Source organism: Symphalangus syndactylus, chromosome 3 (assembly GCF_028878055.3).
Source record: "Symphalangus syndactylus isolate Jambi chromosome 3, NHGRI_mSymSyn1-v2.1_pri, whole genome shotgun sequence".
NCBI classification, from domain to species: domain Eukaryota; kingdom Metazoa; phylum Chordata; class Mammalia; order Primates; family Hylobatidae; genus Symphalangus; species Symphalangus syndactylus.
Genome location: NC_072425.2, coordinates 130,787,423 through 130,920,616, shown reverse-complemented (window position 1 = coordinate 130,920,616; position 133,194 = coordinate 130,787,423). Strand labels below are relative to the sequence as shown.

At 42.7% G+C, this 133,194-nt stretch overlaps 2 protein-coding genes, 2 non-coding genes and 1 pseudogene across 27 annotated transcripts; 3 read left to right on the top strand and 2 right to left on the bottom strand.

Moving 5' to 3' along the window:
- Positions 1-35,778: 35,778 nt before the first annotated feature.
- On the top strand, positions 35,779-116,090 carry USP28 (ubiquitin specific peptidase 28). Of its 24 annotated transcripts, none has more exons than XM_055273184.2 (26): positions 35,786-35,918; positions 58,685-58,762; positions 60,402-60,534; positions 71,571-71,676; positions 72,579-72,738; positions 78,963-79,049; positions 79,739-79,876; positions 81,283-81,356; positions 82,336-82,412; positions 83,952-84,100; positions 85,926-86,053; positions 89,561-89,656; positions 95,415-95,594; positions 97,877-98,085; positions 99,310-99,380; positions 100,754-100,982; positions 104,336-104,527; positions 105,152-105,291; positions 105,451-105,636; positions 107,002-107,097; positions 108,545-108,723; positions 108,863-108,941; positions 109,740-109,819; positions 110,335-110,458; positions 111,953-112,148; positions 114,235-116,090. In XM_055273184.2, exons 1-26 carry the CDS (start codon positions 35,862-35,864, stop codon positions 114,408-114,410), a joined length of 3,420 nt encoding a protein of 1,139 aa, XP_055129159.1. In that variant the 5' UTR covers positions 35,786-35,861; the 3' UTR covers positions 114,411-116,090. The 24 variants fall into 24 exon arrangements, with proteins under 24 accessions (XP_055129168.1, XP_055129159.1, XP_055129158.1 ...); XM_055273183.2 differs by having other exon boundaries at positions 35,793-35,918; positions 82,333-82,412; XM_055273187.1 differs by having other exon boundaries at positions 35,795-35,918; positions 82,333-82,412; positions 105,451-105,564.
- LOC129479952 (U7 small nuclear RNA) lies at positions 47,677-47,736 on the top strand. The gene has a single exon (XR_008656872.1). It is a non-coding gene; the product is annotated as a U7 small nuclear RNA (small nuclear RNA).
- LOC129479929 (U6 spliceosomal RNA) lies at positions 53,250-53,353 on the bottom strand. Its single transcript, XR_008656856.1, has one exon. It is a non-coding gene; the product is annotated as a U6 spliceosomal RNA (small nuclear RNA).
- Positions 91,356-94,050, top strand: LOC129479677 (interferon-stimulated 20 kDa exonuclease-like 2; annotated as a pseudogene).
- A 13,654-nt stretch (positions 116,091-129,744) lies between the features above and the next one.
- Positions 129,745-130,418, bottom strand: CLDN25 (claudin 25). The gene is given in 2 exon segments (XM_055269999.1): positions 129,745-130,343; positions 130,346-130,418. Coding segments are annotated over 2 exon segments (672 nt in total).
- Positions 130,419-133,194: the final 2,776 nt, after the last annotated feature.

Below are 133,194 nucleotides of genomic sequence, written 5' to 3'. Positions count from 1 at the left end.
AGGCAGTGCTCTTGCTGACATTCAGGACACTAATTTCATTAATAATTGAAATCCAAATAGCTGTTCTAAATCAGACTTATGCAGTAACATCTTCAGCATTTGACAGTGGTTCTTGGGCTCTTGAATTACACGAGGCTAATGGAAACCTGGTATTGTCTAATGAAGAACAACTGCAAACAATGCAATGGAAAAGTGCTTTTTGTTTTTCCTAAGCCCTTTTAATTAAAAGAAACATTGATTTTTGATAAATAGGAAGGCTTCTCAAATTTTCACTGCTCACAATTCAGAAAGTAACCTTCTAGAAATGATGCTTCTAGGCTTATTGAAGATGAAAACTGCTAAAGTTCAACATCATTTAATAAAAGTTTTTTTTCACTTTTTGATTGAATACCCATTCATTTTTCATTACTAAGGAAAACGATGCATAATTCTGTACAATAACACTATTTTCCATTTCTAGACACCCCCAGATGCTCTAGAAAGAAAAAACAAATACCATTTCCAACATCTGCCTGCTTTTTTATTAAAAATGAGATTATAGAAGCAAATTTTGATATAAATTTTCACAGAGCCAACTGAAGGGGGGAAAGTATATATTTGATTCCTATTCTCCTAATCACTCCATCACTTTGTTTAGAATCCATGAAGTTCTCCACCTAATTTTCATCTAACAATAAAATGTAGCCTAATTGCTTTCCTACTGTTGGTGAAGGGAGTGGTATATACAGAAAGAGAGAAAACTAAGATAACCCTGTGGTGTTGACTTGGTTTTGGAGGTATCAGTGTGAACCCATGGTTTTCAGTACATTCGCTAAATATATAAATAATTGAAAATAAGCTGGGTGTGGTGGCTCACGCCTGTAATCCCAGCACTTTGGGAGGCCGAGGCCAGTGGATCACTTGAGGTCAGGAGTTTGAGACCAGCCTGACGAACATGGTGAAACCCCGTCTCTACTGAAACTACAAAAATTAGTCAGGCGTGGTGGCACATGCCTGTAATCCCAGCTACTCGGGAGGCTGAGGCAGGAGAATTGTTGAATCAGGAGGCGGAGGTTGCCATGAACCAAGATCACATCACTGCACTCCAGCCTGGGAGACAGAGGGAGACTCTGTCTCAAAAAAAAAAAAAAAAAAAGAAAAGAAAAGAAATAAATACAAATGTAATGTGTGTTTACACATGTTCATACATGCATATATTCCCTAGCTCTGTCCACTTAGCAGCCTAGGAGAATGAACCCCAATAGTAACAAGAACACCTAGCACCCATTGCTCTTCCGGTATAGTCTTGCCAAAAATTCATAACTTGAATCTATTCAGGAGGAAACACCAGATCAGACAATGGCATACTGTGGGACAAACAAAACAGCAGGCATCTTCAAAAGTGCCAAGCTGAGCCAGGCGCAATGGCTGACACCTGTAATCCCAGTACTTTGGGAGGTTGAAGTAAGAGGACTGCTTGAGCCCAGGAGTTTGAGACCAGCCTAAGCTACATAAGGATACCCTGTCTCCACACAAAAATATAAAAAATTAGTTTAATGTGGTGGCACACTCCTGTAGTCCCAGCTACTTGGGAGGCTGAGGCAGGAGGATCACTTGAGCTCAGGAGATAGAGTCTGCAGTGAGCTGTGATTGTGCCACTGCACTCCAGCCTGGGCAACAGAGGTAGACCCTGTCTCAAAAACAAAAACACACACACACAAAAGTGCCAAGATTATAAAAGTTAAGGAAAGACTGAGGAACCTATCAGACTAAAGAGACACAAGCGCGATATCTGATTCTGAATTGGATCCTTTTGTTATAAAGAACATTTTGGGAAGAATTGAAACGCGAATGAGGTATGTGGATTAGATGGTAGTAATGTGGCAATGTAGTAGTGTTGGTTTCCTGATGTTAATTGTATTGAGATTATGCAAAAAATGTCCTTGTTTGTAAGACCAGCACACTAAGTATTCAAGAATGAGGGAAGATTGCGCGCAGTGGCTCACGCCTGTAATCCCAGCACTTCAGAGACCTAGGTGGGTGGATCACCTGAGGTCAGGAGTTCAAGGCCAGCCTGGCCAACATGGTGAAACCCTGTCTCTACTAAAAATACAAAAATTAGCTGGGCGCGGTGGCGCATGCCTGTAATTCCAGCTACTCCGGAGGCTGAGGCATTAGAATCCTGCGAACCCAGAAGGCGGAGGTTGCACTGAGCCGAGATCACACCACTGCACTTCAGCCTGGGCCACAGAATGAGACTCTGTCTCAAAAAAAAAAAAAGACAGGGCACATCATGTTGATCATGTTGCTAACTTATTCTCAAATGATTATGGGGGTCTGGGGGAATTCTTTGTACTATCCATCCAATTCTGCTATACATTTGAAAATATTTCAGAAGAAAGAGAAATTTAAATGTAACTTGGTGGAGGAACTTTGGTACACAGTTATGGAAAGTTTATCTGAGAAATACTCTTTAGAGAGGGTGGGCAGATAAATGGGGCTTCATCAAGAGACAAGATCATAGAGGACTGATCTGGCCCTCAAAGTCTCAGCTCTTCCTACCAGTTCTTTCAATTGTCAGCTTCTACTTATGGGATGAATTAGGAGAAAAGAAAGGCAAGCTACAGGCAATATAGCTATGTAGATAGCACTTTTTAAGGAAAAGCAATGCAGAAGCATCTCTTTATGCAAAGGTTTAATTGAGGCGATGATCAACATTGCATTCTTGCCACGCATTTTAGTAAGCTATGACTCTAAGTCAAACCTTCTGGGGACACGCTTCCCTCCCTTTTCTTTGCACATTCTCATATGCCCAATCTGTTACTGGAAGGCCATTGCTAATGATGTGTAATGCAGGTACATTATGACTTTCATTAGCTAACTTAACAACAGTCTAGTAATCCTGCCCATTATGGCTCTTTATTGGCTGATGAATTCTGTCAAGATGGCAATGATTTTGTGTGAGTGACTTGTCTTCAAAGTAGTTTACATACAATACTTCCTGATCTTTCCTTGACAGCCTTGCTCTGTACTGTCAGCTGGCTTAGATCTTTCTTTTTCTAATCTTAGTGTCCTGTCTGGACTTTGTTTACTCAGTACTTTTAGCTTTTTTTTTTTTTTTTTTCCTAAGAGGCAGAGTCTCACTCTGTCGCCCAGGCTGGAAAGCAGTGGTGTGATCATGGCTCACTGTAGCCTCCATCTCCCAGCCTCAAGCAATCCTCCCACCCCAGCCTCCCATAGCTGGGGGTATATGTGTGTGCCACCACACCTGGCTAATTTCTTCGCTTTTTAGTAGAGATGAGGTCTCGTTATGTTGTCTAGGCTGGTCTTTTTTTTTTTTTTTTTTTTTTTTTTTTTGAGACGGAGGGTTCATGCCATTCTCCTACCTCAGCCTCCCGAGTAGCTGGGACTACAGGCGCCTGCCAACACGTCCGGCTAATTTTTTGTATTTTTAGTAGAGATGGGGTTTCACTGTGTTAGCCAGGATGGTCTCGATCTCCTGACCTCGTGATCCGCCCGCCTCGGCCTCCCAAAGTGCTGGGATTACAGGCTTGAGCCACCGCGCCCGGCCATCTAGGCTGGTCTTGATCTCCTGAGCTCAAGTGATCCTTCCATCTTGGCCTCCCCAGTAGCTAGGAATATAGGCATGAACCACTACACCCGGCTCATACTCAGTTCTTTTAGGTTTGGTATTGCTCCTCTCCCCACCCTTCAATTTTTCATGAAAATGGTCCCTCCATACTATTCTTACATACAGCATTTTTCATCCTCCAATATGGTTTGGCTCTATGTCCCCACCCAAATCTCATCTCAAATTTCAATCCCCATGTGTCAGAGGAGGGGCCTGGTGAGAGGTTATTGGATCATGGGGGCAGATTTCCCCCTTGCTGTTCTCATGATAGTGACTTCCCATGAGATCTGATAGTTTAAAAATGTGGCACTTCCCCCTTCTCTCTCTCTGTCTCTCCACCATGGATGATGTTGCCTTGCTTCCCCTTCCCCTTCCACCATGATTGTAAGTTTCCTGAGGTCTCCCCAGCCATGCAGAACTATGGATCAATTAAACCACTTTCTTTATAAATTACCCAGTCTCATGGACCACCTGAGGTCAGGAGTTCGAGACCAGCCTGACCAACATGGTGAAACCCCATCTCTACTAAAAATACAAAATTAGCTGGGCATGGTGGCCCATGTCTGTTATCCCAGCTACTCAGGAGGCTGAGGAAGGAGGATCGCTTGAACCCAGAAGGCAGAGGTTGCAGTGAGCCGAGATTGCGCCATTGCACTCTAGCCTGGGCAACAAGAGCAAAACTCTGTCTCGAAAAATAAAACAAAATAAAATAAAATAAATAACCCAGTTTCCAGTATGCCTGTATAGCAGTGTGAGAACAGACTAATACATCCACCCAGAGAAAGCTTTTTATCTGCATTGTTTCTGCTTATTCCCCAGACATCATCCTTGGAAGGATGAGTGTGCAGGTGAGTCTCATTCCAGCCTTTCCAGCAAATCAGTATATTTAAGTCAAAATTTGGAATCATGAGGGGCTAGACATTTGGACTTCTTTTTTTTTTTTGAGATGGAGTCTTGCACAGTTGTCCAGGCTGGAGTGCAGTGGTGTGATCTCGGCTCACTGCAACCTCTGCCTCCCAAATTCAAGTGATTCTCCTGCCTCAGCCTCCCGAGTAGCTGGGACTACAGGTGCATGCCACCACACCCGGCTAATTTTTGTATTTTTAGTAGAGACAGGGTTTCACCAGGCTAGTCACGAACTCCTGACCTCAGGTGATCCACCCGCCTCGGCCTCCCAAAGTTTTGAGATTACAGTTGTAAGCCACCTCACCCCACTGTATTTGGACTTCTTAAGTAGCTTTACTTGGATAAAAGAAACAAAGACTTAATCTGGGATTTGGATCTGCGATTCTCCTACAGAAGTTCAGGCCAAGCCCATCATTAAGAAAGTACCTGAAAATATATTTCTTTTAGAAGTCCCACTTCACATCCCCATGAGCCTTTGCACTCTGTTTCTCCATTATTTTCAAGTAAGATATGGCACCTATTAGATCAACCAATGTCTTTTGGAAGAAGCAAGGGGAGAGGGTTTATTATGCAAACATAATAAGGAAGTGTTTATTATGCAAACAGCAACTGAGTTATGCGTCCTTTAAGACTACTAAATAGTTTTTAATTACTGCTATATCAGTAAATCCCATAAATATGCAAATGCAATTAGTTCACAAAATAGGCCTTAAATATCTTTATTCCTCTCCAACAAAGTTCTTTGAAGTTAATCGCTGACGCTCTTTGTTCACTCCCTTGGCAGTCATGCTAAAATTGACAGGAATTTTGACAGATGTACATATTCGGGGAACCAAATTTTCTGAGCACATCTGGTCAGGCTGGAGGAAAAAAGCAGAAATGGACATTCCAGCCAAACTCAAACATTTAATGAGTAGAGTCCCATATGAAATTTCTGTTACTCCACACTGTTTTCCTCTGAAATCAATATCAAGCTAACCACAGAGGCGGCACTTCAAGTCCAAAGACACACTCAGCATTTGATTTGCCTCTAGCTTTGAATTTCATTTTTAATAATAATGCACATTTTATGGTCCCTAAAAAGTAAACAAATAAACAAAGGGATGGAGTCCCTCATGGTTCTGGCCTTTTGTGGTTTATGTGTCATGGTTTTCTATGGGAGGTCATAGAGCATAAGATATAAGGTCCCAGGCCTTCGAGTCAGACTTATCTCATTGTGCATCCTAGCTTCATCACTTGCTAGATGCTCATGGCCTTGGTCAAACTCCTTACTGCTTCTAAGCCTTAGTTTTCACATCCTTAAAGAGGGCTTAAACAGCATTGAGTTAGTTCTCTATGGCTGCATTAAAAATTACCACAAATTTATGGGCTTAAAATAGCACTCATCTAGCTCACAGTCCCGTAGGTCAAAAGTTCAGGAACAGAATGAACGGATCTGCTCAGGGTCTCACAAGGCTGAAATCATGGTCACGTGCTGGAGCCAGCTCTCACTAATCAAAAAAGCCATTTTTTTATTTGTTTCCAGTGATATCGGTTGGTAAATTGAAATCAGTCAGCCAGGAGCAGTGGTTCACATCTGTAATCCTAGCACTTTGGAAGGCTAAATCAGGCAAATCACTTGAGCCCAGGAGTTCAAGACCAGCCTGGGTAACATAGTGAAACCCTGTGTCTACGAAAACTACAAAAAAATTGCTGGGCATCGTGGTGCATGCCTGTAGCCCCAGCTAATTGGGAGGCTGAGGTGGGAGGATCACCTGAGCTTGGGGAGGTCAAGGCTGCAGTGAGCTGTGATTGTGCCACTGTACTCTAGCCTTGGCAACAGGGTGAGGCTCTGCCTCAAAAGAAGAAAGAAAGAGAGAAAGAGAGAAAGAAAGGAAAGAAAGAAAGAAAGGAAAGAAAGAAAGAAAGAAAGAAAGAAAGAAAGGAAAGAAAGAAAGAAAAAGAAAGAAAGAAAGAAAGAAAGAGAAGAAAAAGAGAGAGAGAAAGAAAAAGGAAGGAAGGAAGAAAGAAAGAAAGAGAGAAAGAGAAAGAGAGAGAGAAAGAAAGAAAGAAGAAAGAAAGAAAAAGAAAGAAAGAAAGAAAGTCATAATGACAAAATTTGTCACATAGAAATCAGCAAACACTCCCACCAGGACCCCTCCCACCAGCTGTTTTCAAAACATCTAACTACATGCTGTGGCCACTCCCTTGATCTTACAAGGCCTCATATATTCCTACATTACAGTACTTATTCAGGTGTGTTATAAGTATTTGTTTACTTTTCTGTCACTCTGGAATTTGGTGAACACCTTGAAGGTGGAGCGATGTTGTGTTATTCAGCTTTATACATCCATCGTATACCTTGGGACCAAGTGAGTATTCATTGAGTGTTCCAGAAAGATGGGAGGAAAACAGGGAAGAAAGAATCAACAAATGAACAGAAAAGAATTCTGGCTTATGCCAGAAAGATGATGCCAAGAGGAATCTAGCCTTTTCGTAACCACATCCAAGATGAGATATACTCACCACCCGTTTCACAAAGGAGGGGTGAGAATGACAACTTGGTTTTGAAGGAAGATTGCCTTTATTTGGTTTGCTCCAGAACCAGGGAGCAATTAGTGCAAAAGACAAACATGAGACACTGGTGCAGGCAGATGATGAGTCCCTTTGACTCATTCAGAGGGTACCCCAAGTTCAGAGATTTTATAGTCCTTGGGGGTAAGATGTCCCAAAAGCTAGAGGAAAATAGAAGGTGGAAGGAACTTGGAGGAACACAGAAGCTTGCTGCTTCTGTTTATGCTCCCAATGACATCAATTCCAAGAAACTGCTTAGTGAGACTACAATATATGACAGACAGTCTTACCCTGTACACTATGTTGTTCAGATCTTCTGCACAGATTATGGGCCTTGAAGTCTTGCTGTGCCAGCACTGGGGGATTTCCCCTGATCTATGGCTCACTGTAGGGCCCCCAACGTTTCCATTTAGACCCATTTAGGCATTTTCTGGGGAAAGGCAGTCAATTACTGCAGCCAGTGAGATGTTCTGGTTCAGGTGTAAATCTCTGGATATTTCCATCTCTGTTATGACTCAAGATGAGGAAAGGTCTTTGATCCTTTAGAACTTTATTTATTTATTCATTCATTCATCCACTTAGTAAGTAGGAAATTGTGATAGACATTGACAATCGCCGGGCGCGGTGGCTCAAGCCTGTAATCCCAGCACTTTGGGAGGCCGAGGCGGGCGGATCACGAGGTCAGGAGATCGAGACCATCCAGGCTAACACGGTGAAACCCCGTCTCTACTAAAAATACAAAAAATTAGCCGGGCGTGTTGGTGGGCGCCTGTAGTCCCAGCTACTCGGGAGGCTGAGGCAGGAGAATGGCGTGAACCCGGGAGGTGGAGCTTGCAGTGAGCCGAGATCGCGCCACTGCACTCCACCCTGGGGGACAGAGCAAGACTCCGTCTCAAAAAAAAAAAAAAAAAAAAAAAAGACATTGACAATCTACGGTAAGAAAGCTCAGGAGAGGTGGATTGGAGGTGACAGATAAGAAATCATTGAGAGAAATGCCTATAGATGGATGAACTGGAGAAGACCCAGGCAAAGAAAGGAGCCCACACTTGGAGTGGGAGTAGGTGGAGGCTTTTCACAAATGGCATTTGTGCTGAGTACCGATATTCAGCTGAGTGGGGAGAGGGTGAATGGAGCTCCCAGCAGAAGGAATTGCACATGAAAGGGCTGGAGGTTGAGATGAGAGTGCATGGTGCCTTCTGGGAACGGGGTTGGGGGGAGGGTGCAAGCCTCACTTTGTAAAATTGGGGGAAGATAATTCTAAACTCACATGAGTTGAAAGAATTCAAAAGTTCATGATGCAGAGTGTTGAGCGGGGATAAAATAGGAAAGTGAAATATTGTATAAGTCTGTATAAGTGCTGTTATTATAAATCTGTCTCCAAATGGCCTATAGCAATTATTCTAAAATGCACAACAGCTGTATTTGTCTCCCTTCTGCCATTGCTGAAATTTACACTGTCATTGCGCCAGGAGGAAGGCTTGGCACTAATAATAGGCTGGCTGAGTATGGCTGGAGTGTGACAGACCCCTAGTTAGAGCCCAAAAAGACTGAGAGCAGAGTGGGGAACTGTAAAGCTCTGAGGAAATTCGAGTTGGTGGCTGTGAATACAGTCAGAGCACCACCTTGTGGTGGCTGTCGTGCCTGCCTTAACCAATTCTGCACAGCCCCAGAAAACTACACACAACTTATTTTAAGTTTTATTATACAGTGCACTTTCAAATGATTTCAAAGTCATTTCAGGCCTCTATTCATGTCACCACTATTCGTCTTTGCTATAAATTCTCTTCTTTGCGTTCACCAGCACCAATCCACACCAACCCATCCGATCTGTTTTCACACAGCTTATGACCGGCCAGTTCCTTCCTCCTACCTCCTTACTGTAATTCTTCCAAACTCTTGGTCCCTAGGAGCTCCCAAGTTTCCTGGGAAACTGACTCAGTAACTTCTTTTTTTCTTTTTCTTTTTTCTGAGACAGTGTCTCGCTCTGTCACCCAGGCTAGACTGCGGTGGTGTGACCATAACTCACTTCAGCCTAGACCTCCTGGGCTCAAGTGATCCTCCCACTTCAGCCTCCAGAGTAGCTAGGAGGACTACAAGTAAGTATCACCATGCCTGGCTAATTTTTTTTTTTTTTTTTTTTTAGTTTCCCTATGTTGCCTAGGCTAGTCTTGAACTCCTGGGCTCAACTCCTGAGACGCCTTAGCCTCTCAAATTGTTGGGATCACAGGTGTGAGCTACCATGCCCAGCCTCAGTGACTTTTCACAAATGGCATTTGTGCTGAGTACTGATATTCAGCTGGATGAGGAGAAGGTGAACGGGTGAAAGTTACAGTGTAACTTTCCTACTGTCTTCCTAAGAATGGGAATAAGTCTTCTCCACATCTGAAAAGTTATAAACAATATTATTAAAAGCCATATCAGGGATTTACTACGAAGATAGGACCCCAGAGGGACTACCTGCGTCTTCTTCGAGTAGAGTAACTCGTCTCTGGCCACCTGGCGGGCCAGTAACACAGTGTCCTGGTAGGTAGGCTGGTGTATCAGGTTTCAGAGGATGCCCCAGGGAACGGGAGTAGAAGTATGCGAGCTCTTTAAAAGCACAAAGCAGTCGTTTCCATGTTCAGATTATTTAGAGATTATGAAGGCACCAACCCTGCTTTCGATCTGTGTACAGTCAAGTGGAGCAGACACAAATCAATAATCGCAGTAGAGCCACTTAAGTTTTCTAAAAGAGATTTATCCGCAGGTTGCAGGTGAACATGGCCTTGAGATAAATCCTGCCCCTTGCTGAAGTACAGTTTCAGTAGATGGTTCATGGTATTTTAAGGAATTGGAATTTTTTAATAAAAATATAAAAGTTTTGTTTGGTTCTGTTCTAGATTTATTTTTCCTCCTAAATAAACGAGAAAGACGTTTCAACAAAGGTTCTTTATGCTGAATAATTGTGATGCTTGAAGGTGGTAATCTGCTTTAAGTGGATTTTAAATGTCAGACAATTCTAGACAGTTTTTTCTTGGTCAAATAAAAATTTAATTAAAACTTAAAAAAATTAAAAGCCATATCAAATTTTAATATTGACAGGAGGGATAAAACTCTGTAATGCTGACTGTCTTAGATTGGGTTTCCCTGAAACATACCTGTAATAAGGCTTTGTGTACAAGCAATCAATTTTAGAAATACTCCCCATAGAAATTGGGAAAGAGGAGGGTGGTTTCGGCTTGAACGCTCAGGGAAACTTGACAGTGAAAGCCACACAAGGGAAGCTGGCCTGCACACTCTCACTCCCACCTGTCAGCTGTTGGCTACGGGGAACAGGGAGTGAACTCCTAGATATTTCCTGGTCTTTTCCTGGGCAGACAAAGCTTTAGTAGCCAAGGAGAAGTCTCCAACAGAAGTCCTAGTTGTGGGCCTTGGAAGCCACAGTGCAGGGAAGCCAAGAGAGGGAGTGCAGAAGAGGAACGGAGGTCTGAAAAGATCTGGAAAGACCACTATCAGTTTCTGTTTCAGAGACAGCACAGACACATGGGAGGCACTAAGTTTCTTATTCCTTCAGAAGACAATTAAGGCCAGGCATCATGGTATCACGCCTATAATCCCAGCAGTTTGGGAGACAGAGGCGGGCGGATCACTTGAGGTCAGAAGTTCAAGACCAGCCTGGCCAATATGGCAAAACCCTGTCTCTTTTCTTTTCTTTTCTCTTTTCTTTTATTTTCTCTTCTCTTTTCTTTCTTCCTTCCTTCCTTCCTTTCCTCCTGTTTTTTTTGACAGAGTCTCACTCTGTCACCCAGGCTAGAGTGCAGTGGCACAATCTCGGTTCACTGCAGCTTCCGCCTCCTGGGTTCAAATGATCCTTGTGCCTCAGCCTCCCCATTAGCTGGGATTACAGGCGCCTGTCACCATGCCTGGCTAAGTTTTTTATTTTTAGTAGAGATGGGGTTTTGCCATTTGACCAGGCTGGTCTCGAACTCCTGACCTCAAGTGATCCACTTGCCTTGGTCTCCCAAAGTGCTGGAATTACAGGTGTGAGCCACTACGTCTGGCCTCAAAACCCCATCTCTACCAAAAAATACAAAAATTAGCTGGACGTGGTGGCATGCGTTTATAATCCCAGCTAATGGGGCAGCTGAGGCACAAGGATCATTTGAACCCAGGAGGCGGAAGCTGCAGTGAGCTGAGATTGTGCCACTGCACTCCAGCCTGGGTGATAGAGCAAGACTTGGTCTCAAAATAATAATAATAATAATAATAATAATAATAGCCCGGGCGCAGTGGGTCACGCCTGTAATCCCAGCACTTTGAGAGGCCGAGGCGGGTGGATCACGAGGTCAAGAGATCAAAACCAGCCTGGCTAACATGGTGAAACTCCGTCTCTACTAAAAATACAAAAATTAGCCGGGCATGGTGACTCGCGCCTATAATCCCAGCTACTTGGGAGGCTGAGGCAGGAGAATTGCTTGAACCCGGGAGACGGAGGTTGCAGTGAACCGAGATTGTGCCACTGCACTCCAGCCTGGCGACAGAGCGAGACTCCATCTCAAAATAACAACAATAATAATAGATAAATTAATTAATTAAATTTAAAAGAAGACAATTAAATTTCCAGGAACCTGATGATTAACTTTGCAGAGCCCAGACATACAGAAATATAATTAACACTTTTCTTTTTATTTTTTGAGACAAGAGTCTCACTCTGGGCCGGGCAGGGTGGCTCACGCCTGTAATCCCAGCACTTTGGGAGGCCGAGGTGGGTCGATTACGAGGTCAGGAGATCGAGACCATCCTGGCTAACACAGTGAAACCTTGTCTCTACTAAAAATACAAAAAAATTAGCCGGACGTGGTGGCGGGTGCCTGTAGTCCCAGCTACTCTGGAGGCTGAGCAGGAGAATGGCGTGAACCTGGGAGGCGGAGCTTGCAGTGATTGGAGATAGCGCCACTGCGCTCCAGCCTGGGCGACAGAGCGAGACTCCATCTCAAAATAAATAAATAGTCTCACTTTGTCACCCAGGTTGGAGTGCAGTGGAGCAATCTCAGCTCACTGCAACCTCCAGCAATTCTCGTGCCTCAGTCTCCCGAGTAGCTGGGATTATAGGCACCCACCACCATGCCTGGCTAATATTTGTATTTTTAGTAGACACGGGGTTTCACCATGTTGGCCAGGCTGGTTTCCAACTCCTAACCTCAAGTGATCTTCCCACCTCAGCCTCCCAAAGTGCTGGGATTACAGATGCATGCCATCACACCTGGCTAATTTTTGTGTTGTTTTTTTCTTTTCTTTTCTTTTTTTTTTTTTTTTGGACGGAGTCTGGGTCTGTTACCCAAGGTGGAGTGCAATGGTGCGATCTGGGCTCACTGCAACCTCCGCCTCCTGGATTCAAGCGAGTCTCCTGCTTCAGCCTCCCAAGTAGCTGGGATCACAGGCATCCCTGGGATCACAACCGTCACACCTGGCTAATTTTTGTATTTTTAGTAGAGATGGGGTTTCCTCGTGTTGGCCAGGCTGGTTTATTGCTTTTTTTTCTTTTTTTTTTTTTTTTCAAGACAAAGTCTTGCTCTGTTGCCCAGGCTGGAGTGCAATGCCACGATCTCGGCTCACTGCAACCTCCGGCTCCCAGGTTCAAGCAATTCTCCCGCCCCAGACTCCCGAGTAGCTGGGATTACAGGTGTGCGCCACCACACCCAGCTAATTTTTGTATTTTTAGTAGAGACGAAGTTTCACCATGTTGGTCAGGTTAGTCTCAAACTCCTGACCTCGTGGTCCACCCTCCTCGGCCTCCCAAAGTGCTGGGATTACAGGCATGAGCCACCACGCCCGGCATTGCTTTTTTCAAATTAATATTACTCCTCCTGGCCAGGCACGGTGACTCACACCTGTAATCCCAGCACTTTGGGAGACCGAGGCAGGCAGATCACTTGAGGTCAGGAATTCAATACCAGCCTGGCCAACATGGTGAAACTCCATCTCTACTAAAAATGCAAAAATTAGCCAGGCATGGTGGCGCCTGCCTGTAGTCCCAGCTACTTGGGAGGCCGAGGCAGGAGAATCACTTAAGCCCAAGAGGTGGAGGTTGCAGTAAGCCGAGATCGCACCACTGTACTCCAGCCTGGGCAACAGTGCAAGACTCCATCTCAAAGAAAGAAAAAAAACATTACACCTCCTGAAAAAAGCTCTCTCCCCAAATATTTATTGATGACTTTGCCATAATTTTAGCAGAGTCACATGGTTCCTATCTTGACCACATATTTTAAGAATGAAATATGAAACTTAAAAATCTGAAGTCTAAGTTATACTTGGTGTGATGTCTAAGCAAGTAATCTGCAAGCATGGCGGCACATGTGGCTCATCAGGTATTTTTAAATGTCCTGGGTCCCACCTCTATAGATTCTGACGTTATGGTACAAGATGGGACCCAGGCTCTGGCATGTGTTTGAAACTCCTTAGGTAAATCTAATGTGCAACTAGATTTGAAAACCACAAGTCTAAATCAATGCAAATAAATAGATTCACTTGCTGATGGATGGAATGAATTTCCTTTCATTCCATTATTATTCAATTCAATTTTGATGCTTCTAAAAGGAACTTTTGGGGATGCCTGCCCCGTTAATAATTCCCTTCTTTGAGAATTTTCTTTTTCTCCAGCTTCATTGGCCATGTATGTACTGTTATTCACCCCCCTCTGATGAAAGACAATAGGACAAGGGTGGACACCTGGTCCAAACGGACCACTAGACTCTTTCCCAAAACTTGGAACCAGGACAGTAAGTCACTAGCCAGTTGATTAACGGTGCTGCAACTGTGAAATAAGAAGTGTTGTAGACCCAGGGCTGGGATGATGCCAATTTCCACCATGTCGACAGAGAAACAAAGAACATTGGCTACAGAAAATGCAAAGAAAACAGGCCTATGGGCTCACACCTGTAATTCCAGCACTTTGGGAGGCCGAGGCAGGCGGATCACAAGGTCAGGAGTTCAAGACCACCCTGACCAAAATGGTGAAACCCTGTCTCTACTAAAAATATAAGAATTAGCTGGGTGTGGTGGTGCGCGCCTGTAATCCCAGCTACTCAGCAGGCTGAGGCAGGATAATCGCTTGAACCAGGGAGGCGGAGGTTGCAGTGAGCCAAGATCATGCCATTGCACTCCAGCCTGGGTGACAGAGCGAGATTCCATCTAAAAAAAAAAAAAAAAAAAGAAAAGAAAACAGGCCTGTGGAGAGACCAAGGATGAAAAGTCACATGTGGCCCCAAAGAAAGGAGCCATTTTGATTTCTGATGACTCTCTAGGAACTGGCTTCACAGCTTGTGTGGCCTGGCTACACTATAAGGCTGCTCTGTGGCCTCCAAAAAAAAAAAAAAAAAATCACCTTCCCTTCTAATTTTACTTAGAGCTACTTGTGCTAGTTTCTGTTATTCACAATTAAAAAGATTTTGTTAGGCTGGGTGCGGTGGCTCACGCCTGTAATTCCAGCAATTTGGGAGGCCAAGGCAGGTGGATCACCTGAGGTCAGGAGTTTGAGAACAGCCTGTCCACCATGGCGAAACCCCGTCTCTACTAAAAACACAAAAATTAAGGCTGGGCACAGTGGCTTACACCTGTAATCCCAGCACTTTGGGAGGCCGAGGCGGGCAGATTATGAGGTCAAGAGATTGAGACCATCCTGGCCAACATGGTGAAACTCTGTCGCTACTAAAAATACAAAAATTAGCTGGGTGTGGTGGTGCACGCCTGTAGTTCCATCTACTCGGGAGGCGAGGCAGGAGAATCGCTTGAACCTGGGAGGTGGAGGTTGCAGTGAGCTGAGATCGTACCACTGTACTCCAGCCTGGTGACAGAGTGAGACTCCGTCTCAAAAAAAAAAAAAATTAGCCAGGTTTGGTGGCACATGCCTGTAATCCCAGCTACTTGGGAGGCTGAGGCAAGAGAATCACTTGAACCCAGGAGGTGGAGGTTGCAGTGAGCTGAGATCGCGCCACTGCACTCCAGCCTGGGTGACAGAGTAACACTGTCTCAAAAAGAAAAAAAAAAGATTTCATTAAAACCATGGTAATTTGGCCAGGTGTGATATTTGTACCAAAACAATATCTTTCTATTAGGTAAAGTACAGTCATGCACCACATAAGGATGTTTCAGTCAACGGACCACATATACGATAGGGATCCCGTTAAGAGATTAAAATCCTATATAGGTGATCATAATGGAGCTGCCCTATATAGGTGTACCATTTTTTATCTTCTATACCATATTTTACTATGTTTAGATACATACAGTATGTTTAGATATACAAACACGTGCCACTGTTTTACAACTGCCTACAGTATTCAGTGCAATAACATACTGAACAGGTTTGTAGCCTAGGAGCAATAGGAGCAATAGGCTATACCACAAAGCTTATGTGTGTAGCAGGCTGTACCATCCAGGTGTGTAAGTGCACTCTATGATGTTCACACAACAATGAAGTTGCCTGACGACATATCTCTCAGAACATATCCCTGTTGTTAAGACACATGACTATGTAGAGGAATATAAACTGATAGTGTGTGTACGTTGGTGGCCTGTGCAGAATCATTCCTTACCACCATGTCTGTCTGCATTTAAGGGAAAGAGGCCATACCTTAATCATCCAGCCAGCATTTAGCACAGTAAAATGTGTGTTCAATGAATAATTGTTAAATTCAACCATTAGCCTTATTGAATAGAATATGTACATTTCAGTCTACTAAGGCTACTATAACAAAGTAGACTTTGTTCTGTCATAGACTTGGTAGCTTAGATGATGTAAATTTATTTTCCCACAATTCTGGAGACTGGAAGTCCAGGATCAAAGTGTCAGCAGAGTTAGTTTCTCCTGAGGCCTCTCTCATTGGCTTACAGATTGCTGCCTTTTCACTGTGTCCTCACACGGCTGCCCTCCATCTGTGTTTTCTGTGTCCTAATCTCCTCTCTGTATAAGGGCATGAGTCATAATAGGTTTGGGCCCACACTAAAGATCTCATTTTAGGCCAGGTGCGGTGGCTCACACCTGTAATCCCAGCACTTTGGGAGCTGAGGCGGGTGGATCACGAGGTCAGGAGTTTAAGACCTGCCTGGCCAAGATGGTGAAACCCTATCTCCACTAAAAATTAAAAAATTAGCCAGATGTGGTGGTGGGCCCCTGTAATCCCAGCTGCTCAAGAGACAGAGGCAGAGAATTTCTTGAACCTAGTTGCAGCGAGCCAAGATCGCACCACTGCACTCCAGGCTGGGCGACAGAGCGAGACTCCGTCTCAAAAAAAATATATATATATATATTGCCACCAGTCCCATCATGGAGGAGGCTCCACCCTGATAACCTTATTGAATCGTAACGACCTCCCAAAGGCTTCACCTCCAAATATCATCAACATATGAATTTGGGGATTAAGTTTCCAACACACAAAATTTGGGAGACAAGACCGGGTGCAGTGGCTCAGGCTTGTAATCCCAGCACTTTGGGCGGCCGAGGCGGGCGGGTCACGAGGTCAGGAGATCGAGACCACGGTGAAACCCCGTCTCTACTAAAAAATACAAAAAATTAGCCGGGCGTGGTGGCGGGCGCCTGTAGTCCCAGCTACTCGGAGAGGCTGAGGCAGGAGAATGGCGTGAACCCGGGAGGCGGAGCTTGCAGTGAGCCGAGATTGCGCCACTGCACTCCAGCCTGGGCGACAGAGCGAGACTCTTGTCTCAAAAAAAAAAAACAAAATTTGGGAGACACATTCAAACCATAGCAGTTGGGTGTTGAAAAATGTATACATTCATGTAACCAACACCCCAATCAAGATATAAAGCATTTCTGAAAAGTTCCTTCGTGTCCTTTTCCTGTTTTAGAGCTTCACATAGTAGAATTATACAGTATGTACTCTTTTATATCGGACTTCTTTCTCCCAACTTAATGTTTTTGAAATTCAAACATGTTGTTACTTATATCAATAATTCATTGATTTTTATTGCTGAATGATATTTTATTATATGGATATAACACAATTTGTTTATCTGATTTCCTGTTGATTCACATGTGGGTTGTTTATAATTTAGAACTCTTTTTTTTTTTTTTTTTTGAGATGGAGTCTCGCTCTCTCGCCCAGGCTGGAGTGCAGTGGCGCAATCTTGGCTCACTGCAACCTCCGCCTCCTGGGTTCAAGCAATTCTCCTGTCTCATCCTCCTGAGTAGCTAGGACTACAGGTGCATGCCAACACGCCCCGCTAATTTTTGTATTTTTAGTAGAGATAGGGTTTCACCATATTTGTCAGGCTGGTCTTGAACTCCTGATCTCAGTTGAGCCACCCACCTCGGCCTCCCAAAGTGCTGGGATTACAGGCGTGAGCTGCCACGTCTGGCCAGGACTCACAAATAAAGCTGCTAAATAAAGCTGCTATGAATCCTTTTTTTGGTTCTTTTTTTTTTTTTTTTTTTTTTGAGGCTGAGTCTTGCTCTGTTGCCCAGGCTGGAGTGCAGTGGTATGATCATGGCTCACTGCAGCCTCAACCTTCAGGGCTCAAACTGTTCTCCTACCTCAACCTCCTAAGTAGCTGGGACCAGAGGCATGTGCCACCAAACCTGGCTAAATTTTTTTTTTTTTTTTTAATAATTATAGAGGTGAGATTTTGCCATGTTGCCCAGGCTCATCATGAACTTCTGAGCTCAAGCAATCTGCCCGCCTCAGCCTCCCAAAGTTCTGGGATTACAGGTATGAACCACTGCACCCAGCCAACATTCTTGTATAAGTCTTTTCATGGATACACGCTGTCATTTCTTCCAGGTAAAAACCTAGGAATGGATTGCTGGGCATTAGGATAGGTATGTGTTTAACACTTACAAAACAATCAAGGCCAGGCATGGTGGCTCACGCCTGTAATCCCAGCACTTTGGGAAGCAGAGGCAGGTGGATCGCTTGAGATCAGGAGTTTGAGACCAGCCTGGCCAACATGGTAAACTCCATCTCTACTGAAAGGACAAAAATTAGCCGTTTGTGGTGGCGGGCGCCTGTAATCCCAGCTACTTGGGAGCCTGAGGCAGGAGAATCACTTGAACTTAGGAGACAGAGGTTGCAGTGAGCCAAGACTGCATCACTGCACTGCAGCCTGGGCAACACAGTGAGACTCTGCCTCAAAAAAAAAAAAAAAAAAAAAAAAAAGAATCAAAGAGTTTTCCAAAGTAGTCATGCCATTTTATACTTCTACCAGCAATGTATGTGAGTCTGGGTTCATCTTAGTTCATTCGGGCAGATATAACAAAATACCTTAGACTTGGTAGTTTATAAACAATAGAAATTTATTGCACACAGTTCTGGAGGGTAGGGAGTCAAAGATCAAAGAGCCAGCAGATTTGATATCTGATGAGGCTTGCTCCCTGCTTCCAAGATAGTGCCTTCTATGCGTCCTTATTGGCAGAAGGAGCAAGGCGTCTCATTTCAACCTATTTTTATAGGGACATTAATCCAATTTATGAAGGTGGAGCCCTCATGACCTATCACTTCCCCAAAGACCCCATCTCTTTATACTATCAGATTGAGTATTAGGTTCCAACATATGAATTTTGGGGACACCAACATTCAGACCGTAGCAGGGTTGTTCCACATCTTCTCCAACACTTTATAAAGTCTTTTAAATTTTAGTAATTCTGGTGGGTGTATAGTGGTACCCCATTGTTGTTTTAATTTGTGTTTCTCAGGCCAGGCATGGTGGCTCATTCCTGTTATGTCAGCACTTTGGGAGGCCAAGGTAAGTAGATCACTTAAGGACAGGAGTTCGAGACCAGCCTGGCCAACATGGTGAAACCCTGTCTCTACTAAAAATACAAAAAAATTAGCTGGACTTGGTGGCACGTGCCTGTGGTCCCAGCTACTCATGAGGCTGAGGCATGAGGATTGCTTGAACCTAGGAGGCAGAGGTTGCAGTGAGCAGAGATTGTGCCACTGCACTCCAGCCTGCGTGACAGAGCAAGACTCTACCTCAAAAAAAAACAAAAAAAAATTTATGTTTCTCTAACGACTCATGATGTATTAGCCATTTACATATCTAACTTTATAAAGTATCTGTTCAAGTCTTTTACCCATTATTAAATTGGGTTATCTTTTTCTTAATGATCCATAGAAGTTCTTTATACATTCTGGTTATGACTCATTTTATAATATATATGTACTGTGAATATTTTCTCCTAGTCTGAGGCTTACTTTTTCTTCTTTTTTTTTTTTTTTTTTTGAGATGCAGTTTCACTCTGTCACCAGATTGGACTGCAGTGGCATGATGTCGGCTCACTGCAACCTCCGCCTCCCGGCTTCAAGTGATTCTCCTGCCTCAGCCTCCCGAGTAGCTGGAACTACAGGCACGTTCCACCACATCCAGCTAATTTTTGTATTTTTAGTAGAGACATGGTTTCACCATGTTGGCCAGGATGGTCTTGATCTCTTGGCCTCAAGATCCGCCCGTCTCGGCCTCCCAAAGTGCTGGGATTACTGGAGTGAGCCACGGTACACGGCCTCGTTTCCTTAACACTATCTTTTGAGAAGCAGAAATTTTAAGTTTTGATGAAGTCAATTTATCAATTTCTTCTTTTTTGGCTAGTGTATACTTGCTGTCTAACAGTTTTGCCTATTCCTAGGCAGAGAAGATATTATCTGGCTGGGTGTGGTGGCTCACACCTGTAATCCCAGCACTTGGGAGGATGAGGTGGGTGGATCACTTGAGGTTAGGAGTTTGAGGCCAGGATGGCTAACATGGTGAAACCCCATCTCTACTAAAAATACAAAAATTAGCTGTGCATGGTGGCAGGCACCTGTAATCCCAGCTACTCAGGAGGCTGAAGCAGGATAATCACTTGAACTTGGGAAGCAGAGGTTGCAGTGAGCTGAGATTGTGCCACTGCACTCCAGCCTAGGCAACAGAATGAGACTCTTTCTCAAAAAAGAAAAAAAAGTTTAAAAAACCCAAAAAACAAATTGTAGCTAATACATAGAAAAGAAATTGATTTTTTTTGGCCGGGCGCAGTGGCTCAAGCCTGTAATCCCAGCACTTTGGAGGCCAAGGCAGGTGGATCACAAGGTCAGGAGATCAAGACCATCCTGGCCAATATGGTGAAACCCCATCTCCACTAAAAGTACAAAAATTAGCTGGGCATGGCGACACGTACCTGTAATCCCAACTACTCAGTAGGCTGAGGCAGGAGAATCACTTGAACCCGGGCAGTGGATGTTGCAGTGAGTCGAGATCATGCCACTGCACTCCAGCCTGGTGACAGAACTAGACTCTGTCTCAAAAAATAAAAAAAAAAAGAAACTGATTTTTGTTTGTTGACTTTTGACTTTGTACACACTATAGCTCTGCTAAATTCATTTACTAGCTTCAATAGTTATTTACTAGCTTCAACAGTTATTTTGTAGATTCCTTAGGATTTTCTACATACACAGTCATGCCATCTGCAAATAAAGACAAATTTACCTGTTTCATTCCTACTTGTATTAAATGTATCAAAAGTAGTGAGAGCAGACATCTTTACCTTATTCTCAATCTTTGAGGAAAAGTATTTCCATATTCCATAGTGTGGTATTAGCTATCCATTTTTCTTAGATGGCTTTTATCCAGTTGTAAAATTCTCTTCTAGTCCTAGCTTTCTGTGAGTTATATAATAATTGGATTTTGATGTTTGTCAATGCTTAGTTTGCATCCATGGAAATAATTATATAATTTTTCTTCTTTCTTCGATTAATATGGTTGTATCGCAAAATAGTTAACCATGCCCAAAATAAGGTCTGGACTTTGCCCTTGGTTTCTCTGGAAGGTAATCTCTAAGTTCCTGGGATGTCATGCCTGATAGAACTATCTTTGTTTACCAGAGGATTGGCTATGCAGGATAATATATAGGGTGCTGGCCGACCATACTAGGAAGGTCAATAATGCAGTTTAGTGTAGGGGTTTTGGGTCATGCAGTATCAGCTCAACTTCTTGAAGGGCTGAAAACTGAGATCAGCCATGTGAGCAGTCAATCATGCCTACATATTAGGGCCCCCAATAAAAACTCTGGACACTAAAGCTCAGGGGTGCTTCCTTGGTTGGTAATACTCACGCACTTTGTTATACTTTGCTTCTGGGAAAGTTACAATGTTCTGACTCCACAAGGAGAGGAAGGTCTGAATTTTGCACTTTTTCTGCACACTGCCCTGTGCATGTCTTCCCTTACCTGATTTATATTTGTATCCTTTAGCTGTTATAATACATACCCCTGAGTATAACAGCTCTCAGTAAGTTCTACGAGTCCTTCTAGTGAATTATATAAACTGAAGTGAGTTGGGGGATCCTGAAACTTATAATTAGTGTCAGAAGTGAGGGTGATCTTGTGTGGTCACTGTGATTCCTCTAACATTGCAGTTGGCTAAACTCTCACAGTGGTGAATAACACTGATTTTCAAATATTAACCTATCTTGCATTCATGGATGTAGTTGATACTGTGACGTGCTACCCAGACCCCCCCATTCAGGAATAAAAGACTCATTCCCCCAGCTGCTGGGAGTGCTGTAAGCAGGAAGCCTTCAACTGTCAGTCACTTTGCGGAGTGTGTCAGCTGAAGAAAATTACTTTGTCCAAGATCATATTCCTTTTCTGGGGTGGCCCACATTCAATAGTTGATCAATGTGGTGGTATAAGGGCTGTCCTGTCCCCATGCCCACTGAGGACAACGCAAAAGAGCCATTCCAACTCCAGAGCTTCCTGCAGGATCAGCTGAGGTCTTTGTTGTGACTACATTGCAGTTCAATGTCTTCCTCTGCTCAATCTTGTTTCCTTTCTTCTTATCTTTTTTTTTTTTTCTTTTTCCAAACAAGGTTTCACTCTGTCACCCAGGCTGGAGCACAGTGTCGTGATCATAGCTCACTGCAGCCTCAAAATCATGAGCTCAAGTGATCCTCCTACCTCAGCCTCCTGAGTAGCTGGGACTATAGATGTGTGCCACCATGCTCAGCTAATTTTGTTTGTTTTTGGTAGAGGCAGGGTCTTGTTATATTGCCCAGGCTGGTCTTGAACTCTTGGCCTCAAACAGTTCTCTCCTGCCCCAGCCTTCCAAAGTGCTGAGATTACAGGCATGAGCTACCACGCCCAGCCTCACCCTCTTGATTCCAAGAACATTTCCTAATAAAATATCCTGCACACTAGATTCTTCTCAGAGTTTGTTTCCTGGGGAACTCAACATGTGACGTTTGGTTCTAAGAGTGGTCCAAGATAAAAAATGTTACGATGGACTTTCTTCACAGAATTGGAAAAAACTACTTTAAAGTTCATATGGAACCAAAAAAGAGCCCGCATTGCCAAGACAATCCTAAGCAAAAAGAACAAAACTGGAGGCATCATGCTACCTGACTTCAAACCATACTATAAGGCTACAGTAAAAACAGTACCAAACAGCATGGTACTGGTACCAAAACAGAGATATAGACCGATGGAACAGAACAGAGCCCTCAGAAATAGTACCACACATCTACAACCATCTGATCTTTGACAAACCTGACAAAGACAAGCAATTGGGAAAGGATTCCCTATTTAATAAATGGTGCTGGGAAAACTGGCTAGCCATATGTAGAAAGCTGAAACTGGATCCTTTCCTTACACCTTATACAAAAATTAATTCAAGATGGATTAAAGACTTAAATGTTAGACCTAAAACCATAAAAACCCTAGAAGGAAACCTAGGCAATACCATTCAGGACATAGGCATGGGCAAAGACTTCATGACTAAAACACCAAAAACAATGGCAACAAAAGCCAAAATAGACAAATGGGATCTAATTAAACTAAAGAGCTTCTGCACAGCAAAAGAAACTACCATCAGAGTCAACAGGCAACCTACAGAATGGGAGAAAATTTTTACAATCTACCTATCTGACAAAGGGCTAATATCCAGAATCTACAAAGAACTTAAACAAATTTACAAGAAAAAATCAAACAACCCCATCAAAGAGTGGGCGAAGGACATGAGCAGACACTTTTCAAAAGAACACATTCATGCAGCCAACAGACACATGAAAAAATGCTCATCATCACTGGCCATCAGAGAAATGCAAATCAAAACCACAATGAGATACCATCTCACACCATTTAGAATGGCCATCATTAAAAAGTCAGGAAACAACAGGTGCTGGAGAGGATGTGGAGAAATAGGAACACTTTTACACTGTTGGTGGGACTGTAAACTAGTTCAACCATTGTGGAAGACAGGGTGGTGATTCCTCAAGGATCTAGAACTAGAAATACCATTTGAACCAGCCATCCCATTACTGGGCATATACCCAAAGGATTATAAATCATGCTGCTATAAAGACACATGCACACATATGTTTATTGCGGCACTATTCACAATAGCAAAGACCTGGAACAACCCAAATGTCCATCAGTGATAGACTGAATTAAGAAAATGTGGCACATACATGCCATGGAATACTGTGCAGCCATAAAAAATGATGAGTTCATGTCCTTTGTAGGGACATGGATGAAGCTGGAAACCATCATTCTGAGCAAACTATCGCAAGGACAGAAAACCAAACACCTCATGTTCTCCCTCATAGGTGGGAATTGAACAATGAGAATACTTGGACACAGGGTGGGGAACATCACACACCGGGGCCTGTCATGGGGTGGGGGGAGCAGGGAGGGATAGCATTAGGAGATATACCTAATGTAAATGACGAGTTAAAGGGTGCAGCACACCAACATGGCACATGTATACATATGTAACAAACCTGCACGTTGTGCACATGTACCCTAGAACTTAAGGTATAATAATAATAAAAAAATGTTAAGATGGTATTTTGCCTCCATGATGTATTACCAAGACCCTTATACAGGAATAAAGGACTGATTTCCCCAGCTGCTGGGAGTGTTACAACCTGATGTCCAGCTGGCAAGAGGACATGATTACTCATAAATAGCCCCCGTACAAAGCAGAAGTGCAATTTCATTGGTGGTGAATTAGCATTAGCTGGTGTAATATATCAGGTATTTGAGATTTATAGGGGTAATAGCAACTACAAAAACAGTGGAATTGGCCGGGCGCAGTGGCTCACGCCTGTAATCCCAGCACTTTGGGAGGCCAAGGCGGGCAGATCACAAGGTCAGGAGATCGAGACCATCCTGGCTAATACTAGTTCACTGACGGGGTGAAACCCCGTCTCTACTAAAAATACAAAAGAAATTAGCCAGGCGTGATGGCGGGTGCCTGTAGTCCCAGTTACTCGGGAGGTTGAGGCAGAAGAATGGGGTGAACCCAGGAGGCAGAGCTTGCAGTGAGCTGAGATTGCACCACTGCACTCCACCTGGGTGACAGAGCAAGACTCCGTTTCAAAAAAAAAAAAAACAGTGGAATTGACTGGCTATGACTATTGAGTTGACTTGAACTCAGGAAAAAGATAAAGAAAAACAGAGAGCGATTAACCAACAATTAAAAAGCTGAGTGTGGCTGGGCGTGGTGGCTCACAACTGTAATCCCAGCACTTTGTGAAGTAGAGGGGGGCGGATCATGAGGTCGGGAGATCGAGACCATCCTGGCCAACATGGTGGAACGCTGTCTCTACTAAAAGTACAAAAAGTAGCTGGGCGTGGTAATCCCAGCTACTTGAAATCCCAGCTACTTGAAAGGCTGAGGCAGGGGAATCACTTGAACCAGGACGTGGAGGTTGCAGTGAGCTGAGATTGCGCCACTGCACTCCAGCCTGGCAACAAAGCGAGACTCTGTCTCAAAAAACAAACAAACAAACAAAAAATATTTTTGGGAATACAATGTCAATATTCTCTAGGACCTTTGCTTAAGTTTAAGATGAAACTGCTTTATCATTCAAATCTGGAAATTTGAGAAAGGAGGAGTTACTGATAAGCATACTGGGAAAATAGGGGTAAATCAGATTGCCCCAGGCAAACTGGGACCTCTGGTTACTCTAATTGTAACTAGTCTTCTGATCGAGTGCTGTTAAAAGAAAATACTTCAGACAAATTTAACGGTGTTTAACAGAGGAAAGAACAATTCGAGAATTGGACAGTACCCTGAACCAGAAAAAGTTCAGAGTAACTCCAGGGCTGCTACCTGATCAGATAATATTTATTTATTTATTTGTTTATTATTTATTATGTTTTTTCTGAGATGGAGTCTTGCTCTTTTGCCCAAACTGGAGTGCAGTGGCTCAATCTTAGCTCACTGCAACCTCCACCTCCCGGGTTCAAGCAATTCTCCTGCCTCAGCCTCCTGAGTAGCTAGAATTACAGGCGTGTGCCACCATGCCCGGCTAATTTTTGTATTTTTAGTAGAGACGGGGTTTCACCATGTTAGCCAGGCTGGTCTCGAACTCCTGACCTCGTGATCCGCCCACCTCAGCCTCCCAAAGTGCTGGGATTACAGGTGTGAGCCACCAGGCCCGGCCTCGATAACATTTATTAACAAACAAAGGAAAATTACCTACAGAAAACAGAAGTGAGGCTGGGCCCTGTGGCTTACACCTGTAATCCCAGCACTTTGGGAGGTCAAGGAGGCAGGCAGATCCCTTGAGGCCAGGAGTTCAAGATCAACTTGGCCAACATGATGAAATCCAATCTCTACTAAAAATACAAAAATTAGCCGAGTGTGATGGGGCACGCCTGTAATCCCAGCTATTTGGGAGGCTGAGGCAGGAGAAGTGCTTGAACCCAGCAGGTGGAGGCTGCAATGAGCCGAGGTTGTGCCACTGCACTCCAGCCTGGGCGACACAGTGAGACTCTGTCTCAAAAAAAAAAAAAAAAAAGAAAAGGAAAGAAAACAGAAGTGAGGGAAGTGAGGTACAGAAATAGCTGGATTGGTTGCAGCTTGGCGTTTGCCTTATTTGAACATGATTTGAACAGCTGTCTGCCTGCGATTTCTGAAACTATCTGGTTGGTACAAGAGTAGGTAACAGGCTGGGGGCAGTGGCTCACGCCTGTAATCCCAGCACTTTGGGAGGCTGAGGCGGGTGGATCACCTGAGGTCGGGAGTTCAAGACCAGCCTGGCCAACATGGTGAAACCCCGTCTCTACTAAAAATACAAAAATTGGCCGGGCGCAGTGGCTCATGCTTGTAATCTCAGCACTTTGGGAGGCCGAGGCGGGTGGATCACGAGGTCAGGAGATCGAGACCACGGTGAAACCCCGTCTCTACTAAAAATACAAAAAGTTAGCCGGGCGTGGTGGCAGGTGCCTGTAGTCCCAGCTACTTGGAGAGGCTGAGGCAGGAGAATGGCATGAACCCGGGAGGCAGAGCTTGCAGTGAGCCGAGATTGCGCCACTGCACTCCAGCCTGGGCGACAGAGCAAGACTCCGTCTCAAAAAAAAAAAAAAAATACAAAAATTAGCCAGGTGTGGTGGCAGGCGCCTGTAATCCCAGTTACTCAGGAGGCTGAGGCAGGAGAATCGCTTGACCCAGAGAGGCGGAGGTTGTGGTGAGCCGAGATTGCACCACTGCACTCCAGCCTGGGTGACAAAGTGAGACTCCATCTCGAAAAAAAAAAAAAAGAGTAGGAAACAGCCTATTTACATATCCAGTTAGTTATGGTCTACTATGTATGGAGAAACCTTTGGGCTGAACTTAAAGTATGTAAGGAGGCAGCTTTAAGCTAAACTTAGCAGTGCTAAAACTCCCATTTTTCCCCTCAGCTTTCCCTATCTTTGTCAACTCAGCTGCAGTGCCACCCCCAGGAGTCTCGCTCTGTCTCCCAGGCTGGAATGCAGTGATGCAATCTTGGCTCACTGCAACCTCCATCTCTTGGTTCAAGCGATGCTCCTGCCTCAGGCTCCCGAGTAGCTGGAATTATAGGCGCCCGCCACCAGACCCGGCTACTTTTTGTATTTTAAGCAGAGGCAGGGTTTTACCATGTTGGCTAGGCTAGTCTCAAACTCCTGACCTCAGGTGATCCACCCACCTCAGCCTTCTAATGTACTGGGATTGCAAGCATCAGCCACCTTGCCACCTGGCCAGATAAATCTTTGGAGGCAGTTTTCTCTCTAATTATTCATCTTTCCCAATTAGGGTTTCTCTAAACCTGAATCTCCTTATCTTTAACCTTGGGCTATAGAAAGAGACAGCTTAAATGCTTGATTTAGAGTGCTGTTTTAGAAAGACCTTGGGCAAATTACTTAATCTGTCTGTGGTGGTTTCCTCACTTGTAAAGCAGGTACAACTGTAATACTAACAGCACTTACTTTATAGGGTATTGTGAGAATAAAATCAGTTCCTATGCGCAAAGTACTCGGAGAACCACCTGACCTAAGTGCTCGATAATGTTAGCTGTTACTTCCTCTAAAAATGTTCTATTTTATTTTATTTTATTTTATTTACTTTTATAGATGCAGTCTGTCTCTGTCATCCAGGCTGGAGTGCAGTGGCACAATCTTGGCCCACTGCAGCCTTGAACTCCTGTGTTCAATTGATCCCCGTTCTTCAGCTTCCCAATTAAAAATAGGTCTCAGGCCAGGCGCGGTGGCTCACATCTGTAATCCCAGCACTTTGGGAGGCTGAGGCGGCGGGGGGTGGAGGGGGGAGGGAATCACCTGAGGTCGGGAGTTTGAGACCATCCAACATGGAGAAACCCTGTCACTACTAAAAACAAAATTAGTTGGGTGTGGTGGTGCATACCTGTAATCCCAGCTACTCTGGAGCCTGAGGCAGGAGAGTTGCTTGCACCCGGGAGGTGGAGGTTGCAGTGAGCTGAGATCGCGCCACTGCACTTCAGCCTGGGCAACAACAGTGAAACTCCATCTCAAAAATAAAGAAATAAATAATAATAATAGTTCTCTTTTCTTCCAGAGTTAAGTACCAGATCAATAAAATTATTATTTTCTTTTTTAGAGACAGGGTCTCACCCTGTCACCCAGGCTGGAGTGCAGTGGCATAATCATAGCTCACTGCTGCCTCGATTTCCTGGGCTCAAGTGATCCTCCTGCGTCAGCCTCTGGAGTAGTTGGGACTATAGGTGTGCACCACCCATGCCCAGCTGATTTTTGTAGGTTTTGTAGAGATAGCATCTTGCTATATTGCCTGGACTGGTCTGGAACTCCTAGCCTCAAGTGATCCTCCCACCTCAGCCCCCTCAAGGTGCTGGAATTACAAATGTCAGCCACAGAGAGTTCATATTCTGAATACGAAAGCCAAATAGAGTCCACGTGCATTTTAATTGCATGGATCCACTTATATGCAGATCAAAATACACACATGGATCAAAAATACTGTATTCAAGCCGGTGCAATGGCTCACACTTGTAATCCTGACATTTTGGGAGGCCAAGGTGGGAGGATCGCTTGAGCTCAGGAATTCGAGGCTGCAGTGAGCTGTGATCCTGCCATTGCACTCCAGCCTCGGCAACGGAGAAAGACCCTGTCTCAAAAACAAACAAACAAACAGTATTCAAGGGTTATGAAACCCGAGTATGTAGAGGGCTGACTTTTCCTATAAGTGGGTTCTGCAGGGTCAACTTCACAATTTGAGTATGTGCAGACTTCGTTATGGTAGAGTCAGGTAAAGGTCCTGGAATCAATCCCTTGTGTATACTCATTAACTATACTTTTCTTGTTTTTTTTTTCTTTTTGAGACGTAGTCTCATTCTGCCACCCAGAATGGAGTGCAGTGACGCGATCTTGGCTCACTGCAACCTCCGCCTCCCAGGTTCAAGCGATTCTCTTGCCTCAGCCTCCCGAGTAGCTGGGACTATAAGGCACATGCCACCACGCCCGGCTAATTTTTGTATTTTTAGTAGAGATGGAGTTTCACCATGTTGGCCAGGATGGTCCCGATCTCCTGACCTCGTGATCCACCCACCCTGGCCTCCCAAAGTGCTGGGATTACAGGCGTGAGCCACCATGCCGGCCTAGTTAACTGTACTTCTAAAATGAACTCATTAACTTTACCAAAAGCTATTTCAATTCTCCACACGCAACATTGCCTACATTACACATTTGAGGCAGGTTGGAAATCCATTTATTTTTCAACAAACCATAGATCCTTTTCTGAAACATTTTCTTAACACCTATAATTTAACCTTAAATAAGCGAACTCTTTAATCTAGGGGTTATTACTGAAATATCTGTATTTTATCCTCCAAAGGCCATTTTCCTAGCTGCTGAGGAGCTGGCCCTTAAGGACATTTCTGACTAATCATTCCTGGAAAGGAATCCATAGCTTAAAGACCAGTCACACCTGTCAATCAGCCATAGCCTGCGGCTTTCAAATCCAGTTGCTCAGAAGCCACTGGCAAAAAACATTTACAAGAGTGAAGCAGAGAAGAAACATAAGTGCATGTTTCTTTATTTCTTCTTTTCTCTATTCTTTTCCTAACATTTTCCCTTCATTGTCACTTAGCTCCTCAATTCACACAAGAATTCAATCATTCAAACAAGATCATTTTATTATAATATAAATTATATTTTGGGTTTGCAGTAAATCAGAAGAGAAATCCATTGGCTCAGAAAATAACTTATAGGCTGGGCGCAGTGGCTCATACCTGTAATCCCAGCACTTTGGGAGGCCGAGGCGGGGAGTTTGAGACCAGCCTGGCCAACATGGTGAAACCCCATCTCTACTAAAAATACAAAAATTAGCCGGGCATGGTGGCGCATGCCTGTAATCCCAGCTACTCGGGAGGCTGAGGCAGGAGAATTGCTTGAACCCGGGAGGTGGAGGTTGCAGTGAGCTGAGATCACACCACTGCACTTCAGCTCTGGGCAACAGAGCAAGACTCCGTCTCAGGAAAAAAATAAAAAAATAAAAATAGCATTGGGACAAAAGGTTTTCCAGGAAAAGGAAAAAAAAAATCAATTTCCTCTCTGGGAAAATACTCTGCAAATTATTCCCTGTTTAAACACACCAATTGTTTATTATTGCTTCTTATCAATATTATTTTCTCCCCTGGATACTCTTGAAATGATTATTGACTAATAATAAAATTGTTCTAGAGCCTTCATGTATAAGCCTGTTAGAGGAACGAGATGGGATTTTCTGTGGTGACAGCACATGTTCCATGATATCCACTTTTGATATTTGATCACTGTGAGACTTGCCAACTGATGGCCAATCACTGATGTAGGCTTGCTCATTAAAAGCTGTGGTAGGACAGGGTGTGTCTAGCTGATTACTGTGTCCAGCACCAAGTGGAAGTTAAAGGAGGCTAACAGGATTTATCATATCTAGTCCCTAATTAATTATATTTATTCGATCTGGAGCCCTGTTTAGAACCATCCAGCAGAAAGAGGTTTAATCAAAACTCAGGGCCTATATTTACCAAAGGGCCTGTACACATCTCTTCTCTTTCAGAGATAAGGGTATAGGAGGTCTGGTGGTCTTTTTTTTTTTTTTTTTTTTTTGAGACAGGGTCTCACTCCATCACCCAGGCTGGAGTAGAGTAGTGCGATCTGGGCTCACTGCAGCCTTAACATCCTGGGCTCAGGTGATTCCCCTCCCTCAGCCTCCCAAGTAGCTGGGACTACAGGCACAAGCCACTGCACCTGGCTAATTTTTTGACATGGTTTGGCTGTGCCTTCACCCAACCTCACTTGTTGAATGGCTCTGATGAAAATCCTGACAGTGATATGAACAATAAGGTCCAGGCTGAGGTGGTCTTAGATGGAGATGAGGAACTTGTTGGGAGCTGCAGGAAAGGTGACCCTTGTTATATTTTAGCAAAGAGACTGGTGGCATTTTGCACCTTCCCTGGAGATCTGTGGAACTTTGAACTTGAGAGAGATAATTTAGGGTAGCTGGTAGAAAAAATTTCTAAGCAGCAAAGCATTCAAAAGGTGACTTGGGTGCTGTTAAAGGCATTCAGTTTTAAAAAGGAAACAGAGCATAAATTTTGGAAAATTTGCACTCTGACAATGTGGTAGAAAAGAAAAAAACCTGGCTGGGCACGGTGGCTCATGCCTGTAATCCCAGCACTTCAGGAGGCCTAGGTGGGTGGATCATGAGGTCAAGAGATCAAGACCATCCTGGTTAACATGGTGAAACCCTGTCTCTACTAAAAATACAAAAATTAGCCAGGCATGGTGGCGGGTGCCTGTAGTCCCAGCTACTCAGGAGGCTGAGACAGGAGAATGGCTTGAACCTGGGTGGCGGAGGTTGCAGTGAGCCGAGATCACACCACTGCACTCCAGCCTGGGTAACAGACCAAGAGCAAGAGCAAGACTCCGCCTCAAAAAAAAAAAAAAAAAAAAAAAAAACAGAAAGAAAAGAAAAACCCATTTTCTGGGGAGAAATTCATGCCAGCTGTAGAAATTTGCATAAGTAGCAAGGAGCCTAATGTTAATCCCCAAGACCATGGGAAAAACGTCTCCAGGCCACGTCAGAGACCTTCACAGCAGCCCCTCCCATCACAAGTCCAGAGGCCCAGGAGGAAAAAGTGGTTTTGTGGGCCATGCCCAGGGTCCCCATGCAGTGCGCAGCCTAGGGATTTGGTGCCTTGTGTCCCAAATGCTCCAGACATGGCTGAAAGGGACCAATGCACAGCTCGGGCTGTGGCTTCAAAGGATGGAAGCCCCAAGCCTTGGCAGCTTCCAAGCTGAATCTGCGGGTGCACAGAAGTCAAGAATTTAGGTTTGGGAACCTCCGTCTAGATTTCAGAAGACGTATGGAAATACCTGGATGCCCACGCAAAAGTTTGCCGCAGGGGTGTGGCCCTCATGGAGAACCTCTGCTAGGGCAGTGTGGAAGGGAAATGTGGGATCGGAGCCCCCACACAGAGTCCCTAATGGGGCACTGCCTAGTGAAGCTGGGAGAAGAGGGTCACTGTCCTCCAGAGCCCAGAATGGTAGGTCCACCGACAGCTTGCACTGTGTGCCTGGAAAAGCTACAGACACTCAGTGCCAGCCCATGAGAGCAGCCAAGAGGGAGACTGTACCCTGCAAAGCCACAGGGGCAGAGCTGCCCAAGACCATGGGAACCCACCTCTTGCATCAATGTGACCTGGATGTGAGAGCTGGAGTCAAAGGAGATCATTTTAGGGCTTTAAAATTTGACAGCCTTGCTGGATTTTGGACTTCCTTGGGCCTTGTAACCCCTTTCTTTTGGCCAATTTCTCCCACTGGGAACTGCTGTATTTACCCAATACCTGTACCCCCATCGTATCTAGGAAGTAACTGGCTTGCTTTTAATTTTACAGGCTCATAGACAGAAAGGACTTGCCTTGTCTCAGATGAGACTTTGGACCGTGGACTTTTGGGTTAATGCTGAAATGAGTTAAGACTTTGGGGACTGTTGGGAAGGCATGATTGGTTTTGAAATGTGAGGACATGAGATTTTGAGGGGCCAGAGGTGGAATGATATGGTTTGGCAGTGCCCTCACCCAAATCTCAACTTGAATTTTATCTCCCAGAATTCCCATGTGTTTGTGGGTAGTACTCATGGGGAGGTAATTGAATCATGAGGGCTGGTCTTTCCCATGCTATTTTTGTGATCATGAATAAGTCTCATGAGATCCAATGGGTTTATCAGAGGTTTCCACTTTTGCTTCTTCCTCATTTTCTCTTGCTGCTGCCATGTAAGAAGTGCCTTTCACCTCCCGCCATGATTCTGAGGCCTCCCCAGCCGTGTGGAACTGTGAGTCCAATTAAACCTCTTTCTTCTGTAAATTGCCCAGTCTTGGATATGTCTTCATCAGCAGCATGAAAACGGACTAATACTTTTTTTTTTTTTTGGTATTTTCTGTATAGATGGGGTTTTGCCACATTGCCCAGGCTAGTCTCCAACTCCTGAGCTCATGTGATCTGCCCACCTCAGCCTCCTAAACTGCTGGGATTACAGGCACGAACTGCGGTGATTGGCCTAGGTCTGCTGATTCTTTAAGAAAATTTTAATGAAGGCTGGGTGTGGTGGCTCATGCCTGTAATCCCAGCACTTTGGGAGGCAGAGGCAGGTGGATCACGAGGTCGGGAGTTGACCAGCCTGGCCAACATGGTGAAACCCTGTCTCTACTAAAAATCAGCCAGGCGTGGTGGTGCGTGCCTGTAGTCCCAGGGGAGTCTGAGGCACCTGTAGTCCCTTGGGAGTCTGAGGCAGGAGAGCTGCTTGAACCCGGGAGGCAGAGGTTTCAGTGAGCTGAGATCACACCACTGCACTCCAGCCTGGGCGACAGAGCGATACTCTCTGTCTCAAAAAAAATAAAAAAAATAAAATAAAATAAGAAGAAAAGAAAAAAGAAAATTTTAATGAATAAGGGTAATATGGTTTGGCTCTGTGTCCCCACCCAAATCTCATGTCGAATTGTAATCCCACTTGCCAGGGGAGGGATCTGGTGGGACATGATTGGATTATGGGGTGGATTTCCCCCATGCATTTCTCGTGATAGTGAGTTTTCATGAGATCTTTGTGTAGGGGGGTGTGGGGGGGGGCACTTCTCCTTTTGTTCTCTCTCTCTCCTACTCTGCCATGGTAAGACATGCCTGCTTCCCCTTTGCCTTCCACCACGATTGTACGTTTCCTGAGGCCTCCCAGTCTTGCTTCCTGTTACGCCCCTGAGTCAAACCTCTTTTCTTCGAAACTTACCCAGGCTCAGGTAGTTCTTTATAGCAGTGTGAAAACAGACTAACACAAAGGGTTATAGGTTTTGACACCACTTACACACAATAAACATGCAATTTCCTAAATGAATGTGTAAAGACAAATAAGGTTGCTCCAGAGACATGGTAATTAAAGAATAATAGCAGTGTAGAAATAGGCAATGCTGCAAATAAGCTAGACTCAGAAATCAACGTGGGCTGGGTGGGGTGACTCATGTCTGTAATCCCCACATTTTGGGAGGCCAAGGCAAGAGGATTGCTTGAGACCAGAAGTTTGAGACCATCCTGGGCAACACAGTGAGATCCCATCTCCACAAAAAAGACACAAAAATTAGTTGGGCATGGCACATGCGTGAAGTTCCTGCTGCTTCAGAGGCTGAGGCAGTTGGACCGCTTGAGCCCAGGAATTCAAGGCTGCAGTGAGCCATGATCTCACCACTGTATTTCAGTCTGGGTGACAGAGCAAGACCCTGTCTCAAAAAAAAAAAAAAAAAAAGAAAGAAAAAGAAAACCAGCATCAACCTGAAATTAACCTGTTCTGCAATGACACCCAGGTTGAGGCCATAAACACAGTCACTTATGAGGAAAAGAAAAATGGCAGAGCCACAAACATAAAATGTCCTACAACCCGCAGCCACAAACGCAGAGTCAGCCTGTTGAATGTGGAAGATTCCAAGGTAGTATCACTGCAACCATGCTAATCTGCCAGTTCCTCTGCCAGGGGAAGGGGATCCCTGTATCTCCAGGTGGTGGAAGTAGCAGCAGTCCTAGTCCAGGCCCCAGAGAGTAATCTGGCCTCTCCTGGGAGCTGCACCTGACCTGTACCTGTTTCCTTGTGTCAAAAACTGTGCCCGCATGCAGACTAGGGAGGCCTACAGGTGAAACATAACAATCCCAGCGACAACAATGCCAGGAGTATAGGAAAGGCCACCGTCCATGTTAAATTCACACTTAAAGTGTAGCTTGAAAGTCAGACCAGACCAGGGCAAGGGTGTAGGTGGTACTCTTAAAAGATGCCCTTCCACACTCAGCCTCTACGCAGATTTGGGATACCTAGCAGGCTGTCAAGTGGGTTTGCCATCATGACACATTTGTATCTTAAATGTGAAACATGGTTCAGTAATCACAATTTCCACACAGTTGTTGAAAATACAATTCAGGTCTGGCGCGGTGGCTCAAGTCTGTAATCCCAGCACTTTGGGAGGTCGAGGCGGGCAGATCACCTGAGGTCAGGAATTCGAGGCCAGCCTGGGCAACATGGTGAAACCCTGGGTGTGGTAGAGCGTGGCTGTAATCCCAGCCACTCAGGAGAATCGCTTGAACCCAGGAGGCGGAAGTTGCAGTGAGCCAAGATCGTGCGGCTGCACTCCAGCCTGGGGGGACAGAGTGAGACTCCGTCTCAAAACAAACAAAAACAAAAAACAAACAAACAAAAAACCAAACCGAAACCAACCAAACAAACAAAAAAACAATTCAATAGGAGCACCTGGTCTTTTAACATGAAATCGTAAATATCTGGCTCAAACATAACAAAGTAACACAAAATTTTAGTTTGAACTTCTGAAAATCGAAAATGGAAAAAATGCAATTTTTCTTATCATGCCCTCTTAAGAGCATCAGGGTTAAGGGCACCACGCGGGACACCCATGAACGGAGGCTTTGGTCCGTTTGGTTAGCTTTAGACAAGCGACTGCATTCAGCCTCCATTTCTCCTTAAAGATGGTGAATACTTTTTCATGTCACTGGAGTTGGAAATGGCTACAAAGCCTGGTGGGAAATCCTTTATTCCACGGTCATTCGGCAGTTTCCTACGGTGGAGGAGCAGCTTTAACTCGTCCGTGGGGAGGGTGGAGCCGGAGGTCAGTCCTAGAAATGAGGTTTTGACGGAGAAGATTCAGGAACGCGGCTCCCAGGATTCGCAAACCCAGTTCCTGGGCTCTAGCAGAGCGGCCCGGAACCTCCGCGGGCTGTGAAGCTGACCAACAGCGACAGACGGGGCGGGGGTCACGTGACCTACGTCTGGTCAGCCGGGCGTGCGCGGGAGCACGCAGAACTGTTCGGCCCCCGGCCGCGCGCCTTGCGTGCGCGCGCATGCCGGGGGCGGGGCATGTGGGCCAGGCCTCCGGCGCGCGCTGCGGGCGGGGGCGGGGGCGGGACGGAGCGGGGTGGAGGGCGGGGGCGGGGCCTAGTCCTGAGAGGCTGGGCCGGCGGCGGCTGCGGCGGGAGACGGGTGACCCGCGGCTGGGCGCCTCGGCCATGACTGCCGAGCTGCAGCAGGACGACGCGGCCGGCGCGGCAGACGGCCACGGCTCGGTGGGCTCCGCGGCGGCTAGCGGGAGCTGGGGGCGGGCTCCAGGCCCTGAGGGGAGCGTGCGGGGCCTGCAGGGCTGCGGGTTGCGGGCTGCGGAGGGCGCCCCGGCTGGGCAGGACAGGGGGTGCGCCCGCGAGCGTGGGTGAGAAGGCCAAGGGCTCTGCGGGGCTCGGGCCGCGGAGATTGAGGACTGCATCTTCGCGTCCGTGGGCGAGCTGAAGTTGGAGGGGGATTTCCAGATTTTGGAAAACCAAATATAAAGGGCTGGATGTGGGGTTCTCCGCCGCAGGGATCAGTAAGGTGAGCGCTCCTGGGCCCCGACCGGGGTGAGAAACTTCTGAAAGCGGCAGCATTGGTTGGTTTTGTTTTGTTTTGCTTTGACTTTTAAATCAGTTTTATGGCGGCGTTTTTAAAAGGTTAAAGCAGACCGAAGTTATCTCACTTAAAGTCTGGAATTAATCACCGTCTTCTATAAGACCAGGGGTCCCAGTTACCACCACTTCCTTCCCTCCCCACCCGGCTTTAAAAACAAAACAGCGCAGCCTCCTCAATTATTGCCTTCATCACTCTAGATTTTTAAGGAGGGGGAGGAGCTGCGTGATGAATAGAAAGTCTACTGATAATGATCTCCTGTTCCCAATGTCTAAGAAGATTGAAATCAATACAAGGACTTCTGATCTAAGAATCTGGTGAGAGTGAAAGAACCCTGGTTTGAGAGAAAAGCTAATGTCTGTATGAAGAAACTTGGGAAGAGGGCAATTTGAGCATGTTGTCTAGTGTTACTTCAGAATGTTATAACTTAACATCACCTCCTCACTCCTCAAGTACTGCACTTTTTCAAGAGAAAACGGGAAATCTGCGCCAGTTATTCAAATACGAGTTTGGAGATGAGAAACTTTGTTATTTGTCATACAAAGCTGGCAGACAGATACCCTCAGGTGAGAATCCTTTTATACCTTTTTACTCTTGTCTGGAAGGCCAGTAGTATTTAGCATGAAGGCGCTTTTTTTTTTTTTTTTTTTGAGACGGAGTCTCCCTCTGTTACCTAGGCTGGAGTGCAATGGCGCAATCTCGGCTCACTGCATCCTCCGCCTCAGCCTCCTGAGTAGCTGGTATCACAGGCGCCCGCCACCGGCCCGGCTAAGTTTTGTATTTTTAGTAGAGTCGGGGTTTCACCATATTGGTCAGACTGGTCTCAAACTCTCGACTTCAGGTGATTCGCCCGCCTCGGCCTTCCAGAGTGCTGGGATTACAGGCGTGAACCACCGCGCCCAGTCTGGACGCACTTTTTTTTTTTTTTTTTTTTTTTTTCAGACGGAGTCTCGCTTTGTCGTCCAGGCTGGAGTGCAGTGGCGCTATCTCGGCTCACTGCAACTTCCGTTTCCCGGGTTCAAGCGATTCTCCTGCCTCAGCCTCCCGAGCAGCTGGGACTACAGGCGCGTGCCACCACGCCCAGCTAATTTTTGTATTTTTAGTAGAGATGGAGTTTCACTATGTTGGCCAGGATGGTCTCGATCTCTTGACCTCGTGATCCGCCCGCCTCGGCCTCCCAAAGTGCTGGGATTACAGGCGTGAGCCACGGCGCCCAGCCTGGATGCACTTTTTAAAACTCATATAGAAAAAGATGCTTCCAGGTCCTGGGCTCCGAAACGAAAGTATCATGCACTGACTTCTAATGGAAATATTATTGTTAGATGTTCACAAGTGCCTATTGAAATGTGTCAAGGTTTTTCTCTGGCTTCAGAGATCAGTTGTATTTGTTTTTAGCACAGTGATTTAAAAACATGGGAAAATTTTAGTTTGGAGACTATCATTGATTTAGAGAAGAGACTATTTTAAGGGAGAGAAGTCATACTTAAATTTGTCGTGGCTCAGTCATTTAAGACCATGTGCCTATTAATCAGTGGCATCTTCATTTACCTCTGCCGCAGTTTGAGTACTGACCCTATTTCGGCATTCTCCATTTGAGAGTTTGTGTGTGAGCTACTTGATGAGCATTTGTATGTAAGTCATAGCTATTTTGGGAAGGCTTGGAACTCCAGTGGCTGTGGCTGGCTGGAGTACTCTGATTCCTGGCCACCTGCAGAGTGATGACATTTACTGTTCTTCCCAGTGATTTGCCCTATACAGAAAGCTGATAAGCTTGGAATGCTTGATAATGTTTGCCTCTTTTATTTTTGCTAATAAAATGCTTAAAGTTATCAGGATAGGTTGAAGGAACTTACAGGAAAAGTACCTTTTGATCTTACAGGAAAGATTTTAATAACTTCTTCCTCATCTTGGTAAGTTTCATGTTGGAATGGATTCTTTTATTTTGAACTCTCTGAGGCATTCTACTTTCCCTTAAAGGATATTTCATTGTTCTAGTTGAGGAGAGCTAGCCTTCCCTGACACTCAGAAGCTATTTAAAGCCTAGACTGCTTCCCTTCCCTTATTGGTCAGTTGTACACGGGACAGACAAAACCCTTTATGGCCTCCCAAGAATTTTAGTGAGAGAAATATGTAGTACTCTTGAAATATGCTGTCAGTATGGACTCGAATCTGAGAGTAGACACTTTATGATTTCACTAAATCCTCTAGACTGCAAACTGGTATTCGAATATCTAAAGAGATTACATACTGACAGATTCCTGTATTTTAATGAATTCTTGACTTCGATAGCAGCAAAGTTTACTATTACTACAGGAGAAACAACTTGAAGTCAGTTTGGTTCTTATAAACCTGTCATTCTTGGCAGCTGTACTGAGGGTTCACGTCACACATTCTTTATGTCAGCTGAAGCCCTATAAAAACCTGCCAGTTTCAGTGAAAATTTAATGCCCTTTTTGCTTTCTCTTGATTTATTGACCTTTCGTTTCCTTTTACTTTGTCTCATTAACTGATTTTTAAACATCAGTAAGTCAGTGATTGGTTCCACAACTCTCATGCCTGTCAGCCCCCAAATGCAAACAGTATGATTTTTTTTTTTTGAGAGGGAGTCTCGCTCTGTTGCCCAGGCTGGAGTGCAGTGGAACGATCTCTGCTCACTGCAAGCTCCGCCCCCTGGATTCATGCCATTCTCCTGCCTCAGCCTCCCGAGTAGCTGGGACTACAGGCGCCCACCACCACGCCTGGCTAATATTTTTGTATTTTTAGTAGAGATGGGGTTTCACAGTGTTCGCCAGGATGGTCTCGATCTCCTGACCTCGTGATCCGCCCGCCTCGGCCTGCAAACAGTATTTTTAAGACTTACTGGCAAATAGCATCTTACCAGGTGAGAGCTCTCCATGTGTTCTGTTTCATCAAAGAAATTAAGTCAATAGTAAAATGAAGCAAGTACTTACCAAGGAAAATAATGCTGGTAATAGTAATAGCTAATGCTAACTGAGCATGCACTATGTGCCAGACTCTGTGCTCAGAACTTAACATAGCATTCTCTCAGTACTTACACAACTCCATGAAGTTTCTGTGAGAAGGCTTATACTTGTTAAGTAATTTGTCCAAGGTCACCCAGTGAGGATATGATACAGTTGGAATTGTATCTAGGCAGTTCTGACCCCAAGAGCCCAAGGCGCCCCTGATCCTATCTCATAGTTGACGGGCCCATTGCCCTGGATCACAGACTTTCCACTACTCTTGTAATGCCTTTTCTAGAACTCTCCTAATGTTTTAAACTTCCAGTCCTCCCTACAGTCTTTCTAAATAGATAATCTTCTTTTCTACTTGACTGAGCTCGCTGATGTCTAAAAAGAGCTCCCTGCCTCATGTTTTGTCCCCTTCTCCCTACGCCATCTCATCTCTTTTCTCTTATTTCAGTGGAAAAGGTTCCCTTCCTTTTTCCCACTTTCATTTCTTAGAGATAAACCTAGATTAATGGTTTTTACTAGGGAGAGATTTTGTAATCTAGGAAGCATTTGGCAATGTTTGGAGACTTTTTGATTGTGACTCCGGAGGGAGGATGCTACTGGAATGTAGTGCGTAGAAGCCGGGAATGCTGCTAAACATCTTGCAGTGTACAGGAGTAAGCCCCTCAAAACAGAGTTATGTGTAAATTGTATAAAATAGTGCTGAGCTTGACAAACTCTGATCTAGATGATGTCTCTCTTCTCTTTCTATTGTGTCCCTTCTCCTTAGTCCTAGTCTAACCCCCAGACACCTTCACTGTCTTCTCCCTTGCTACTCACATTATGGTCCACAGACCAGCGGCATTCACATCCCCTAGGATTTAGAAATGCAGAAAGTTGAGTGTGCTAGAGCCAGCTTGCTCTGCCTCTCCAGCTGATTTTATACATCTCTTTCCAGCTCTGTGTTCAATGACCTCATGTTGATAACTGTGCCAAGGTGGGAATATTTATACCAAGGAAACAAGCATACACTGCCAATCAGCATACCACTGCCTGTACCCCCACTCTAGACCTATTCAATCAGTTTCTGCCTTTTGACAAGATTCTTGGGTGATTCATTTGCATATTACATTTTGAAAAGCATGTGGATAGAATTTGCATTTTCCATTTTACTGTGCACTTGTCTTCTATCTTGAAACCAAATAACAACAACAAAAGTGTCTACTGCCCGGTCCAGCTGTTGTCTCCACCTTCCTTCTTTTGTTTGCTTTTGGAACAAAGTTTCTAACCCCACCTGTTTCTAAAACATTTTTCCAGTGACAATGTACTCAGACTCAGTATACAAAACTTGGAAAATACAGACTTGAGCAAGACTAACTCTGACAGGAGATTGAGGGCGTTGGTTCCCAGATTCTGCTACAGAGCTTAAGGTGGCAATAACAGCTTCTGCAAAAGCCCAATAATGAGATGGCCGTGTCGACCAGTCTGAGCTCCAGCAAATGGCCAACTGTTCAGAGGCCTGCAGAGGGACTGACTAGGCAGCAGCAGGTTAGGTTGAAAGGCAATGAGTGGTTTTATGTAATCAGAATCTGCTCAGCAGCCTACTTTGCTAAAGCAGGATCTCTCCCTCTGTCACCCAGACTGGGGTGCAGCGGTGTGATTATAGCTCACTTTGGCCTTGACCTCCTAGGCTGAAGCGATCCTCCCACCTCAGCCTCCTGAGTAGCTGGGACCACAGGTGTGTGTCACTGTGCTTGGCTGTTTTTTTAATTTTTTTGTAGAGATGAGGTCTTACTATGTTGCCCAGGCAGGTCTTGAACTCCTGGGCTCAAGCAATTCTCCTGCCTTGGCCTCCCAAAGTGTTGGGATTACAGGCATGAGCCACCACACCTGGCTCCCTCATACTTTTATTATTTTATGCTTTTATGATCCCTCATTACCACTTTTTTGCTGATACTTTTTTTTTTTTTTTGAGATGGAGTTTTGCTCTTGTTGCCCAGCGTGGACTGCATTGGCACGATCTTGGCTCACTGCAACCTCCGCCTCCTGGGTTCAAGTGATTCTCCTGCCTCAGCCTCCCGAGTGGCTGGGATTACAGGCATGCACCACCACGCCCAGTTAATTTTGTATTTTTAGTAGAGACAGGGTTTCTCCATGTTTGTCAGGTTGGTCTCGAACTCCCGACCCCAGGTGATCTGCCCACCTCAGCCTCCCAAAATGCTGGGATTACAGGCGTGAACCACTGCGCCTGGCTCCAAATCTACATTTCTAATCCTGAGTTGCAAATGACTTCTATACTCTTTCCCGGTGCTTTTTGAACAGGTCTGCTTGAATATCAACCTCCTTGGCTATAAACATTTGCTTTATACTTATTTTCCCAGGGTGGTTATACTAGGCATGGGAATGTACACTTGTATTACTAGTGTCTGCCATATGCTATGTACCACCCTAAGCACTTTTCTGTACATTTTTATTTACAAAAACCCAGCAAGGTGTGAACTATTATCCTATTACTGATAAGGAAACTGAGACATCTTGTTTGTTTGTTTTTTGAGATAGGGTTTCACTCTGTCACCCGAGCTGGAGTGTGGTGACACCATCAAGGCTCACTGCAGCCTTGACCACCCAGACCCAAGCAATCCTCAGACACTTGAGTAGCTGGGACCACAGGTATGCACCACCACACCTGGCTACTTTTGTTTTATTTTTTGAGACGGACCTCGCTCTGTTGCCCAGGATGGAGTGCAGTGGCGTGATCTCGGCTCACTGTAACCTCCGCCTTCCGGGTTCAAGTGATTCTTCTGCCTTTGCCTCCCAAGTAGCTGGGATTACAGGCACACGCCACCACGCCTAATTTTTGTATTTTTAGTAGAGACGGGGTTTCACCATGTTGGCCAGGCTGGTCTTGAACTCCTGACCTCAGGTGATCCACCTGCCTTGGCCTCCCAAAGTGCTGGGATTATAGGCGTGAGCCACTGCACCCAGCCTCTGGTTACTTTTAAAAATTTTTATAGCGATGGGGTCTCTCTGTGTTGCCCAGGCTGGTCTCAAACTTATGAACGAAGTCATCCTGCCTCAGCCTCCAAAAGTGCTGGGATTACAGGCATGAGCCACCGTGCCCGACCTCAGATGTTAGTATGCCTTATAAGGGCCTCATATGAGATTTATTTTATTTATTTATTCCTTTTCTTTCCTTTGTCTTTTTTTTTTTTTTTTTTGGAGACAAGGTCTTACTCTGTCACCTAGGCTGGAGTAGTGCAGTGGCTCTTATCATGGCTCACTGCAGCCTCAACCTCCTGGGCCCAAGCAATTCTCCTACCTCAGCCTCCTGAGTAGCTGGAACTACAGATATGTGCCACCATGCCTGGCTAATATTTTTATTTTTTGTAGAGATGGCGGGGTCTCTTTATGTTGCCCAGGTTGGTTTTGAACTCCCACGCTCCAGTGATCCTCCTGCCTAAGCCTCCCAAAGTTTTGGGATTACAGGGGTGAGCCATGGTCCCTATCTCTTTTTTTTCTTTATTCGTATGAGATTTTAAACTAAGTCTGTTTGCTTCTATCTTACAGATGAGAAATGCAGCTTATGACCATGATTAAATTATAAGTAGCAGAGCTGTGACTTCAAGCCATTCTGACTTGAAGCATAACATTTATCCGACTTTAGTACAAGCCTTTCTAAAACCAAAGTTTCTGACTTACCACTTGACTATGTCGCACTTTAATAACTTTAATAATTTTAATAACTTTTCATTGAAACCTCATGAGCACTCTGTGAAATAAAATTTGGTATGACCAGGAAGTAGAATTTGCAAAGTGACACAGCGAGTAAGTGATAAAACCAAAACTATAACACAGGATATCAGTATTTTTACTGTAAACTCTAGAGGAATTTAGTTGGACAGGCAAGTCCCAGTATTTTTCATTTCTATTGCATTTCTTCATTTTACTAACAATTTCTGTTTGCAGTACTTCCTTTGATAGTCATACAGGGCTGTCAAAGCTTTTGGTGTACTTCATTTTCCATTCTGGAAACTGATGCTGAGGAAGGTTGAGATTTGCCAGGAGGCTGATGCGTGCTGGAGTCTGGGCTGCATGGCACTATTTCCAGCATCTAGGCTCTCTACATGAAACAGGGGTCAAAATATCAGACACACAAAACCAAACTAAAGACCTGCCTCAGTAAGTACCAGCTGCATGCTACATGATGGCTGGTAGGCACTTTAACCCTAAGAAGGTTTTCTAAACAACCTTTTCTTTTTTTTTTTTTTCTTCATGGGTAGAATACGTTACTTGTTTTTTTTTATTTTTTAATTTTATTTATTTATTTTTTGAGATGGAGTTTCGCTCTTGTTGGTCAGGGTGGAGTTCGTTGGTGTGGTCTTGGCTCACTGCAACCTCCGCCTCAAGGGTTCAAGCGATTCTCCTGCCTCAGCCTCCCAAATAGCTGGGATTACAGGTGCCTGCCACCACGCCCAGCTAATTTTTGTTTGTTTTTTCTTTTTTTAATTAATTTTTTTCCTTTTTTGCACACAAAACAATAAACATTTTCTAAAAATACATACAAACAAAAAGATGCATATCAAACATATTAGGAAGGTTGCACATGGGAAGACCAGGAATAGAAATGGGTGGTGGGAATGAAAAAAAATAAATGAGAGAGGGAGTTTGTATGGATCAATGATAATAACTCAATCCTCTATGTCTTTGACAAAGAAGAAGGAGAAGGAAAAGGAAGAAAAAGAAAGTGGGATAAAGGATCAGAAAGGGAGGAAAATAGAAAAAATTAGAGTATGACTCCAGGGTAGACCTGTTTTGTTGTTGCTGGGTTGGTTGGTTTGTTGTATTTTTCATATGTTTTGCCATGTTGGCCAAGCTGGTCTCGAACTCCTAGCCTCAAGTGATCAACCCGCCTCGGCCTCCCAGAGTGCTGGAACTACAGGTGTGAGCCACCACGTCCAGCCCCCACACTGTGTCTGGCCTCCGTGGTAGACAGAGGCTGGGCAGAGGCGTTCCTCACTTCCTGGACGGGGCGGCCAGGCAGAGGCGCTCCTCACTTCCCAGATGGGGCAGCCGGGCAGAGGCCCTCCTCACATCCCAGACGATGGGCGGCCAGGCAGAGACGCTCCCCACCTCCCAGAGGCTGCAATCCTAGCACCCTGGGAGGCCAAGGCAGGCGGCTGGGAGGAGGAGGCTGCTGGGAGCCGAGACCACGTTACCGCACTCCAGCCGGGACAACACCGAGCACCGAGTGAGCGAGACTCCGTCTGCAGTCCCAGCACCTCAGGAGGCCGAGGCCGGTAGACCACGCGAGGCCAGGAGTTGGAGACCAACCTGGCCAACATGGCGAAACCCCGCCTCCACCAAAAATACCAAAACCAGTCAGGCGTGGTGGCGCGCGCCCGCAATCCCAGCCACCTGGCAGGCCGAGGCAGGAGAATCACGGGAGCCTGAGGCAGGGAGTCTACAGGGAGCCGAGACCATGCTGCTTCACTCCAGCCTGGGCAACAGAGGGAGACCGTGCGAAAGAAAGAAAGAAAGGAGGGAGAGAGAGAGAGAGAGAGAGAGAGAGAAAGCTCTAAACATTTTCTTTTTCAGTCGTCTTGCCCAAGTTAGTACTTTCTGGTGTCCCCTCCCTCCCTTCCTCCCTTCCTCCCTTCTTTCCTTCTGTGTGGGGATGTTTATACAGGTTTCCTTGTTCATTTGTTTTTTCATAGAGTTGGGGTCTTGCTGTGTTGCTCAGGCTAGAGTGCAGTGGCTATTCACAGGCATGATCGTGGTGTACTACTGTTTGAAAATCCTGGGCACAAGTGATCCTTCTGCCTCAGCCTGCTGCAAAGCTGGAACTACAGGTGTGTGCCACTGCACCTAGGTGATTTTTTTTCAATTGAGGCAAAATTTATATAACATAAAATTATTTTAAAGTGGGGCTGGGTGCGGTGGCTCACTGAGGTCAGGAGTTCAAGACCAGCCTGGCCAACATGGTGAAACCCCGTCTCTACTAAAAAATACAAAAATTAGCCAGATGTGGTGGTGAGCACCTGTAATTCCAGCTACTTGGCAGGCTGAGGCAGGAGAATCACTTGAACCCGGGAGGCAGAGGTTGCAGTGAGCCGAGATCGTGCCATTGCACTCTAGCCTGGGTGACAAGAGTGAAACTCTGTCTCCAAAAAAAAAAAAAAGTTCAAGTGTACAAGTTCAGTGACATTTAATATATTCACAATATTGTGCAATCACCCATTCCGTCTAGTTCTGAAACATTTTCATTACCCTGAAAGAAAACTTCTTTTTTTTTTTTTGAGACAGAGTCTTGCTCTGTCGTCCAGGCTGCAGTGCAGTGGCGCGATCTTGGCTCACTGCAAGCTCCACCTCCCGGGTTCACGCCATTCTCCGGCTTCAACCTCCCGAGTAGCTGGGACTACAGGCGCCTGCCACCACGCCCGGCTAATTTTTTGTATTTTTAGTAGAGACGGGGTTTCACCGTGTTCGCCAGGATGGTCTTGATCTCCTGACCTCGTGATCTGCCCACCTCGGCCTCCCAGAATGCTGGGATTACAGGCGTGAGCCACCGTGCCTGGCCTTGAAAGAAAACTTTGTAACCATTAAGCAGTCACTCCCTATTCCCCCATGCCCTCAACCCCTGGCAATACCAATCTACTTTCTGTCTCCAGATTTACCTATTAGAGAGATTTCATTAAATGGATCATGCAATATGTGACCTATTATGTATGGCATCTATCATTTATTGTAGTGTTTTTGAGATTTGTTCAAGTTGTAGCATGTATTAGGTTTTCATTTTAATCACTGAGTAATATTCCACTGTATGTATAGATATGTTTTGCCTGTCCATTTTCCATTGATGGACATTTGAGTTATTTACTCCTTTTGGTTATTATGAATAGTTCTGTTATGAATATTCATATACTTGTATTTGAGTACCTGTTTTCCATTCTTTTAGGTATATACCTAGAAGGAATTGTTGACTCATACGGTAATTCTATGTTTAACTTCTTGAGGAACTGCCAGACTGTTTTCCAAGGTTGCTGGGGAAGTTTTAGATTCCCATCAGCAATACACAAGGGTTCTAGTTTTTCTCTTTCCTCATCAAACACTTGTTATTTTTTGTTTTTGTTTGATAATAGCCATCCTAATGGGTGTGAAGTGGCATCTCATTGTGATTTTGATTTGGCCATGTTAATGTTATGGCTAACGTTAAGTGTCTTCATAAACTTATTGACTATTTATATATCTTCTTTGGAGAAATATCTTTTTAAGTTCTTTGTCCATTTTTGAATTGGGTTGTCTGTTTTTTGGTTGTTGACTTAAAGAGAGTTCAAAGAGAGTTCTTTATATCATCTAGATGCTAGACTCTTACCAGATAAATGACTTAAAAGTATTTTCTCCCATTGTCTTTTCACTTTCTTGATAATTTGTACACTGTATATTTCTTTTTTTTTTCTCAAGACAAAGAGTCTGACTCTGTCGCCTAGGCTGGAGTGCAGTGGCATGATCTCGGCTCACTGCAACCTCCGCTTCCTGGGTTCAAGTGATTCTCTTGCCTCAGCTTCCCAGGAAGCTGGGATTATAGGCGCACATCAACACACCTGGCTAATATTTGCATTTTTAGTGGAGACAGCGTTTCACCATGTTGGCCGGGCTGGTCTTGAGCTCGTGACCTCAGGTGATCCACATTGGCCTCCCAGAGTGCTCGGATTACAGGCATGAGCCACCGTGCCCGGCCAGCACTGTATATTTCTTGTTGTATTTCTTGATGTATGTATTTCTTGAATGTGTACACCGGTTGTCTTTTCACTTTCTTGATAATGCCCTTTGATGAAGAAAAGTACATCAGCCCACTTCAGTGTCCCAAGTAGCTGGGACTACAAGTGCACACCACCATGCCTGGCTCAAAAGTGTTATTATTTTTTCTTTTGTTGCTTGTGCTTTTGGTGTCATAGCTAAGAATCCATTGACAAATCCAAGGTCATGAAGACTTATCTCTGTGTTCTCTTTTAAGAATTTTATAATTTTAGTTCTTTATTTAGGTTGTCGATCCATTTTGAGTAATTTTTGTGTATTGTGTGAGGTAGGAGTCTAGTGTGATTCTTCTGCTGTGAATATCCAGTTGTACCAATACCATTTGTTGAAGACGTGGTTTTTCCCCCATCAAATGGTTTTGGCACTCTTGTTGAAAATCAGTTGACCATAGATACGAGTTTATTTCTGGATTCTCAATTCTATTCTATTAGTCTATATATCTGTCCTTACGCCAGTACTACACTGTTATGATAACCGTAGCTTTGGATTAATACTAAGTTTTGATATAAGAAGTGTGAGTCCTCCAACTTTGTTCTTCTCAATGTTGTTTTAGTTCTTCCAGGTCCTTTGAAATTCTGTGTGAATTTGAGGATCAGCTTTTCTATTTCTGCAAGAAAGGCCAAAGCATTGCAGCTCTTAGAATTTGTCTAGCAGGTTTTCTGATTTTCACTAGAGGTCCCCCCAACCCCCAGCCACACGCACACACAAAGGGCCATTGGAATTGTGATAGGGATTACACTGAACTTTTGAATTGCTTTGAGTAGTAGTGCCACCTTCACAGTGTTAAGTCTTTGTGGCCAGACGCAGTGCCTCACGCCTGTAATCACTTTGGGAAGAGGCTGAGACAGGCGGATTGCTTGAGCTCAGGAGTTTAAGACCAGCCTGGGCAACATGGTGAAACCCCACATTTACCAAAAATGCGAAAAATCTTAGTTGGGCTTGATGGCACACATCTGTGTTCCCACCTACTTGGGAGGCTGAGGAGGGAGGATCGCTTGAGCTTATAGGGTGGAGGTTGAGGTGCACTCTAGCCTGGGTGACAGAGACAGACCTCATCTCCAAAAAAAAACACTGTCTTCATGATGGTTAAGTTAATGTGTCAGTTGATTGGGCCATGAGGTATGTATGCAGACATTTGGTCAAACATTATTCTAGGTGTGTCTGTGAGGGTGATTCTGGATAAGATTAACATTGAATCAGTAGACTGTGTAGAGCAGTTTGAACTCCCTAATGTGGGTAGTGGGCCTCATTCAATCAAGACCTGAATAGAACAAAAATGCTGAGTAAGAGGAAACTTTGCTTGCCTGACTGCTTGAGCTGGGACATTGATTTTCCTTGGTCCTGGCACTGGAACTTAGACAACCATCAGCTCTCTTGGTTCACAGGACTTCAGACTTAGACTGGAACTTACACACCCAGCTCTCCTGGTTCTTGGGTCTCAGACTTACACTAACACTACACCGCTAGTCTCCTGGTTCTCCAGCTTGCTAACTGCAGATCTTGAGACTTCTCAGTCTCCGCAGTCATGTGAGCCAATTCCTTATAATAAGTCTCACCTCCTGTATTTATCTCCTTTCGCTTCTGTTTCTCTGGGGAACTCTGACTAGTACAGTTTTCCAGTTCATGAACCTGGATGTTTTTCAATTTATTTAGGTCTTTAACTTCTTTCATAAATTAAAAAAAATTTTTTTTTTTTTTTTTTGAGACAGAGTCTCACTCTGTTGTCCAGGCTGGAGTGCAGTGGTGAGATCTTGGCTCACTGCAGCCTCCACCTTGAGTTCAAGGGATTCTCCTGCCTCAGCCTCCCGAGTAGCTGGGACTACAGGCACGTGCCACCATGCCTGGCTAATTTTTTGTATTTTTAGTAGAGATGGGGTTTCACCATGTTGGCCAGGCTGGTCTCAAACTCCTGACCTCAGATGATCCACCCACCTCAGCTTCCCAAAGTGCTGGGATTACAGGCGTGAGCCACCGTGACCAGCAATTTTTTTTTGTTTGTTTTTTTGAGACAGGGTCTCACTCTGTTGCCAGGCTGGAGTGCAGTGGCACAATGTTGGCTCACTGCAACCTCCATCTTCTGGGCTCAAGCAATCCTCCCACTTCAGCCTTCTGAGAAGCTGGGACTATAGGCACGCACCAACACACCCGACTAATTTTTGTGTTTTCTGTAGAGATGTGTTTTACCATGTTGCTCAGGCTGGTCTCGAACACTTCAGCTCAAGCAGTCTGCCCGCCTCAGCCTCCCAAAGTGCTGGGATTACAGGTGTGAGCCATCGCACCCAGCCTCAGCAGTGACCCACTGCGCCCGGCCCAGGTTTTTTACCTCTTTGGTCAAATTTATTCCTAAGTATTTTATTCTTTAGGATGCCGTTGTAAATGTAATTGTTTTTTAAATTTCGTTTTTGATTTCTTACGCTGTTTTATAGAAACACAACTGAATTTTGCCTGTTTACCTTGAAGCTGCTGAATTTGTTTACCAGCTCTGGTAACTTTTTTGCAGATTCTTTGGGATTTTGTATATATAGGATCATGTCATTTTGTGAATACAGTTTTACTTTTTTATCCTTTGTAATTTAGATGCCATTTATTTTTTATTCTTACCTGATTGCTGTGGCTTAAACTTCCAATACAGTGTTGAATAGCAGTGGTGAAAGTGGGCATCTTTGTCTTGTTCCTGATTTTAGGGGTAAAGTTTTCAGTCTTTCACCATTGAATATGATGTTAACTCTTGGGTTTTTTTATAAAGGCCCTGTATTGTGTTGAGGGAATTACCTTTTATTCCTAGTTTTCTGATTGTTTTTATTACGAATGTGTGTTGGATTTTGTTAAATGTTTTTCTGTATCAATCAAGGTGACCATTGTTTTTTTCTCCTTCATTCTGTTGATGTGGTATATCACATTGTTTGGTTTCCTTTTATGTTATTGGCAACGTCGTTCTCTTAGGCATCCATTGCAAATGTATGACTAAGCTTTCTGTCTTCATTCTTTGAGATGTTCAGAGTATGTCCTACTTTGATGTTTTGCCTACCAGCATCCTGCCTCTCTCGTCACAGTTTGTTTACTCCGTAGCCCTGTAACTCAAACTTTCTTTTCCTAGTGTCATCCCATGTTGAACCAGTTGTTCACATAGGCTAGATTAATCCACTTAAATGCCTTTTCTTCCTTCATGTATCTTCCCTGCTGAGGAACCTGCAGTGATTATCCATTGTTCATCAGATCAAACCTAAACTCTTCCTGACATTTAGAACCCTTTGTAATCCAATCCCACATCACCTCTCTGATCTCTGTTATTTATTTATTTGAGACAGAGTCTTGCTCTTGTCGCCCAGGCTGGAAGTGGCGCAGTCTCAGCTCACTGCAATCTCCACCTCCTGGGTTCAGGCCATTCTCCTGCCTCAGCCTCCCAAGTAGCTGGGATTACAGGCGCCTGTCACCACACCCAGCTAAGTTTTGTATTTTTAGTAGAGACGGGGTTTCACCATGTTGGCCAGGCTGCTCTCGAACTCCTGACCTCAGGTGATCCGCCCGCCTCAGCCCCCTAAAGTGCTGGGATTACAGGCGTGAGCCACCGCACCCAGCAATCTCTGTTATTTATTAAAAATAGAAACTACACACAAAGACCCAGCTAGCAATAACTTAAAATTTTACCATTGCCATATTTCTAAAACTATAAGCATGTAAATTTGATTTCTCAAATCTTTCCCTGATATTTTCCCAGTTTTTCAATTAGCCCTACCAATATGTTGTTAAAAATTGTATTTTCCTTCATTTTTGGAGATGTGTTCGATATGTTTTTCAGCCTCATTTCTCATATTTAGTTGGAACATGTATTCAAAGAAATGAAAAATATTGTCTTAATGTATTCTAAAATAAGGAAAAAGCAAGGTATAGGACATTATGTATCATATGAAAAAATATATTCATGTGCATAGACAATTTCGGGAAAGATAACAGAAACTGTTAATGGTAGTAGCCCCTGAGAAATAGAACTAGGTCGGGAAGAAGGTGATTTCCTTTTCATTTTATACCTTTTGTACTATTGGAATCTCTTAGTACATGTGAAGAAAGAGATGGAAAAAATTTAAAAAGTAAATAATGATTAGTTCCTTTTTTTTCTTGTTTTTAAGTCCCAGTTTAAACTCCTCTACATGATATAACAGTGGCTAAATTTTAAACACTTTTAATGGTTTTTAAAAACCTTAAGCCAGTTGATAAACTCAAACAGGCATTTTCATCATGTACTGACATTTGCATCATTCACAAAAATTATCAAGTAGTCTATTTCAGGGAATTTAGCTGTGTCCACAGAAAGCTGCTGTTTGTCTTTTTTAGACAGCCATATTCTTATGACCACTTTAGGTTTCTATTCCATGAATAAATTGGATCAGCAGGGCATTGTTGCTGGAAGAAAAACTGAAAAAATACCAAGGCTTTTGAGGGCCATTCCTTGTTTTATGGAGGTTGGAAAGGTTAGCAGCCGTCTCTGTTTGTCCAGACAGAGGTGTTTTTTTTTTTTTTTTGAGACTTAGTCTCGCTGTGTCGCCCAGGCTGGAGTGCAGTGGCGCGATCTCGGCTCACTGCAACCTTCGCCTCCAGGTTCATGCCATTCCCCTGCCTCAGCCTCCCGAGTAGCTGGGACTACCGGTGCCTGCCACCGTGCCCGGCTACATTTTTGTGTTTTTAGTAGAGACAGAGTTTCATCGTATTAGCCAGGATGGTCTCGGGCTCCTGACCTCGTGATCTGCCTGCCTCGGCCTCCCAAAGTGCTGGGATTACAGGCGTGAGCCACCAAACCTGGCCCTTTTTTTTTTTTGAGACATAGTCTCTCTCTGTTGCCCAGGCTGGAGTGTGGCGGTGCAATCTTGGCTCACTTCAAGCTCCGCCTCCCAGGTTCAAGCAATTTCCCTGCCTCAGCCTCCCGAGTAGCTGGGATTACAGGTGCCCGCCACCATGCCTGGCAAATTTTTATATATATATATATATATATATATATATTTTTTTTTTTTTTTTTTAATAGAGACGGGGTTTCACTATATTGGTCAGGCTGGTCTTGAACTCCTGACTTTGTGATCCACCTGCCTCCGCCTCCCAAAGTGCCGGGATCACAGGCATGAGCCACCGTACCTGGCCAGAGTTTTTGGCATTGATGCTATATGTTTTCTTTGATTCTTCAGTTGGTTTTGTTTTTGTTTTTTGTTTTTTTTTTATTTTGCTTTCCTTGGGTACTTGTTTTATTTTATAATTGCGAACCAGATCTTTAGCGCTTTGGAAGGAATTTTATTAGGCATACCTTGGTAGTTCTTTGGAGTAAGGGAACATTTATCAAGGGAACATTTATTAATTATTGTAAATTTAGAATTGTCTTCCTAAGATTAGACAATTGAGATCAGGAAATACGTGCATCAGAATGATGAACATAGCATCACTGTTTGAAGGAATGGAATAATCTGTAAAGCTTCATCACAATGCTAAATTAGGAGTTTTAACAATTAATAATGAAATATTTTGCATTATTTCATCAGACAGTTTTAACCTAGTTACTGTAGGATCAGGCCAGGTATTGTTTGTTACAGAAACTTGATAGTTTAAGGTTTTTAGTGTCTGAATAATCTTGTTAATTGCTGATTGTGGGTGAGTTATTTTTGCTCTAAGAAAATCTCCTTCCTGAGAAGTGGGCTGGATTGCACCAAAACCACTGAGTAGCAGTGAGGTCAAAAAGCTTGAGTTCCTTCCTGATAAAGGTTTGTGTTTGCCTGTCTTTCTTTGCTGCCTCTGGGCAAGAAAAGGGAGTACTTTTTGTTTTGTGAAAACAATGTGAATTTAGCTCAGGAAATGCAAACCTGTTGGCTCTTGCAAGTTATTTGACTTCATCGTGACAGGAGTACAGGCTTTGTCTTGTCTCCTTGTTGGGTGTGTACTTTACATATAGCAAGGTAGAGTGAAGTTAAAATTTAAATCCTCTTTCTGTGAAGTTCAGGTGAAGTGAGTTAGTAATATGGTAGGATCCTGATGGGTTTAGTGTTACTGTAAAATTAATATATATATATATATAGTACGAGGATTTGGAGTGTGGGTTCTGTTGAGAACTTTAGCTAAATCTTTACAAGACTGGGTCATGTCATAGCATTTGAATATGTATATGAATAATGCATGTGAAATTTGTTATTCATACGCTTTACATTTTATTTTTATTTTTAAATTATGGAACACTTCATGAATTTGCATGTTATTCTTGCACAGGGTCCAAGCTAATCTCTGTATTGTTCCATATTTAGTTAATGTACTGCTCAAGCAAGCACTTAGACCCTTAATAGCTATGTGTTTTATAGCTATCTTTGATTTAGCTTTTAATTCAAGTCATTTGATGATAAATAGATTTTGTAAACCTTAATTTCCTAGTGTGTGCAATGCCTACCTTTGTTATTAGGATTACATGCATGTAAGGCGCCTGTTTCCTGTCATATGTTAAGCCAGGTATGGTGATGTGTGCCTGTAGTCCCAGCAACCTGGAAGGCTGTGGTGGGAGGATCCTTTGAGTCCAGCAGTTAGGCCAGCCTGGTCAACATAGCAAGACCCCCATCTCCAAAAAGAAAAAAAAAATTAAAGTAGTTGTTCAGTAAATGTTAGTTGTCATTATTATCAGCACCGTCCTATGGATGATTCAAATTAGGCAGTGTATTGCATGAGTCTCACTTTAAAGAAGGCAAGAATTTCATATTTAAAACAATTAGAGAACAGGCCTGGCGCGGTGGCTCACGCCTGTAATCCCAACACTTTGGGAGGCCAAGGTGGGTGGATCACTTGAGGTAAGAGTTTGGGACCAGCCTGGCCAACATGATGAAACCTCATCTCTACTAAAAATACAAAATTAGCTGGGTGTGGTGGTGGGTGCCTATAATCCCAGCTGCTCAGGTGGCTGAGGCAGGAGAATCGCTTGAATACGAGAGGTGGAGTTTGCAGTGAGCTGAGATCGCGCCACTGCGCTCCAGCCTGGGTGACAGCAAGACTCCGTCTCAAAAAAAATTAAAATAAAATAAAACAATTAGAGAACCACATGTTGAGGAATGTCAAGTGAAGACAGTGAGCCACATTCAGTCACAGGCGTATTCATTTCCTTAACATGGGAGATGAGAAAGGGGAGAGAACAGTATGGGCCAGAGTTCTTAGAAGGACTTCATATGGAGGAGGTAAGACAAATATAACCCTTGAATGTAGTTGGCATACCATAGTTTAATAATGTAGGTAGTATTACTAGTGATTCTAGGAGCAACAGTCTATGCATGAGAGAATGAGTTTGCAGTGAGGAACTGAGAGGAGAAAAGGTGGAACAGGCTAATGGGGGATCAGGTAATGGTCTTTGAATGGCAAGGTGAGGAATTTGGATTTGAATTTCCACGTAGAACATTGTTCTTGGAGCTGTACAAAATAATTTTACATAGTTGCCATCTCTACCCAGTAGCCTTTAAAAAAAGGTCACTAGGCCAGGTGCAGTGGCTCACGCCTGTAACCCCAGTACTTTGGGAGGCTGAGACAGGTGGATCACTTGAGGCCAGAAGTTTGAGAACAGCCTGGCCAACATGAAGAAACCCCATCTCTGCTAAAAATAGGAAAACTAGCTGGGCGTGGTGGTGGGCACCCGTAGTCCCAACTACTCGGGAGGCTGAGGTGGAAGAGTCACCTGAGCCCGGGATGCCGAGGCTGCAGTGAGCTAAGATTGTACCATGCCATTGCACTCCAGCCTGGGCCACAGAGCGAGACCCTGTCTCAAAAAAAAAGGAAACAAAAGAGTTTATTTTCCTTTCCTGATTGTGTTATCCCAGATATTAATGTCCGCTGCTACCTATTACAAAATGGAGAAAGAGGAATGGTAATACTACAGTGTAACTGACTTTAATCCAAGGTCAAATGTAAATAATTAGTAAATTAGTATTTGAATACTATATTTCATTGATTCATATTTATTTGGCATTCTGAGATCTCTGAGATCAGGATGTTCTTAACATTTTTACTATCATCCAAGTAGCGGATGTGATGTTGTCATTGTCTGCACTTGTATGAACTTGGTCATAGCTGTTACTATTGTTATAACAACAGTTGGCAGTCAAGTTATATGTACTGTTAGTACCACATGGTTTACTTGCCATTGCATATGCCACTTAAAAATTTACACTGTGATTCAACATTGAGATGAAAACAAAATAAAAAAAACAAAAAGCCTGTGTATGAAGAAAGGCATGGAAGCAGAATGGCAGGGTATAAATTTGATTTTATATGAAGCAAAATATTTACCTTTGGAGGAATGTTTGCAGTTTCAGATTTTCTTGCAACAGTCAAGTGCTTTATGCAACCCAGAAGGGAAGATACCATAGATGTATTATGCTGTGTTAAGTTTTGTTGCCGAGAAACATGTGAAAGAATTGCCTATCACATGCCAAACAGTGCACCTGGAAGCAGGGGAAATTGCTATATTCCTCAACATAAATGAAAATGTTCTGAGATTTAAGAAGCCAGTGTGACTTATTTATATGTCTCCCAGGACTGCCATTAAGGCAATGTGTCATAGTTCAAGTGGCAGCAGTTTTCCTTTCTTTGTTAGTAACCGATGACACCTTAGATTTAGTCAAATGTAGTATTTACCTCTCTGCTTCTGATGATAGCTGGTTTAGAACAGATTGCACTACTAAGTAATCAAACTTGTGATTGTATAAGGACAAGCAAATTTTTAAAATAAACTTGTTAGGGTGCAAAGATCAAGGTCAAAATATAAAAATAGGCTGGGTGTGGTGGCTCACACCTATAATCCTAGCACTTTGGGAGGCTGAGGCAAGAGAATCGCTTGAACTCGGGAGGTGGAGGTTGAAGTGAGCCACAGATTGCGCCACTGGACTTCAGCCTGGGCGACAGTATGAGAAATAAATTAATTAAAAGAAAAAACTGGCCAGGCGCGGTGGCTCACGCCTGTAATCCCAGCACTTTGGGAGGCTGAGGCGGGTGGATCGCCTGAGGTTGGGAGTTCGAGACCAGCCTGGCCAGCATGGCGAAACCCCGTTTCTACTAAAAATACAAAAAATTAGCCAGGTGTGGTGGCAGGTGCCTGTATTCCCAGCTACTCAGGAAGCTGAGGCAGGAGAATCACTTGAACTCAGGAGTCAGAGGTTGCAGTGAGCTGAGATTGCACCATTGCACTCCAGCCTGGGCGACACAGTGAGACTCTGTCTCAAAAATAAATAAATAAATAAAACTAACTAAATAAAAAATACAAGAATAAGATATTTGCATTTTTTTTGCATTAGATAGGTATTCTTGCCTATCTTTTTGTCTTCTCAGATACAGTGTGGTATAGTGCATCCCTTATCAGCAGTAACTTTGTGTAAAGTTACTTAACTTCTCTGCGCCTCAGCTTTTTGTAGGATGGGCATAATACCCACGTCACAGGTCTGTTCTGAGGGTTCAGTGAGTTAAATTAGTTAATACTTGCTAAGTGTTTATAGCAGCACCTGGCTAAAAGTTAGCAGTATATGTTAGCTATTACTTTTTACTGGGATTATTTTCTCTGAATCATAAATGTTACTTTTTATAGGGAATAATTCCCAATGAAGATGCGATTATCCCATTGTTACCTTCTTGATGCTAGTTTGGTATTAATATACTACTGATTCCCTCTCTCAATTATTCCACCCTTTTTTGGGCATATTGATGTTGATCTTTTAGAAAATTATGTGTGATTTGTGTGAGATACATAGATTCGTACCACTTTTATACAGTAAAATCAAATGGAATTAGAATTAGTTTCGAAAAAAACTAGTATTCAATTTTTCTAAAAATTACATGCTCGCGATTTTAGTTTTTGCTCAGGCTGAATCTGGATACCTTTTAGTATGATAATCACTCTCCCAGTGCACAGGCAATGACTGGATTTGACAAGACTCATAGCGTGAAAGTCTGCTGGTCTCAGCAGGGTAGGATTCCATTTGTAGCCTATGACTATAGTCTGACTACAGCAGAACGACTGTTGATGCTTCTTCGAGGACTATATTTCTTTCTTTATTGAGATGGAGTTGTGCTCTTGTTGACCAGGCTAGAGTTGCAATGCTGCGATCTTGGCTCACTGCAACCCCCACCTCCCGGGTTCAAGCAATTCTCCTGCCTCAGCCTCCTGAGTAGCTGGGATTACAGGCATGTGCCACCACGCCCAACTGATTTTGTATTTTTAATAGAGACGGGCCCATGTTGGTCAGGCTGGTCTCTAACTCCCAACCTCAAGTGATCCGCCCACCTTGGCCTCCGAAAGTGCTGGGATTACAGGCATGAGCCACCATTCCGACCTCTTTAGAACTTCAGAGGGATGTTTCAGTTAGTTATTTCTAGTTGCATAATACTTTAGTGTTGCATTGGGCCCACAGCTGTTGAAGAACATAAGATACTGTTTCTATTATAGTTGGGAGTAAAGGTAGACTATCTCTCTGAGACATATTGCTAACTTACGCATAACCTTAGGAATGGTATAAATTAGATTTCTTGTTGCTGAATTAATTTCGAGCTACTTTGTTTTCAGCATTCATCTAAAAAGATCATTGTGTCTCAAGTTGGGCCAGCCAGTTGTTTAGATTGAGCTGTACTTGCAAATCGGTGTTTTGTATTTTGTCTTTGTGTAAAGCAGGATAAAATGATAGAGTGAAGATGTTAAGGCTGAAGGGGTTGTAAACTGATTTTGTGTTAGCTGGAAGTTAACAATTTAGGTTTTTCCATGATTTAGGTTAATGAAGAGAAAACATTTCATACTTTATACCCTTTGAAATTATATATTTTATTTAATTGAGAAAATTCTAGCTTTAGCTGTACTTCTTTTTAATTAATCAAACAGAGTTTTAAATATGTTGGTGTTATCATTGGTTAATTACATGATTGGAAACTTATTGTCAGTGAAAAATGATACACACTAATGGCATGTGCAGGAAAGCTTAAAATAGCACATCTTTATATCCATGCAAATTCCCCGGACTCCTTATATGCCCTACTTAATGTACTGACTACCAAAAGAAAAGCCTGGGGAACTTTTAAGTGTCCATTAAGGCTAGAATATTACATTTAAATGTTTTATATATTTGTAATTTTACTGTCATCTATTTCTTTCATAAATACCAAAGGTATTTTCCATGATTGAACTTTTAAAAGAGAAATAGATTTGGCATTTCAGAATATTTCTGACAGCCAATACCTTGTTACTTGGAGCTTGTTGGTTCTTTAGAGTAAAAAAAATGCAGGGCTGTTTGCGTTGGCCCACACCTGTAATCCCAGCAGACTTTAGGAGGCCTAGGTGGGTGGATCATGAGGTCAGGAGATCAAGACCAGCCTGACCAACAAGGTGAAACCCCGTCACTACTAAAAATACAAAACTTAGCTGGGCATAGTGGCATGCGCCTGTAATCCCAGCTACTCTGGAGGTTGAGGCAGGAGAATAGCTTGAACCTGGGAGGCCGAGGTTGCAGTGAGCCGAGATCGGGCCACTGCACTCCAGCCTGGACAAGCCTCAGGCCTGTTTATCCAAGATGCTTTTAGTTATTCTTTAAATGTACCCAGGTTTACTTTCTGACTGACATGTTTGTGGTTTTTTTGTTTTGCAAATGTAGAGCTGCCAAATGCTGTTAAATCAACTGAGAGAAATCACAGGCATTCAGGACCCTTCATTTCTCCATGAAGCTCTGAAGGTTGGTGTCCAGATCTCTGTTAGTCAGGAGGCTTTAAAGCAGCTGTCTATATTATAGTTACGTCAGTTCAAGCTATTTCTATGCCCAAATTAAAGCACATATAGGGACAGAAGCTCTACAGGTCAAATGACTTACCCAATATCTTCAACATGTAAATCATAAGGGGCTGGGAGAGATTTGTGGTTCGGGTAACCCTGCAGGGTAAAAGATTTAAGAGAGACATCAACCAATTGCACTGTTTAGGCCTTATGTTTCCTGATCCAAACCAGCAAACTAAGTAATATTTGAGTCAGGGAAGTTTGAACTGGTTATCTGATATTGAAAAGACCTGTTGTTACTCTTAAGGTGTATTTATATATATATTTTATTTATTTATTTATTTATTTATTTATTTATTTATTTATTTATTTTTTGAGATGGAGTCTCACTCTGATGCCCAGGCTGGAGTGCAGTAGCACAATCTTGGCTCACTGCAGCCTCTCCCTCCCGCGTTCAAGTGATTCTCCCACCTCAGTCAGCCTCCCGAGTAGCTGGGATTACAGGCATGCGCCACCACACCTGGCTAATTTTTGTATTTTTAGTAGAGATGGGGTTTCACCATATTGGCCAGGTTGGTCTTGAACTCCTGACCTCAAGTGATCCGCCCGACCTGGCCTCCCACAGTGTTGGGATTACAGGCGTGAGCCACCATGCCTGGCCATGGGTTATATGTTTAAAAGATACATTCTGAAATGTTGACCAGTGATAAGATGGTTAGGATTTGATTCAGAATATCTAAGAGTATAGGAGGTTTAGATAAAATAAGAAAGGTTATGACTAAGTGACTAGGTAATTGTTGAAGATAAGTGATAGGTACATGAGGTTCTGTTTTTCCCTTTCCTGGTATATATGTTAGAAATGTTTCCTCGTAAAACGTTAAAAACAAGAATGGTCACCACTAGAAAATATGTAACTGCTTGGCTTTTTTTTTTTTTTTTGAGATAGGAGAGAGGATCTCACTCGGTTGCCCAGCCTGCAGTGCAGTGGTGTGATCTCGGCTCACTGCAGCCTCTGCCTCCTGGGCTCAAGTGATCCTCCCACCTCAGCCTCCCTAGTAGCTGGGACTCATGCCTGGCTAGTTTTTGTATTTTTAGTAGGGACGGAGTTTTGTCAAGTTGCTCAGGCTGGTCTCCAATTCCCGGGCTCAGGCGATCTGCCCGCCTTGGCCTCCCAGTGTGCTGGGATTACAGGCGTGAGCCACTGCGCCTGGCCTGCTTGGCATTTTTATTGTAGGGCTGACTTCATTTAGAATGTCTATGTTAATTGCCATCCCCCTTTTTTGACACATCGTGCTTTAGACTGTTCAGAGAAATCATGAGTAGTAGTATCTGAAGCAATGGGAACAAATCTCCATCGCGATTTCACTTTTGTTTGGGTGTTGTGGGAAGTCAGAGTATGGAAACTCCCTCCTGTAATGAGCATTTGATAGACACTTCAAGCACATTAGACCTACTGTCCACCATAGTCTCATAATTCTACCCTAGAATTATGCCTAAAAGTACTCAAGTGTGTCACCAGGGTAATAAAGTTAATATTCAAAACTGGTTTTAAATTCTATGATGATTACTTTTGAAATTTCTATTGTCTTTTTCTCCCATAGGCCAGTAATGGGGACATTACTCAGGCAGTCAGCCTTCTCACTGATGAGAGAGTTAAGGAGCCCAGTCAAGACACTGTTGCTACAGAACCATCTGAAGTAGAGGGGAGTGCTGCCAACAAGGAAGTATTAGCAAGTAGGTACCGTATATCCCGTCTTGGTTCTTTGCTGAACTAGCAGAAAATAACAAACCAAGTGTATGTGAGTTCTCTGTCAATCACATCAGCCCTTTGAAAATAATAGTAATAACAGCTTATGACTGAGCTATTGCTATGTGGCAGGCACAATTCTAAGCACTTAACAAGTTTCGGCCAGGCGCGGTGGCTCACGCCTGTAATCCCAGCACTTTGGGAGGCCGAGGTGGGTGGATTACGAGGTCAGGAGATCGAGACCATCCTGGCTAACACGGTAAAACCTCGTCTCTACTAAAAATACAAAAAATTAGCCGGGTGTGGTGGCGGGCGCCTGTAGTCCCAGCTACTCGGGAGGCTGAGGCAGGAGAATGGCATGAACCCGGGAGGCAGAGCTTGCAGTGAACTGAGATCGCGCCACTGCACTCCAGCCTGGGCGACAGAGTGAGACTCCGTCTCTTAAAAAAGAAAAAGTTTCATTTGTTCATTTACTCATTGTTTAGCATTTATTTAGTGAGGACCAACTATGTGCCAAGCACTCTTGAAGCCCTGCCTGCATGTAGCTTATTTTTTAGTGGGAGAACATCAACAAGTAAATAAATTATTAATATATTAGAATGTGATAAATGCCATGGAGAAAAAGGACAGAATGAAAGAAATGAAAAAAAAAGAGTGCTGGGTACTATATTTCCAATTGGATGGACTTTCTTTTTTTTTTTTTTTTTTGACACTGAGTTTCGCTCTGTTGCCCAAGCTGCAGTGCAGTGGTGCCATCTCGGCTCACTACAACCTCTACCTCCTGGGTTCAAGCGATTCTCCTGTCTTGCCCTCCCGAGTAGCTGGGACTACAGGCGCGTGCCACCACACCCGGCTGATTTTTTTAATTTTTAGTAGAGACGGGGTTTCACCATGTTAGCCAGGATGGTCTCGATCTCCTGACCTCGTGATCCGCCCACCTTGGCCTCCCAAAGTGCTAGGATTACAGGAGTGAGCCACCGCGCCCGACAGATGGACTTTTTTTTGAGATGGAGTCTCACTCTGTCGCCCAGGCTGGAGTGCAATAGCGCGATCTGGGCTCACTGCAACCTCTGCCTCCCAGGTTCAAGCAATTCTCCTGCCTCAACCTCCCGAGTAGCTGGGATTACAGGCGCCCGCCACTACGCCTGGCTAATTGTTTGTATTTTTAGTAGAGACAGGGTTTTACCATGTTGACCAACTGGTCTTGAACTCCTGACCTCAGGTGATCCACCCGCCTCAGCCTCCCAGAGTGCTAGGATTACAGGTGTGAGCCACTGCGCCTGGCCGGGAGGGACTTTTAAGAACGTGCAGGGGAGGTGAGGGAGTAAGTCATTTGAGGCCCTAAGATGGGAGTGCACCTTGGCTTGCTCAGGGAACAGCAAGGAGGCCAGGGCTAAGGCTTAGTTGAGTGAGGAGGGCCGAAAGGGATGGGGCCATGGAAAGAGAAGGAGGTGGATCATTCAGAACCTTCCTAAGTACTAGCTTTTGCTGTGAGTTAGGTGGGTAGCCTTTGAAGAGTTTGGAGCAAAGGAATGATACAAACTGATTTCCATTTTCCATCACTCTGACTGTGGTGTTGAGAACAGAATGTGGGAGAGGAGGCAGTGATGAGCATGGGTCAGATCAGGGAGCCCAGGCCAGGCTGCTGTGGTGGAGGTACGGTAAGCAGTGCTGGCATTCCGGCATATATTATTTTTAAGGTAAAGGCAGTAGGATTTACTTACTGAGGAGATAGGGTTGTGAGAGAGAGAAGAGTTAAAGGTGACTCAAAAATTTTTTTCCTAAGCAACTGAAAGGAGTTGCATTTAACCAAGATGGGAATCACTGTAGGTGGAGCAGATTTGGGATGGTAGATGAAGAGATCAGTTTTGGGAATACGAAATTTGAAATGCCTGTTAGACATTCACAGCAGAAGTGTCAGAAAGATGGGGTGGAGACCCAGGTGCACAGTTCAGAGGAGAGGTCCAGGCTGGAGGTAGGTGGACTTGGAATCATAACCTATAAATGCTCTGTAAAGCTGTGAGACTGAGGAGCTCTCCACGGGAGTGGGTATAGGAGAAAGAAGGTTCTGCAGCTTAAGCACTGGTTGCTGCCAGTGTTCAGAGGTCTGGGGAGGTGAAGAGTGCCCAGGGAAAGCCAGGAGAATGGGACTCTGGAAGCCAAGGAGGCTTCTGGGAGGAGAGACCAAGGAGAACCTTCTGGAACCTTCTGGGAGGAATGCGAGGTGGTGTTAATGGACATTTGGGCTGTTAACAGTTTTGAGCTACTCTGAATGATGCTGCTGTGAGTATTCTCATGTTTCTCTTGGTACACACTGCAACTTTTTTTGGGTCAACATTGTTCTTTTTGAGACTCACCCATGCTGAGGGTTATAACTGTAGTTCATTCATTTTCACTGGTGTGTAGTGTTCCATGGTCTGAATATACCACATTGTATGTATTTGTTGATTGACTTTGGGGTTGTTTTCAAGCTTTTGCTATTCAAGCCTGCTGTGAGCTGTTTAGATTCATGCTTCTTGTCCTTGTATGGAAGAGGTTTTTTAGTGTATATATCTAGTGATGTAGTTGGTAGGTATTAAAATATGCTTATCTTCAACTTTATAGGTAATGACAGTCTTTTCCAAAATAATTTTTTACCTATTTATACTCTCTTTAACAGGGCTTGAGAGTAACCATTGCTCTCAAATTTGTTATCTTAGATTGGGAAATTGTCACCCTTCCTTCTCATGTGAAATGTTACCTCAGCTTCCCCTCATGGGTCTTACAGATGCTAATAAAAACATTAGGTTAATTAACAAAAGAATGGGGAAGGGGAGAGTCAAAGGGCTCACTCCAGGAAAGTGGAAATTTTTAAATGGTTCTGTTAACTGTTTTTCTTTAGCACTGAAAGCATTTGCATGATCTGTTGGGATAGTAAAGCCCAGTTCAGGGTCAGTGTCTATACCTGTCAGGACCCATTTGTAGTCACCTAGGGTTACCAGCATCAGTCTCACTGGCCAGCAGCGTTCAGGGCCTTGCCACCAGGGAATCTCTCCATAGCTGTCGGCAGTATCTTTCTCTTCCTGGCAGACAGAACAGTTCTTATTGGCATTTTGTTTTTGAGAGGGTGGAAACGGAACATGTCTAGACTCAGCCCATCTCTGCACTGCTGCAGTACTCCCATATCAACTCATCTAAGGGATTTCTTCTGGTTGGCATTGACATGTCCTATTTTAATGCACCCTTCAAATTTCCATAGGGCCATGCCTCATACGGACATCCCTTTAATAGGCCAGGTTTCCATTGCTCTCCTGCCTGATCATGTGGCCACTGGCCACTGCCCATGAGTGAGTAAAAAGCCTAACACAGGCTTTTATCGCTGTTCAATTCTTCCATCACTGCTAGAAAAACAGCATGCAATGAACACATGCTGCTGATTGGTTTTTACCTTCTTTGATCCCATTGGCGTCCTTCCTTCCAAATAGGGTGTTGTCCATTCACCTTGGAACTGCCATCTGCAAACCAAGCAGCTCTTTGTTGGTCTATTGGGAGCTGTTTATTGGGAAACTGTCCAAGTGTGGATAGGATCCAGCAGCTCCTCACACAATTCCGGAGTCAGTCCTAGGGGAAAAGAGGCTTTCTGCTACCTGGAGAATGCAAAGACCTCCTTGCATTCTCCAGGTAGCAAGATCCTGTATAAACCATTTCCATTTTATTATGGAACTCTCTTGGGCACTGCCATCCTCATTGAAGTGTTTCTCTGACATCCCCCAGCAAGACAGCATGAGTATTTCAGGTTTCAAGATTATTTTATGTCCTCAATTATAGGGGTAGCTTCAATTAATGTCTCATAGCAAGGTCATAAATGCCCCTCAAGTGGTAATTCTCTAGTCCAAAGTCTCAGGAGTCGTCTCTGGGAGGCACTCACAGGCTTGTGCCATAAGACCTGGTAAACGCTCCACAATCAGTTTCTCCCTACCAGCACTTCAGCTTCAATTCTCTGTTGTGTAGGCTCAGGGAATCTTTCTGGTTCCCATTTAGCATGTCTAATTATTATTGCTTGAAGGACAAGTTTACGTGCCTTCTGTTTTACAGGAGTAGGTAGAGGGAACATTCTCCAGGCAGATACAGTATCCATCCCCATAATACAATCAAGTAGAAAAGATGGAACCAGTTCACATTGAAGCAGGTTCAGATATGCCAACTCGCCTATAAAATTTTATCCTAATTCCATCAACCCTTACTTTCCTAAGTATAGCCTCCATTAGGACTTTATCAACAGGTTTTGAAATCACAGTGCATTGTGCTTCTGTGTCCCGAAGCCACAGAAAGGTTTCTACTCCACACCCTTACCCCTTCACCACTGGCGTACATAAGGCTTTGGGTCCCCAGCAAGGGATTGAACCAAAGTACTCTTGGCTGTTTGTCAGTCTTTATCTTGATTAACCTGCCTCAACATTGCCCCACACAATTGTTGATCATCTTTCTCTTTGTGGTCTCTGCCTTTCAGCTTATAAGGTTTCTCCAAACTGGGGTAAATGCAAGAAACTTGTTTGAAGCCGTTTAATGTTGGTTAATCAGCAGAGTTCTCTTTGGTCCACCCACCTTTGGTAATGCTGTATTAAAATGTTTAATCAGTATGTTTAATTGAAAGACTGTAATTCCCCACTGATCTGCAGTATCAATTCTGTGTGATCTCAAAATTTCTTGTTCCCTTTAGTTTCACCCTATCAGTGTTTTCTTTACTCACTTCCTTAATAATCCTTTAAACATTTCCACCTTTGTCTTTTGACTTTTCCCATCTGCCTTTCACCATTTTCCTGTTAATAAACCTGTTGTTTTTTTATTAGCATCTGTAAGACCCATGAGAGGAAGTTGAGATAGCAAATCTAATATGGCTTCCAGAACTGTTTGTCCATTTTGCTACAGTCATGTTGTATGAGGGGTCCACACTGAAGGGGTGTCCTTAACCAGCATGACCTGGGTAATGGGCATATTCAGTGAGTGAATATCGCTGTCATGATAAAGCCAGTGTCTATTTAACTGAGTATCCGTTTTCAGTTCTTTTGTGTATATCCCTAGAAATAGAATTGCTGGGTCATATGATAATTCTGTATTTAGCTTTTTGGGTAACATTTCTAAAAGAGGACTGTTTATTTTTTGAAACTGCGACATTATCACACTAAAAATAATCCCTTAATATCATCAGTAATCCCTTAATCTCATCAAATACCCCGTGTAGAAATTTCCCTGGTTATCTCATTAACAGTGTTTGCAGTTTTTGTTAAGAACAATGTTCCAGATAAATTAGAACATTAAGTATGTTTGAGGTGTCTTTTAAGACTCTCTTTATTTATAAATCTCCACCCCCCTGCCCCATTTCTTGCAGCTTAATATCCAAAGAAATCAAGTCCTTTGTTATGTCAGCTTTCACACATTCTGGAGTTTGGCGATTGTATTACTGTGGTATCTTTCAGTGGATTTTTCTGTCTCATGTCTTTCCTATAAATGTAGATACTTATCTGGCATGACTGTGTCATAGGTAGTGTTGTGTATATATCTTCTATTTTGTTACATTTAGAAGCATATAATGTCTGGTTGCCCTCTTTGTGTTGTTAAAATCGTAATTGTATTTAGGTATTGTCAGCTTAATTCATCTATTATGAAGTTTCTCACTTAGCATTTTCAGCAGCCATTGATGACTGTTACCTAGATTCATTATTTTGGTAAAAATAACTGGAAATAGAATGGTAATATTCTATCATAATTATGGTAATTGGGATAGTTATAGTGATAATTGGATTATTTATTTATTTTTGAGAAGGAGGCTCGCTCTGTCACCCAGGCTGGAGTGCAGTGGCATGATCTCGGCTTACTGCAACCTTCGCCTCTCGGGTATAAGCTATTCTCCTGCCTCAGTCTCCCGAGTAGCTGGGATTACTGGCACATGCCACCACACCCGGCTAATTTTTGTGTTTTTGGTAGAGACTGGGTTTCACCACGTTGGTTGGCCAGGCCGGTCTCAAACTCCTGACCTCAGGTGATCCGCCTGCCTCAGCCTCCCAAAGTGTTGGGATTACAGGTGTGAGCCACAGTGCCCAGCCTGATAATTGGATAATTTATTACTTGAAATTATTGTTTTAGTAAAAAACACATTACATAAAATCTAAGAATATCTCAAATATTTGATTTTTAAATACTTTCTCCATTTTTAAATGTAGAGTTCAGTAGTGTTAAGAATAGTCAAATTGTTGTGAAACAACCCCCGGAATGTTACCATATTGCATATCTGTACCCCTGGTAACTACCATTCTGCTTTCTGTTTCTATGAATTTGACTACTTTAAATACTTCATGTAAGTGGACTCATACAGTATTTGTCTTTTTGTGACTGGCTTATTTCATTTGGCATAATATCTGTCTTAAGTTTCATCCATGTTGTAGCATGTGACAGTATTTCTTCTTTTTTCCAGTCTTTTTTTGTAAAACATACAGTTTGCCATCTTAACTATTTAAATGTACAGTTCAGAAGTATTAAATGAATTCATATTGTTGTGCAACTGTCACCACCATCCATTTCCAGAACATTTTCCTTTACTCAGTATGCGTTGAATAGTAACCCCCATTTTTTCTCTCCTGCATTCTACTCTTTATCTCTGTGAATTTCTGAGAACCTCGTATAAGTAGAATACACTGTTTGTCCTTTTGCAGTGGGCTTATTTCACTTAACAGAATGTCTTCAGACTTCATGTTACAGCATGCCTCAAATTTCTTTGCTTTTTAAGGTTGAGTAATACTCCATTGTATGTATATGCCATGTTTTGTGTATCCATTCATTAATGGACATTTGGGTTGTTTCCACCTCTTGTCTCTTGTCAATAGTGTTGCTGTGAACTTGGATGTACAGATATCTCTACAAGACCCTGTTTTAGGCCGGGCACTGTAGCTCATCCCTGTAATCCCAGCACTTTGGGAGGCTGAGGCAGGTGGATAGCTTGAGCCCAGGAATTTAAGACCAGCCAGGGCAATATGGTGAATCCCTGTCTCTACAAAAGATAGAAAAATTAGCCAGGTGTGATGGTGTATGCCTGTAGTCCCAGCTACCTGGGAGGCTGAAGCAAGTAGATCCCTTGAGCCCTGGAGGTTGAGGCTACAGTGAGCTGAGATTGTACCCACTGCCCTCTAGCCCTGGTGACAGAGTGAGACTCTCTCAAAAAAAGACCCTGCTTTAGATTCTTTTGGATATATACCCAGAAGTAGGATTACTGGGTCATATGGTTGTTCTATTTTTAATTTTTTGAATAGCTTTCATATTGTTTTCTGTAGCAGTTGCACCATTTATTTTATTTTATTTATTTATTAATTTTTTTTTGAGGCAGGGTCTTGCCCTGTCGCCCAGGTTGGGGTGCAGTGGCGCAATCTCAGCTCAGTGCAGCCTCCACCTCCCGGGTACAAGTGATTCTCGTGCCTCAGCCCCCTGTGTAGCTGGGACTACAGGCATGTCCCACCACGCCTAGCTAAGTTTTGGTATTTTTAGTAGAGACAGTGTTTCACCATGTTGCCCAAGCTGGTCTCGAACTCATGACCTCAAGTGATCTGCCTGCCTCGGCCTCCCTGAGTGCTGGAATTACAGGCATGAGCCACCATGCCTGGCCGTATTTTATTTATTTATTTATTTTGTTTGTTTGTTTGTTTTAAGACAGAGTCTCAACTGTTATCCAGGTTGGAGTGCAGTTGTGCCAACAGGGCTCACTGCAGCCTTGACCTCCCAGGCTCAAGTGATTCTCCTGCCTCAGCCTCCCAAGTACCAGGGACTATGGGCACACACCACCATGCCCAGCTATTTTTTATTTTTATTTCTTTTGAATTTTTTTTGGAGGCAAGGTTTCGCCACATTGCCCAGGCTGGTCTTGAACTCCTTAGCTCAAGCCATCTGCCCACCTTGGTCTCTCAAAGTGCTGGGATTACAGGCGTGAGCCACCGCACCTGGCCAGTTGCACCATCTTAAAATCCCACCAACAGTGCACAAAGGTTCCAGTTTCTCCACATCCTTGCCAGTTTTATTATTAATATTATTTTTTGATAGCTGTCCCTGTGGGTGTGAAATTATATCTCATTGTGGTTTTGATTTGCATTTTTTTGATGATTAGTGATGTTGAGCATCTTATGCTTATTGGTCATTTATCTTGTGTATTCTTTGGAGAAATGTCAATTCAGATTTTCTGCCCATTTTTGAAATCACTATTTGTGTGTTTCATTCAGTTACAGGAGTTCTTTGTATGTTCTGTGTGTAGATCTCTTATCAGATGCATGTTTTGCAAATATTTTCTCCCTTTCTGTGAGTTGTCTCTTCTTTTTTTTCTTTTTTTAAGATGGAGTCTCACACTGTCGCCCAGGCTGGAGTGCAGTGGTATGATCTCGGCTCACTGCAACCTCCGCTTCCCAGCTCCCGGGTTCAAGCGATTCTCCTGCCTCAGCCTCCCGAGTAGCTGAGATTACAGGCACCTGCCACCACGCCCGGCTAATTTTTTTGTATTTTTAGTAGAGATGGGGTTTTACTATTTTTGTCAGGCTAGTCTCGAACTCCTGACCTCGTGATCCACCCGCCTGGGCCCCCAAAGTGCTGGGATTACAGACGTGAGCCACCATGCCCGGCAGTCTCTTTACTTCTTGATGGTGTCCTTTGAAGCACAAAGGATTTTTTAATCTATTTTTTCTTTGGTTCCTTATGCTCTGGGTGTCATCTAAGATTCCGTTGCCTGATCTAAGGTCATGAAGATTTACACCTGTGTCGTCCTCTAGTTTTATATTTTAGCTCTCATCTTGAGGACTTGATCCATTTTGACTTAATTTTTGTATGTGAGGCCAGGTAGGGGTTCAGCTTTATTCTTTTGCATGTGGTGTTCAGTTGTCACAGCACCATTTGTTGAAAAGATATTCTTTCCCTCTTGAGTTGTCTTAGTACTTAGGTCAAAAATCAATTGACCGGGAATGTAAGAGTTTATTTCTGGACTATAAATTCTATTCCATTGATGTATATGTCTCCTTATGCCAGCAGCACACAGTCTTGATTACTAGAGTTTTGTAATATTTGTGTTTTATTTTGTTTAAAAAAATCTTTTTTAATTTTTTTTTTTTTTTTTTTTTGAGATGGAGTTTCGCTCTTGTTGCCCAGGCTGGAGTGCAATGGCACGATCTTGGGTCACCACAGCCTCTGCCTCCCGGGTTCAAGCCGTCCTCCTACCTCAGCCTCGCAAGTAGCTGGGATTACAGGCATACACCACCACGCCCGGCTAATTTTGTATTTTAAGTAGAGAGGGGGTTTCTCCTTGTTGGTTAGGCTGATCTCGAACTCCTGACCTCAGGTGATCTGCCTGCCTTGGCATCCCAAAGTGCTGGGATTATAGGCGTGAGCCACCGCTTCCAGCGTCTTTTATTTTTTTTTAACTGCTCCTGTGGAATAGGGCTACCACATAGGCAGTGTGCCCAGAGTAGCTGTGGATTATTTTGGGTTTCCCTTGTAGGTGATTATTATCCATGAATTATGACAGCTTTGCTTCTTATTTTCCAGTCTTTATATTCTTAGAGATGGAGTCTTACTCTGTCGCCCAGGCTGGAGTATAGTAACACAATCTCATCTCATTGCAACCTCCGCCTCCTGGGTTCAAGTGATTCTCCTGCCTCAGCCTCCCAAGTAGCTGGAATTACAGGCACGTGCAACCACGCCCAGCTAATTTTTTGTATTTTTAGTAGAGATGAGGTTCCACCATGTTGGCCAGGTTGGTCTCAAACTCCTGACCTCAATTGATCCTCCCATCTTGGCCTCCCAAACTGCTGGGATTAAAGGCGTGAGCCACCATGCCCAAAAGTATTTATTGCCTGCCTAGAACTTCCAGAACCATGGTGAATAAAAGCAGTGATAATAGATGTGTTTGTCCCAGTTTTGATTTTAAAGTGAATGTTTCTCCATTAAGTATAAAAGTTTTCTATGGGCTTCTCATGGATACTTTTTCTCAGCCTAAGGATATTTTTTTCTCTTCCTAGTTGGCTTTGAGTTTTTATCCTGAAAGAAAGTTGAATGTTATCAAATACATTTTCTGTATCTGTTAAGATGATCTTTTTTTCTTTTAACTGTTAAGACAGTGAATTTTACTGCTCCATCTAGTATTAACTCATTTTTTTTTTCCTGCAGTAAACTCAACTTGGTCTTTTTTTTTTTTTTTTTTTCCTGAGATCGAGTCTCGCTCTGTTGCCCAGGCTGGAGTGCAGTGGCGTGGTCTTGGCTCACTGCAAGCTCCACCTCCCGGCTTCACGCCATTCTCCCGCCTCAACCTCCTGAGTAGCTGGGACTACAGGTGTCCGCCACCATGCCTGGCTAATTTTTTGTATTTTTAGTAGAGATGGGGTTTCACCGTGTTAGCCAGCATGGTCTCGATCTCCTGACCTCGTGATCTGCCCGCCTCGGCCTCCCAAAGTGCTGGGATTACAGGCGTGAGCCACCGCACCCGGCCAACTTGGTCTTAATATGTAATTTTTTTTTTTATATTTTTGGGTTCTATTTGCTAATATTTTGTTTAGGTATTTTGTATCTGTGAGTATTTTGTATCACATGTGAGTTTCACTTTTTCTTTCTCTTACCGTTCTTAACTAGTTGAGGAGTATATCCCTATTCTCTGGAATATTTTGTATGAGATTGAAAATATCTGTTCCCTGGATGTTTGATATTTGGCTGATGTTTTGTGAAAATAGAGACTATTTAACCCACATGTATGGGATCTACTTTTGACTTTGTGGAGTGAGAATACAAAAGAGGGTATTTGGTTCATTTGATTTTTGCAGCTTGTTATTTCTGTACTGTGGGCTAGTCTAAGGTTACAGTGTAGCTGAAGTTACTCATTTGACTATGCAGTAGGGTAATAAAATTGTTACACAGTTGAGCCATTGTTGTAGTGAAAGCTAGGGAGTATGTCTTTACCTTTTTCTTATATTACAGAAGGGCAGTGTTTTCTATATATAGACTAATTAAATTTCTGTTTATCTTACAGAAGTGATAGACCTTACTCATGATAACAAAGATGATCTTCAGGCTGCCATTGCTTTGAGTCTACTGGAGTCCCCCAAAATTCAAGCTGATGGAAGAGATCTTAACAGGTTATTGATTTAACTTATAATCCTTGCCCCCACATTGTGTGTATGTCGAAGGCAGTAGCTCTGTGAATGCCACTCAGGAATAATTCTGTTAAGCACCTGAATGAAATTTCTTTTAGGAGAAATTTTGATTTCGCATTAGCTTACTCTTTGGTTCATTTTTGAAAAAGCCAGCTGAACGGGGTCTTATTGCATCCTGTGTCTTTGAGTAGGAGTGTGCAAGGTGTTTCAGTTTACAATTGCTAGGGTGAATTAAAAACAACCTAGTCCAGGTATCTGCTAAATGTATATTCTCTTTTATAAACTTTGAGAGTTACGCTGTTGCATATTTTTAAGTGAAAGTTATTCAACTACCCTGTCTCATAAGTGATCAAGGAATCTATTTTTTTGAACTGGTACTAATTGGGTGATTGTTTGGTACTGTTCACCAATATCCAGTTCCAGTGGTGGCCTATCAGTTTCTGGACATGTTTATTCCCTCACACTGCTGAGATGTTTATTTCAGGGAACACAGGGCTGTGTTTTATGTCCTGGGCAATTTGGAGGCTCTTATCTTTAGCACAGTGTCTCTCCTGCCCTATTCGATGGTGAGGTCTTAGATAGTACACTGTGTTGAAATCTAAAATTTCTAATATGGTAGCCTTAAGTAGTCTTGAATTTCAACTCAGTTCTATCATAGACCTTATTAGTAATAATGTCTGTTATGGAAGGATTAACATTTCTATGTATAAATCTTGCATTTCAGTTGCATTACAGTCTTACAGTTCCGTATATAACTAGGGATTATCCAGTAAATACTTTTTCTGGCGTTTTTAATTATCCATGAAAGGTTATAGCATCCTCCATATGCTATATTATTCTTTAACTATTTTCTTTTTTGATGTGTGGCATGCTGCACAATATAGGATGCACGAAGCAACCTCTGCAGAAACTAAACGCTCAAAGAGAAAACGCTGCGAAGTCTGGGGAGAAAACCCCAATCCCAATGACTGGAGGAGAGTTGATGGTTGGCCAGTTGGGCTGAAAAATGTTGGCAATACATGTTGGTTTAGTGCTGTTATTCAGGTATGATATTTTTAAGAGATACCTGTGTCCTTTGGAAATAACTTTGTAATTTATTAAACTGAAAAGTAGAAACATAGCTTTCAAAGGATTAAAACAGATATTTACAATTGGGGAGTTTTTCTGGCGTTATTGTGTTTGGATTTAGATGCTTTGATGTCTAAGTTGGGCAGTACTAAAAAGAAATCTGCTGTGGTTGTAAATATATTGAATAAGTGTTTTGGATAAGCATTTAGTGAATACTGTATTATAGCAGTGAGAGTGAATAAGGAGGAATCAGTTGTTGAAGGCTCTCATAGCTATCCAGGTAGGCGACCGTGGTGGCCTGGAGTAGAGAAGTGGCAGAAGTTGTGGAAGGAGAGAAGTGAATGCATTTTTGAGGCGCTGAGGAGAACAAATCTACAGGATTGGTGGGCAGTTGGATACAGGATATGCCTGCAGTAGTTGAGTAAGACTATGAGGTTTCTAGTTTGAGTAACCAGGTGGATTATAGTACCATTTGACCCTGGAGGAGGAATAATTTGGGTGTGTGTTAAGAGTGGGTTTCAGTTCAGGTTTTTTTTTTTTTCTTTCTGACACAGCGTCTCGCTCTGTTGCCCAGGCAACAGTGGTGCGATCTCGGCTCACTGCAACCTCCACCTCCCAGGTTTAAGCAATTCTCCTGCCTCTGGAGTAGCTGAGACTACAGGCATGCAGCACCAGACCTGGCTAATTTTGTATTTTTAGTCGAGATGGGGTTTCATCATGTTGGTCAGGCTGGTCTCCAACTCCTGACCATGTGATCTGCCTGCCTCGGCCTCCCAAAGTGCTAGGATTAGAGGCGTGAGCCACCGCACCTGGCCACCTGGCTAATTTTTTAGTAGAGACAGGGTTTCGCCATGTTGGCCAGGTTGGTCTCGAACTCCTGACCTCAGATGTTCCGCCCGCCTCAGCCTCCCAAAGTGCTGGGATTTCAGGTGTGAGCTGCCGCGCCTGGCGCAATGTCTTCATTTTTAAAATTTATGTTTATTATTTATTTAGTTATTCATTTGAGACAAGATGGCGCAGTCTCAGCTCAGTGCAACTTCTGCCTCCCAGGTTCAAGAGATCCTCTTGCCTCAGCCTCCCAAGTAGCTGGGATTACAGGCATGTGCCACCACACCTGGCTAATTTTTGTATTTTTATTAGAGATGGGGTTTCACCATGTTGGCCATGCTGGTCTTGAACTCCTGACCTCAAGTGATCCACCTGCTTTGGCCTCCCAAAGTGCTGAGATTACAGGCATGAGCCACCATGCCCCACGATCAGTTCAGTTTTAGATATGCCAAGTCTGAGGTGCCTGTGCCTGTGTATGCTATGGTCTTAATTACCCTTCATTGAATTCACAGAGTGCCCTTTTGTCCTTTGATCACATACCCAGCAAATCCTCCAACTTAAATGAGTTGAGTTTAAGGAGATACCATGTAGGCAGATAATTATATGAATCTGTACTTCAGAAAAAGTGCTGGGCTCCAGATACAGTTTTGGAAATCAGTACCATATAGATGGCAATAAAACCAAGGGAGTGAATGAATTCACTAGAGTGTAGTGGCTCTCTAGAAGTCTAATCGATCAGGCATCTTAAACTTACATAGCCCCAATGCAACCCTTGGTGCTCACCACAGTAGTCTTCTGCATCATGGTACATGGCACCTACCCAGCTGCTCAAGCGAAAAAATGGAATTCTCCCTTTCTGCACATCCACTACATCCAGCTTCTATGTGCCTGGCACTGTCTTAGGCTGTGGGGAAACAGCAGTGACTAAAACAAAGCCCATACTCTCATGGTTTACTTTGGAAAGAGTGGCACAGACAGTAAACAAAACATCAGGAGGTGATAAGTGTAAAGATGAATGAATGAGTCTGGGGGACTGGACAGGGTTCAGCTGGAGAGGGCAGAGGGTCAGGGATGGCCTTTCTGATGAGGCGGGAATTTGAGCAGAGGTCTGAAGGTGGCCAGGGAATGAGCTATTTAATTACATAGGGAACATTTCAGACAAGGAACAGCAAATAAGCAGACTGAGGTTCAGGAGCTTGCTTAATGTGTCTGACAAATAGCAAATAGCTAAGATGGAGTGATCCAGACCTGATAGCAGTGGGATAGGAAAGGTGGTGGAGGTGCAGTGGGAGAGCTTGGGGTCATGATGAAGATTTGGGAATTGTAGATGAAATAGGAATGTATTGGAAGGTTTGGAGCAGAGAAGTGATATGATCGTACTTCCAGTTTAAAAGGATCACTGGCATCTGTGTTGAGAATAGAACGTAGGAAGATAATGTGGAACATGTCAGTTCTTTCCTATCTGAAAGGATAGAGAGAGAGAAAGAGAATGTTCCCAGGATTCACACCCCCCCCCACCCCCCATTAGCCTTCACTCCTGTGGAGGGTGGACAAGAGCCAGCAGATGGAGAAGATAGCTGAGTAAGGCTTCTGGGACAGCATGAGCAGACAGCATAGAAAGTATATCTGAGGAGTCGGCCTTAACAAGGAAAAGGACAGGAGAATAATGGGAAGGGAAGAGGAAGAAATGATAACTGCAAATTAGAGTTGAAGTAGTGTCTAGTCTTTGTTTTTCCTCTGTGAAATAAGCAGCTATTGTTTGAGACAGTAGAGAAGTGACAGTCAGATTTTAAAGGGAGTGAAAGTTTGAAATAGTTGTTGGAGATGGTGGGAGAACCAGTTGGCACCAGAGTACAGTAGTAGGATTTCCAAAAATTTGAAGATCTGCTTGAAATTGTTGGCTTTAAATGTGTAGTGATACGAAAATGTTCAGTTTCTATCAGGACATCCTCTTGACAGCACTTTGAACCTCTTACATGGAGAACTCAACTCATTTAGTTTGGAGCATTTGCTGGGTATGTGATCAAAGGACAAAAGGGCACTTTGTGAATTTAATGAAGGGTAGTTAAGACCGTAGCATCAAAGCTAGATGGAGAAAGAAATGAAGATAGGAAGGAACTGATTGTTAGGGAGCCAGGAAAGAGATCAATTTGCTTGGGCCCCTGCGGAAGTCAAAGAACAGGTATCCTGCAGGTAACTGGACACAAAGAAGACATGTAATGGTCCCAGAGTGAGCTTTTCTGAACGTGTAATCTGCGAACTGACACCTTTCAAGTGTTGGTGTATTTTTGGGTGCAGCCTGGGATGTGGGTGTAGATAGAGATGGAGTGGAGGAATGTGTCACTAGAGATGGGATGCCCAAGAAGCCGAGAGATCTCCAGACTGGATGCATGCGTGTTCCCTCAGCAAACAGTTGAACACCTGCTCTGTTTCTAGCAGTGTTCTAGGCCCTTGATGTAGGAGTGAACAAAACAAAGACAACTGTGCCCACATGGAATGTAAATTCTCATGAGGTGAGATAGAAAATGAACAGTAAACTAAAAACTAACAGAATGATGAACTAGCTGAATAAAATGTGTATAATACATTAGACTGTGATTGGTCCAGTAGAAAAAAGAACAAGGTTAGGGAGATTGGAACTGCGGGAGAGGTGGGAACAGGTTGCAGTATTAACTGTGGTGTTGGATGAGCCTCACTGAGGTGGGGAAGGGGGTGAGACTGGCAAGGGAGTGAACCAGGCAGTTGTTGGGATAAAAAAAACATTCCAGGTAGAGGAACACATAGAGCAATGGCTTCATGGTGGGAATGGGCTTGGTGTGTTCAGGGAACATGCTAGAGTCCAAGTGGCTAGATGCCAAGAGCAAAGGGAGGGTCACTGGAGAGGAGAGTCGGAGTGGACAGGGAGTTACTGAAGGTCCCCAGTGGCAGACTGATCGACTCTGGCTGAAGTATTAAGAGTCTCCCTCTGGCTCCTGTGGCGAGATGAGGATGGAGGGGCAAGGATGCACAGGGAGAGACCCATGGCTGTCATCCATGAAGAGTGATGGTGACTCGGACTGGACTGGTAGCCCTGGAAATAGAAAAGAGTTGGAGTTCTTGATATATTCTCAAGGCAGCACTGACAGGATGTCCTCAGGGATTGGATGTTGACTCTAGTCACCTAGGAGGATGTCAGGACTTGGGAGAGTGAGGAAAGCTGTTACTAGATGACAGTCTTCAGTGAATCGGGAGCTTTATTTTCACCATTTTAGTGAGGTACTTACAAGGAACTGCGTGGCAGTTGTGAGCAAGTGTGAGTTGGTGGAGGGAAGTTCTGGAAGCAGAGAGACCATGTTCAAGTAAGCGGCGATGGGAGTTGGATTAGGGCAGCTGATGGGGCGCTGATGGGGAGAAAGCAGTTAGGTTATAAAGAGCACCCAGAGTCAGAGGCCAAGGGACTTGTTACTTACTAGATGTGAATGGCTAGGAGAAAGATTCAAGGATTTTTCTGCAGTTCTAAACATTGGTGACTGGGGGAGGAGGATGTAATGAAGTGACGCAGAAAACACAGAAGCAGCAGCGGTTGGGTAGGGAATAAATTGGGAGATGTGAATAGTATTAGCTCACACTCAATGTGGTTTTTTGTTGTTCTTTTTTTTTTTTTTTGAGACAGAGTTTCGTTCTTGTTGCCCTGGCTGGAGTGCAATGGCGTGATCTCGGCTCACAGCAACCTCTGCCTCTCAGGTTCAAGCGATTCTCCTGCCTCAGCCTACCGAGTAGCTGGGACTACAGGCATGCCACCACGCCCGGCTAATTTTGTATTTTTAGTAGAGATGGGGTTTCTCCGTGTTGGTCAGGCTGGTCTCGAACTGCCGACCTCAGGTGATCTACCCACCTCAGCCTCCCAAAGTGCTGGGATTACAGGCGTAAGCCACCACTTCCAGCCTAATGTGGTTTTTAAGAATAATGGCAAAGCCCGATTTTCCTAATGGTGAAGAGGTGGAGTTAAGTGGCTGAGAATGTAAAGCCATTTTTCTCACAGCAGAATAGAAACTCAAGAATGTCACAGGGTAGCCAGCAGAGTAGGAATGCAAGTGTGTTAAGTAGACAGGTGAGGTGGAAGAGAAGAGAGTGGCTGAGGATAGAGCTCACTAGCCAAGCCCTGGTTCCAGAGAGAACTTTGGTGCAGCATGACCCGGGTTTACACTCCATTTCGGGTAACACTCACTTTGTTGGCTGAATCCCACCAAGGCTTGTGTTAGAGTGAGGGAAGCCAGAGAGGTGCACGTGGGCTCTAGTCAGTACCGACACTTGGATTCTTTGGTTGACATTAGGAAATATACCTGGGGCTTTTAGAATACCAAGAAGCTGTTTTATTTAGTTCTAATTCCAAAGTTTTGCCTATTATCTACCTAGGATGCTTCTTCGAGAGTTCCACCGTGCAGGCCTGAGAGGGTTTTCATTTGAGGAGCATGTTGGGATGAGGAGTTGTATATTCATACAGGAGATATTTTTAAAGAAAATTAACTTATGAAAGGTATTCATAGTAGAAAAATGTGATTTGCAAATAATAAAAAGAATCCGTCTCTCCAGTTGTACCATCTGCTGTTAAACTTTTAAAAAATACAATATTATGACAAGAAGTGGAGAATAGTAAACACTGCTATACTAACCACCTGGCTTAAAAAATTAATGTTACAAATTTCTGTTCTATTGAGTTCCTGTTGTGACATCCTCCCTTTCCCACAGTCATAACCACTCATGGATGTATCCCTAAACAATATGTAGTATTGTTTTACATGTTGTTAATATAAGCAGTATAATACTTTTTTCTGTAACTTTTTTTCACTCAAAATGTATTTTTGAGGTTTATCCATGTTGATACACATAGCTCTTGTTTTTTTCATTTTCACTTTATATAGTAGGTCATTTTATAAACACTTTTTACAATATTATTTCAATGACTTCTTAATAGTCTATTGTATAAATGTAGTATAGTTTATATAAACTACTTCTTTTGGCTGGGCTTGGTGGCTTATGCCTGTAATCCCAACACTTAGGGAGGCCAAAGCAGGCAGATCACTTGAGCTCAGGAGTTTGAGACCATCCTGGGCAACATAGGGAGACCCGGTCTCTACCAAAACAAAACAAAAGCTACTCCTTTTGTTGGACATTAGGTTGTTTCTATTTTTTACCTAAAAGTATTAATATTCTTTGAGCTAATTTTTTGTGCACAACCATCATTTCCTTAGAAATAACATAAGTCAAATTACCAGGTTGATAGTTTTACATACTTTTAAATATGAAATAAAATATTTGAAGTGAAAAATATATATGTTGCTGCAGTTAATTTTTCAGGAAAGGCTATGAATCCCTTTCTTTCTTTATTTCAGTCTCTCTTTCAATTGCCTGAATTTCGAAGACTTGTTCTCAGTTATAGTCTGCCACAAAATGTACTTGAAAATTGTCGAAGTCATACAGTAAGTTGGTGTCAAGGAATTTCTTCACTGTTGTTTAGTCCCTTTCATCCCTAAGGCTTCTAGATTTTTGCCTAAAGCTGATATCCGTGATACTCTTTGGCTTGTGCTAATATTTGTTTTCATTTCTAAATGGCTCATTTTCCTTTTTTGGGATAACATATAAGGGTATGCAAAAATGTAAAATTAAGTAGAAATAAAATGAGAAAAACAGCTCCAAGAATATGTGGGTGGGGAGACCCTGAATACCTGTTGTGTTTGTTGTATCCTTTCTCTGCTTGAGCTGCTCAAGTGATGTGATGCTGGAGAGATGCCCTGATGCCAGAGACCGAGCCTTCTTAGTCTATTTTATTCTGTTTTTGCCAAAGGTCGTAGCCTCCTCCTAGCAATTTAACCCTTCCCAGGATTCCACCTTGGCGCAATGCATTTTCCTCATGAGAGGAAGGGCAGCAGCTTCAGAAAGTGGACATTTCTGTTTTTCCAACAGTGCTGTCTCTGGCTTCTACATAGTTATTCTTCAGTTTAGAGTGCAGTCCTTACCAGAGTCCCTGTAACATACATAGCCCTGTGACTTTGATCTAGATCTAGGTAAATATAAATGAGGGCATGATTATTGACAACTTTTTTTTCTTTACACGTTCTGATTTTCTAAATGAGATGTCGTAAGAGTACATGTGCTGTGTTTTCTACAGGAAAAGAGAAATATCATGTTTATGCAAGAGCTTCAGTATTTGTTTGCTCTAATGATGGGATCAAATAGAAAATTTGTAGACCCGTCTGCAGCCCTGGATCTATTAAAGGGAGCATTCCGATCATCTGAGGAACAGCAGGTACAGAAGAAGCCTTGTTCTTGAGTTTGAAGTCATGCCTTGTCAGTGTTAATGTGGTACTGCTTTATTTCAACTGCGTAACAAGCTGTGAACATGACTAAGCAAGACTATGGATGCTCGTTTCTGACTTTTATTTTGCCTACAGAACAGGTGGTGAGAGAGAAAGCATGTGTGTATGAGAGAGTGTGCGTGTGTTGCACGGGGGCTGGCAGTTGTAAGGAGAAGAAGAAATAGTAGAAAGAATGTAGAATTATACAGGGGCTATTGATGTAGAAAGGAGATTGGAAAATACCTCAATGAGCTATAACAAAAGGGATACCAAGAAAAGTAGTTCTTTGTCTGCACCTTTGTCTTGGAATGGTCCAGATGGAAATTGTATGTTTAAAACTATCTAAACCTGAGTTCAGGAGCCTTTCTCAGCACCTTCTCTCTTCTAGGCTTTCCTTTCCCTACCTCCTATTAAAAAATAGCCAGGCATGGTGGTACCCACCTGTAGTCCCCAGCTACTCGGGAGGTTGAGGCAGGAAGATCCCTGGAACCCAGGAGTTTGAGGCTGCAATAAGCTGTGATTGCGCTACTATACTCCAGCCTGGGTGACAGAGTGAGACCCTGTCTCTGAAAAAGTAATTTAAAAACAAAAACAAAGCTGTCATTAATTAGATCAGCTTCTTCCTCATATGATTTTTTTTCCTTTCTTTATTTGAAGGTCCTACAGTTCCACAAAATTCTCAAAACATTGAAGTTTTCTTTCTTTATTCAGATCTTTGTATTGTTCAGAGTTCCTTGGGCCTTTTTCTTAAAAAGTCCTACTTTGAAAATTTTGTTTATTTTACTTTCTTTGTCATAAATAGGTGTGACTGGAAGTAGTAGAGTTCCAGCTTCCTTCTAGCTACAACTTACGGGTTGCTTAGTGCACCTTCTTTTTTATGTATAGTAGCTGGGTTTCAGTGTTCCTATGTTTTCATGATATTCAGCCCCAAAAAATAAATGCTTTCAGGCTGTGCGCAATAGCTGATGCCTGTAATCCCAGCACTTGCGACGCCAAGGCAGGTGGATCATTTGAGGTCAGGAGTTCAAGACCAGCTTGGCCAACGTGGTGAAACCCCATCTCGACTAACAATACAAAAATTAGCCGGGCGTGGTGGCATGTGCCTGTAATCCCAGCTACTTGGGAGGCTGAGGCAGGAGAATCGCTTGAACCTGGGAGGTGGAGGCTGCATTGAGCTGAGATCGCGCCACTGCACTCCAGTCTGGGCGACAGAGTGAGACCCTGTCTCAAAACAAAAAAAAAAGAAAAGAAATGCTTTTATAGTAGTATAATCTTAATTCATTGGTGGGATAAGCATAAATTTTAATTTCTCTTAGTATTGCATCTAACTTTTATGCAATTTGTGCCTCTCTTATAGCAAGATGTGAGTGAATTCACACACAAGCTCCTGGATTGGCTAGAGGACGCATTCCAGCTAGCTGTTAATGTTAAGTGAGTGTTGAGGGTTTGTTTGTACATCCTTCCGACTCACAGTGGGCCAGTGAGAATTATATGCTGGAAAGTTACTCTCCTTAACTAGAAATTGCTGGTTTTTAACCATACCTCTTGGGATAACCACTGAGGTAGTCCTCATCGTGTATCACTGTCGCCTTCAGCTTTCCCCTCTGAGGATATAGCAGTCATCTTATCCTGCAGCTTTTTTTTTTTTCTAACTAAAGGACTATAACTGTTAACTTTGTTAGTAAACTCAGCATGTGCTGTAAAATGTATTTGTAAAAAGGACAAATCAACCTCTGTTGTGAACACGATGGTATAATATGGATACTTAAATTTAAGATCCCTTTTGAGGTCTACTTAGAATGTGTAGAGGATACGCTATAGTCATTTCAGTCACTGAGAAGTGAAATTCAGGGCACAATACAGATATCCCTCTGAGAAATCTGTGTTTTAAATGGTTTCAATTCTCGGTAGAAGAATTGTAACTATAAAATAGTTTGGGAAACAGCACCTTAACATAGTTAGCAATTTAAGATGGACTTGTAAGAAGAAACTTTTTATTTCTGTTGTACCATGGAGAAAAATTTTTTGTATTTATTTGTAAAACTGCAACAGAGTTCATTCTTACCTTTATACTACTTCTATACCTTGTATACATCTATCATTGGATATAGATGTATATACTGAAAGCATATTTGTCTGCATGTGTGACTCCACTATTAGGCTTTAAGCTCCTTAAGTCCAGGGATTGGGCCTTCTTGTCTTTGTGTCTTCAGAGTTTAACACAATGCTCGCAAGAAGGTGTTCAATAAATAATATTTGAACTGAACTAATTGTTACTTATTTAGATCATACCTGGCTCTTTGGGGGTTGATGAAAATGCACTATTTTTGCTTTTGAATGATGCTTGGATTTTATGTAGCGCATATTTTAATCCAAACAATCCAGAATTGTCTCCTTTTCCTAAAAGCAGCAGTCCCAGGAACAAATCTGAAAATCCAATGGTGCAGCTGTTCTATGGTACTTTCCTGACTGAAGGGGTTCGTGAAGGTAAATTCTCTGCTCTGAATTTTAATTCTAGACCTTTGATCGTATCTTTATTACTGTGTCCCTTTGAGGAGGCAGTATGCAGTGAATAGGCTTGAGAGTCAGCAGTACCCAGGTCTGAATATTGGTTCTGCCTCTTGGTATCTGTTTAACTGTGGTTAAACTATGGGAGCTTCTGGATCCTCAGTCTCTTCATCTGTAAAATGTGCACAATCTTTATCTCAGATTTGTCATATTAATACTTGCACAGCCCAAATCTGACATTAATGTCAAATAGTGATTTTACTCAGTTTTCTCTGTGTTGCTTATTCTAATACAATACCTAATCTCAAAAGGTTTTATTGAGTGAGACTGCCAAAAATGTTTTTCTAGACTAGAGGCTTTTCACTCTGAAGGCTTATTTATCTAAGCTGCATGCTAGGCACGTAATTTATTTTTAATTGTGAAGAATTTAGAATACATTCAAATAGAGCAATTTTAAAACCTCCATGAAGGTTTTAAAATTTAAGGCTGTGGCCTTAGCCCACAGCCAGTCATTCCCCATCTCACCCCACTCTTACCAATCTGTTACTCTTTTTAAAACATAACCCAATACCAATATGACTCTGAAAAATAGCATTTTAAACTATCAAATATCTAGTCAGTGTTCAGATTTCTAATTTGTTTTCATAATTTTTAAAAAACGGAACATTTATTTTTAGAGTTTGTTTTAATCAGGACTCCAGTGTGTGATTCATTTATGACTGAATATTTGTAGGCTTCCCCTCCATCGTTTTTTCCTTGAAATGTATTTTTTGGAGAAACTGTGTTGTTTGTTCTGTAGCATTTCCCATAGTTGGAAATTTTGCTGTTTGCATGTCCTCTGATACATATTTAACATATTTTAACATATCCCCATGTTCCTCTCTACTTCTCCTCTTATAAATTGGTAGTTGGAGCTAGGGATTTGACTAGACTTAGGTAAGGCTTTTTTTGGCAAGACTATTCACAGGTGGTGAGAAAACTCTTGATTAGGAAGTACATAATGTCTGGTTGTCTTTCTTTTTGCAGTTTTTTTTTTTGAGACAAGTTCTTGCTCTGTTGCCCAGGTTGTAGCTCAGTGGCATCATCATAGCTTACTGTAACCTTGGACTTCTGGGCTCAAGAAATCCTCCTACCTTATCCTCCTGAGTAGCCAGGACTTCAGGCGTGTGTTACTGCACCTGGATAATTTTTATTTTTTGTAGAGACAGGGGTGTCACTATGTTTTCCAGGCTGGTCTTAAACTCCTGGCCTCAAGTGATCCTCCCACCTTGGCCTCCCAAAGCGGTGGGATTACAGGCATAAGCCACCACGCTCCTGGCCTTTTTCCAGTGTTACTGGTTTTCAGTGTTCAGTGTCTGGATTAACTGGCTCACTAGAGGTTGCTATAAAGGCTTAAGTGCATTTCTAACCAGCTATCAGGAAGTTGCTGAATTTAAAATGTTGTCTCTGTGGAGCCAGAAGATAGGCTTTAGATAGTCATAGTGATGTCTTTTTTAAAAAGTCTCTCTCTTTGCCTAGGAAAACCCTTTTGTAACAATGAGACCTTCGGCCAGTATCCTCTTCAGGTAAACGGTTATCGCAACTTAGACGAGTGTTTGGAAGGGGCCATGGTGGAGGGTGATGTTGAGCTTCTTCCCTCCGATCACTCAGTGAAGTATGGACAAGAGGTACGTTGGAGATCTTTATTTGCTGTGCCAGTGACAAAGCCAGTTAAGTAGGAGTGAGCTTTTGGGCAGACTAGTTTCCCATCACATATTAAGTAACTTTACACTTAGCAGAACTTGAATTTGTCTTAAGTCTCTCATCAGTTGATGTGAGTCAGTGAGTATCAGTACTTTGATAAATAAAATTTTTACTAAAACTATGAATTTGAGTTACTCGTGTAAAGGTTGTATGCTGCTTCTGATGTTTTAAGTATGATCAAGTTTCTCTCTTTCTGTTGAAGCCTACCTGTACCTGAGTAGGGAGAACCCACTGCCTCCATATTTTCGGAGGGTAAAAGTACAGTGATTAACTCCTATGGTATGCCATTTAGAATATTTTCCCTGTTATAGTATTTACTGTTCTCAATTGTAAATTCTGCCTTTGCTTTAACATTTTTAAAATTTAATTTTCATTTGTTTATTTATTTATCTATTTTTTTTTCTGGGTTGGAAAGAAGGGGGAAGTTAAAGGGAGAGCATGGGTAGTTAACAGCTCAGTATTTCAGTTAGGTTAAGAATTAGTGAATAGCATTTGTAACATAATTCTTTACACAGTTGGGATTGTTCTCCATTGATCATGCATTTTGAGACAAAACTGTGGCTTATATGTGAGTCCAACTCTTTATAGGAGAAAGGGAGCTTTCCTGAATTAAAATAGGGAGCCTAACATGAGCCATATGAAAATACATTCACTGTAGAGCAGTGTTGGAACTCCGAGAGCTACTGCCTCCCTGGCTTTTCAAGGAAAAACTGATTCCTAATGGAGGAATTATGTCATATGTACCATCTGTGCAAACCTGGTGCATTCTCTTACAAAAGAGGCAATGTTCACCAGCTATACTTAGGCCTGTGGAGACCTGTATTCCAGGATGGGAATTCTATAAAAATTAAACAAAACAACAAAATTGTCATGCTCATTTAGATTTCACCCTGAGGTGGTCTCACAGCCTGTCTGAATTCACCTCATTATGCTGACAGGGTATGTGAAGGAAATGTTGCTTGCACTTGTGGTAAAGGAAACATTTTAAAGCTGTTGACAGGAACCTCAGACATACAGGTGAATTGAATAGAAAAGCCAAATCTGATTTAGCTTTTCCTCACCTGTGATCCCTGACAGTTGAGTCTTTTTTTATGTCAGTGCCTTCCTTCCTTGAAACTCAAGTAACATCGTAGGTTGATTTGACTGGCTTCTTTATGAGACCTCTGTAAATTTTTGAAATTCAGAGATTTTTCTTAGAAATTGAGAAATTGTAAAACCATGAGGCTATTTCAAATTTCCTTTGTATATATAAATGAGATTCAAATTATGGTTAATAGATTAAAACAGCATGTAATACATGTACACATATGAATCTTTTTAGCTGGCACATGGAGTTGTCTCTTTAGCTACATGCTGCTTCGGTCATAATTTCATATTCTGTAGTTAGGCTGGCTGTTTTTAAACCTCTTTTGAATACTGATGATGTAATGAATGAGTTGTGTAGATGCTTAGTGCAGTTCGCATATTCAAGGGTGGTTTATTCTGAGGATGATAGTTGAGTAAAATTCTGTTGACTGGCTAGTAAATTTGGAGTCTTGAGGAATGTTGAACCATATTCTGTAAGAAAATGAGATTCTAAGTGTTCATTCCCTTTAGTGTTTGGGATAAAAGAAGTTCTAGTATGAGTTTGCCTTGAGTATAAGTTCTATACCAAAGGAAGAAAGTTTGATGAGAGATATTTTAAATCTGGCTATTGTTATTTCCTAAAATTAATTTTTCTTTCTCTCACATTTCTACTCTTAACACTAGCGTTGGTTTACAAAGCTACCTCCAGTGCTGACCTTTGAACTCTCAAGATTTGAGTTTAATCAGTCCCTTGGGCAGCCAGAGAAAATTCACAATAAGCTGGAATTTCCTCAGATTATTTATATGGACAGGTGAGTTCTTGGCTGATTTTTTTTTTCCTGATGTATTACAGCAGTAGAGATGAGCATGTACTAAGTACAGTGTGCATAGGAATCACCTGGGAGTCATGATAATATGCAAATTTGGATTCTATCAGTCTAGGTTGAGGGTTTTTGCCTTTTTCTGAGACCTCCCAGGGTTGTGCTCATGTTGCTTCTGATCTCTAGAAGCAACTTTAGGTGAAAGCCCTCCTCCTTTTGGGGGTAGGAACTACCTGAATTACAGGGGTGGGGGGCTCCTAGCAGACTTGCATTATAGAATGTTAATTTTTTTTTTTTTTTGAGACAGAGTTTTGCTCTTGTTGCCCAGGCTGGCATGCAATGGTGCGATCTTGGCTCACCGAAACATCCACCTCCTAGGTTCAAGTGATTCTCCTGCTTCAGCCACCCAAGTAGCTGGGATTACAGGCATGCGCCACGACACCCAGCTAATTTTTTATTTTAAGTAGAGGCGGGGTTTTTCCATGTTGGTCAGGCTGGTCGTGAACTCCCGACCTCAGGTAATCCACCTGCCTTGGCCTCCCAAAGTGCCAGTATTACAGGTGTGAGCCACCACTCCCGGCCTAGAATTTTAATTTTATAAAAGTCTGGTTGAGACCAGGCATGGTGGCTCACATCTGTAATCCTAGCACTTTGGGAGGACAAGGAGGGCAGATAGCTTGAGCTCAGGAGTTTAAGACTAGCCTGGGCAACATGACAAAACCCTCTCTCTTTAAAAAAATTAGCTGGGTTTAGTGGTGTGCACCTGTAGTCCTAGGTACTTGGTGGGGCCAGTGAACCCTGTTCATGTCACTGCACTCCAGCCTGGGTGACAGAGTGAGACCCTGTCTCAAAAAAAACAAAACAAAACAAAAAAAACAACAAAAAAAAACTGGGTGTGATGGCTTGATTTTCTTTTCTTTTCTTTTCTTTTCTTTTCTTTTCTTTTCTTTTCTTTTTTTTTTTTTGAGATGGAGTCTTGCTCTGTTGCCCAGGCTGGAGTGCAGTGGCACAATCTTGGCTCACTGCAACCTCTGCCTCCCGGGTTCAAGCAATTCTCCTGCCTCAGCCTCCCAAATAGCTGGGATTACAGGCACGCGCCACCACACCTGGCTAATTTTTGTATTTTTTAGTAGAGATGGGGTTTCACCATGTTGGCCAGGATGGTCTCAATCTCCTGACCTTGTGATCCGCCCGTCTCTGCCTCCCAAAGTGCTGGGATTATAGGCATGAGCCATGGCCTCTTTTACTTATTTTTTATGTAGTCATTCTTATCCCATGGTTTATTTTTAGGCATATAACCAGTTGAGTTCTGACAAATATACAGTCAAATAACCACCATCACAGTCAATATGTAGGACATTTCCAGCACCCAAAAGGTCTTCCTTGTCCCATTGTGATCAATCCCTTTCTCTCCATCCCCACGTCCTGGCAACCACTTAATGTTTTTGGACCCTATAATGTTACCATTTCTAGAATGTGGCATTAGTAACATTAATATTTAGTAGGTACCCTGTTCTGGTTGTGTCCTTTCTTTAGGATAATGTTTTTGGGATTCACCCATGTTGTTCATATATAAGTAATTTGCTCCTTTTTATTGCTGAGTAATATTCTATTGTAATATGTACTGCATTGTTTTTTTTCCATTCACCATTTGGTGATGTATCTAGTTTTAGGCTATTATGAATGAAGCTGCCATGAACATTCACATATAATCCTTGGCATAGTTTTTAGTTCTCTTGGGTAAAATATGTAGGAGTAGGATTGCTTGGTTCTATGAAAAGTGTATATTTAACATTATAAGAAATTTCCAACCTATTTTCTAAAGTGACTATACAATTTTGCATTCCCTCTAGCAGTGTATGAGGGCTCCATTTGCTCTACATCCTTGCCAGTGCTTGGAATTATAAGTGTTTCTAGTTTTAGCCATCTAGTGAGTGTGTAGGAATATCTTATTTTTCCTTTGATTTTTATTTCCTTTTCCCCCATTGAATTATCTTGGCACTTTGTCAAAAATTAATTGAACATATACATAGGGGTCTATATCTGGAGTCTGTTCTGTCTGTTGTCTGGTCTAATGTCAGTGCCATATTGTTTTGATTACTATGGCTTCATTGTAAATCTTGACATCAGATAGTATGAATCCTCCAACTTTGTTCTTTTTCAAAATTGTTTTAGGTATTCTGGTCCTTTGCATTTCTATGTAAATTTTGATCAGCTTGTCAGTTTCTACCCAGCGGCTATTGGGATTTTTTTTTTTTTTTGAGACATAGTCTCCCTCTGTCGCCCAGTCTGGAGTGCAGTGGCGCGATCTCGGCTCACTGCAAGCTCTGCCTCCTGGGTTCATGCCGTTCTCCTGCCTCAGCCTCCCGAGTAGCTGGGACTACAGGTGCCCGCCACCACGCCCGGCTAATTTTTTGTATTTTAGCAGAGACGGAGTTTCACCGTATGAGCCAGGATGGTCTCTATTTCCTGACCTCGTGATCCACCCGCCTCGGCCTCCCAAAGTGCTGGGATTACAGGCGTGAGCCACCACACCTGGTCCAACATCTTAATAATAATATTGAGTCCTTCGGCCGGACATGGTGGCTCACACCTGTAATCCCAGCACTTTGGGAGGCTGAGGCGGGTGGATCACCTGAGGTAGGGAGTTCGAGACCAGCCTGACCAACATGATGAAACCCCATCTCTACTAAAAAATACAAAAATTAATCAGACGTGGTGATGGGCACCTGTAATTCCAGCTACTTGGGAGGCTGAGGCAGGAGGATTGCTTGAACCCAGGAGGCGGAGGTCACAGTGAGCCAAGATCACGCCATTGCACTCCAGCCTGGGCAACAAGTGAGACTCCATCTCAAAAATAATAATAATATTGAGTCCTTCAATCCATGAGCAGTGTATAGCTCCATTTATTAAATAAGTTAATAGAGATTTATTTAAGTCCTTATTAATATCTCTCAACACAACAGTGTTTTGTAAATTTGTAGTGTACAGGTCTTGCACATGTTTGATTAAATTTATCTCTAATTCCTGCTTTTAATTTCATTTTTCATTTGTTCTTTACAAGTGTATAGAATTGCAGTTGATTTGTTTTCTTTTTTTAAATTGATTTTGTGTCCTTCGACTTTACTAAACTCACTTATTAGTTCTGATGTATTTTTTTAGGTTCCTTAAGATTTTCTGCATACTTACATCATGTGGAACTAAAAGGCAGCTTTACTTCATTCTTTACTATCTGCATGCCTTTCATTGTTTTTCTTACTTTATTGCATTGGTTGTATCTTCAGTTAAATATTTAATAGAAGTAGCAAGAGTGGGTATCCTTGTTCCTGGTTTTAGGGGGAATGCATCAGTTTTAACCTTGAGTATGCTATCAGCCGTATGTTTTTCATAGATGCCCTATATCTGATTGAAGAAGTTTCCTTGAATCTTTAGTTTATTGAGACTTTATGTCATTAATGTTTTATAATATAAATTGTGTTTATGGGATTATTTACTTAGGTACATGTACAGGAGCAAGGAGCTTATTCGAAATAAGAGAGAGTGTATTCGAAAGTTGAAGGAGGAAATAAAAATTCTGCAGCAAAAATTGGAAAGGTGAGTTTGGACACCTTCATGCTTAGAAATGTAAAAGAATATTAAAAATAGATAATTTGTTTTTCTTTAAAAATTAACTCAACGTTTAAATATTAACTAGAATATTTTATAAAATAGCTAAGAAAATTTTTTGTGTAAGTGTGAAGCAGTCTTCAAGATCAGCTAGTATTATTCATGGGGGTAAATAATAGTCCCAGACTACTTAAGTGACTCAGAGTCACACAGTTAGTTACTACAGTGTACCAAGGAGAACCTGAGTTCTGATTTTATAGACTTTTTTTCTACTCCTCTTGCCATCTTTTTCACAAACATGAGAGAAGCAGGTGTCACGATGGTGCCGTCCACTTTTGGAAAAGCAGTTTCGAAGTGTCTAAGAACGATAAAAAACAGTGCTTTTCTACCTAGAGCAGTGCTAACTGATTAAAAGGGCTGATATTTCTGATACGTACAAAGTTCTTTCTCTTTCGGAGGAATTTTCACTTTTTTGATTGTTGGTTTTATACTATTTCTGTGGAATGATTTTCTGTAATTTCCTTAGGAGTCAGTTTAATTTCTTTCTTGTCTAGATAGATCCCGTTGATTTTGCGCTTAAGAAAGAGATCCCATACACAGTCAATAGCTTCTCCTCCCTTTATCCACTTAACAGTTTTCTTTCTATGACCACCCCACTTCCACCTACTCCCTTATTAGGCCATTAATTTCCTTGAAGGGCAACACTTTCTTTACCAGGCCTAAGATGGACCCTGCACTGTACTCCCACCACTACCACTGTAGCTTCCACTCTCACTCCAGAAGAGCTTATACAAGATGTATTGTGACTAGTCATTTGTCTCCCTTAATAGAGACTTAAGCTGAAAACCAGTTCCTCAAATACTGTCCTGGAAGTGATTTTCAGGACTCTTAAGTCTGGCAGTATTTTACTAAACCTTTAAGTTTTAGTGATACTGTGTAAGGCTAGAAATTTTAAATTATTTTTATAGAATCAACCATACCAGTTGGATGAGGTATCATGTGCCTATAATCCCAGCTATATGGGAGGCTGAGGCAAGAGGATTGCCTGTGCTCAGGAGTTTGAGACCAGCCTGTGCAACTTAGCAAGACCCCATCTCTCTCTCTCTTTTTTTTTTTTTTTTTAAGATGGAGTGTCGCTTTGTTTCCCAGGCTGGAGTGCAGTGGCACAATCTGAGCTCGCTGCAACCTCTGCCTCCTGGGTTCAAGCGATTCTTCTGCATCAGCCTCCAGAGTAGCTGGGATTACAGGCATGTGCCACCATGCCCGGCTCATTTTGTATTTTTAGTAGAGACAAGGTTTCACCATGTTGGCCAGGCTGGTCTTGAACTCCTGACCTCATGATCCACCTGCCTCGGCCTCACAAAGTGCTGGGATTATAGGCGTGAGCCACCGTGCCTGGCCCCTATCTCTTCACAACAACATAAGAGACCCCATCTCTTCACAACAACATAAAAGAAACGAGAATACCTGATGTTTTATAGTTCAAAAATACCAATTTACCAGGAGACAACAGAGTATTCTGGATTTTAAAATAGAGTATAGGAGCATTTTCCTTAGCATGATAATACTTTTGTTTTAAAATAAAATGAGACCTTCGAGTTGTACCTTCATGAGGCTAGAGGGGCCAGGGAACGTATTCCCCCACTCCCCCACCCCACCCTCACACCCTCCACCACCCACTGTCCCCATGTCTATCTGACTCCTCAATCTGGATTTGGTGGAACCTGCTCCCAAAAAGGCATTAGAAGGAACTGCCAAGCACCAAATTTTGTTAAGAAATGGCAACTTTTGGAACAGAGAGTCTTTCTCAATAAAAAGAACCAGCCCCCTAGCAAGACACCCAAGTTGCAATCAGAACCTCCAAAGAAAGAAGAAACCCCTAGGGTGCATGGCACTTGGAAGACCCCTGCCTTCCCAGAAAAGAAGGCAGCTGCCTCCAGCAGTGTGTCAGAAGAGTCCCTGGACAGGAAAGCTGCAGTGTCTTGGCTGTCCCCTGCCCCTTCAAAGAATGCTGATTTTGTTGCAGCTAAGTAGATTTGCTGGAGGTGCCCTTCTACAGAGTAACAGCCACCCGACCCACTCCCAGAAGAAAGGCCCCCAGAACAAATCCTGTCAGGTCAGCGCCCCACAGAACTCTACCCAAGCTCACTCAAAATAAATGCTTTGGAGCATCCCAGAAGTTGCCAAGGAAGAATAGTGGCGCTTGACTGTGAGATGCTGGACACAGGACCCAAGGGGCATGTTACTTTCTTGGTTCCATGTAGCACTGTCAGCTACAGTGGAGATGCGCTTCATGACAAGTACATCCTTCTCCCCGGCCACACTGTGGACTGTCAGACCAGGTGGAGTGGTGTCCAGAAGCAGCACATGGTGAATGCCATGCTCTTCAAGATTGCTCGTGGCATATCTTGAAGATACAGGGAAGATGGTGGTGGACATGCCATCCACAATGACTTCAAAGCCCCGGTACTTTCATCCCAAGCCCCTCACCAGTGACAACTCCCATATCCCCCTTCTCCTCCCCGACTGGAAGGCTGATTGCCCAGTGAATGTCACCATGTCTTTGAAGCATCTCATCAAGAGTCTGCTGAATTGGGACATCTGGGTTGGGAAAATAGGCATTCCTCTGTGGAAGACACCCAGGCCACCGTGGAGCTATACAAATTGGTTGAACTCAAGTGAGAAGAACACCTTGCCCAGAATTCCCTGAAAGACTGGTGACAATGGGGATGTTGGTGATGTGGGGGAGTCAGAAGCAGCACCAGGAGAAATAGGGCAGTGGACCAGTGGACATCTCAACTAGTTCCACATCTTTGGAAGCTAAAATTGTTGGCAGGAGAAAGGTTCTACTCTAGATTTAATATCCATTGAAATTCCATCTTTGGTGTTATGTCCTGTGTCTAGTTAAGTGTCCCATGGAAGGAAGGCGCCTCCATGTCAGAACGAGCCCTGTGTCTTTTACCTCTTACATGGTGCTATACCCAGGTCCCAGGGTGCTCTGTGCCAATGAAGCATTTTGAATTTCAAGGGACAGGGCATACTGGGAAATGTAGTTTCCCAAAATGCCTGATCACTGGAGTGGCTATATGGCTCATTTTGTGCCTCTTCTTCTTGAGTAATTAACAGCACCTTCTTTCACTCTCAGAAGTATCCTGGTTTGATAATAAATTATATGGTCCCATTCCTAACACAGCCTCTGCTTTTGGCTCACAGTCTGCATCTAGCCTGTTTCAGGACATTGCTCGTTCTTCCTACTTGACTGCCAGAGGTGCCATCGCAGGTGAGGTTTAGTTCTCCTTAGGGTTCTAAGGCAGTGGAGGTAAGACAGTAGCTTGGAAGTCAACTTTTCTGATTTAGGAAAGCAGTCTCTTTCCTAAGGTGATAGAGGATTTATTTCATATAGGTCCCAGTTGGTAGGTTAAAAAAGCATTTGTAAAGTGTTTCTAACTCATTTATGCTGGAGGTTGCAAATTTTTTTGGTGAAAAATAAGACCTTGGCAATGACCTTGAGCAGTAGGATATTAACTCCCACAAGCTTAGCATTCCAATAATGGAACACTACGCATAAATGGGTTAATGGTTTTTAGTCTGGCCGGGCGCGGTGGATCACTTGAGGTCAGGAGTTCCAGACCCGCCTGACCAACATGGTGAAACCCCGTCTCTACTAAAAACACAAATTAGCCAAGCGTGGTGGTGCATGCCTGTAATCCTAGCTACTCGGGAGGCTGAGGTAGGAGAATCACTTGAACCCGGGAGGCGGAGGTTGCAGTGAGCCGAGATCACGCCATTGCACCCCAGCTGGGCAACAAGAGCAAAACTCTGTCTCATAAATAAATAAATAAATAAATAAATAATTGTTTTTAGTCTTTATCTTGGTAAACCAAGCCCCTAAAAACTCTAATTATTCCCTTGATACATTTTTATAATGGAAAAAATAAAATGATTATAAATTTCCGATTTTTTTTTTTAAGGTTATATATACCTGCTTGTATATGTGTGACACAGTCCTGGGAAAATATAAAAGAAACTGTTAATGGATACCATTAGGTGGTAGAACTGAGATGGAGGTAGATGACTTTTATGGTCCGTTTTATACTTTTTTGTATTTGAATTTTTGTACCTGGTACATGCATTACTTTTACAGTTTAAGAATAAAAATGTTGGCCAGGCACAGTGGCTCATGCCTGTAATCCCAGCACTTTGGGAGGCTGAGGTGGGTGGATCAGTTGAGATCAGGAGTTCGAGAGCAGCTTGGCTGACATAGCAAAACCCTGTCTCTACTAAAAATATAAAAATTAGCTGGGCGTGGCACCGCACACCTGTAGTCCCAGCTACTCGGGAGGCTGAGGCAGGACAGTTGCTTGAACCCAGGAGGCAGAGGTTGCAGTAAGCCGAGATCGTGCCACTGCACTCCAGCCTGGGTGACAATGAGACTGTCTCAGAAAAAAAAAAAAAAAAAGAATAAAGATGCTCACTATTTCTTCTGTAAGAGAACCTTGATATATTTTTGAAAATTGAATTTCTTGTATATAGTATAGACATCTTTTTTTTAAACCACTTTTGCTCTGATTCTACTAAACTGATAGAGGCGTACATTGTATGAAGTAGTTGGTCCTAAAAGTTGTATAAAGGATTTCAGTAGATGAAAATGATTATGTCTTATCTTCTTTTTTTTTTGGTGTTTTGTTTTGTTTTTTTTTTTTTTGAGACAGAGGCTCACTCTGTCACTCAGGCTGGAGCACAGTGGCATGATTTTGGCTCACTGCAGCCTCAACCTCCCAGGCTCAAGCGATCCTCCTGCCTCAGACTCCCAAGGAGCTGGGACTACAGGGGTATGCCATCATGCCTAGCTAATTTTTTTCATTTTTTGTGGAGACGGGGTTTTGTCATGTTGCCTAGGCTGGTCTTGAATTCCTTGGCCTCAAGGCATCTACCCCCTTGGCCTCCCCGAGTACTGGAATTACAGCCATGAGTCACCATGCCCAGCTGAAAATTGTTATGTCATAAAATTGAAGATAAGTTTCTTAAAGAAAAAATTTTCTTGGGATTTAGTGTAAGTATTGTATTAAAATGCAGCAAACCTGGGAAGAATTAAAGTTGTAAAATGATGACTTAAAAATTGCCAGGCACGGTGGCTCACACCTGTAATCCCAGCACTTTGGGAGGCCGAGGTGGGCGGATCACGAGGTCAGGAGATCGAGACCATCCTGGCTAATATGGTGAAACCCTGTCTCTACTAAAAATACAAAAAAATTAGCCGGGCGTGGTGGCAGGTGCCTGTAGTACCAGCTACTGGGGAGGCTGAGGCAGGAGAATGGTGTGAACCCAGGAGGCGGAGCTTGCAATGTGCCAAGATAGTGTCACTGCACTCCAGCCTGGGCAACAGAGGGAGACTCTGTCTCAAAAAAAATAAAAAATAAAAATAAAAATAAAAAATACATTAAATAAATGACCAAAGCCTAAATGTAATATGACATCATGAGAAAGTGTAACTGGCATGACTTTGATTAGCAGCCCATTCGAAATGTTTCCTGCCAGATATAAAACTTCAGATTGTTGGCAATTTTTAGTTTTGTAGTTAGAGAATTTTTACCCTATAGATTGTTTGAGGACCCTATTAAATATTGTATAGCCTCTAGGAATAAGCCTTTCCATTGACTCCCTGTGATAAACAGATCTTTTGTCAGCAACTCTTAAAATACAAAACAGACTTGGGCAGTAGAATACCACTGTCTTTGTCACTTAGGTATGTGAAATATGGCTCAGGCCCAGCTCGGTTCCCGCTCCCGGACATGCTGAAATATGTTATTGAATTTGCTAGTACAAAACCTGCCTCAGAAAGCTGTCCACCTGAAAGTGACACACACATGACATTACCACTTTCTTCAGTGCACTGCCCGGTTTCTGACCAGACATCCAAGGAAAGGTAATGAAAACATTTTTTTAAAATGGTATGTATTGTTTTTCTGGTATAATTTAAACTATGCACCATCTTTATACCTGATTCACACTCACCTATAAGAGCACAGGAGCTGTGAGCTCTTTGTCTTAAGGGGAAGGGTTTTGTCTTTAAGACTGTCGCTTGGGTGGGAGTGGGCCCACCAGTGCATTTGTCTTATCCGTAGAATTGTTGGGTTATTTCAGAGGCTTCTCGAACTGTTCGGGATAGTGTTCAGGCTCCTCCCAGTGGCGCCTTGTTTTGAACTACAAGCCAGCTGCCATTAAAGGCCGTTCTCAGAGGAAACCTCAAGCCCTGCTCTTCCAAAACATCTCATGCTCCCACACTTGAAGTATGCATGACTAAGAAACATCAAAGAAAGAGAGACTTACTCTTGAATAGAAAATTAGTACTTGAAAAAGAACTGGCTAGAAATAAGAGGACAGCCTAGAGGGGTTTCTCTAGTAGAGACAGAAGGAGGCAAAGTCACAGGAGCCCTCTGATTTTATTCCATCCAGTCATGTGCAACAATCTTTATTGCCTAGAGGAGCCATGAAAGGTAGCTGGGACATTTGATATGTGTTACCTGGCTAATAAAAACACTAATACTCAATAAAAAGTTAGACTTTTTTGTCAAAAAATCTTAACTATTCTCCCCAACACATCCCCCCCACCACCCCACGTATTAATGTTTATTCATCCATGTATGCATAGAAATGCTTATTTGGATAGAACATACCAAATGTCAAGAATGATTATCTATAAGGAGTGACATGAGTCTGGGGATAGGAGTGGGGCTGCTCTTTCACTTTTTATATTCTACTTAGAGTTTTTAATTTTTTTAAAAATAGAATCTTTTTATGTATATTATGAAATGTAAATAGTTTTAATTTTTTAAAAGTGGTTCGGCAGGCTATTTAATCAAATAAAATAATAGTGCTTGGTATTAGATTTAAAAATTACAGGGAGGTGTATGTGTGTAATCTCCTCTGAAACTGAGATATCTGTTCTCTTGTTGGGCTTATTTTTCCGTAAGTATGGACCTTAGGGAAAAGAGATTTCCATTATTTTGTGCATGTGAGAGAGTGAGGAGGAGGGAGTGAGGGTTTTTGTTTTTTTTTTTTTTTTTTTTTTTTTGAGATGGAATCTCACTCTGTCACCAGGCTGGAGTAAAGTGGCGTGATCTCAGCTCACTGCAGCCTCCGCCTTCTGGGTTCAAGCGATTCTCCTGCCCTCAGCCTCCCAAGTAGCTAGGACTACAGGCGTGCCACCACGCCCAGCTGAGTTTTGTATTTTTAGTAGAGATGGGGTTTCACCATGTTGGCCAGGATGGTCTTGATCTCTTGACCTCGTGATTTGCCCACCTCAGCCTCCCAAAGTGCTGGGATTACAGGCGTGAGCCACCACATCCGGCAGGAGTGAGAGTTTTTTTTCAAAGTCAAAGTAAAGGAAGTTTATATTTTCAGCTTTGGTGTAAAAGAGAAACCTAACTACAATTAGAAGCTTATTTTATATTCCTGCTGGTTTGTTGACCTGCAGTTTTACTTTGACAATAGAGAAATTAACATTTACTTTATATGCTTTGTTCTCTGTTAGTTTACAGAAAAGACATAAAGAATTTAGCATTTATGTTTTTGTAGATGAGATATTAATACTTTTTTCCTTGGGTATTTAGCTAAAGTAGTAGAGCTAGGATTGTTTGACTTGAAGCCCTTCTCTCAGAACTCTCCAAGGTGTCACCTGGTGTGTATTCCTGTGAGTTGTGTGTTCAGCTGATGCTTCCTTTTTCTTGCTTCTGTGTATTTTGTTCCAGGAAGGATAGTGTCACTTTAGTTGGCTTCATCTTGTAAACTCTATAGTTGATTCCTTGATTCTTCCAGGCCTAGTCTTCTCTTTTCCATTTTCCTTCTCTTCCCATCCTCATGGGAAGGAATAATCAGTGATCAGAGAACATGAGCTAAAGACTCTGGCCGATCTGGCTTTGGATTCATTTTCATTACCTTCTAGCTTGGTGAACTTGGGCATGTTGCTTAATTTATTTAAACCTTAGGCTTGCAGTTGGTAAAATAGGGATAGAAAAGTATCTACCTCACAGGCCAGTTGTGGTACATGAGATGATAGAGGAAAAGGTTGGCTCCGTACCTTTATAGAGTTAATGCTTGCTCAATACCTGTACTTTTTCATATAGCATCTTGCTTTCCAAAGTACATAATTTAGGCCAAGGTATCTTTTGGAAATTATCATATGAGCATGATTTTTGTCTTCCTCAGTACAAGTACAGAAAGCTCTTCTCAGGATGTTGAAAGTACCTTTTCTTCTCCTGAAGATTCTTTACACAAGTCTAAACCACTGACATCTTCTCGGTCTTCCATGGAAATGCCTTCACAGCCAGCTCCACGAACAGTCACAGATGAGGAGATAAATTTTGTTAAGACCTGTCTTCAGAGGTGGAGGAGTGAGATTGAACAAGATATACAAGGTTGGCTCTTTTAAAACTTGTCAGTTACTCTTTGCCTTTTCTGTTTTTTGACTATTTGGAGGTTAAGCACCTCGGTACACTTCCTGACATTACTGTACATGCTACAGAATTGCCCCCCTGCCGAGATGGAGTCTCACTCTATCACCCAGGCTGGAGTGCAGTGGTGCAATCTCAGCTCACTGCAACCTCCGCCTTCCGGGTTCAGGTGATTTTCTTGCCTCAGCCTCCCAAGTAGCTGGGCTTACAGGCATGTACCACCACACCTGGCTGATTTTTTTTTTTTTTAAGTAGAGATAGGGTTTCACCATGTTGGTCAGGCTGGTCTTAAACTCCTGAGCTAAACCTATCTGCCTGCCTTGGCCTCCCAAAGTGCTGGGATTACAGGTGTGAGCCACTACCCCCGCCCATGCTTTTGAATTTTGACATGGTAATTATGACTTCTTTTGCACTTTTAGTGCCCTGTAAGCTTGGCTCACACACCCCTATTACACAGATATGGAAAGATCTCCGCCTCAAAATTTCTGGGAAATGATCACCTTTGCTGAGATTTTTTTGCATCTGCTGATTTCTATTTCTGTGGTAGATTATCTGAACTCCAGCTTAAGCTGACCCAGATTTAGCATTTAGCTTTTCTGGGCTTCTACTCTTCAGTCTTTTCTATATGAAGCATGCTTTACTGAAGGTTAATGAGGCAGAGTATTTGAGCAGTATGCACAATGTAAAATTGGATTATTCAGCATTGTATTCTTAAAAAGCCCTTTGACCTCATTGCCCATATTACTCAGACTAGCCTTACCCATTTTGCTTTCTCCTTTTGTCTAGGGAACAAAAAGATGATGGAAATTCCAGATTCTTCCCGGATTCCTATTCAGAGAAATTTAGCCTTACGCTTTGTTCTGCTTTCTCATTTCAGATCCTATCTGAGGCATACATTTTACAGCCAAGTGACCCATTAAGATCTTTTCCTAAACAGCTTACTCTTTGAGAAATTTTGGTGCCAATTATAAAAAATAATTTTTAAAAACCTTAATATAATTATATTGAACTAAAAGCCGTCATAACCTAAAGTACTAGATGCTTTAAAACTGTATACTGTTTCGTGGTTCATAGATGGAAGGTGAAATCATTAGGACCCTAGCAATATTTTTTGCTTAGTTGAAGTAGCCTATGTGACATAGAATGAGATCATTTTAATGAAGCCTTTGTTTTTCTTTTTCCAAACAGATTTAAAGAATTGTATTGCAAGTACTACTCAGACTATTGAACAGATGTACTGCGATCCTCTCCTTCGTCAGGTAGAATGAAAATTGATGGGAAAGTAGTCAAAGCATGTGCTAATGGTAGATACAAAAATAAAATTTGATAGTTTTCTTTTAAACCCAATGGGAATCCCCCTAAGATATAAGAATAAACTTAAGATATAAATTGATGTTGTTCTGTTTCTTTATTTTAGGCTAAAGAAAGCAATATACCTTTTACCAACAACAGGACCTAACACATACTTGTTTGAATTCTGCCACATGGAATTTTTTCATATTGTAGAAAGGTTTGCTGTCAGATACTAATAAAAATTACTCACAAAATGGTACTTTAAGTAGTGCAGTGGGAAAAACTGAACTAGAGAACAGTTATCCTTTCTTTCCCAAAGTTGCATGATTCTTCAGGATCTTTAATTTAACAACATGCTTTCAAACTCTATTTCTGTAATAATAAATTCCAAAAGAGAGTTAGGACAGAAATTCTTAACTATCCACAGGAGCATTTGTTAGAATAAATTCTGGGAATGGAGGGGTAAAGAGCCTCCAGGAGTGTCTCTGAACCTATTCTGGTTAGGGGCATGGACTTTCAGTGGCTTCTGTGTGAATGACTGGAATGGGCAGAATGGCTATAGGAGGAGAGCCCTGTTTGTAGAATGGCACTGAGGCACAGTCCCATTGCTTAACAGGAATGCACCATGTAAAACTCAGGCTTCCCCATTTTTTCTTTTGTGTTAATTCAAAAATCTTCACCAGTAGTTAAAATAGGTCAAAGTAAGTGTAAATTTAATTTGATTCTGTGACTGACTTTCATCTCTTTTACCAGTATTTAGTTAGCATTTAAGCATTGCTCTATTTTCTCCATATTGAAAATATACAAATGTGCTTTTCAAATGTTGTAACAAACAAGTATGTCATTAAAAAGGTCTTCACTCCAGATAGATAAGTGATCACAACTCTAAGAAGCATGTGGCTGAGTTAAATATGTTAACTTAAATTTTGGTGCCAAATAAAATAGGCATGGAACAAAATAGCTGCTAACCTTTGTAGCAATATGCTAAGCATTTTCAGCATGAGTGGTCAAGGTGATTCTATTTTTAGATTAAACAGGGTTTTGAATTAGAAGGATGCATATGTTTAGGTTATATTTGGTTTTAGATCTGAGGAGTTTAGAGTTGAAAGAGTCTTCAGAGAGGTCATGTAGTTCAGCGATCTGGTTTTCAAGATTTGGGAACTGAGACATAATTAATCAATTCCAAGGCTGTGTTTTTGTGGACTTCATCGTGAATCAACAAGATGTTTTAATATGAACCCCATATTAATCACATCATAAATAGTCATTTCTTAATAACCTAAACTTTATCAGATTACTTTTCTTCACCTGACTGGAGAATGTACATTCTGACTTACAGGTGCCTTATCGCTTGCATGCAGTTCTTGTTCATGAAGGGCAAGCAAATGCTGGACACTACTGGGCCTATATCTATAATCAACCCCGACAGAGCTGGCTCAAGTACAATGACATCTCTGTTACCGAATCTTCCTGGGAAGAAGTTGAAAGAGATTCCTATGGAGGCCTGAGAAATGTTAGTGCTTACTGTCTGATGTACATTAATGACAAACTACCCTACTTCAATGCAGGTAAAAATATCTTGGCAGAATCTATAGATTGGGGAAAATCTGTACTGCTCAGGAAGGAGAACGGTCTTGTACTGCTTTTTAAAAAATTTACAACTTCCTATTTTATAATAATAGATTTAAAAGATATAGACAGTATAAAAGGAAATGAAAAGGAAAAACAAGTTTGCTTTACTACTTCCTTCCTTGACCATGGGTCCCACTCCCCAACAAGTATACAATGTTAGGTTTCTTATGTAGTCTTCAACACACATTGTATACATATGCTAGATTCTATTTATCTGTATCTTCCCCTCCCCCTTTTCCCCAAATGGATTATTTTTCCATTCAACTCTGAACTTTTTTCGTTAATCGAGTATTTAGCAATCTCTATATTTTTAGAAAAAGAATTTAACTCATTCTGTTTAACAGCTATATAATAACTCATTGTGTGGAATATACATATTTTAAAAATTTACTAATCTTTCCTCCCGTAGATAGACTTAATTCTCTAGTTGTTGTTGTTGTTGTTGTTGTTGTTGTTTTTTTTTGAGGCGGAGTCTCACTCTGTCGCCCAGGCTGGAGTGCAGTGGCGCATCTCGGCTCACTGCAAGCTCCGCCTCCCGGGTTCACGCCATTCTCCTGCCTCAGCCTCTCCGAGTAGCTGGGACTACAGGCGCCCGCCACCACGCCCGGCTAACTTTTTGTATTTTTAGTAGAGACGGGGTTTCACTGTGGTCGCGATCTCCTGACCTCGTGATCCGCCTGCCTCGGCCTCCCAAAGTGCTGGGATTACAAGCGTGAGCCGCCGCGCCCGGCTAGTTGTTGTTGTTTTTAGTGACATCTTTTTTTTTTTTCTTGCCCCATCTTAGGGTGCTGATAGTACATATATTTTTGCACCCTTTGGAGAATAACTAAATTTTTTCCTTTCTTTTTCTTTTGAGACAGAGTCTTGCTCTGTTGCCCAGGCTGGAGTGCAATGGCGCAATCTCAGCTCACTGCAACCTCCGCCTGCCGGGTTCAAGTGATTCTCCTGCCTCAGTCTCGCAAGTAGCTGGAATTACAGGTGCCCACTACCATGCCGAGCTGATTTTTGTATTTTTAGTAGAAACGGGGTTTCATCATCTTGGCCAGGCTGGTCTTGAACTCCTGACCTCAGGTGATCCACCCGCTTCAGCCTCTCAGAGTGCTGGGATTACAGTTGTGGGCCACTGAGCCTGGCCCAGAATAACTAAATTTTACAGGTGTATTTGCCTGAATAGTTTCACGGTTTTCATAATACTACTACTCATGCAGAGAGCAGTAATAATTATCATTTATATTACTCCTTAAAGCATGCTTTCAAACTTTTATTTCTCCAAGAACTTACAAATGTGAAAAGGAGGGAAGGAGTTAGAAAATGTCATCTTCATTTTCCAGCTGGATAACAGATTCCAAGAGGTTCTAAAGCTGACTAATCACATAGTCAGTAAATAAATGGCAGTCCCAAAATTCAAATACAATTCTCCAAATTCTGTGGTGTTTTCAATTTACATTATTCTCTCTCTCTTTCACATCCTCCATGAGAGGTCTTATGATGAGCATTGTATAAGTAAGATAATAGAAAGCTTTTGCCTTTAGTATTCAAACTTTACTGTGTGGTGTAAGTAAGAAAACATCGCCCCGGCATGGTGGCTCATGCCTGTAATCCCACTACTTTGGGAGGCCGAGGCGGGCGGATCACTTGAGGCCGGGAGTTGAAGACCAGCCTGGCCAACATGGTAAAACCCTGTGTCTACTAAAAATACAAAAATTAGCCATGCATGGTGGTATACACCTGTAATCCCACCTACTTGGGAGGCTGAGGCAGGAGAATCACTTGAACCTGGGAGGCAAAGGTTGCAGTGAGCTGAGATCGTGCCACTGCACCCAGCCTGGGCAACAGAGTGAGACTCTGTCTCAAAAAAACAAACATGTAAGGCGTTCTGTCCAGGCAGTATGTTATCTGTCTGATTTGCTAGTGTGGTTGGGGATTAGGGAATGGAGAGAATGATCATTGAACGGTATCTTCACAATTGTATATTTATGCTGTGAAGGAATGAATAGCTGCTTGAATGTACTAGCTGTTGGTAGTATATAGGAGCCTTGTTATTGCATGCATGGTTTATTTTTATATTGTAGAAACAAACAAGTGGAAACTGTCATTTGCTTAGTAAAAAGGCTGATTAATGGCAACCAGTAAGTGAATGTGTTAATCTGCTATAGACTTTTTTTTTTTTTTAATTGTTTTGGTCACAGGATTAGAAAATGAAATTTAATATGTCATTGATATCCTTGCCATTAAAGCCAGGTATTATTGACCATTTCACCATTGTATCAAATTGCTTTCTCATAGTACTTAATTGTGTGAAAGTTAATGGTATAAATGTCTTGAAATTCATCTCTAACCTTTTTGAAATGGACATTCTTATCCACCAAATGCAGTAGTTAAATTGATAAAACTGTTTAGCTTGAAATTTTTATTGGCTCTAATGATTTTCTGAAATTCCCTGAAATGATTGGTATATCTAGTGATTGACAGTGACCAGTTTCCAAATCTTTTTTTTTTTTTTTTTTTTTTGAGATGGAGTCTCACTCTGTCTCCCAGGCTGGAGTGCAGTGGCGCAACCTCAACTTACTGCAACCTCTGCCTCCCAGGTTCAAGCGATTCTCCCACTTCAGCCTCCTGAGTAGCTGGGATTACAGGCATGCGCCACCACGCTTGGCTAATTTTTGTGTTTTTTTTTAGTAGAGACAGGGTTTCACCATGTTAGCCAGGCTGGTCTTGAACTCCTACCTCAAGTGATCTGCCTGCCTTGGCCTCCCAAAGTGCTGGGATTACAGGCGTGAGCCACTGCACCCGGCCCACTTTCCCTATCTTTAACTCTGTATTATTCATTCACTTAGCAGATGTTTAATGAGTGCCTACTAAATGTCAGGCACTGTTATCAATTGTTGCCCTTAACATTGTCCATACAGGTTGAGCATCCCACATGTGAATATCCAAAATCCCAAATTCTCCAAATTCCACAAAACTTTATGAACCTTTTTCATTACATGATGCTGAAAGGGAATGCTCACTGGAGCATTTTGAATTTCAGATGTTAGATTTTAGGATTTGGGATGCTCAACTGTAATGGTGCAGATTTTCTAAAATCTGAAAAAAATTTGAAGTCCGAAACACTTCTAGTCCCAAGCATTTTGGATAAGAGATACTCAGCCTGCATTTCTGATGGATTCTATGTGTATGTATTTTTAATTAGAAGTAAGATAAAGATGAAATACCCTGCTTTCTTCTTTTCTAAAAAGGATGCTTTGGTTCCTTGTGACCTTTTAACTCTATCTTTGCTTTTCCTCAGAGGCAGTCCCAAATGAATCAGATCAAATGTCAGAAGTGGAAGCCCTATCTGTGGAACTCAAGCATTACATTCAGGAGGATAACTGGCGGTTTGAGCAGGAAGTAGAGGAGTGGGAAGAAGAGCAGTCTTGCAAAATCCCTCAAATGGAGTCCTCCACCAACTCCTCATCACAGGACTTCTCTACATCACAAGGTATCTGAGAAGGCATTTATGCCAGTGATCCAGTAACATCTCATGCTGTACTCCCCTAGCCAGCCCTATACCCTTCAGCTGGCTAGGTGATGCCGCAGTCTTCACAGTATATTTCATATACAGTTGGTATGCCAGGTACAACCTGATGGAATGAATTGTGGCATTAGAATGTGATTTCTGATGAACAGAAGCAGTATCAGAAAGACTAACTACCTGTGACCTTCACTGTGTATATAGTTTTGCTTATTTCCCAGGTTATGGGAGAAACTGTGATAGGATTAGTAGGTAGACTTTATGAAAACCATTCTCCAAAGGTGATCTTCCTAAAAGATGCTTGTTTGTAGAAAGCTTTCTTAATGGATAGAGATATGACAAAGTTGGGAGTGCATTAAATTTTACAGACTTATCAGTGGCTTCAAGGTTTACAGACTTTATCAATAGAGTTCTTGCTGAATTAGCCATTTCTTATAGTTACTAATTTCTAGGGAAAATCTGCATAGGCTTTGTAGAAAGCTATGTTAACAGGGTTATATATTAAACTGTATACATTCTGCTTGCTTTTTATCTGAGCGTTCTAGACTATTTATCATTAGATGCTAAGACCTTTGTACAATTCTTTATCAGAGCCTTCAGTAGCCTCTTCTCATGGGGTTCGCTGCTTGTCATCTGAGCATGCTGTGATTGTAAAGGAGCAAACTGCCCAGGCTATTGCAAACACAGCCCGTGCCTATGAGAAGAGCGGTGTAGAAGTGGCGCTGAGTAAGGTGAGTGACTGGGAAGCCCAAATTCAGGAGAGCCGGGCTTTCAGCAGCAATGGTCAGTTTTCTCACATTTCTATTATTCTGTGTCTCTGCTGCATTTAACCAACCCCTTTTTATTTCTCCTGTTTTTTCTTACTCTTTTTCCCCACTCTGCTGCCACAGCTTAAAGAAGCTGAACCCAAGAAGCCCATGCCCCAGGAAACAAACCTTGCAGAGCAGTCAGAACAGCCCCCAAAGGCTAATGATGCAGAGTCTACTGCCCAGCCTAATTCTGAGGTCTCTGAAGTCGAGATTCCCAGTGTGGGAAGGATTCTGGTTAGATCTGATGCAGATGGATATGATGAGGAGGTACAGAGATGAGTGCAGGATATAGTTGTTTGTTGTCAGTCTTATATTTCCTTCTCTTGTGACTATATTAAGGTATCTGCTAATAGCTGATATTTTCTCATTGCAAAAAATGATTGTCAAGAAAGCCTATTTGGTTTTGACCTTAGTTACCATTATTTAAAAGATAGCCATGTTTCTATTGTATAGCACTCCCAGCATATGTATATCTACCCAGGCTTATACTTAATGGGGCCACTGCAGAGTCTAGATTGCTCAGAAAAGTAAAATTAAGTTCCCTTTTTGGTATTATGGACAAAAGATTGCCTTCTAATTTAAAGTAGGGAATCTTTTTTTTGGATATTAGTCCATTGTTTTACCTCCAGATATAAATTTTTCAGTTGTCCAGTGAGCTAAACAAATGTGGATTGAAGTTATTTTTAATTCTAAAGCTTTAGGAAGAAGCTGTAGAATCCCAAGTTATTTGTTGTCTGTCTCCTCTTCAGTTGCACTGCACATAAACAATAATGAATTCTGTCTCTCTGATTTCTACTTTTTTTCTGTGGAGTATTAAAAAAAAAAAAAAAATCATTGACATCAGGCTGGGCACAGAGGCTCACGCCTGTAATCCCAGCCTTTTGGGAGGCCAAGGTGGGTGTATCACCTGAGGTCGGGAGTTCAAGACCAGCCTGGCCAACATGGTGAAACCTGTCTCTACTAAAAATACAAAAATTAGCTGGGCATGGTGGCGTACACCTATAATCCCACTACTTGGGAGGCTGAGGCAGGAGAACTGCTTGAACCTGGAAGGCGGAGGTTGCAGTGAGCTGAGATCGCGCCATTGCACTCCAGCCTGGGCGACAGAGCGAGACTCTGTCTCCCCTACCCCCAAAAAAAAATCCTTGAAAAGTTTTCACTTTATGGAGTCATATTTGTATAGTCGCTAGTTTCCAGACTATTTTAAATGTACTGTTCATCCTAGTAAAACTCTAAAGTATTTGTGTGTTTAAGATACACACCCAAAGTACAGAACTAAATTGGAATTCTGACCTTAGACACTTCCCCTCTGAGAACTATAATTTAACTTAATTCTTCAGCAGTGCCATATTGGGAGATATTTTTAGGCATAAATCTTTCTTCATCCTACTAAATTAGAACATATAGTGTAGGAATAGCTTGTCTTGGGCAGGGTGTTGACATTATATAGAAGGACAGAGGCGGTGGGTGCACATAGGGATGGGTGTGTGAAACTCAGCTTGCAATACATGCTGGCCAAAGAGCACACTGCTCTGCTGCCCTTTAGCACTCTGTTCAGCCTGCTTTCATACAGTCTTCTGCTGAACCTTTCTTCTCTCCTTTCTCTCTGTGTTTTGTGCCCCCTTGTGGTAGGTGATGCTGAGCCCTGCCATGCAAGGGGTCATCCTGGCCATAGCTAAAGCCCGTCAGACCTTTGACCGAGATGGGTCTGAAGCAGGGCTGATTAAGGTATCTCTGTTTTTAAAATTCTAATTCTTACAATACAGGCATCATAATATTGGGGAAATAATTCTATAAGAAGGGAAAAAATGGGATTAAGGCTGGGTGTGGTGGTGTGTGCATGTAGTCCCAGCTACTCAGGAAGCTGAAGTAGAGGCTCACTTGAGCTCAGGAGTTGGAGGCTGAAATGTACTGTGATTGCACTACCGCACTCCAGCCTGGGCAACATAACAAGATCCCATCTCTTAAAAAAAAAAAAAAAAAGGACTGGGCACAGTGGCTCACACCTGTAATTTAGCACTTTGGGAGGCCCAGGAGGGAGGCTTGCTTGAAGCCAGGAGTTCAAAACCAGCCTGGTCAACATAGTGAGACCTCCATCTCTACTAAGGAATTTTTTTTTTTTTTTAATTAGCTGGGCATGGTAGCACATACCTGTAGTCCCAGCTAATTTGGAGGCTGAGGCATGAGGATCACTTGAGCCCCAGGTGTTCAAGGCTGCAGTGAACCATGACTGTGCCACTGCATTCCAGTCTGGGTGACAGAGTGAGACCCTGTCTCCAAAAAATAAAAAAAAGTCTTCTGTGAAGTGAAATATGAAACTCCGTTTCCTGATCAAATGATGAACAAGCTGTTCACTTCTCTTCTCTTGACCCTAATCCAGCCTTGGCTAGCAGTAACGTTCTCTGTGACACCTAGCCTGGAGGGCTTTTCATTGTCGTTGTTAGGAGTTGTCTGTTAGTAACACTGAGTTAGATTGTGCCTTTGTAATTTTGAGGCCATAACAAAGCAGGCCATGTTTTTAAAAATACGTGAGTAAACTTGCATTTGTATAGATGCTTAAAGTTTAAGTCATTGACATGCAAGGATCTGCCTTTTATAACAATTAAAACTAAATATTTGTTTTTCTGAGAACTTTATGAGAAAACTGAATTTCTTAAGAGTACAGTAGGCAGGGTGCAGTGGATCATGCCTGTAATCCCAGCACTTTGGGAGGCCAAGGTGGGTGGATGGCTTGAGCTCAGGAGTTCGAGACCAGCCTGGGCAACATGGTGAAACCCCATCTCTATCAAAAATACAAAAATTAACTAGGCATGGTGGTATATGCCTGTAGTCCCAGCTACTTGGGAGGCTGAGGTGGGAGGATCACCTGAGTCCAGGAGTTCAGGGCTGCATTGAGCTGTGATCATGTTACTCCACTCCAGCCTGGGTGACAAAGTGATACTCTGTCTCAAAAAAAAAAAAAAAGTATGTTTTTGGTGCCAGAATGCTAAAAGAGTTTTATCCCTTATGAAATGCAAGAAACTTAAAAATTCCATAGTTGTTTTTGTAATTCCTCGATAAGAATTTTTTAGAAGTCTTTTTAGAGTTAAGAGACTGCCTAGCTCCTAGGCATCAATTTCTGTGTGCAGAAGCCCACAGCACACTATTTTCTAACTATTGATTCTGCCCTTAATAGGCATTCCATGAAGAATACTCCAGGCTCTATCAGCTTGCCAAAGAGACCCCCACCTCTCACAGTGATCCTCGACTTCAGCATGTCCTTGTCTACTTTTTCCAAAATGAAGCACCCAAAAGGGTAGTAGAACGAACCCTTCTGGAACAGTTTGCAGATAAAAATCTTAGCTATGATGAAAGGTGAGAAGAGAATATTCAGGTGAATCCCTCTTTGGTCTGGGTTGGGCTAGACCAACTCTTCTGTTGGGGAAGTTTTGCCCTGTGCCTTTTCATTGCTTTCTGAACTTTGTCCCAGCTTTCTGAACTTTGTTCCACACAGATCAATCAGCATTATGAAGGTGGCTCAAGCGAAACTGAAGGAAATTGGTCCAGATGACATGAATATGGAAGAGTACAAGGTAAAGTATTTCCTTCAAGTCTGTAGAGCAAAAATATTAATTCCTGAGGTAAATGGTACCTGAGGCAAAATGAACAATTTTGTGCTATCACAAACTGACTTGTTCTCCCACTTTCCCCCCAAAATCTTGCTAAAGAATGGATAAATGATATTTTCTTGCCCTTAGAATAGTAGGTCTCTGTATTTTCATTCTTCAATTAGAGTGAGTCAACACTTCACTTCCCTTAAATACCTATTTTAGCCTTGTCCTAGGCAATAAAATTCTTGAAATCATGCTTTTGGTTTGTTTTAAATGATACAGTTTTAAAAATATGCATTAAAATACATAGCTACACATGTTTTCAATTGCATCCTATGTAAAACAATGTTATGTACCACTCAAGGTGTATTCACCACACTTACTGAACTTGAACTTGCTCTGTATGACTAGAAATGTCCGTGTGCTTCCGTATTTTCAATATCTGGATGGTTTTACCAGTCCTAAAGAGGTCATTCACTTAAGCTAGAGCTGAATATCTTTGACATAGCTGTTAGAAATTAGGATAAAATCCAAAGCTCGTAGGAAACAAATACTTCTGTTACTCAAGTGAAAGGAACAACAGAACATTGAAAATTAAGGTCAATGGTAGACTTTTATTTTAAACATTGAGTAGGTTTTTATCTGAAAGCTTTTGTTTGTTATTTTTGTGGCTAGCCAGATGTGCTCAGTAAATATTTGTAATGAATTTAAAACTTAGATGGAAAGGACACTAACAATTTATTATGATCATAATTATTAATAATCGTCATTCTTTTTCAGAAGTGGCATGAAGATTATAGTTTGTTCCGAAAAGTGTCTGTGTATCTCCTAACAGGCCTAGAACTCTATCAAAAAGGAAAGTATGTTGGCCTTTTATTTTACCAAGATTATTAGTCAGGATGCTGTTCTCTATAGATGCCTACCTGAGAATACTAAGAGTCACAGCCATGCATAACCTCCCTTGTCACATACACTATTGTGCCTCTTCTCTTGCAGTGCTTCTCTTTTGCTCTAAATATCACACATGGTTTTTCATCCTTCACATGATGAGATGTATTAGCTGAGAGACATATTGTGCCAGGCTGTCTTTGTGATCAATGAAGATGAACTCAGAAAATGAATTTTTGAGTTGACATGGACCCTAATGAGCATTCCTTGTTTTAGAGATGGGAAAAACTGAGGCCTAGGGAAGTTTCATATTTGCTTTGGATGGCTAGGCCAATTTGTAGAAGAGCTGAGACTGGCTGTGGTCTTTGGCCCTTCACTTGTTCATAATTGCAGCCAAGTAGATTCTTGAAATGGGGAGAAGTGAGGTCTGAGCCCTAGATTTTAGTAAAAGAGCACTCAGCTGTTGTTTGTCTCCCATTTTTCTAAGGTACCAAGAGGCACTTTCCTACCTGGTATATGCCTACCAGAGCAATGCTGCCTTGCTGATGAAGGGGCCCCGCCGGGGGGTCAAAGAATCTGTGATTGCTTTATACCGAAGAAAATGCCTTCTGGTTTGTACTGTTTGTAAAGCCTTAAGGTTTTTTTTTTGTTGTTTACCTCTGCTCCTTGAAGGCAGGAAAGTACATGGCTTTCAAAACAGACTATCTCCAGCAGGTTGTAGATTCCTCCCTCCCCCACCAATTCTCATGAACAGTTTTACATTGGAACAGGTGTTTTTTTTTCAGTTACTTTTAGTGAATGTCATTCTTCTTCAATGATAACTGATAGAAGTTAAGATGAGAATCAGTCATCCCTCTGTGTGCCCTTCATGTATGCCTGCATTATGGATTTTATCACATTGCTTTCCCTACTAGGTTGTAAATTCCTCGAGCACAGATCCTTTTCTCACTCAGCCATTTCCTCTGTGCCTGTCATGTAGGAAGCATGTAATAAATGTGTGTGGAAGGAATGCAGCATTTTTTCCATGTTCACATTTAAGCTGGTAGACTTAAAGTTGTAGTGACTTCTGACACTCCATTTTTTTTTAAATAAAGGTAGGAACTGTAAGAATTGGTCCTGCTGTTCTGATAACATCATTGTCATATACTAGTGAAGACTAACTCTCTCCTGGCCTGATTTGCACTGTGTAACTACATGGAAAGGCAGACCTACATTCCCTTGCCTCCCCAGGGGTTTATGTGATGTGTGTCCTTCAGAGAACTGTAAAGGGGTGGCCTGCCTTCAGAGTGTGGGCTTGTGTGTGTTTTCACCAATACCCAGCAAATTTGCCCTTCACAAAAGTCAGGCCAATATTTCTACCACTGCCTTGGCCTTGTTCATACCGAATGGGTGAGATTAAGTCATGACATATACTCAATAGCTTTATTTTCTGCTTTATACTTTGACATCTGTATTAGTTATAGGTGTGGCAGAGCCACTTTGAAACTGAAAAGGGATCTGGTTGGTTTGATGGATCTGAATTTTATTAGAGCCATGTTTTTATATTTTAAATCACCAAATAGATTGACATTTTGAATATCCTACTCAGCTTCTGAAGTAATGCAATTATAGGGATTTAGACTCTTTCCATTATTGAGTCCCAACCCCTAGTGTGCATCAGAATCATATAGGGAGCTTTCAGACAGTCGTGAAGCTCAGGCCTCTCCCTAGACACTGAAACCAGAATCCCTGGGAAGGGCCCTGGGCATCAGTGTGTCTTCTGCAGGTGATTCTGATGCTCAGAGGAGATAGAGAACCAGTGAACAGGTCTTTGGTTGAAACAGGTGTTAAGCATGACCTTGACTTACAAGTTTAGGCCAGTGGGTCATAAACTTTGCTGCATTAGAATCACTTTGGGAGCTTTCATAAAATCCCAATGTCCCGGTCATCTAAACACTAATTAAATCATCATATCACAAGTGGGAACCGGGCATCAGTAGTTTTTAAAGATCCCTAAGTACATCCAATATGCAGTAAAGTTTGGGAACCACTTGTTTAGACTGTTATTAAAGAGATATTTATCTTTTTCAGACTTTTTCCCACCTAATTCTACCTTTTATCTGTAGGAGCTGAATGCCAAAGCAGCTTCTCTCTTTGAAACAAATGATGATCACTCTGTAACTGAGGGCATTAATGTGATGAATGAACTGATCATCCCCTGCATTCACCTTATCATTAATAATGACATTTCCAAGGATGACCTGGATGCCATTGAGGTCATGAGAAACCATTGGTGCTCTTACCTTGGGCAAGATATTGCAGGTATATGCTCTTGCTAATAATATTCTAAGGTTTTGAGAATTCTAGAAATTGCAGTGTTCTCACTTGATAGCACTGGTTGCCAAACCTTTTTAAGGAATTGGAACCTTCTAGCATATAAGTAAATTAAAAATGGATCTGCTCTATTGAAACAAGAGGAGGGAGCCTGGGCCTCTGCCACTCTTAACCTCCCTTTAGCCTCCCCGTGACTGCCAAATCACCTCCATGGGCAACCAACAAGCCTGGTTTGAAAAAGTCACTGCTCTCCAGGAATGTCAGACTTCCATTACTCTCTCATGTACCAAAAGATGAACTCTTTTATAGTTTAAAAATCTGGCTGGGCGCAGTGGCTCACTCCTGTAATCCCAGCACTTTAAGAGGCTGAGGTGGGCGGATCACCTGAGGCCAGGAGTTCAAGACCAAGTCGGGCCAACAAGGCAAAACCACATCTCTACTAAAAATAAAAAAATTAGCTAGGTGTGGTGGTGGGCGCCTGTAATCCCAGCTACTCGAGAGGCTGAGGCAGGAGAATCGCTTGAATCTGGGCAGCGGAGTTTGCAATGGGCCGAGATAGCACCAGTGCAATTCAGCCTGGGCCACGGAATGAGACTCCATATCCAAAAAAAAAAAAAAAAAAAAAAATCATGCAGAGTATGGTTATGGGAGGGGTGCCTTGACGAATTTTTTCTGTGGTTTGAAGTTATATAACATATTAACTATGATGATTTTAAGATTAATTAGTGGAATATCCTTGCTTGTTTAAAGCATCTTGAGGAGGGAACCTAAAGCTGATTGTTTTTAGGTGAGTTCAGTAGACTTGGAAAATTGTTATATATTCTGATATGAATCCTCTTTGTTAGCTTCTCACTGACATAAAGTTATTCTATTGATGGGGCTGGGCACAGTGGCTAACACCTGTAATCCCAGCACTTTGGGAGGCTGAAGTGGGTGGCTCACTTGAGCCCAGGAGTTCAAGACCATCCTGGGCAACATAGCAAGACCCTGCCTCTACAAAAAATGAAAACTTAGCCGGGTACAGTGGTGTGCGCCTGTAGTCCTAGCTACTCAGGAGCCTGAGGTGAGAGGATTTCTTGAGTCTGGGAGGCCGAGGCTACAGTGACCCAAGATCATACCCACTGCACACCAGCTTGGAGTGAAACCCTATCTTTAAAAAACAAACAAAAAAGGCCGGGCGCAGTGGCTCACGCCTGTAATCCCAGCACTTTGGGAGGCGGAGGTGGGCGGATCATGAGGTCAGGAGATCGAGACCATCCTGGCTCACACAGTGAAACCCCATCTCTACTAAAAATACAAAAAATTAGCCCGGCGTGGTGGCAGAAGCCTGTAGTCCCAGCTACTCGGGAGGCTGAGGCAGGAGAATGGCGTGAACCCGGGAGGCGGAGCTTGCAATGAGCCGAGATTGCACCACTGCACTCCAGCCTGGGTGACAGAGTGAGACTGTCTCAAAAAAAAAAAAATATATATATATATATATAAAGATATTCCATTGACTTGTTCAAATGTTTAAGTTGATAGTATTTATTTAAAAATCCTGTAATAGCTAGTTGCCATGTGTTTCCCTTTCTTCAGTTTTTATTTAGACCAAGCTTGTCCAAACTGAAGCCCAACACAAATTTCTAAACTTTATTAGAACATTATGAATTTTTTTTTTTAACCTCATCAGCTATTGTTAGTGAGGTTCATGTGTGGCCCAGGGAAGCCAAAAGACTGTACACCCCAGATTTAAAACCGTGTGTATACACTGATATATTGTAAACATTTGAAAGAAAATAATTACCATCATATCTATGTTAGAGTATCATATCTACTTCCTTGTATTTTAAGAAGACAATTGGTTAGAAGACCATTTCATAATAAAGTAATTATATAGTGTTATATAGCAGTGAGCTAAAGTTTGGTTTATTTGCCTTTGCTCCTGGTTTAGCCTGAAGGAATAATCATTTGTTAGTAGCTGGCCAGCATAATGCTTTGACCTTTGAGGTTAGGTAAGGGGCTAATAGAAGGCTTGTTCACCTTTACTCAGAAATCTGTTTAGCTGTATATGTAACCATCTGTTTTCCCTCCACAGAAAATCTGCAGCTGTGCCTAGGGGAGTTTCTACCCAGACTACTAGATCCTTCTGCAGAAATCATTGTCTTGAAGGAGCCTCCAACTATTCGACCCAATTCTCCTTATGACCTATGTAGCCGATTTGCAGCTGTCATGGAGTCAATTCAAGGAGTTTCAACTGTGACAGTGAAATAAGCTCCCACATGTTCAAGGCCCATTCTGGTTTCTGGCTGCCTGCCTCTTGCACAGAGTTCGTTGTCATAGTGCTCACCTTGGGAAAAGGATTAGGTGGGCACATAAGATTCCAATTCAGACCCCAACCATGCTGCATGGGTAAAGAAGGATTGAAAATAAAATTGCACTTTTTAGGTACAAAATCATAAAAGCTATTTCACTAGAAAAGGCAGAAAGCAGTGTATTAAGGTGTTGAATTACGCCAGAAGACCTGAAATGCCTTGTACCTACAACAATGCTTAGGCTTTTCTAAGCCTCTTGCCACTTTTAAAATTATCCTTCAGGCATAAATATTTTTGACAGCAGAATAGAAGAATGATTCATGAGAACCTGAACCAGATGAACAGCTACTAGTTATGTTATCAAACACAGTTGACATTTAAAAATTCTTAACTACAAGAGATTAGAAATATAAACCTTGCCTGGCTCTTGCCAGGAGATGACAAAATGGGTTGCTGATGAACTGCACCCTTTTACATGTGGGTAGAATATAAGGTCAGATGGCAGTGAGATGTTGAAAAGTCAAAAGAGACCTGTCTCTCTCCTTTCTTTTCTATCTTTAAGTAAACCAGAAAACCTCATACTGAGTCCTCAGTGAAAGAAAGTAAAGTATTAAGGACTTTAGACAGAACAGCATTGTGTAACTTGACTGAAGATCATGCATTAATAGTTATTAGGCATTTAGGTAAATTTTTCAAATACCTAAAAATTGTCAAAAACAGTCAATAGGGCTACTGCTGGCCCAAAGACCATTTTGGTCCACCTCCTTTTTTTTTTTTTTTTTTTTTTTCCTTTCTGAGACAGTCTCACTGTGTGGCCCAGGCTGGTGTTCAGTGATGCAATCTCAGCTCACTGCAAACTCTGTCTCCTGGGCTGAAGTGATTCTCGTGCCTCAGCCTCCCGAATAGCTGGAATTACAGGCGTGCACCACCACACCTGGCTAATTTCTGTATTTTTAGTAGAGATGGGGTTTCACCATATTGGCCAGGCTGATCTCTAACTCTGGCCTCAAGTGATCTGCCTGCCTCAGCCTCCCAAAGTCTGGGATTGCAGACAAGCCACCGTACCCGGCCTTCTTTTTTGCCCTTAAAAGTAAGGGAGTGGGTTTTTTTTTTTTTTTTTTTTGAGACGGAGTCTCGCTCTGTTGCCCAGGTTGGAGTGCAGTGGCACGGTCTCGGCTCACTGCAAGCTCCGCCTCCCAGGTTCACGCCATTCTTCTGCCTCAGCCTCTCCGAGTAGCTGGGACTACAGGCGCCCGCCACCACGCCCGGCCAATTTTTTTGTATTTTTAGTAGAGACGGGGTTTCGCCGTGGTCTCGATCTCCTGACCTCGTGATCCGCCTGCCTCGGCCTCCCAAAGTGCTGGGATTACAAGCGTGAGCCACTGCGCCCGGCCAAGGGAGTGGGTTTGTACAAAAAAAAAAAAAGGAAAGAAAGAAAAAAGCAGCATACATATGCAAAACTATATATATATGTATATGTAGAGAAAAATACTTCCCGTTGATCATTTTTAAAAGGCTTCTGATTGGATATTGTGTTTTAACCAAATTTTAAAGATTAATGGAATCATGAAAGGGAAAAAAATTGATACAACTATGCAGATTTTATAAATGTGCAATAAAAGTATTTGTTTTACCTTTGGTGTGCAGTATTGCCTTTATTTAAATATATATTTTCCATTTGGGAAATGGACATTCTTGGTATTTGTCTTGTTCCAATTTTTCTTCTTTAAAACCAAAAAGCAAGGGTTGATAAACTGGATGGGGACTGAAGCGCCAGTGTTTGAGATAGAAGGCAACAGTCAATTATTGAGCCGCACCTAGTGGTAACTGGTACTTTTTAATCTCCTTGGCTATTTGCATTGCATGTAAGCTTATCTACTTTGTAATTTGTCAAACTTTAGAATGCAAAAACAGCAATTTTCTTAGAATGGAGTTTCTTATATAGTCATTCCTCAGCAGACACTGGCAATTGCTCCCAGGACTCCTGCATATACCAAAATCCATGCATACTCAAATTCTGTAGTTGGCTTTGCAAAACCTACATATAGGAAAAGTTGACCCTCCATACGCTTGGGTTTTCACATCCTGTGAATACTCTATTTTCAATCTGCGTTTGGTTGAAAAAAATCCTCATGTAAGTGGACTCATGCAGTTCAAACCTGAGTTTTTCAAGGGTCAGACTGTATTTTGATTAATGGTAGGCCATGCTTTACAGATATTCAGAGGTGCTTTAGTGTTTTAAAACTTATCGCAAAGATTTGTTTCATGGGAAGTTGATCAATTTTCTTACTGATTACCCTTTACAGTTTAACATTCTGTGTACCACCATTTGCCTTTCATTTTTTAATCCCTGTCAATATTGAGTCCTGTGTGCAGTGCTTCAGTTATATTATTTTACTTAACCCTGGGATGATGATAGGGACCATGATTTATCCAAGGTCGTAGATCTTGCAAGTGGTAGAACTAGGACACTAATCCTTGGTGTGTCTGACTTCATAGCCTGTGCTTTTAACAGCTGTTCAACTGTCCTTGGTAATCGTGTGAAATATTTTGTTTTGTGTCTCCTTCACAGTAGTTATTTGCTGGTCAGCTATTGGGAATCTACAGGTGGCCAAGAAAGGAACGGATGGACATCTGGAGTATGTGGTGCTGAGTAGTCTGTATCATTTGGATCCACCAGGGGGAGTGCTGAGAACTATTAATAGTTTCTTATTCCTAACAGTAGCTGGCTGCCTTTAGGTACAACCAAAGGCCTCCACAAACTAAGGTCTCAGACTGGTTTGTTTGTTTGTTTCCCAGCTGTCAGGCTAAGCATTTTTTTTTTTTTTTTGAGACAGAGTCACTCTGTCCCCCAGGCTGGAGTGCAGTGACACAATCTCTGCTCACTGCAAGCCTCCGCCTCCCAGGTTCCAGCGATTCTCCTGCCTCAGCCTCCCAGGTAGCTGAGATTATAGGCATGTGCCACTATGCCCGGCAACTTTTTGTATTTTTATTAGAGACGGGGTTTCACCATGTTGGCCAGGCTGGTCTCAAACTCCTGATCTCAGGTGATCCGCCCGCCTCAGCCTCCCAAAGTGCTAGGATTACAGGCATGAGCCACCACACCCAGCCAGGTTTCATCTTTGATAGTTGATTGACCAAGCCGTGTTTGTTGAAAACATCATCCATTTTCCAGTGCCTTGCACTGCTGCTTTTGTCATAAATCAGATGTGTTCACAGGGGTCTGTTTCTGGGCTCTTTTGCGTGTCCCATTATCCTATTTGTCTGCTTGTACCAATATTGCACTTTTTTCCTTTTTTTTTTTGAGATAGAGTCTTGCTCTGTCGCCCAGGCTAGAGTGCAGTGGCGTGATCTTGGCTCACTGTGACCTCTGCCTTAGGGTTCAAGTGATTCTCCTGCCTCAGCCTCCTCAAGTAGTTGGGACTACAGGCGCATGCCACCATACCCAGCTAATTTTTGTATTTTTAGTAGAGATGGGGTTTTGCCATTCTGGCCAGGCTGGTCTTGAACTCCTGACCTCAGGTGATCTTCCCATCTTGGCCTCTCAAAGTGCTAGGATTACAGGCGTGAGCCACCGCGCCCGGCCTTCACACTTTCTTAATTAGTATAGCTTGGTAACAAGTCTTTATTTCTTGATTTCTGTTAAAAAAAAATCTTCCCTCCAGTTTTGTACTTCAAGATTGTCTTGGCTATTCATTTTTTGTTTGTTTGAACAGGGTCTTGTTGTCACCCAGGCTGGAGTGCAGTGGTATGATCATGGTTCACTGCAGCCTCAACCTCCCAGGTTCAAGTGATCCTCCCACCTAGGCCTCTTGAGTAGCTGGGACAACAGTAGCTTGCCACAACACCTGGCTAATTTTTGTATTTTCTGTAGAGATGGAGGTCCTACTATGTTGCCCAGGCTGGTCTTGAACTCCTGGGCTCAAGTGATCCTCCCAGCTAGGCCTCCCAAAGTGCTGGGATTACAGGCGTGAGCCACTGAGGCTGGCCTCTTGGCTGTTCTTGATCCTTTGCATTTTGGCATAAATTTTAGGATCAGTTCGTTAGTTTCACACATGCACACACAAATCTCCAAGTATTTTTGATTAAGTTTACAATGACCAGAGATAATTTGGAAAAACTGATATCTGCATGGTATATCTTATTTTTTAAAGGTTTTTCTTAATTTTTATATAAAGGTCTTCCACCTCTTCCAAAAGATTTATTCCTGGGTTTTTTTAAGTTTTGACATTCCGGGTAAATGTCATTTTTCAGATTGCATTTTTATTCTCATATCTAGAAGTGAATTGATATTTAATAGTTTATAGACTTCAGAAGATTTTTTTATATACATAATTGTGTAATCTGTGAACGATGACTTTTATTTCAAATTCTTACAATTTTTATTTATTTTTCTTGCCTTATTACACTTACTAGGACCTTTGGTACAATGCTGAATATATAGATGGTGAAAAGTGGGCATCTTTGTCCCCTAGTATCTGGTGGGGGGGGTTCAATATTTCACCATTAAGTATGCTGTAGGTTTGTTGTAAATTCCACTTATTAGGTAGAAAAAGATTCCTTCTGTTACTAGTTTGCTGAGTTTTTTTTAAGCTTGAATTTTATCAAATGCTTTTATATCGAGATGGTTACATAGGTCTCTTTCTTTATTCTGTTAATGTGTGAATTACATTTCTTGATTTCCAATGTTAAACCAGCCATGCGTTGTAAGAATAAAGTAAATTTGACCATGATATTTTTTATATGTAGGTGGATTTTTGCATGAATATTCATAAGACAGATTGGCCTTGTATTTTCATTTCTCATAATGTGCTTGTTAAGGTGTTGGTGTCAAGATTATTCTGGCCTTATTGAATGCATTGGCAAGTCGTCTTGTTTTCTATGCTCTGGAAGAGTGTGGGTAAAATAGGGTTATTTCTTCCTTGATGATTGGAAGAATTCATTGTTGAAGCCATCTGAGCCTGGAATTGTCATTTTGGTTTGTGGGAATGCTTTTAATTATAGATGTAGTTTCTTTCAGATATGTGGGGTTTTCAGATCTTTCTGGTTGCTTTGTATCAGTTTTGGAAAATTATTAGAAGTGTGTCCATTTTATCTAAAATTAAAATTTTATTTACAGGAAGTTCATAATTTTATCTTGTGACTATTTATTTATTTATTTAGAGACAGAGTCTTGCTCTGTCGCCCAGGCTGGAGTGCAGTGGTGCAATCTCGGCTCATTGCAACCTCCGCCTCCCAGGTTCCATTGATTTTCTGCCTCAGCCTCCTGAGTAGCTAGGGCTACAGGCGCGCACCACCATGCCCAGCTAATTTTTGTATTTTTAGTAGAAACGGGGTTTCACCATGTTGGCCAGGATGGTCTCGATCTCTTGACCTCGTGATCTGCCCGCCTCAGCCTCCCAAAGTGCTGGGATTACAGGTGTGAGCCACCGCGCCCGGCCGACTTTTTATTTCTAATTAGGGTCTGTATAGTAATATCTGCCTTTTGTTACTGATATTGGGTGATTTGTATCTTTTTTGCTTTCAGTATTTTGCAGTCAGTCTTTTCAGGGGTTTATTAATTAGTCTTTTCAAGTAATTATTTGCTTTGTTTATTTTTCTCTTTTATAAGGTTTTTCCTGCTTTTTAAAATTATTATTGTTATTTTTTTTGAGACAGAGTCTTGCTCTGATGCCAGGCTGGAGTGCAGTGGCGCGATTTCGGTTCACTGCAACCTCCGCCTCCTGGGTTCAAGCAATTCTCCTGCCTCAGCCTCCTGAGTAGCTGGGACTACAGGCGTGTGCCACCATGCCCAGCTAATTTTTATATTTTTAGTAGAAATGGGGTTTCACCATGTTGGCCAGGATGGTCTCGATCTCTTGACCTCGTGATCCACCTGCCTCAGCTTCCCAAAGCGCTGGGATTACAGGCGTGACCCACTGCACCCAGCCCTTTTTCCTATATTTTTAATAAAAAACTCTTCAGTGGTGGTCGTTAACCTTGGCTTCCAATTCAGAATCAGCTGTGTCACTTTAAAAAATACAGCTGCCAAGTCCTCAACCCTATGGATACTGTAGGGTTGGTTGTTAGACTTGGGCTGGGCCATTGATGCTTTTATGGTTTAAAAAGCATCACAGGTGATTCTGATATACAGTCACAATTGAGACCTACTCATTCATATAACTTTCTTTTATTTTTCTTTTCTGAAACTGTCTCATTCTGTCACCCAGGCTGGAATGCAGTGGCATGGTCATGGCTCACTACAGCCTCAACCTCCTGGGCTGAAGCGATCCTCCTGCTTCAGCCTCCTGAATAGCTGGGACTACAGGCATGAGCCACCATGCCTGGCCTATAGAACTTTTATACCTACTAAAAAAAAAAAAAAAAGGATTTTACATTATCATCAACACTTTATGGTTTTATAAAAAGTCTGTAGAACCTCCTTCAATGATAGATTAAATGTTACATATCTTTTAAATTAATACTTTTTATCTTCTGCACATTCTTCATGTTAAACTTGACTCTAGTGGAGATATAGAAATATATATATAATTTTCTGCATAATTAGCCTTTCCTTTAATTACCAAAAACCCGTCAGTTCCTTAAGGTTTTCTCATAAGTTGAAGTTCTGAGCTAATCAATCATTACATAACTTTTTCCTGAGCCTTTAAAAAAATTCTCTACCTTCTTTTTAAGTTGTTGAACAATAAACTGACACATTGATTTACTATAAGTCTGAGTAGAACTGGCTTAAGAGAGGGGTATGTGTGTGTGTGTATAGTAAAGGGACACAAGCATAGGTGAGAAGAGATTTTAAGGATGTTAACATGTCTTCCTTTTAGCACCCTTGGCTTGGGCACAGTGGCTCACGCCTGTAATACCATCACTTTGGGAGGCCGAGGTGGGTGGATCGCTTGAGGTCAGGAGTTCAAGACCAGTCTGGCCATCACAATGAAACCCCATCTCTACTAAAAATACAAAAATTAGCCAGGTGTGCTGGTGGGCACCTGTAATCCCAGTACTTGGGAGGCTGAGGCAGGAGAATCGCTTGAACCTGGGAGGCGGAGGTTGTAGTGAGCTGAGATCTCACCACTGCACCCCAGTTGGGACAGAGTGAGACTCTGTCTCAAAACAAAACAGCACTTTTGATTGCTGCATTGCCCATTAAGTTGTTGGCTAGTTATCATGACCCCTCAATCTCCTTGTTGTGTTATCTGATTGCCGTTTATAGACAAGAGAATAGAATCTATTCCAGGAATGGGTCCAACAAGGCACAAACCTGGCCTCTTTCCTTTTAAAAAGAAGATAAGCCTGGGTTGTCCCTGCTATCCCAGCAGGACAAGAAATTATCATTAATTAATGAGTAGGAATATTAACTTTGAGTACAAGTAGAGGTTAGAAACTATCTGAAGAATTTAGATGACTTGGAATTGATAAGCTGGCACAAAAGTGGTACCCAGGAATGCCAATAGTGAGCTCTCAAAATTAAATATTTGCTGGTCCTGATATGAGTAGAATTCATGGAGGGATGGTTGGTTTTCTATCTAGAGTCCTGGTGATGGGCTGGATGTTTCACTGCATGGTGAAGATGATCTTCCCAAATTAGCACTTAGATTTTAACAGCCAGGGCAGAATCCCTAGTGATGACTTGAAAGTAGTATTGTCGGCCGGGCTCGGTGGCTCAAGCCTGTAATCCCAGCACTTTGGGAGGCCGAGGCGGGCGGATCACGAGGTCAGGAGATCAAGACCACGGTGAAACCCCGTCTCTACTAAAAATACAAAAAAAAATTAGCTGGGCGTGGTGGTGGGCGCCTGTTGTCTCAGCTACTTGGAGAGGCTGAGGCAGGAGAATGGCGTGAACCTGGGAGGCGGACCTTGCAGTGAGCTGAGATCATGCCACTGCACTCCAGCCTGGGCGACAGAGCAAGACTCCGTCTCAAAAAAAAAAAAAGAAAGTAGTATTGTCATTCACAAAGTCATCTCGACTATCTCTACTTATGGAATAGCCAGAGCTCATTCATAGGTTAAGCAGTTCTACAGCTTTCCTGATAAGTCATTAAGGAATCAGTATGTCTTAAAAGATGTGGTTCCAAGAAAAGAATAGTGACATTGGAATCTGACAGATCTGAGTTCAAATACTGGCTGAACCTTTTTTTCTGGTCTATAAAATGAAAATATTTACCTGGGGGCTGTGTTTTAAGGGTTAAAGAAAAGAATAGACAGCAATGACTCAGTGTATAGATGCAGAGATGCAAATGCAGTGCTCACAGGGAAATTCATCATCCGGGCAAGAATTTTAAGGGTTATCCTGACCTGCATAGGGCCCACAGGTGGGTTTTAAATAATTGGAGTTTATTATCAAGGTATCCAGGGAGCTATGGGCCTCTGGCAAGTGGATTAGCCAGTGTGACTGGAAGACAGTGTTATGGAAGGGATTGGGGCTTATGCTTCATATAAAAATTCCGGTATTTCAGATCTGTTTGAGCTGAGTGTGATGGTGCATGCTTGTAGCTTGAGCTACTCCAGAGGATGAGGCAGGAGGATCACTTGAGCCCAGGAGGTCAAGGTTGCAGTGAGCTATGATCACACGACTGCATTCCAGCCTAGGCAACAGAGTGAGACCCTGTCTCTTTAAAAAAAAAAAAAAAAAAAAATCCAGATCTGACTCTTATCCTGTTTTAGATATATTTTTCTTTAGTCATCTTATTGAATGGCCTGAACTTGATTGATAGAGCATGATGAGTTGACAGCTTTATTTCTGTTTTTACTACTACCTTTTTTTTTTCTTCTTTTTTTTGAGACGAGTCTCGCTCTGTTGCCCAGGTTGGAGTGAGTGCAGTGGTATGATCTCAGCTCACTGCAACCTCTGCCTCCCAGGTTCAAGCGATTCTTCTGCCTCAGCCTCCTGAGCAGCTAGGACTACAGGTGTCTGCCACCACATCCAGCTAATTTTTGTATTTTTAGTAGAGACGGGCTTTCTCCATGTTGGCCAGGATGGTCTCGATCTCTTGACCTCGTGATCTGCCCGCCTCGGCCTCCCAAAGTGCTGGGATTACAGGCGGGAGCCACTGTGCCCAGCCCACTATTACTTTCAAAATGATCTTTGCCTTCCTTGCTGCTTGATAGCATCTAAAAAAGATCTCAAAGGTTTATTGTCATATATGAGTAGGAAAACAGAATTATTTCCATGTATGAAAGAGACCAGACTAGTCTCAATCTAAATTCACTCTCATTCGTTTCAGTGCTTCTCCTCTGTCCTTAGTTCAGGCCTCAGTCTGTGGTTCCGAGACCAGCAGTAAGGAAGGAGATGTAGGATTTCTTTCACTCTCCCTCCCCCATTCCTTCGGCTCACCCCCAATTTGGTTCCCTCAGAGCCTGGGCGAGGAGAATTTATAGGGGAAAAAAGCAAAGGGCATTTTTTACTTAAAAAACTGTCAGCCAAGCGCGGTGGCTCATGCCTGTAATCCCAGCACTTCAGGAGGCCGAGGCGGGCGTATCATGAGGTCAGGAGATCGAGACCATCCTGGCTCACACGGTGAAACCCTGTCTCTACTAAAAATACAAAAAATTAGCTGGGCATGGTGGCAAGTGCCTGTAGCCCCAGCTACTCGGGAGGCTGAGGCAGGAGAATGGCGTGAACCCAGGAGGTGGAGCTTGCAGTGAGCCGAGATTGCACCACTGTACTCCAGCCTGGACAACAGAGACTCCGTCTCAAAAAAAAAAAAAAAAAAAAACCCCAAGAAACTGTCATTGTCTAGATGCAGTGGCTCATGCCTATAATCTCAGCACTTTGGGATGCTGAAGTGGGAGGATCACTTGAGCCCAGGAGTTCAGGGCCAGCCTGGGCAACATAGTGAGACCCTCCCTCTGTTAAAAAATAGAAATTAAATTATAAAAACAACTGCCATTTATAATAGTCTCTTGATTCAATGTCCTTTATTATGACAGGAACCCAATTACTAGGTCTTGTTACTAGGTCTTGTAGGGGGCATTTTATGGGCTCTTCAGAGAGCCCTGTAGAAAACCTTCACACGCCATTCATTCCCTGATGGCTTTGGGTTTTCTGGCTGACCTCTTCCCATTCCTCTTGGGTCCTGCCCTAGTCATCCACACTTTCCAATGGCACTTTGGAACATCACCCCGATTGCCTTCTCCAGCACCCATTTGGGTATAGGACGTTCACCACCTTGTCTTAGTAAAAGGCAGAAGTGCAAGTGCTGCTGCTGTCCCACTCCAACAAGCCTCCTGCTTTCAGGCTGCTTCAGTGGAGGTCACACACCTGCCTCTAGGCCTCTGCCTAGGTTTTCCCAAGAGTGTTCTTGGGCTCCATTCTGGTTGCAGCAGGAGCGGGCCCACGGAGTTTCTGTGGCTCAGCAGGTTTGGGATGGGGGTTGTCTCAGATGCCAGTCTTCCCTCCTGGGAACAACTTGGATCTGCAAGTGGTTCTCTCAAGGTCCACCTCCATCCCATTCCTCACTAGGAAGGACAGAGAACATAATAATACTCTAGACTGTCATGAATTCCCTTAGTGAGTCTGGACTCTTCTCTCCTGTAGCATGTTGGGAGTGAAGGTGGACCAGTTTGGACACCTCTTAGCAGCCCCTCTCTTTAGAATATAAGGCACTATCACCTATGGGACAGGGCTTTGAGGCTTTACTCAAAACTCTGGGCAACAGAAAAGTTCGTTCCACATCCTATAAACGTAGATGGGATCATGACAAAAACAACTGGGTTAAAAAATAATCCATCAATTGATGGAGTAGAAAGGAAACTACATCTTCTTTTAGTTCCCTGTGAGACCAGTGACTGCAAACAAACATTTTCCTAACTGAGTTTCTTATTGTCCTAATCCTGGCTGTGAGGACACATCTCCTGGCCAGAAGCCCATGAAACCATTCTGACTTCTTTCCCATCCCCAAATTAGGTTCCCTTAGGACTTTTCCCTAGAGCTAATTCAGAAGCTCAGAAGGGTTACAGATGAGTATTTTAATAGAGACCTTCTGGAATGCCTTCACTCCCAATTTTCAAACCCAAAGATAGTTTGATGGAGAAGATAGCACCAAGTTCCTAAACTCTAACTGCATCAAATTTGGTGAGTCCCCGAGTTATTTTCCTCCACTACCTTGCACATATTTTCCTCCACTACCTTGCACAATACTTCTGGCTTGAAATATTGATTGATTAATGTTTCTTTCTCTTTCTGATACATATGACTACACACCTCTCCATGTGTAACCACAATAAAGAAATGTTTTTGATGTGAGAGTAATCTGCCACAGATCTATATGAGAAAAAGCTGTGTTGAAGCTATGATTTAATTAGTTCTATTTTTATTTCTCATTATTTCCCCCTTCAAAGCAGATGGCTAAAAACAGTGGCAGTTTTAGGTGAACAGCATCTCCTTCCTCAAACTCTTTCTCTAAATGTGGATTCCCACTAGAATTCAGATCACATTCCCTTTCAGGGAAAGACATGCTGTTGGCCACATGGCCAGTATGTCATCAAGAGTTTCTACCCACACCCATTTAAAAAATTCCTTTTGTCCTTTATAAAGAGAGTTGGGAAGACAATATTTTCTTAACAAATCTTTAGTGTCCATTTCTCTGCAGAGGAAGCCATAATCACTTGCTGATGAAAAAATATCAGCACCTGCAAATGTGGGATTCAGGTGAGGGCTGCAAGCCACCAGCAGGAGCAGGTGAGCCACCTGGCAACAAAGACCCTGTTTTAAACCTCAATATAAGCACAAAGGAGGGTTTTATTTGAAGGTCTTTGGTTTTTCCATCGACTTCAGTGAGCATTTTTTTTTTTTTTTTTTTTTTTGAGACGGAGTCTCGCTCTGTCACCCAGGCTGGAGTGCAATGGCGTGATCTCGGCTCACTGCAACCTCTGCCTCAGCCTCCTGAGTAGCCGGGATTACAGGCACCTGCCATCATGCCCAAGTAATTTTTATATTTTTATAGAGACGGGGTTTTACCATGTTGGCCAGGCTGGTCTTGAACTCCTGACCTCAGGTGACCTGCCTGCCTTGGCCTCCCAAAGTGCTGGGATTACAGGCATGAGCCACCACGCCTGGCCTTCAGCGAGCTTTTCCTTTGGTCTGGTTGATTGTCTACGCAACTCATCCCATGAGGCCATAAGATAAGGCAAAGAAAGACTGCCATGGTGCCAAACCTGGCTTCAAGTCTTGACTCAGTTAATTACTCACCATGGTCATGTCACCTAAATTCTCGGAATCTCATTTCCCTCAGTAGCAAAACTAATAATATCTGCTCTTTGAAAACTCAAAACATTTTCAAGATATGTTCAGTAAAACTACCAAAATTTGTAGGAGTGCTTTGTAAACCTGTAAGCCCAACACAACCGTGTGATAAGGTAATTTCACAGAGACAAGTCATTAGAAAAGGGAGAGCAGGTTACTGCTGTAGTCAATTGGAAGCCAAGCTCCTGTTCCCGGACCACGTGCTTGGCTTCCCATGGTCCTGAGAATAGACACTATGTTCCTTACTGAGGCCTACGAGGCCCTACAAGGTCTGGCTTCTTCCTACTTTGCCAGCTTCACCTTATGCATCTTCCTCTCCCCTCCTCACCTGGAACTGCTACCCACCCTTTACTGTTCAGCCAGTAATTGCTTCCTTTGAGTACCGATCTGTGAATCACTGACTAGGTTAAATCCTTCCTATTGCATGATCTTTTTTATGTATATATATTTTTCTCTTTTTTACGTTCATAAAAGTTGATTAAACTATTGCATGATCTTATAGAACCATGTACCTTTCCAAATTTGTAAAAGTTGTCTAAGTTACTATTTACATTTATTTGAGTGATTTTACATTAATATTTGTCTCCTGGCTGGGTGTGGTGGCTCATGCCTATAATCCTAGCACTTTGGGAGGCCAAGGCGGGTGGGTCACTTGAGGTCAGGAGTTTGAGACTAGCCTGACCACGGTGAAACCCTGTCTCTACTAAAAATACAAAATTAGTGGGGTGTGGTGGCACACGCCTGTAATCCCAGCTACTTGGGAGGCTGAGGCAGGAGAATTGCTTGAGCCTGGGATGTGGAGTTTGCAGTGAGCCAAGATCGCACCATTGCACTCCAGTGTGGGCAAGAGCAAAACTCCGTCTTAAAAAAAAAAAAAATTGTCTCCCTATTTTGCCTGAATGAGGGACAGGAATATATTTTGTCTTACCATTTTATCCTGGTTCCTAGCACATGGTCAGTGCTCAATAAATATTTGTTAAGTGAGTGAATAAATGATCAGATGGATGAATAATGAAATTATTCTTTCATGTAGATGCTGGAAGGTCATGAAAATGCTTAGATAATTGAGCCTCACCCCTGATTGAAACTTTGTCCAAAGAGCTTTGAAACTTTATTGAGAAGGAGTAGCTAATAAAACAGACATTGGAAACCATTTTCTGACTTACCAGACACAGAAAGCCAGAATACACCTTTGATGCAAACTGGCCCTTTGTACTCAGAGCTGTATTTGCCTAGGGATCATTTTGATTTGCACGTGCCAAGTAGACATACACAAAAGGACAGGCATAAAAGGAGAAGGAGCTTTCTGGAGAAACTGTGACTTTCAGAGAAATCTGCTCTGCGTAAGAAGGTAAGAGTTGCAGAAGATGAAGTTGCACCTGTGCAGACTCCATTTCTGCAAAAAAAAAAAAAAAAAAATGGTATTTTTCTAAGGAGGGAACTGTCCTGGGCTACTTTGGCAAATTTGTTTACTCTTGTGTCGTAGTGTGTGTATTCTTGCTTGAGCAATGGCTATCTCGTGATATTTGGGCTATTTTATCAGAAGGCGAGAGGTGTTGTGAGACCTCAGAGCTGAGCTGACAAAGCACAGCACCAGCTTGGGGAGGGAGGAATGTCCCTGGTACTGTGAGGAATGCAGCACGCCTCTGAACCTGGAGAAGTGACCTACTTGGGGCATTAGGAGCCATCCCCTTTAGCTGCTCTCCTGAGGGAATTGTTGGCAGGGCTAATGGTGATTCTTGAACTGATTACAGGAGTGGAGGACAGGTGGCAGGGAGAGGAACAAGGTGGATGCTGCAGGATGATTGCAGCTGACAAACAGGTTTATGAGCAACAGGAGGCTCCTCCTTGAGGACCTGCAGAAATGCCAGAGGAAGACCTGAGGTGGGGTAGTCCATTGCAGGCAGAACAAGCAAAGGAACTTAGGTTATTGTTGTGGAAGGGACTTGATTTGTAGTCACAACCTGGGTAGGTCTGCTGACACTCAGGTTAAAATTTCAGAGGAGGCCAGGAGTTTGATAACAGCCTGGGCAATATAGCAAGATCCCATTTCTACAAAAAAATTTAAAAATTAGCTGAGCTTGTTGGCTCATGCCTGTAGTCCCAGATACTCAGGAGGCTGAGGCAGGAGGATCCCTTGAGCCTAATAAGAGTTCGAGGCTGCGGTGAGCTATGATCATGCAACTGCACTCCAGGCTGGGTAACAGAGTGAGACCCTGTCTCAAAAACAAAAACAAACAAACAAAAAAACACAGCAAAACAAAAATGCAAGCAGTTTATACTGTGATTTTGCACATGGTAGAAGACGTTTCTGAGAAGCTACTTCTTTCATATACATGCCCACATTGGGCAGTATTCGGACACAGTCATTCTAAGGTAATCACTGTGTCCCGGTTTGCTTGGGACTTTCCTAGTTTTAGCACTGAAAGTACCTTGTTCTGGGCCAACCAGGAGGGTTGGCCACCCTACCACTCACTCAGACTGACTGTTAACCTTCAGGTAGGGAAGACAGAGTAGACTGCTTATTGCCTCACAGTGTAGCAGAAACAAGACCATGTCTCTCCTTTGGGATATTAAGGATCTATAAAACAGCAAAGGTATATCATGAAGCTCTCTTTCAAATTGTACATCTGAGGCTGAAAATGGACACAAATAGAATTTCTGTCCTAAGATGCTGTTCTGGGCCAATAATTCATTTTCCTTTGCCAAGGCACCTTCTCCAAGTTTTATTTTTTAAACCTCTACAGAACAGTAAGTGCCTCTTCACACTAGATTTTCTCTGATGGTTGCAATTTTGTAATATATTTTTGCTTAGTAATAAAATAATCAAATATGTAATTAAGGTTATGAGTTTTAAAGCGTTTTTATATAAATAAAATCTCAAATCAGAAAAATATGTTTGTTAGACACTGTGCCCTGATTTTTTATTCTGAAATGAGGACTACCATATCATCAAGACAATCACATCCTTGATAAGTGGGACAGTGACCACCACCCCCAAAATGAAGCAAACAAACCTAGAGTGAGAAAGGATTCTACGGAGAAGCCAGTCCTAGATGACCAGGTTCCTAGGTCTTAGCATGAGGTGGAAGGAGCCATCTGACTCCTCCACTGGAGCACAAGATGGGGGGACTGTGGGACCAGCCATCAAAGGAAAAGACACATCTTCTTTTCCCAGGAAGGCCGAGAAGATGAGGATTAGCCCACCAAGAGCCAGGAAAATACCAGCAGCCCAGCCCAAGTAGAGGGCACCTCCAAATTCCCACCGAGGTATGATGCCAGGGATGCTGTCATCCCAGAAGTCTTGGATTGTGGCGTGGGCCACCCAGGAGACTGGAAGGAGGGTAGTGATTGAAGCGGATGCCTCCAAAGTCCCTCCCAGGAGGCCAAGCCGCCTCTTGAATACCCATCTGATTCTGTGAAACTGGAAGCATTCAGACCCAAAGCTGGAGAGCAAAAGCCCCAATAGGCCCAGCCCATGGGAGGCTACCATGAGGATGCGGGGTACCTGGAGCTCCTGGGGCAGAGACAAGAAGGATTCAAAGGCGTTGCACACAGTGGCGACTTCCTCTTGATCCACACAGACCTCCCAAATCCCCATGATCCAGGTCTCCATCTCGTTCAGTTCCAGATTAAGAGTCTTCCACTGGGGCAAGAGCAGACCCAGCCAAGGAGGGAGAGAAGTAGCCCCCTGAGCTGGACTTTTGCACGGAAACTCCAGGCCATAGTCACTCCCACTACAGATGCAGAAAGAAAAGGAGCACGAGTGGGTCAGTGACTGGTTAGCAGGGACTACTTTTCGGGAGGCTTGAGTGGAAGATCTTTCACACTGGGAGAGGGCTCTTGTTTCAGTGTTCTGAGCAGCAGCTGAGGCAGGTGCCAGGAATTGGCAATGTTTGGGTTTAGGGGGTGTGTCCAATATCGGATGTGGGTGTGAAATCTGGGGGAGGGTCCCGTGACAGGCAAAAAAGCCATACAGGGAGCCATCAATACATATTTGATGAATAAATTCATAAACTAAAATCACTCCTCAGCTGTGAGATCACAAGAATGATTGATGTTCTGGAAATATACGTTGATATAATCTTTTTGAAGGGCAACATGACTTTATGTTTCATGCTTTTAAACATACGCATACTTTGACCCAGCACCTTATCTCCAGGAGTCTACCTAATGTATCATGAATATGTACAAAGATTTATGAAAATGTCCATTGTAATATTGTTAAGAATTGTCAGTTTTTGTTAATACTAGGCAGCCATTTTAAAGTGATTTTGTAGAAAGAATTTTAATGATTTGAAAAATATTTTTGATATATTGTTAAGTGAGAAAAGCAAGTGACCAATCAGTACATAGAATATATAGAATGCAGCCGGGCACAGTGGCTCATGTCCGTAATCCCAGCACTTTGGGAGGCTGAGATGGGTGGATTACTTGAGGCCAGGAGTTGGAGGCCAGCCTGGGCAAGATAGCGAAACCTCACCTCTACTAAGAAAGTGAAAAAAATTATCTGGGCATGGTGACACACGCCTGTAGTCCAAGCTGCTTGGGAGGCTGAAGCAGGAGAATCTTTTGAACCTGGGAGGCAGAAGTTGCAGTGAGCCGAGATCATGCCACTGCACTCCAGCCTGGGTGACAGAGTGAGACCCTATCTCAAAAAAAAGAAAAAGACAAAGAATACATAGAAATATGTGCGTGTGTGTGTGTGTGTGTGCGTGCGTGTGTGTATGTGTAGACCACAAAATGTTAACACGATTATTTTGGTGATAAAATTATGCATAGTTTTTATTTCCTTATTTGTGCTTACCTATGCATTTTACACATTTTATAAATTTATCACTTAATATTTTTATTACAAAAAGCCCACAAATATTAATTTTACAAAATAATTTTAAATTCCTCAATCCAAGGAACCTACCCAGACCCGGAATATCCCCAGAGGGAGGCGCTCCCTCCCCAGGCTCCCCTTGCTGCTGGGACAGCTATAAATAGATAGTAATCATACCAGCTTCCGTTCCTGTTTGTTGCTGCTGCCAAGTAGCAGGTTCTGACAGGAAATGAAATAATTTGCATTTACTGAGTACGGCTAAATGCCAGACTTTTGGCTAGACACTTGATCCTTATTTAATTTTCACACTGCCACTGTGTGATACACGTTACGTAACTTGCCAAGGTCCCCCAGCTGGTAAACAACAGATCCAACATGAACCAGGCAGCTCAGACTCGGACATTTGATGTTCTTGTCCCCAGGCTGCAGCAGCTGCCCCTGCACACTGGTGACACAGCATGTGGGTGAGGCTTAGTCTTTATAGCAAGACAGAGAAGAAAACGGATTTATTATGTTGGAGTCATGAATGTCTGACTCATGTGTTTCCCTATTCACAAATTAACCTACTCCACACTGTGGTAGATATGAAGTGAAAGCAAAGGTGTTCCTGAAAGGAAGATGAAGGGGTGGCCTGCCCCTCCACACCTGTGGGTATTTCTAGTTGGGTGGGACGAGAGACTGAGAAAAGAAATAAGACGCAGAGACAAAGTATAGAGAAACAACAGTGGGCCCAGGGACCGGCGCTTAGCAAGGACCTGCACCGGCACTGGTCTCTGAGTTCCCTCAGTTTTTATTGATTATTATCTTCATTATTTCAGTAAAAAGCAATGTAGTAGGAGGGCAGGGTGATAATAAGGAGAAAAACATGTGAGCAATAGAATCTACGTCATAATTAAGTTCAAGGGAAGGTACTATGACTGGACGTGCACGTAAGGCAGATTTATGTTTCTCTCCACTGAAACATCTCAGTGGAGTAAAGAATAACAAGGCAGCATTGCTGCAAACATGTCTCACCTCCCACCATAGGGCGGTTGTTCTCCTATCTCAGAATTGAACAAATGTACGCTCGGGTTTTATACCGAGACATTCAGTTCCCAGGTGCAGGCAGGAGACAGTGGCCTTCCTCTGTCTCAACTGCAAGAGGCTTTCCTCTTTTACTAATCCACCTCAGCACAGACCCTTTACAGGTGTCGGGCTGGGGGACGGTCAGGTCTTTCTCATCCCATGAGGCCGTATTACAGACTATCACATGGGGAGAAACCTTGGACAATACCCCGCTTTCAAGGGCAGAGGTCCCTGTGGCTTTCCGCAGTGCATTGTGCCCCCGGTTTATTAAGACTAGAGAATGGCGATGACTTTTACCAAGTATACTGCTTGTAAACATTTTGTTAACAAGGCACGTCCCGCACAGCCCTAGATCCTTTAAACCTTGATTTCATACAACACATGTTTTTGTGAGCTCCAGATTGGATCAAAGTGGTTGGATCAAAGTGGCTGAGGCAAAGCTACAAATTAACAACATCTCAGCAAAGCAATTATTTAAAGTAGAGGTCTTTTTCAAAATGGAGTCTCTTATCTCTTTCCTTTCTACAAAGACACACTAACAGTCTGATCTCTCTTTTCCCTACAGAAGAGACATCTCCTGAGAAAGGAGGATCTTGACTTTGTCTAACT

Excerpts from the sequence above, each read along its gene's own strand:
- USP28 (XM_055273183.2), top strand. The coding sequence starts at position 35,862 with ATGACTGCCGAGCTGCAGCAGGACGACGCGGCCGGCGCGGCAGACGGC. Across the intron at positions 81,357-82,332 it reads CAGCTAGCTGTTAATGTTAA|CAGCAGTCCCAGGAACAAAT; the intron begins GTGAGTGTTGAG and ends TTTTCCTAAAAG. Across the intron at positions 108,724-108,862 it reads AATCTTAGCTATGATGAAAG|ATCAATCAGCATTATGAAGG; the intron begins GTGAGAAGAGAA and ends TGTTCCACACAG.